The following is a 144179-nucleotide window of genomic DNA, read 5'->3' as shown; positions in this document are numbered from 1 at the left end:
TACCATTTATGCATCTACCTATAAAGAGAGCAAAATAATTGATAGCAGGAAAATGAATGCTCCCTATGGTAGCTTGCTGATTTCCCTAGATTCCCCCACAGTGATACTAGCAAGAAAATCCTTATATTCAGATTTACGAGGTTCACTAAGATTACCCCACTGTGGGAGTTTACAAGCAGTATTAAAATCTTCTAAGTCCATGGTATAAGGTTTATCATAAAGATCAAATAGGACAGTTTGAGAATTGCGTGATGATGTAAATTCAAACCTTCTCACAAAGGAATCAGTGAGGCAGTAGTACCGACGGCACTTATCTACCTGGAAGCTCTCAAGATCAGCATTACGCACATATGCGTCAAATTCCTCCTTGATGCCTGCTCGAACCATGAAGTCCTCTGACAGCCATTCACAAGGCCACACTTGAGCCTCCCTCGGTAGTTCATTGTCCGACTCGCGTATTGCGGGCATGGGTCCTTGTTTCCTTGAGGAACCACCTTGGTACATTTTCCTAAACATATTTCTTCCTCTGAAAAATTTCTGAAATTTTTAGTGACTCAAAATAAAAATGAACCAAACTCAACAAAATTGATAGCAACTACTCCTACAAGTGCCTAGAGGCTATATCATGCATTAAAACTACTTTTGAGCACATAAATTTGACATGCAAGCTCAAGAACAGGGTCACCTAAGTAGCAAAAATTCGCAATAAATAAAGCACTAGAACAAAAACTGATTGGACCATTGGAGGAGTCACATACCAAAGAACAATCCCCCAAAGCAGTTTTGTGAATGGAGCTTTGAGCAAGGAGATCGAAAATGGCAACAAGATAAGCAAGAACTCGGGTTTGAGCTGGCTAGTGATTTTTTGGGAGGAAGAAGGAGTGTGTGGTGGCTGGAATAAGTGGAGGGGACCCACGTGGGGTCCACGAGGCAGGGGGGTGGGCGCGCCCTCCACCCCCGTGGGCACGTGGCTGCTCCCCCTGTTGTGTTCTCAGTGCCAGATATTCTCAAATATTCTAGAAAAAACCACATTTAATTTCTAGGGCATTTGGAGAAATTTTATTTTCGGGGTATTTTTTATTGCAAGGATAATTCAGAAAACAGACAGAAAATACTATTTTTGCTTTATTTAAACTAAATAACAGAAAGTAAAAGGAGGGTACAGAGAGTTGTGCTTTCTAACTTCATCCATCTTATGCTCATCAAAAGGAATCCACTAACAAGGTTGATCATGTCTTGTTAACAAACTTGTTTCGAATAACATGAAACCGAAGAATTTTCGAATAACACTAGGTCACCTCAACGGGGATATGCACATCCCCAACAATAAGAATATCATAATTCTTCTTGACAGTAGGAAGAGGAAATTCAAAACCTCCAATAGTAATTGTTGAAATTTTTCCAATAGAATTGATACTGTGGACTTGAGGTTGTTTCCTCAGAAAGTGTACCATATGCTCATTACCATTAACATGAAAAGTGACATTGCCTTTGTTGCAATCAATAATAGCCCCTGCAGTATTCAAAAAGGGTCCACCAAGGATAATCGACATACTATCGTCCTCGGGAATATCAAGAATAACAAAGTCCGTTAAAATAGTAACGTTGCAACCAGAACAGGCACATCCTCACAAATACCGACAGGTATAGCAGTTGATTTATCGGCCATTTGCAAGGATATTTCAGTAGGTGTCAACTTATTCAAATCAAGTCTACGATATAAAGAGAGAGGCATAACACTAACACCAGCTCCGAGATCACATAAAGCAATTTTAACATAGTTTCTTTTAATGGAGCATGGTATAGTTGGTACTCCCGGATCTCCAAGTTTCTTTGGTATTCCACCCTTAAAAGTATAATTAGCAAGCATGGTGGAAATTTCAGCTTCCGGTATCTTTCTTTTATTAGTAACAATATCCTTCATATACTTGGCATAAGGGTTCATTTTAAGCATACCAGTCAAACACATACGCAAAAAGATAGGTCTAATCATTTCAGCAAAGCGCTCAAAATCCTCATCATCCTTTTTATTGGATGGTTTAGGAGGAAAAGGCATGGGTTTCTGAACCCATGGTTCTCTTTCCTTACTGTGCTTCCTAGCAACAAAGTCTCTCTTATCATAACGTTGATTCTTTGATTGTGGGTTATCAAGATCAACAACAGGTTCAATCTCTACATCATTATCATTGCTAGGTTGAGCATCAACATGAACATCATCATTAACATTATCACTAGGTTCATGTTCATTACCAGATTGTGTTTCAGCATCAGAAATAGAAATATCATTGGAATTCTCAGGTGTGTCAACAACAGGTTCACTAGAAGCATGCAAAGTCCTATCATTTTTCTTTTTCTTCCTCTTAGAAGGACTAGGTGCATCAACATTAGTTCTCTGAGAATCTTGCTCAATTATCTTAGGATGGCCCTGAGGATACAAAGGTTCCTGAGTCATTTTACCACCTCTAGTCATAACTCTAACAACATTATCATTCTTCTTATTATTTAATTCATTGAGAAATCATTCTAAGCTTTAAGTACTTGTTCTACTTGAGTGGTAACCATAGAAGCATGTTTACTAATAAGTTTAAGTTCACCTTTAACACTAGCCATATAATCACTCAAGTGTTCAAGCATATCAACATTGTGTTTCAGTTGTCTACCAACATAAGCATTGAAATTTTCTTGTTTAACCATAAAGTCATCAAACTCATCCAAGCATTGGCTAGCAAACTTAGTAAATGGAATTTCACATTTATCAAATCTATAGAGAGAATTTACCTTTACTACCTATGTCGGGTTATCAAGACCATGTATTTCTTAAATAGGTGGTAAATTCTTAACATCTTCAACTTTAATACCTTTTTCTTTCATAGATTTCTTTGCCTCTTGCATATCTTCAGGACTGAGACATAGAATACCCCTTTTCTTTGGAGTTGGCTTCGGAGTTGGTTCAGGAAGTGTCCAATTATTTTCATTAGTCAAAATATTATTCAATAGCAATTCAGCTTGATCAACAGTTCTTTCCCTTAAAACACAACCAGCACAACTATCCAGGTGGTCTCTAAAAGCATCGGTTAGTCCATTATAAAAGATATCAAGTATTTCATTTTTCTTGAGAGGATGGTCAGGCAAAGCATTAAGTAATCGTAGAAGCCTCCCCCAAGCTTGTGCGAGACTCTCTTCTTCAATTTGCACAAAATTATATATTTCCCTTAAGGCAGCTTGTTTCTTATGAGCGGGGAAATATTTAGCAGAGAAGTAATAAATCATATCCTAGGGACTATCCACACAACCAGGATCAAGAGAATTAAACCATGTTTTAGCATCACCCTTTAATGAGAACGGAAACAACTTAAGGATAAAGTAATAGCGAGTTTTCTCATCATGAGTAAACAAGGTGGCTATATCGTTTAATTTAGTAAGATGTGCCACAACAGTTTCAGATTCATAGCCATAAAAAGGATCAGATTCAACCAAAGTAATTAACTCAGGATCAACAGAGAAATCATAATCCTTATCAGTAATAAAGATAGGTGAAGTAGCAAAAGCAGGGTCATATTTCATTCTAGCATCCAAAGACTTTTCTTTAAGCTTAGCTAATAATTTCTTAAGATCAGATCTATCATTGCAAGCTAAGAAGTCTCTAGCAGTTTCTTCATCCATAACATAACCCTCAGGCACAACAGACAATTCATATCTGGGGGGAGAATCTTCATCATCACTTTCATCAATGTTATCAGTTTCAATAATTTCATTCTCTCTAGCCCTAGCAAGTTGTTCAACAAGAAATTCACCTAGTGGCACTGTATTATCAAGCATAGAAGTAGTTTCATCATAAGTATCATGCAAAGCAGAAGTGGCATCATCAATAACATGCGACCTATCGGAATCAATAGCATATGTAGGTGTCGCAAGTTTACTCAAAACAGAAGGTGAATCAAGTGCAGAGCTAGATGGCAGTTCCTTATCTCCCCTCGTAGTTGAGGGAAAAAATCTTAGTTCTTTGATCTTTTAGGTTCTTCATAGTGATAAGCAGATATAAATCCCAAGTGAGTCAAAGAATAGAGCTATGCTCCCCGGTAACGACGCTAGAAAATAGTCTTGATAACCCACAAGTATAGGGTATCGCAACAGTTTTCGAGGGTAGAGTATTCAACCCAAATTTATTGATTCGACACAAGGGGAGCCAAAGAATATTCTCAAGTATTAGTAGCTGTAACATCCCAAAAATCTAAATTTGGGAATGTTATATTAAATAAATAGTTTTGATTGATTGTTTGATTTGTGGTGTGGTTGCTTGAGTGCAATTGAGTGAAATTTGAAACTTTTGAAAGTTAAATGAGAGGGAATAAAAGGACTTTCGAAAACTTTCACTTTGCATTTTGATCTCCATGTATTCAAATTTTTTTCATCACAAAACCCTGGAGAGAAGATGACATGACTTCTTCGGTTCTTCCATTTAAATAAATGTAAGGGGTTTTGAAAAGATTTGAATTTTTATTTGGAAATATTTTTTCAATTCAGAAACTTTAAGCAACTCAATGATTTTTATGAGAGAAGATAAAATGACTTCTTCAAATCATATGAAATATGAGTTGGGAGTTTAAAAGAATCAAATTGAAAGTCCATTTTGAAATTATTCTCATTTTGGAGTTATTTGGATTTTATTCAAATTATTTTTCTCCGAAATAAAATATATGTAAATTAGGGTAAAATGATTCCCTACTTTATAAAATTGGAGAGAAATAAATTTGAATTTATTTTGGTATTTTTAAAATGATTTTATGAGGTTTTATTGCAGCAGTAGCACTATTTGCTTTATTTTAATTTTTGCGGAATTTATTTGCCACTGAAAATATGTTCATCATTTAGAAAATCTTTTTCTGAAAATTTTTATATATAATATGCCTATGTCCAATTTAACTTTATTTTCGTTATTCAGTTTTTTCTTTTATGATTCTATTAAAAAAAACTGCGCGTGCGCCTGGAACCATCTGTCGCCCACGTGCCCAACATAGTGGCATCGGGCGCCCCATCATTTTATATTTTTCTTCTCCCCTACATGGGCCAGGCCTAGCTAGCCTTTTTTTTCACTTTGACCGAATTTTGTTTAAAAAAAACTATAGCGCGCGGCCGGGCGGAACTTTTAGCCCATGATCTTTTTCCAATTTATCTACGTACGTATATGTTTTGTCCCACATTACCTAGTCTTTAATCTCTAAACCTTTTTTTCACCTATAAATAGACCCATAAAGCCTCCGAAAATCATCTGTTAAACCAATATTTTGGTTTGACTAGATTTATTAAAGAAAAATATTTTGCTCCTCTCCAGCGGGACTTCTGAAAATTGTCTACTCTCCAAAGTCGTCTTTTCTCCATCTTATAAATGTATCTTTTTTTTCCTTTTTATACTTCCATAGTTTATTATTTCTAGACTAGTACGATACAATAATTAGATTATCAATTACTCTATGTATTTATACATTAGACCTAAAATTCTTTTAGCCTAACTATTTTTCTTCCGTAAAACAGCTTGGTCCTGATTTTTCAAATAGCCATAACTTTTTACTCGTTCATCCAAATTAGATGAAATCAACGCCTATAGTTTTGTCTTGTTTTCACCTATCCAGTGAACCAATCACATCAAATTTTTTAAATTTTCAAATTTCGAAATTTGTTCAGATTCATATTCAATCTTCTTTTGATCATAACTTGAGTTTCATAGCTCCGATTTAGTTGATTCTTTTTTGCAAATCGAAGCTCTTGACCTAAACTTTCTGATAAGACCAAATCCACCCAATTTTGGTACTGTTAGAAATTGTTTTCTGTTGCAAGAGTTAATTGATTGTTTTCGAAGTTTTCTGAGATCTTTTCTTCGATTCTTTTGCATGATTGCTTATGTGTGGTTACTATTGCTTGCTCATGATAGATTGAACGGAGTGTGATGAGTAGAACTATCAGGATGAGGTGTTGGAGGAGGAAGAGGGCTGCGCCAGGGGAAGGGTGCGGCTGCCCTCTCTCTCCCTCACTATATATAGGGGGAAGGGAAGAGGGGGAGGCGCCCTAGGGTTCCCTAGGGGAGGGGCGGCGTCCACAGGGGAAACCCTAGATGGGTTTGGGCGCCCCACCCCCTAGGAAACTTGCCCCCAAGCCGGGAGGGGCGGCTGCCCTAGGGGTGGCGCCCCCACCTCTCCTGGTTACGTGAGATGGGGTGGGAGGGGCGCTCAGCCTGTTAGTGGGCTGATGTGCCCTCTCCCCTTGGCCCATAAGGCCCCCCCAACGCTTGTCGGGGCCTCCGAAAACCCCTTTCGGACACGCTGGTCATCACCTGGTACCCCCGGAACAATTCCGGACTCCAATACCCTTCGTCCAATATACCGATCTTCACCTCCCGACCATTCCGGAGCTCCTCATCATGTCCGGGATCTCATCCGGGACTCCGAACAACCTTCGGTAACCACATACTATTTCCCATAACAACTCTAGCGTCACCGAACCTTGAGTGTGTAGACCCTACGGGTTCGGGAACCATGCAGACATGACCGGGACAACTCTCCGGCCAATAACCAACAGCGGGATCTGGATACCCATGTTGGCTCCCACATGTTCCACGATGATCTCATCGGATGAACCACGATGTCGAGGATTCAATCAATCCCGTATTCAATTCCCGTTGTCCAGCGGTATTGTACTTGCCCGAGATTCTATCATCGGTATCCCGATACCTTGTTCAATCTCGTTACTGGCAAGTCTCTTTACTCGTTCCATAACACATCATCCCATGATCAACTCCTTGGGCACATTGTGCACATTATTATGATGTCCTACCGAGTGGGCCCAGAGATACCTCTCCGTTTACAGGAGTGACAAATCTCGGTCTTGATTCGTGCCAACCCAATAGACACTTTCGGAGATACCTGTAGTGTACCTTTATAGCCACCCAGTTACGTTGTGACGTTTGGCACACCCAAAGCACTCCTACGGTATCCGGGAGTTGCACAATCTCATGGTCTAAGGAAATGATACTTGACATTAGAAAAGCTTTAGCAAATGAACTACACGATCTTGTGCTATGCTTAGGATTGGGTCTTGTCCATCACATCATTCTCCTAATGATGTGATCCCGTTATCAACGACATCCAATGTCCATGGTCAGGAAACCGTAACCATCTATTGATCAACGAGCTAGTCAACTAGAGGCTTACTAGGGACATGGTGTTGTCTATGTATCCACACATGTATCTCAGTTTCCTATCAATACAATTCTAGCATGGATAATAAACGATTATCATGAACAATGAAATATGATATAATAATAACTAATTTATTATTGCCTCTAGGGCATATTTCCAACACAATGGACTAATCATATTTACAAAAACAAGAGAGGTCGAGTTCATACCAGCTTTTATCATCTCAATCAGTTCATCATATATCGTCATTATTGCCTTTCACTTGCACGACTGAATAGTGTGAATAATAATAATAGTGCACGTGCATTGGACTAAGCTGGAATCTGCAAGCATTCAATTCATGGGAGAAGACAAGGTAATGTGGGCTCTTTGTTAGATCAACAATAATGCATATGAGAGCCACTCAACATTTTCATTATGGTCTTCTCCTCTCAGCCCCCAAAGGAAAGAAAAGAAACAAAACTATTTACACGGGAAAGCTCCCAAAAAGCAAAAGAAGAATGAGAAATCTTTTTGTGTTTTCTTTTTAATTACTACTACTACATGCATGGAAAGTAAACTAGCTAAAAACTACAACTAATTTTTTTGGTTTTTCTTAAGGTTTTTCAAACACACAAGAAGAAAGCTTGAAAATAAAATAAACTAGCATGGATGATACAATGAAAAAGTATGAGCACCGACAATTGGAATGAGTGTGTGAACATGAATGTAATGTCGGTGAGGAATACGTACTCCCCCAAGCTTAGGCTTCTGGCCTAAGTTGGTCTATGCCCATGGATCCAAACTGTAGTTGGGGTCGTACTGAGATGCAGCGGCAATTGCCTGATGAGCTGCAGCTTGGAGGCGAGCTGCCTCCGCCCTCCTCTCGTACTCGTCCGCCTCCTCCCTGGTTATAACATATCTCCCTTTTGCCTGAAATTCAAAGAAAGTAGGAGCATGGAGAGCGACGTGATAGGTGCGTCGTTTGTCAAAGATTAGTCGGTACTGGAGGGACTGATTGTTCCTCTCAACGAACTGATGACGAACCATAGCATCATAATCTAAATAAGGAGGAGGCAACTCAATATCATATCCACGAATGGGTATCTCAAGAAAATCAGCTAAACGGGTTGCATAAATTCCACCAAAGAAATCTCCATTAATTCTATTATTATGCGACCTACGTGCAACAATGGCCCCCAAGTTATATTGTGTAATACAGCACTCTTGAGAACACTTAGGTCGGGAACACACATGTGACATGCCTCATCCTTACCATTTATGCATCTACCTATAAAGAGAGCAAAATAATTGATAGCAGGAAAATGAATGCTCCCTATGGTAGCTTGCTGATTTCCCTAGATTCCCCCACAGTGATACTAGCAAGAAAATCCTTATATTCAGATTTACGAGGTTCACTAACATTACCCCACTGTGGGAGTTTACAAGCAGTATTAAAATCTTCTAAGTCCATGGTATAAGGTTTATCATAAAGATCAAATAGGACAGTTTGAGAATTGCGTGATGATGTAAATTCAAACCTTCTCACAAAGGAATCAGTGAGGCAGTAGTACCGACGGCACTTATCTACCTGGAAGCTCTCAAGATCAGCATTACGCACATATGCGTCAAATTCCTCCTTGATGCCTGCTCGAACCATGAAGTCCTCTGACAGCCATTCACAAGGCCACACTTGAGCCTCCCTCGGTAGTTCATTGTCCGACTCGCGTATTGCGGGCATGGGTCCTTGTTTCCTTAAGGAACCACCTTGGTACATTTTCCTAAACATATTTCTTCCTCTGAAAAATTTCTGAAATTTTTAGTGACTCAAAATAAAAATGAACCAAACTCAACAAAATTGATAGCAACTACTCCTACAAGTGCCTAGAGGCTATATCATGCATTAAAACTACTTTTGAGCACATAAATTTGACATGCAAGCTCAAGAACAGGGTCACCTAAGTAGCAAAAATTCGCAATAAATAAAGCACTAGAACAAAAACTGATTGGACCATTGGAGGAGTCACATACCAAAGAACAATCCCCCAAAGCAGTTTTGTGAATGGAGCTTTGAGCAAGGAGATCGAAAATGGCAACAAGATAAGCAAGAACTCGGGTTTGAGCTGGCTAGTGATTTTTTGGGAGGAAGAAGGAGTGTGTGGTGGCTGGAATAAGTGGAGGGGGCCCACGTGGGGTCCACGAGGCAGGGGGGCACGCCCAGGGGGGTGGGCGCGCCCTCCACCCCCGTGGGCACGTGGCTGCTCCCCCTGTTGTGTTCTCAGTGCCAGATATTCTCAAATATTCTAGAAAAAACCACATTTAATTTCTAGGGCATTTGGAGAAATTTTATTTTTGGGGTATTTTTTATTGCAAGGATAATTCAGAAAACAGACAGAAAATACTATTTTTGCTTTATTTAAACAAAATAACAGAAAGTAAAAGGAGGGTACAGAGAGTTGTGCTTTCTAACTTCATCCATCTCATGCTCATCAAAAGGAATCCACTAACAAGGTTGATCATGTCTTGTTAACAAACTTGTTTCGAATAACATGAAACCGAAGAATTTTCGAATAACACTAGGTCACCTCAACGGGGATATGCACATCCCCAACAATAAGAATATCATAATTCTTCTTGACAGTAGGAAGAGGAAATTCAAAACCTCCAATAGTAATTGTTGAAATTTTTCCAATAGAATTGATACTGTGGACTTGAGGTTGTTTCCTCAGAAAGTGTACCATATGCTCATTACCATTAACATGAAAAGTGACATTGCCTTTGTTGCAATCAATAATAGCCCCTGCAGTATTCAAAAAGGGTCCACCAAGGATGATCGACATACTATCGTCCTCGGGAATATCAAGAATAACAAAGTCCGTTAATATAGTAACGTTGCAACCACAACAGGCACATCCTCACAAATACCGACATGTATAGCAGTTGATTTATCAGCCATTTGCAAGGACATTTCAGTAGGTGTCAACTTATTCAAATCAAGTCTACGATATAAAGAGAGAGGCATAACACTAACACCAGCTCCGAGATCACATAAAGCAATTTTAACATAGTTTCTTTTAATGGAGCATGGTATAGTTGGTACTCCCGGATCTCCAAGTTTCTTTGGTATTCCACCCTTAAAAGTATAATTAGCAAGCATGGTGGAAATTTCAGCTTCCGGTATCTTTCTTTTATTAGTAACAATATCCTTCATATACTTGGCATAAGGGTTCATTTTAAGCATACCAGTCAAACACATACGCAAAAAGATAGGTCTAATCATTTCAGCAAAGCGCTCAAAATCCTCATCATCCTTTTTATTGGATGGTTTAGGAGGAAAAGGCATGGGTTTCTGAACCCATGGTTCTCTTTCCTTACTGTGCTTCCTAGCAACAAAGTCTCTCTTATCATAACGTTGATTCTTTGATTGTGGGTTATCAAGATCAACAACAGGTTCAATCTCTACATCATTATCATTGCTAGGTTGAGCATCAACATGAACATCATCATTAACATTATCACTAGGTTCATGTTCATTACCAGATTGTGTTTCAGCATCAGAAATAGAAATATCATTGGAATTCTCAGGTGTGTCAACAACAGGTTCACTAGAAGCATGCAAAGTCCTATCATTTTTCTTTTTCTTCCTCTTAGAAGGACTAGGTGCATCAACATTAGTTCTCTGAGAATCTTGCTCAATTATCTTAGGATGGCCCTGAGGATACAAAGGTTCCTGAGTCATTTTACCACCTCTAGTCATAACTCTAACAACATTATCATTCTTCTTATTATTTAATTCATTGAGCAAATCATTCTGAGCTTTAAGTACTTGTTCTACTTGAGTGGTAACCATAGAAGCATGTTTACTAATAAGTTTAAGTTCACCTTTAACACTAGCCATATAATCACTCAAGTGTTCAAGCATATCAGCATTGTGTTTCAGTTGTCTACCAACATAAGCATTGAAATTTTCTTGTTTAACCATAAAGTCATCAAACTCATCCAAGCATTGGCTAACAAACTTAGTAAATGGAATTTCACATTTATCAAATCTATAGAGAGAATTTACCTTTACTACCTATGTCGGGTTATCAAGACCATGTATTTCTTCAATAGGTGGTAAATTCTTAACATCTTCAGCTTTAATACCTTTTTCTTTCATAGATTTCTTTGCCTCTTGCATATCTTCAGGACTGAGACATAGAATACCCCTTTTCTTCGGAGTTGGCTTCGAAGTTGGTTCAGGAAGTGTCCAATTATTTTCATTAGTCAAAATATTATTCAATAGCAATTCAGCTTGATCAACAGTTCTTTCCCTGAAAACACAACCAACACAACTATCCAGGTGGTCTCTAAAAGCATCGGTTAGTCCATTATAAAAGATATCAAGTATTTCATTTTTCTTGAGAGGATGGTCAGGCAAAGCATTAAGTAATCGGAGAAGCCTCCCCCAAGCTTGTGCGAGACTCTCTTCTTCAATTTGCACAAAATTATATATTTCCCTTAAGTCAGCTTGTTTCTTATGAGCGGGGAAATATTTAGCAGAGAAGTAATAAATCATATCCTAGGGACTACCCACACAACCAGGATCAAGAGAATTAAACCATGTTTTAGCATCACCCTTTAATGAGAACGGAAACAACTTAAGGATAAAGTAATAGCGAGTTTTCTCATCATGAGTAAACAAGGTGGCTATATCGTTTAATTTAGTAAGATGTGCCACAACAGTTTCAGATTCATAGCCATAAAAAGGATCAGATTCAACCAAAGTAATTAACTCAGGATCAACAGAGAAATCATAATCCTTATCAGTAATAAAGATAGGTGAAGTAGCAAAAGCAGGGTCATATTTCATTCTAGCATCCAAAGACTTTTCTTTAAGCTTAGCTAATAATTTCTTAAGATCAGATCTATCATTGCAAGCTAAGAAGTCTCTAGCAGTTTCTTCATCCATAACATAACCCTCAGGCACAACAGACAATTCATATCTGGGGGGAGAATCTTCATCATCACTTTCATCAATGTTATCAGTTTCAATAATTTCATTCTCTCTAGCCCTAGCAAGTTGTTCAACAAGAAATTCACCTAGTGGCACCGTATTATCAAGCATAGAAGTAGTTTCATCATAAGTATCATGCAAAGCAGAAGTGGCATCATCAATAACATGCGACCTATCGGAATCAATAGCATATGTAGGTGTCGCAAGTTTACTCAAAACAGAAGGTGAATCAAGTGCAGAGCTAGATGGCAGTTCCTTACCTCCCCTCGTAGTTGAGGGAAAAAATCTTAGTTCTTTGATCTTTTAGGTTCTTCATAGTGATAAGCAGATATAAATCCCAAGTGAGTCAAAGAATAGAGCTATGCTCCCCGGTAACGACGCTAGAAAATAGTCTTGATAACCCACAAGTATAGGGTATCGCAACAGTTTTCGAGGGTAGAGTATTCAACCCAAATTTATTGATTCGACACAAGGGGAGCCAAAGAATATTCTCAAGTATTAGTAGCTGTAACATCCCAAAAATCTAAATTTGGGAATGTTATATTAAATAAATAGTTTTGATTGATTGTTTGATTTGTGGTGTGGTTGCTTGAGTGCAATTGAGTGAAATTTGAAACTTTTGAAAGTTAAATGAGAGGGAATAAAAGTACTTTCGAAAACTTTCACTTTGCATTTTGATCTCCATGTATTCAAATTTTTTTCATCACAAAACCCTGGAGAGAAGATGACATGACTTCTTCGGTTCTTCCATTTAAATAAATGTAAGGGGTTTTGAAAAGATTTGAATTTTTATTTGGAAATATTTTTTCAATTCAGAAACTTTAAGCAACTCAATGATTTTTATGAGAGAAGATAAAATGACTTCTTCAAATCATATGAAATATGAGTTGGGAGTTTAAAAGAATCAAATTGAAAGTCCATTTTGAAATTATTCTCATTTTGGAGTTATTTGGATTTTATTCAAATTATTTTTCTCCGAAATAAAATATATGTAAATTAGGGTAAAATGATTCCCTACTTTATAAAATTGGAGAGAAATAAATTTGAATTTATTTTGGTATTTTTAAAATGATTTTATGAGGTTTTATTGCAGCAGTAGCACTATTTGCTTTATTTTAATTTTTGCGGAATTTATTTGCCACTGAAAATATGTTCATCATTTAGAAAATCTTTTTCTGAAAATTTTTATATATAATATGCCTATGTCCAATTTAACTTTATTTTCGTTATTCAGTTTTTTCTTTTATGATTCTATTAAAAAAAACTGCGCGTGCGCCTGGAACCATCTGTCGCCCACGTGCCCAACATAGTGGCATCGGGCGCCCCATCATTTTATATTTTTCTTCTCCCCTACATGGGCCAGGCCTAGCTAGCCTTTTTTTTCACTTTGACCGAATTTTGTTTAAAAAAAACTATAGCGCGCGGCCGGGCGGAACTTTTAGCCCATGATCTTTTTCAAATTTATCTACGCACGTATATGTTTTGTCCCACATTACCTAGTCTTTAATCTCTAAACCTTTTTTTACCTATAAATAGACCCATAAAGCCTCCGAAAATCATCTGTTAAACCAATATTTTGGTTTGACTAGATTTATTAAAGAAAAATATTTTGCTCCTCTCCAGCGGGACTTCTGAAAATTGTCTACTCTCCAAAGTCGTCTTTTCTCCATCTTATAAATGTATCTTTTTTTTCCTTTTTATACTTCCATAGTTTATTATTTCTAGACTAGTACGATACAATAATTAGATTATCAATTACTCTATGTATTTATACATTAGACCTAAAATTCTTTTAGCCTAACTATTTTTCTTCCGTAAAACAGCTTGATCCTGATTTTTCAAATAGCCATAACTTTTTACTCATTCATCCAAATTAGATGAAATCAACGCCTATAGTTTTGTCTTGTTTTTACCTATCCAGTGAACCAATCACATCAACTTTTTTAAATTTTCAAATTTCGAAATTTGTTCAGATTCATATTCAATCTTCTTTTGATCATAACTTGAGTTTCGTAGCTCCGATTTAGTTGGTTCTTTTTTGCAAATTGAAGCTCTTGACCTAAACTTTCTGATAAGACCAAATCCACCCAATTTTGGTACTGTTAGAAATTGTTTTCTGTTGCAAGAGTTAATTGATTGTTTTCGAAGTTTTCTGAGATCTTTTCTTCGATTCTTTTGCATGATTGCTTATGTGTGGTTACTATTGCTTGCTCATGATAGATTTAACGGAGTGTGACGAGTAGAACTATCAAGAGTTATGAGTGTTAATCATCTTCATTAACAGTACAAGGCTAGTTCACACTTTGATCATACCTTTTTCATACCTAGTTTTACTTGCATTAGTTTCACCCTCAAACATTGTATGGTTAGGATTTGATTAACATGTGGGTATTGGGAAGTAGTTGATGACGTAGGAACATATTGACTTTTATTCAAACCCTGGGAATTCTACGTTATGCTTATACTCCTATGATATGCTCGTAGACGTGGATTGGTTTGTGAGATTCATGAAAGATGTGAGAGTTATTTATATCTAAGGGTTAACTTAAGGTGGCTAATTTAATACACATCTGGGTAGAATGGTTGGGGCACCCTGGAGCACCTAGTGGTTTGCCGGACACCTGGAGAACCCAGTGCTTGCCCAAGGGAATTCCGGGGTACCCGTGTGATCATCCTACGTATTGCCACCCAGGCTTAAAGGGATCATAAGATTATTCATGCTAGAAACTTCCATGTGCAGCCACAATCCATTATGGGCTCTGGCATATTTGAGTATGTTGTGTGACCTCTTTCAATGGCAGGCTAGCAGATGTAGGGGGAATGTAGGTGGTACTGTCTACCCCGAGTAAAGAGTTAATGCTTCGGAAAGACTGTGTCTCGATCATCCATTTCTCAAACATCATGTAGTGCGAGAAGTTCAACGAAGGAGATTGAGTCTTGTGGGGAAAAGTGCGCAAACCTCTGCATAGTGTACAAACTAATCATGATTAGCCGTGTCCCCGATTATTGACATCTTGAGTATCTGGTACTTGAATTATTGATTTGATCTCATCACTCTATTAATCAATTTGTTGGGTTGATGGTTACTTTAATTTGGGATTGAGTTGGAGGAACCTTCTCAATATTTTCAACAAACTTATAGTTAAATAAAATTTATTCCTTTGTTGTAGGGAAAAATTAGCTTTATGCAAAAATTAAACTTAGAGCCTCCACCAGCCAAATATGCACGTAGTGATAGCCATTATTCAGCATTGCTCTACAATGTGAAATTGCCAATACATTCAATGTACTGACCTACATGGCTGCAACATCTCATGTTGCAGGAATCTTACGTCGAGTAAGTGATACGTTAGTGTTACGATTTCTACACTCAACTTTGCCGTTGGTGTTGATGGGAATCCACTACCTTGTTGTTATTTCCGCTATTTGGATTGAGGTAATAGTATTTACGTTACTTTATACATGTGATTTACCTATGTTATAAATCCTCGAGTACCGTGTGTCTCAGCATACCGATCCAGGGAAGACACTTAAGCACAGAGACTTGATCCATTCGGGTCGGGTCGCTATAAGATGGTATCAGAGCACATATTGACTGTAGGACGTGACTACTAGAAACTAGCAAGCCCATAGGAAATATTTTCTCTACAACTTTATTTTCAAAAGGATCTTTTACCTCTCTTCTTTTCTGAGTTTTATCAAATATTTCCCCCCTTTTAGTTAGACTATACCCATTTCCCCTTTTGACCACATGAAGATTCGACTGATGGGATCACTCCAAGAAGTACAAGATATCGGACAACTAACACCACTTTGGAATGAAGAGGATTTTACTGTGCATTATAATAATGGAAACTATAATGGTTGAAGACTCCGAAGACTAGGAGAATTTGAAGGCTCTGAAGAATTCCTAGAGTGAAGTGACTTGGAAGGCTCTGAATAGGATCCACTTAAGTTATTCTCGTGCCCTTCTGAATTTCTTTACCGAAGAACCCCTGTCTTACATATTATAGATGAAAAGCTTCACCCTGAACCAAAGACAACACTACAAAGACTTTTCCTATGATCCAACCTTATGAAATTTGTCAGACTATTGAGGTTGCCAATACCTGAGATGAAGGTGTGTTAGAGAAATACCGGAACATGGAGCGTCCGGACTCAAGATTTTGGCTGTCAAGAAAACCCCAAGACAGGAGATATCAACTATGGAATGATAGCTCATGGCAAAGAAATGGGAATAAACACGACTATCCATGAGGTTATTGCCCGCTTATGCTATTGTCACTATGCTGAGTTAAGCATGCATTTTGTCGAAAGGATTGGATGACAAAAGGGCTAATGGAGCATCTATCAGCAAAATATGAAGTTTTAACCTTAGTTGGTGTATCACCAGGATCTGGAGTATTACATCAAGAATTTTAAGATGGACCTTCAGGAAGCTGTATTTGACAAGGAAGCATTTCGTGAAAAACTCAGGACCCAGAAGCTGAAACTAGCCAAGCTGGTGGAGTAAAACCTCGAGACGCCAGAGATTCGTCAGGAACTGAAGGACAGTAGCACCATGGTTCATGCCAAGGATGTTGAAATCTAGAAGTTTGGAACGCAACTCCAGGAATATTAAAGGACGTCATGAGAGACTTCGCGTCAACAGAGATGATCTGGCAAAAAACTTGAGAAGGACAAGCACGAATGGAAGAAGCCATCGGAGACATGAACAAGACCTGGAGAGTTTGACGACATTGAAGATTTATTAACCTTTAGAAGACCAAACCCCTGTTATATACCCACGTTAGATGCGATGATTGTGAGCTGTCATTTGTTTGATGTTTTTCCGACAGCCACAAATAAAATCTGTCTCTTAAAAACTATTATTTGTATTGTGTGTATCCCTCTCTATCTCTCTTATCTCTCCCCGAAACCCTGGACCCAATAGAGGATGAATGGAGATGAACTCATATTTTCGGGACCGATAAGTCAATTGGAGACGGACCAATGGGTTCAGAACAAGGAAGATCACATGAAGAATAACCCTATAGACAGAAAGGATATGACCCAACATGCTCTTCAGTGCTTTGAAAGAGGTGCTGCTACTTGGTGGAGGATGTACCAAACCATCAATGGATGGAAAGGAGTAACCACTTGGAAAGAATTTAAGTTGACTCTGCTAAAGTCTTGTCTTGTGTCCAAGAAGTTGAAGTCTTATGGAAATGATGTGAAGAAACCTTGTGCATGCAAGCTTTGTGGAGAAATAGGACACAACCATAACAAATACAAGGATGAATACCCTCATTGTGAAGAAAGTCACCCAGGTGAAGAATGCCCAACTAGGCAGATTACTTGTTTCTTGTGTGAAAAGACTACCAACTACCCTGCTCAGTGTCACATTTACCTCGTGGTTCAAAGAACCATCCAACAGAAGAAAGAAGCAATGAAAGGAGCCCTCATGGAAATTTTAGAAGAACCAGTGATGAAGGAAGAGGTGGAGGACACACCCAAAGCAGACCCAATTAAACCCTGCACCAAGTCGTGCTATTCATGTGGAGAAGAAGGACACCTCTCCCAGAATTGTCTGAATGGAGATCTAGTAGAGTTCCCGACAGAGGAAGTAGAGTATGACCCATAGGAAATAGAAGCCCTGATTGGAACAGAAAAATCCAGGAAGAGAAATAGATTGGATTCCAGGAAGGACCTAAGTCATATCACCTATTTCAGGTGCAAGGAGTCCGGGCACTACTTCAGCGGTTGACCAAAAAGGAAGCCGAGGACCCAAGGAGGCTTTGAAATCACAAGGAAACCTCGAGACTTTTCAGAAGTAATATGTTTCTGTTGTAATGAAGTAGGGCACTTTGCCAGAGATTGTCCCAAAGAGAAGGAGGCTTGTGCTAAATATTTGAGTCTTTGAGAAATATAGTAGTAGTAGTGTAAACAATTCTTTTATATTGAGGTGTTGAGTTGAGGCATGTAATGGAAATGCAGGAGATTGTAAGAATTTGAGAATCAATAAAGTTAGCATCATTGGTACTGATTTGGATTTTATGAGTAGTTACTCTATGAAGAAAGATTTTGACCATTTTTGAGGATATGAGAAATATGGTCTATGGAAGATTTGTGCATTTTAAGGGTGGTAGTACCCTGTGAGGACACTTGACCTCTGGAAAGGATTATGATATTCCACGGAGTGGACTTTGGACAAAATAAGTATGAGTTTTTCTCGATATGTGGGATACCCCAAGAGCATGAAGGGATGAAGTACTATTGGAATATAAATGAGGTATAATGTTGGTAATATGGAGCAATTGTAACGCCGTGATGAGTCTGAGTAATCATGTCTTAGTTTGGTACCAATAGAAGGAAGGGATACCCTACAATTGGATGGATTTAAGAAATGCTAGGAAGCTGGATGTTGGAATAATGATCAGTTGCCGATGATGATTTCAAGGTTTGTAAGTGATCAGATGGGCCATAACCCACAGGCCCCAGGACCTGCCAAGAAGCAAGCACACTCTTGCTGAAGGAAAAACCCTAGAAGAAGATACGACTTTATCAACATACGATCTTATAGGAGTAACGCAAAACCTGAGAGTTGTGAAGGAAAGATAGATGTTTCTTTGGCTTGCAGAAACAATGAATTTTTTCCGAACCCAGTTCGTGGACAAGAGAAATTCTGCAATGCTTGTGAGGATGACCGAGTGTTAGAAGGCGAGATTCGCTAAACCATATACAAGGTAATGATTTGGGTGCGGGATGGATTGATCACCATACCGACTTACTCTTATTATTTGCCTTGCTATGTGGGATGGTAAATCTAGAGTGACTTTCCTATAGTAGAGCGACGACGATCAAAACCTTGTTTGAACCCTAGAAATGTATGACAATTTTTTCCTTGTACATGGCAGCTGTTGCCACACGTAGGATATATAGTGAGGATGAAGCCCAGACCCATTTTCCTACAGGAGAACCCATAAATTGATGACCACCATGAGATATCGATAGTTGTTTAGTATTGGCGTCAGACCTGTCAGCTAAGAAGACCCAGTCATGGAAGAACCTTATCAAGATGAAAGGAGAGAAGTACTGAGGAAAAGGTTATGCCACTGCTGGAAGGTCCCAGAGAAGAAATTATCCTGAAGATCTGAGAGGATCGACACTGTCAACGAAAAGGAGGAAGTATATGAGTTTTGATGGAACCGTAACCATGCTTCTAAGGGTGGTAGCACCCCAGACCCCTCCTGCGACGATCGATGGATTTTGAGGAGACCCCCAAACCCTAACCTATTTCTTGCTAGCCTCTCCGAATCTCGGGGACGAGATTCATTTTAAGGGTGGTAGGTTTGTAACATCCCAAAATTCTAAATTTTGGAATGTTATATTAAATAAATAGTTTTGATTGATTGTTTGATTTGTGGTGTGGTTGCTTGAGTGCAATTGAGTGAAATTTGAAACTTTTCAAAGTTAAATGAGAGGAAATAAAAGGATTTTCCCAAACTTTCACTTTACATTTTGATCTCCATGAATTCAAATTCTTTTCATCACAAAACCCCGGAGAGAAGATGACATGACTTCTTCCATTTAAATAAATGTAAGGAGTTTTGAAAATATTTGAATTTTTATTTGGAAATATGTTTTCAATTCAGAAACTTTAAGCAACTCAATGATTTTCATGAGAGAAGATAAAATGACTTCTTAAAATCATATGAAATATGAGTTGGGAGTTTAAAAGAATCAAATTGAAAGTCCCTTTTGAAATTATTCTCATTTTGGAGTTATTTGGATTTTTTCAAATTATTTTTCTCCAAAAATAAAATATATGGAAATTATGGTAAAATGATTCCTTACATTATAAAATTGGAGAGAAATAAATTTGAATTTATTTTGGTATTTTAAAATGATTTTTATGAGGTTTTATTGCACCAGTATCACTATTTGCTTTATTTTATTTTTTCTGTAATTTATTTTGCGCTGAGAATATGTTCATCATTTAGAAAATCTTTTTCTGAAAATTTTGATATATAATATGGCTATGTAAAATTAATTTTATTTTCGTTATTCAGTTTTTTCTTTTCTGATTCTATTAAAAAAACTGCGCGTGCGCCTGGAACTAACTGTTGCCCACGTGCGCAGCATAGTGGCATCGGGCGCCCAATCATTGTATTTTTTTCTTCTCTCCTACATGGGCCAGGCCCAGCTAGCCTTTTTTTTCACTTTGACCGAATTGTTTAAAAAAAACTACAGAGCGGCCAGGCTGAACTTTTAGCCCATGATCTTTTTCAAATATCATCTACGTATGTATATGTTTAGTCCCATATTACCTAGTCTTTGACCTCTAAACCTTTTTTCCATCTATAAATAGACCCATAAAGCCTCAAAAATCATCCGATTCGGATTAAACGAATATATTTTGGTTTGACTAGATTTATTAAAGAAAAATATTTTTCTCCTCTCCGGCGGGACTTTTGAAAATTGTCTCCTCTTTCCGAAGTCGTCTTTTCTCTATCTTATAAAGGTATCTTTCTTCCGAAAATCCATATCTGCACCCACGTTGACAAAAAAATCAAAACAAACACTAGAAAAATTCAAAAAATTCCAAATAAAATTTGTGTGGTAGACAATTTGATGCGTGAGGCCCGCTCGAAATTTCAAGTCATTTGAATATATAAGCAACTCTCAGCAAAAAAGACAAATTGGGGGTCTGTAAAAATGTTTACTGTTCATGTATTGTTTTGGCCCGATTTGTCTTTTTTGCTGAGAGCTGCTCATATGTCCAAATGACTTGAAATTTGGAGCGGGCCTCTCGCATCAAATTTTCTACCATACAAATTTTATTTGGAATTTTTTGAATTTGTTTTAAATTTTTTACGAATTTTTTTCTAACCGGGTGCAGATGAGCCTGGGCACCAAAACGCCCTACTCTCTTCCGAAAATCCATTTCTGCACGCGAGCTCATCTGCACCCGCGTTGACCAAAAAAATCAAAACAAATACTAGAAAAATTCAAAAAATTCCAAATAAAATTTGTGTGGTAGACAATTTAATGTGTGACTTCCCTAGTTTATTATTTCTAGACTAGTACAGTAGAATAATTAGATTATCAATTAGTCTCTGTATTTATACATTAGACCTAAAATTCTTTTAGCCGTAACTATTTTCAGCTTGGTCCTGATTTTTCAAATAGCCATACCTTTTTACTTGTTCATCCAAATAGATGAAACCAACGCCTATAGTTTTGTCTTGTTTTCACCTATCTAGTGAACCTGTCACATCAAATTTTTGAAATTTTCAAATTTCGAAATTTGTTCAGATTCAGATTCATATTCAAACTTCTTTTGATCATAACTTGAGTTTCGTAACTCCGATTTAGTTGATTCTTTTTGCAAATCGAAGCTCTTGACCTAAACTTTCTGATAAGATCAAATCCACCCAATTTTGGTAATGTTAGAAATTGTTTTCTATTGCAAGAGTTAATTGCTTGTTTTCGAAGTTTTCCGAGATCTTTTCTTTGATTCTTTTGCATGATTGCTTATGTGTGGTTACTATTGCTTGCTCACGATAGATTGAACGGAGTGTGACGAGTAGAACTATCAGAAGTTATGAGTGTGAATCATCTTCATCAATATTACAAGGCAAGTTCACACTTTGATTATACCTTTTCCATACCCAGTTCTACTTGCATTAGTTTCACCCTCAAACATTGCATGGTTAGGACTTGATTAACATGTGGGTATTGGGAAGTAGTTGATGAGGTAGGAACATATTGACTTTTATTCAAACCCGAGGAATTCTACGTTATGCTTATACTCCTATGCTATGCTCGTAGACGTGGATTGGTTTGTGAGATTCATGAAAGATGTGAGAGTTATTTATATCTAAGGGTTAACTTAAGGTGGCTACTTTAATACACATCTGGGTGGAATGGTTGGGGCATCCTGGAGCACCCAGTGGTTTGCCCGGGACCTAGAGAACCCAGTGCTTGCCCAAGGGAATCCCAGAGTATTCGTGTGATCATCCTACGGTTTGCCACCCAGGCTCAAAGGGATCATAAGATTATTCATGCTAGAAACTTCCGTGTGCAGCCACAAGCCATTATGGCTCTGGCATAGTTGAGTATGTTGTGTGAACTCTTTCAGTGGTGGGCTAGCAGATGTAGGGGGAAAGTAGGTGGTACTGTCTACCCCGAGTAAAGAGTTAATGCTTCAGAAAGACTGTGTCTCGATGATCCGTTTCTCAAACATCATGTAGCACGAGAAATTCAACGGAGGAGATTGAGTCTTGTGGGGAAAAGTGTGCAAACCTCTACTGAGTGTACAAACTAATCATGATTAGCCGTGTCCCCGGTTATGGACATCTTGAGTATCTGGTACTTGAATTATTGATTTGATCTCATCACTCTATTAATCAATTTATTGGGTTGATGGTTATTTTAATTTGGGATTGAGTTGGTGGAGCCTTCTCAATATTTTCAACAAACTTGTAGTTAAATAAAACTTATTCCTTTGTTGTATGAAAAAATTAGCTTTTTGCAAAAATTAAACTTAGAGCCTCTACCAGCCAAATATGCACGTAGTGATAGCCATTATTCAGCATTGCTCTATAGTGTGAAGTACATTCAATGTACTGACCTACATGGCTGCAACATCTCATGTTGCAGGAATCTTACGACGAGTAAGTGATACGTTAGGGTTACGATTTCTACACTCAACTTTGCCATTGGTGTTGATGGGAATCCACAACTTTGTTGTTATTTCTGCTATTTGGATTGAGGTAATAGTATTTACGTTACTTTATACATGTGATTTACCTCTGTTATAAATCCTCGAGTATTGTGTGTGTCAGCATACCGATCCAGGGATGACACTTAAGCACAGAGACTTGATCCATTTGGGTCGGGTCGCTACAGCAGCTGAGTTGTCAATTCAACCACACCTGGAAACTTAATATCTGCAGCAAGGTATTTAGTAGCAAAGTAATATGATAGTAGTGGTAACAGTAGCAAACATTATATTTTTGGGTTTTATAGCGATTGTAACAGTAGCAACACAAAAGTAAATAAGCGAAGAAGAATATATGAAAAGCTCGTAGGCATTGGATCGGTGATGGAGAATTATGTCAGATGCGATCAATCATGCAACAGTTATAACATAGGGTGACACAGAACTAGCTCCAGTTCATCAATCTAATCTAGGCATGTATTCCGAATATAGTCATACGTGCTTATGGAAAAGAACTTACATGACATATTTTGACCTACCCTCCCGTGGCAGCGGGGTCCTATTGGAAACTAAGGGATATTAAGGCCTCCTTTTAATAGAGTACCGGACCAAAGCATTAACATATAGTGAATGCATGAACTCCTCAAACTACGGTCATCACTGGTAATGGTCCCGATTATTGTCACTTCGGGGTTAACGGATCATAACATATAATAGGTGACTATAGACTTGCAAGATAGGATCAAGAACTCACATATATTCATGAAAACATAATAGGTTCAGATCTGAAATCATGGCACTCGGGCCCTAGTGACAAGCATTAAGCATAGCAAAGTCATAGCAACATCAATCTCAGAACATAGTTGTAACACCCTCGATGCGACTATAGCTCCCACGTGTTGAGGCACGACTTAGAGACATAATCGCATTGAAGGCATATGTCGCAAGTTAGGCAATCTTCACAACATCCCATGTAATAATAATAAAAGATGAGATAACATAGTTGGCTTACACTCGCCACGTCAATCAAGTACATAAATAACATTACATCATCCATACACTCAAGGCCCGACTACGGCGCCAAAATAAAAGAGAACCCAACATGCGACACGGTCCCAATCACCCCCAACTGGGCACCACTACTGATCGTCGGGAAAGGAAACATAGTATCGTTGAGAGTCTTCGTCGAACTCCCACTTGAGCTCGTAAGCGTCTCCTAGAGCGGAATCATCAGGCCCTGCATCTGGTGTAATAGTAATCTGTGAGCCACAGGGACTCAGCAATCTCACACCCTCGCGATCAAGACTATTTAAGCTTATAGGTAAGGCGAGGAAAATATATGTGGAGCTGCAGCAAGCGACTAGCAAATATAGTGGCAATCTTATTCGCAAAAGAGAGCGAGAAGAGGAGGCAAAGCACGAGCGAGAAACTAGAGAGCAACCTGCGCAAACATTACTCCAACACCGTATCCACTTCCCGGACTCCGCCGAGAAGAGGCCATCACGGCAACACACTCAGTTGATTTATTTTAATTTAATTAAGGTTCATGTTATCTACAACCGGACATTAACAAATTCCCATCTACCCATAACCGCGGGAACGGCTTTCGAAAGTTCAATCCCTGCAGGGGAGTCCCAACTTAGCCCATGACAAGCTCTCACGGTCAACGAAGGAATAGACCTCCTACCAAGACGTTCCAATCAGACTTGGTATCTCGGTAACTCAAGACACTTCGACAGGTTAAAACAAGACCAGCAACACCGCCCGAATGTGCCGAGAAATCCCGATAGGAGTTGCACATATCTCTTTCTCAGGGCACACTTAGATGAGAAAGACGTCGGGTAGGCCAGCCCAGAGTTGCCCCTGGTAGCCCCCGGACATCGCTCAGTGGGACCAACACTCAGAGGAGCACTGGCCCGGGGGGGGGGGGGTAAAATAAGATGACCCTTGAGTCTGCAGAACCCAAGGGAAAGAAAAGGCTAGGTGGCAAATGGTAAAACCAAGGTTGGGCATTGCTGGAAAAGCTTTAATCAAGGCGAAATATCAAGGGGTTCCCATTATAACCCAACCGCGTAAGGAACGCAAAATCCGGGAAGATAACACTGATATGCCGGAAACTAGGGCGGCAAGAGCGGAACAAAACACTAGGCGAGAGGCCGAGCCTTCCACCCTTTACCAAGTATATAGATGCATTAAGATAACATGGCAATATAATGATATCCCAACAAGTAAATAAAAGATGTTCCAACAAGGAACGGCCTCCAATCTTCACCTGCAACTAGCAACGCTATAAGAGGGGCTGAGCAAAGCGGTAACATAGCCAATCAACGGTTTGCTAGGACAATGGTGGGTTAGAGGTTTGACATGGCAATTTGGGAGGCTTTCAAGCAAGTGGTAGGCATCGTAGCAATGGCATAGCAAAAGAGCGAGCAAACTAGCATAGCAAAGATAGTAGTGATTTCGAGGGTATGATCATCTTGCCTGCACAGTTGTCAGAGTTGACTGGATCCTCAAAAGCAAACTCAACGGGCTCCTCGTTAGCGAACTCGTCTCCCGGCTCTACCCAAACAAGACAAACAAGCAACAAGGATACAATCAACCACGTGCAAGACCAAGCAATATGATGAAATGACGATATGCTATGCGGGATGCGATGCGGGATGCAAAATGCAAGATATGACAGGAAACGCATGAACCTGGCCTCAACATGGAATTCCAAGGGTGCCACTGGAAATATGAGATGAAATCGCTTGAAAACGATATAAAGAACGCCGGAATCGGAGTTACGGTTTGGAAATGGCAAGCGATTCAAAAATGACACCGGTCTGCGATTTACAGCAAGTAGGCATCTAAATGCAATGAGATGAACATGCTACAGCCACCAAACATGACAACAAAATACATGGAAGGGATGCACACAAGATGCTTAACAAAAGTATAGCACTGAGCTACGGCCAAATCATCCATTAGGAGGTTCAAACAAGCATGGCAAAAACGCAAATGGTAAAACAGATCTCAGACTTAGTGAAATTAACACTTGTCTGGAATTTCAGATCATACAGCCCTCTTCGGAGCAACAAAACAACATGCTACAGGACCTGAACATGACAAATAAAGACATGGCATGGAGCTACTCAACAAGATTAACAAAAGTCCCTTAGTGACCTTGAGCCAAAAGGGATCACAAAATATACTAACAAGCACACGAACATAGCAAAAACATAATCAGTTTTCAGACTTAGTGAAAACTGGGACATGCTGAAATATAACTCACGAAGGCATGTTTACGAGCTCGATGCACTCACTACGGTGCAAGTCATGGCAAGACAAGAATACATCCCTTAATAACGCACAAAATACAAGCTATACATGGCAAGAACAATGGCATAGCATGCACGGATCAACTACAATAACATCGGCAAAATCGCAAACAAGTTTACGATCTGCCCAGATTCGCAACGAAGCAAAAGTAGAGCTCGATTTACTCACGCTAGGGTGCTCCATAATTGCAAACAAAGACATGGATGGATAGAGCACTACAATATTAACAAAAATCCCTTACTGATCATCCTCAAAAGAGGCACGGATCGCTAGGAAACAACATGAACATATGGCATCGTGAACTAAACAATCCCAGGACTTAGTGAAATTACAAAGTCCCTGAAAACAGAATTAGCAAGTGCACCACTTTGCAAGCTTGCACAAGTCACCACACACATCCTAAAAATGCATGGGTTGCACCTCTGGATAAATGACAAAACCCTTAACAAAACATAGGCAGAACTCACGGGCATATCATGCACACATTAATCATGGCAAAAATGACAAAAGTGCTAAATGGAGTAACAGATCTGACAATTAACTCAAGTAGCCCTCTTCTAATAGTATTTCGGGCATCAAGATGAGCTCAAATGAAAATAATGCAATGGAATGAAATGATGTACTCTCTGAGGTGAACATTTTGATGTGCTATATGCCCAAATCGGAGCTACGGATGCAAAGTTACGGAGCCGCGAACATAGGCACCTGAACTAAAAATTCTGGGACTTAGAGAAAAAAAAACTACCCCGGATTAGGGTTTACTGTAGTAGCCCTGATCCAGATCTGGATCGCATGCAAAACGAGGTTCGACGTCGCCGGAGAGGACGCCGGCGTTGGGCCGGCCGGAGTTGGGGACGAGGCCGGGGCGTGGAGGCGGGCGGCGGAGCTCGCCGGAGCGGTGGCGACGGCGGCCGGCCGGCGCGGCGGGGCCGGAAGGAGGGCGCGGCGAGGTGCGGGCGTCCCACCGGCGACGGATGTGGCGGCCGGGGCGGCGAACCGCGGTGGAGGGGGCGGCGCGCTCCCGGAGGCGAAGGAGACGACGGCGGGGTGCGGGCGACCCTCGGCCCGGGCGGGAGCGGCGGAGGGCCTCCCCTGGGCCTCCGCGGGCCGGCGGCGCGGAGCGGCGATGTGGGGCGCAGGGGGCCACGTGGCCTCACGGGATTGGCCCGGGCGGATCGGGCGAACACGTCCGGCCGTCTGGATTTTGTCCGGCGGTCGGAGGAGGAGAGGGGCTAGGGTTTGATCCGGAATTTTTGGGGAGGACCTATATATAGACATAGGAAGAGCTAGGAGAGTCCAAATGAGGTGCGGTTTTCGGCCACGCGATCGTGATCGAACGCTCTAGGACATGGAGCATAGTTTGGTGGGTTTTGGGCCAAATTGGAGGGGTGTTGGGCTGCAACACACACGAGGCCTTTTCGGTCCCTCGGTTGACCGTTGGAGTATCAAACGAAGTCCAAATGGTACGAAACTTGACAGGCGGTCTACCGATAGTAAACCAAGGCCGCTTGGCAAGTCTCGGTCCAATCCGGAAATGTTTAATCCCCACACACGAAAGAAATCTAGAAATGACCACCGGAGGAGAACGAAGCGCCAGAATGCAGAACGGACAACGGGGAAAATGCTCGAATGCATGAGATGAACACGTATGCAAATGCAATGCACATGATGACATGATATGAGATGCATGACAATGATAACAACACACGGAGAAAAAGACTCGAACCCGAGGAAAAAAAATATAACTTAACGCCGGAAACGGCAAGAGTTGGAGTACAAATTGGGAAAGTTACATCCGGGGTGTTACAACACTCCACCACTACGAAAGGATCTCGTCCCGAGATCTAGGACTGAAAGAACGCCGGGTACTCAGAACGGAGGTGATCCTCGCGTTCCCAGGTAGCTTCACGGTCGGAATGGTGTGACCACTTGACTTTGAGAAATTTGATTGACTTGTTGCGAGTCTTGCGTTCAGTCTCTTCGAGAATAGCAACTGGGTGCTCACGATAGAAGAGATCTTCTTGGAGCTCAATGTCCTCGAAGTTGACGGTGCGGTCAGGAGTCTTGAAGCACTTTCGAAGCTGAGAGACATGGAACACGTCATGAACATTTGCAAAGTTTGAAGGAAGCTCGAGTTGATAGGCGAGGTCGCCTCTCTTGCTGACAATCTTGAAAGGTCCCACGTATCTAGGGGCAAGCTTCCCTTTGATACCGAAGCGACAAGTACCTTTCATAGGAGAGACACGGAGGTAAACATGATCTCCGATCTCGAAAGTCAAATCACGGTGCTTACTATCATACTAGCTCTTCTGGCGGGATTGGGCTGCTTTGAGGTTATCACGAATGACTTTGCACATTTCTTCTGCCTCTGTGATTAAGTCATTACCCAAAAGCCGACGTTCACCGGTTTCAGACCAGTTGAGAGGGGTACGGCACTTCCTGCCATACAGATTTCAAATGGGGCCTTGCCCGAACTTGCTTGAAAACTGTTGTTGTAGGAGAGTTCAGCATAAGGAAGACAATCCTCCCACTTCATGCCGAAGGAGATCACACAAGCCCTGAGCATATCTTCAAGAATCTGGTTGACACACTCGACTTGACCGCTTGTTTGAGGATGGAAAACTGTGCTGAAGCGGATGTTGGTGCCCATGGCCTTCTGGAAAGAATCCCAAAACTTCGAGGTAAAGATGCTGCCACGGTCTGAATAGATCACTTGAGGAATACCGTGCAGAGAGACAATGCGAGAGGTATAGAGTTCCGCCAATTGAGCTGCAGTGATCGACTCCTTGATAGGCAGAAAGTGAGCCACTTTGGTGAGTTTGTCGATGACAACAAATATAGCATCATTGCCACGCTTGGACTTTGGAAACCTAGTCACGAAGTCCATTTCAATGTGGTCAAACTTCCATTCTGGAATGGAAAGAGGTTGGAGGAGACCTGCTGGCCTTTGGTGTTCTGCCTTCACTCTTCTGCAGACATCACATTCATTCACGAATTAAGCGATCTCGCGCTTCATTCGAGTCCACCAATAAGCTTGCTTAAGGTCCTGATACATCTTTGTGCTCCCAGGGTGGATGGAGAGGAGAGAATTGTGAGCCTCGTTCATGATCACTTTATGGAGGTTACCTTTGGGCACAACAATACGATCCTCGAAGAAGAGAGTGTCCTTGTCATCAAGGCGGTAGCACTTGTACTTGGACTGACTCTTGGCAATCCCAATCTTCACCTTTTTCACCATAGCATCAAGAAGCTGGGCTTGGCGAATCTGGTCTTCCAAGGTAGGAGAGACTTGCAGGTTGGCAAGGAAACCTTGAGGAACAACTTGCAGATTAAGTTTACGGAAAGCTTCACAAAGCTCGGGTTGATAAGGCTTAAGAATCAGACTGTTGCAGTAGGCCTTTCTGCTCAATGCGTCAGCAATCACATTAGCCTTGCCTGGAGTATACTCAATACTCGGATTATATTCTTGAATCATTTCGACCCATCGAGTTTGCCTGAGGTTGAGATTAGGCTGAGTGAAGATGTACTTGAGACTCTTGTGATCAGTGAAAATGTCCACTTTTCTTCCCAATAGAAGATGTCTCCAAGTCAAAAGAGCATGCACAACTGCCGCCAACTCGAGATCATGAGTGGGGTAGTTCTTCTCATTAGGCTTCAACTGGCGAGATGTATAAGCAACAACTTTCTTCTCTTGCATCAATACTGCGCCAAGACCTTGGAGAGAGGCATCACAAAAGACCTCGTACGGCTTGGATTCATCAGGCGGAGTCAGAACTGGAGCAGTGATCAATTTCTCTTTCAAAGTGTTGAAAGCAATGTCACACTCCGGAGACCAAACGTACTTGACGTGCTTCTGAAGAAGATTTGAGAGAGGCTTCGCGATCTTCGAAAAGTTTTCAACGAATCTTCGGCAATAGCTTGCGAGACCGAGAAAACTGCGGAGTTGCTTCACGTTCTGAGGAGGTTCCCAATTCACAATTGCAGACACCTTCTCAGGATTCACGTCAATGCCCTTGGCAGAGATGATATGACCAAGATAAAGAACCTCATCAAGCCAAAATTCACACTTTGAGAACTTGGCGTAGAACTGATGTTCTCTGAGCTTATCAAGAACTAAACGCAAATGCTTGGCATGATCTTCCTTGTTCTTCGAGAAAACCAGAATGTCGTCGAGATAGAACAAAACGAAGTCATTGGTGTAGGCGTTGAAGATGAAGTTCATCATGCGAGAGAACGTCGGAGGAGCGTTGGCGAGGCCAAAAGACATGACAGTGTATTCATATGAACCAAAGCTTGTTCTGAATGCTGTCTTAGGAATATCCTCTTCACGAATGCGAATCTGGTGATAACCCATACAGAGATCAAGCTTGGAGAATACTTGGGCACCTTTGAGTTGTTCGAACAGCTCATTGATGTTGGGAAGTGGGTATTTGTTCTTGATGGTCTTCTTGTTCAGTGGACGGTAATCAGCATAAAGTCGGTCCGTTCCATCCTTCTTCTTCACAAAAAGAACACCACAACCCCACGGAGAAGAACTAGGCCGGATGAGACCCATTCTTTCTTGCTCATCGAGTTGCTTCTTCAGCTCCTTCAACTCTTCAGGTCCGAGCTTTTAAGGACATTTGCACACAGGTTCCGTGCCAGGCTCAAGATCAATAACGAATTCAACTAGCCGGTGCGGAGGCATTCCTGGAAGTTCTTCTGGAAATACGTCTTGATATTCGCAAACGACTGGAATTTGAGAGATGGCATCCAATTCACCCTTCTCATTGAGAGAAAACAGACGGATAGTATCATCACGAGCGGCAAAGACAATTACATCCTCAGACGAATGAGTCAATTGAATCTGCCTGGCTGCACAATCAAGCTGAGGCTTGTGCTTAGAAAGCCAATCCATTTCGAGAATAAGATCAATATCTGAGTTACCAAGCACCACCGGAGAAGAGAGAAACTTGTAATCGCCCAACGTGATAGAGACATCGGGAGCAACCAAACTAGAAGTCAAAAGCTTGCCGGGAGAAACAACTTGCACGACTTTGGGCATAATCTCGGTATCAACATTGTGCTTCGATGCAAAAGGGCATGACAAAAAGGAATGCGATGCACCCGTGTCAAAAAGAACTTTTGCAGGAACATCGTTAACAGGAAGGTTACCCATGATCACATCTGACGAGTCCTCTGCCTGAGCTGCATTCATCAAGTTGACCTTGGCATGCTTGGGGTTATGCTTGACCACAGCTGTACTTGTCGATCTGACAGGAGGAGGAGGAGGAAGACGCCTCTGGTTGAAACACTTGTTGGCATAGTGACCCTTCTGTTGGCACTTGTTGCACGTGACCTCTGAAAGCGGACGGTGATACGGAGCACTCGATCTTGGAGGTTGAGACGAAGTCTTGTTCTGAAAGCCAGGGTTGGGTGGGTGGGAAGAACCACTGCCACCTTTGCTCTTCTGCTGAAACGGCTGACGGAACGGAGGAGGAGGAAGCCAAAACTTCTGCTGCTTGGCCACTTGAGTAGAGGAAGAAGGAGTAACATCTCTGACTCGCTTCTTGGAAGCATCACACCTCAACTGAGCAGCCTCTTGCTTCAGTGCCATGTTGTAGAACTCATCGTATCTCAAGGGCTCGAAAAGAACAAGAGCGAGCTGAATATCTTCTCTGAGACCACCCCTGAACTGGTATATCATGCTCTTCTCATCAGGGACGTCCTGCTTGGCAAAGCGGGTGAGCTTCTAGAACAACTTGTTGTAGTCATAGACAGACAAAGAGCCTTGCTTCAGATTGCGGAATTCCTCACGCCTGCTTTCAACCACGCTCTGGGGGATATGATGAGCTCGGAAATCTCGACGGAAATCATCCCAAGTGATAACACGTCCACCTCTGGAGTCCTTGTACTGCTGGAACCATTCTGCAGCTTGATCTTTGAGTTGGAAGGAAGCGAACTTAACAAAGTCCTCAGGCCTGACGTTACTGCACTCGAAATGCTTACACAGATCCACAAGCCAATCGTCAGCATCGGTTGCCTCAACACAGTTGCTGAAAGTCTTTGGCCCGTTAGCAAGGAACTGGTTGAGTGTAGCAAAGTGACTCTGATTGCTGCCTTGATTCCCTTGACTGCCTTGATTGCGCTCTTGAAGAATTTGCATGATCAGCTGTGTGTTTGCATTGGTTGCGGCCATCACAGCTTGCCGTGCCTCTGGAGGAGGTGGGGGTGGTGGCGGATCAGGATTCGGAGTCGTGCGCGTTGGAGGAGCCATCCTGAAGAGGTTGACCACCATTAGCACATTGACAGATAAATATTGAAGCTGAATCCAACATAATGAAAATTGCAACATATAGTCTTCACATCCGAACAAAATGAACGAATGCATTCCTCTTAAAATGGTCACATATCCATAAATTGAGAAGCCACGTAGAATTAAGGTAGAGAAATAAATCAACAAGGTACGGATCAAGAACGAATAATCGGCAAGAAATCCCAATCTCAAACCAGTATCCGTGGAAGAAGAACTAGAGCTACTAGAATTCCCACCTATGAAACTCCCGAACCTTTCCGGTTATGCAATCAGGTGTTGGGGATACAGGGGAAGCATAATATCTCACCCAAACTAGCAAATCCTACATCCAGCTGTATCCATCCTTCAACACATAACCAAGAAAAACTTCGGAAACCATCTACCTCAACCTTCGAAAAGCATCCGTTATACAAGTTATGGCGATACTCCCGAACTCCCGCCCCAGTACTGGGTGGCGTCGAGGTTATCTCACCAACGAACTGCATAAAAGAGATTTTCGATGTCGGCGTACTAGACTCAGGTATTCCAGAACTGCAACGATAAAATTATGATGACAACACCTCAGAGCTCATCTCCCCGGGACACTTCCACTAAACCCCTGACAGGAGGCACCAAGACAATGTTCTCATCATAAAACCATCGAAACGATTCCAAGATACCCGCGTGATCCTAAAATTTTTTTATAGTGAAATTTGAGAAGAGAAGAGTCAAAACTCTACGTCAGGATGCCTTACCAGAGCGATGAGGAGACTGGGAAATAAAAAGAATTCCTAATCTCTCCGATATATAATTCCTAAATGACTCAAAACATTTTTCTAGACACAATTCGGCCGCTAAAAACGATCAAGCAATGGGGATCCTAAGGTCGGGGAAGGCTCTGATTACCAACTTGTAACACCCTTGATGCGACTATAGCTCCCACGTGTCGAGGCACGACTTAGAGACATAATCGCATTGAAGGCATATGTCGCAAGTTAGGCAATCTTCACAACATCCCATGTAATAATAATAAAAGGGGAGATAACATAGTTGGCTTACACTCGCCACGTCAATCAAGTACATAAATAACATTACATCATCCATACACTCAAGGCCCGACTACGGCGCCAAAATAAAAGAGAACCCAACATGCGACACGGTCCCAATCACCCCCAACTGGGCACCACTACTGATCGTCGGGAAAGGAAACATAGTATCGTTGAGAGTCTTCGTCGAACTCCCACTTGAGCTCGTAAGCGTCTCCTAGAGCGGAATCATCAGGCCCTGCATCTGGTGTAATAGTAATCTGTGAGCCACAGGGACTCAGCAATCTCACACCCTCGCGATCAAGACTATTTAAGCTTATAGGTAAGGTGAGGAAAATATATGTGGAGCTGCAGCAAGCGACTAGCAAATATGGTGGCTATCTTATTCGCAAAAGAGAGCGAGAAGAGGAGGCAAAGCACGAGCGAGAAAATAGAGAGCAACCTGCGCAAACATTACTCCAACACCGTGTCCACTTCCCGGACTCCGCCGAGAAGAGGCCATCACGGCAACACACTCAGTTGATTTATTTTAATTTAATTAAGGTTCAAGTTATCTACAACCGGACATTAACAAATTCCCATCTACCCATAACCGCGGGCACGGCTTTCGAAAGTTCAATCCCTGCAGGGGAGTCCCAACTTAGCCCATGACAAGCTCTCACGGTCAACGAAGGAATAGACCTCCTCCCAAGACGTTCCGATCAGACTCGGTATCTCGGTAACTCAAGACACTTCGAAAGGTTAAAACAAGACCAGCAACACCGCCCGAATGTGCCGACAAATCCCGATAGGAGCTGCACATATCTCTTTCTCAGGGCACACTCAGATGAGAAAGACGTCGGGTAGGCCAGCCCAGAGTTGCCCCTGGTAGCCCCCGGACATTGCTCAGTGGGACCAACACTCAGAGGAGCACTGGCCCGGGGGGGGGGGGCGTAAAATAAGATGACCCTTGAGTCTGCAGAACCCAAGGGAAAGAAAAGGCTAGGTGGCAAATGGTAAAACCAAGGTTGGGCATTGCTGGAAAAGCTTTAATCAAGGCGAAATATCAAGGGGTTCCCATTATAACCCAACCGCGTAAGGAACGCAAAATCCGGGAACATAACACAGATATGACGGAAACTAGGGCGGCAAGAGTGGAACAAAACACTAGGCGAGAGGCCGAGCCTTCCACCCTTTACCAAGTATATAGATGCATTCAGATAACATGGCAATATAATGATATCCCAACAAGTAAATAAAAGATGTTCCAACAAGGAACGGCCTCCAATCTTCACCTGCAACTAGCAACGCTATAAGAGGGGCTGAGCAAAGAGGTAACATAGCCAATCAACGGTTTGCTAGGACAATGGTGGGTTAGAGGTTTGACATGGCAATTTGGGAGGCTTTCAAGCAAGTGGTAGTCATCGTAGCAATGGCATAGCAAAAGAGCGATCAAACTAGCATAGCAAAGATAGTAGTGATTTCGAGGGTATGATCATCTTGCCTGCACACAATTGTCAGAGTTGACTGGATCCTCAAAAGCAAACTCAACGGGCTCCTCGTTAGCGAACTCGTCTCCCGGCTCTACCCAAACAAGACAAACAAGCAACAAGGATACAATCAACCACGTGCAAGACCAAGCAATATGATGAAATGACGATATGCTATGCGGGATGCGATGCGGGATGCAAAATGCAAGATATGACAGGAAACGCATGAACCTGGCCTCAACATGGAATTCCAAGGGTGCCACTGGAAAGATGAGATGAAACCGCTTGAAAACGATATAAAGAACGCCGGAATCGGAGTTACGGTTTGGAAATGGCAAGCGATTCAAAAATGACACCGGTCTGCGATTTACAGCAAGTAGGCATCTAAATGCAATAAGATGAACATGCTACAGCCACCAAACATGACAACAAAATACATGGCAGGGACGCACACAAGATGCTTAACAAAAGTCTAGCACTGAGCTACAGCCAAATCATCCATTAGGAGGTTCAAACAAGCATGGAAAAAACGCAAATGGTAAAACAGATCTCAGACTTAGTGAAATTAACACTTGTCTGGAATTTCAGATCATATAGCCCTCTTCGGAGCAACAAAACAACATGCTACAGGACCTGAACATGACAAATAAAGACATGGCATGGAGCTACTCAACAAGATTAACAAAAATCCCTTAGTGACCTTGAGCCAAAAGGGATAACAAAATATACTAACAAGCACACGAACATAGCAAAAACACAATCAGTTTTCAGACTTTGTGAAAACTGGGACATGCTGAAATATAACTCACGAAGGCATGTTTACGAGCTCGATGCACTCACTACGGTGCAAGTCATGGCAAGACAATCATACATCCCTTAAGAAGGCACAAAATACAAGCTATACATGGCAAGAACAATGGCATAGCATGCACGGATCAACTACAATAACATCGGCAAAATCGCAAACAAGTTGACGATCTGCCCAGATTCACAACGAAGCAAAAGTAGAGCTCGATTGACTCAAGATAGGTTGCTCCATAATTGAAAAAAAAGACATGGATGGATAGAGCAATACAATATTAACAAAACTCCCTTACTGATCATCCTCAAAAGAGGCACGGATCGCTAGGAAACAACATGAACATATGGCATCGTGAACTAAACAATCCCAGGACTTAGTGAAATTACTAAGTCCCTGAAAACAGAATTAGCAAGTGCACCACTTTGCAAGCTTGCACAAGTCACCACACATATCCTAAAAATGCATGGGTTGCACCTCTGGATAGATGACAAAACCCTTAACAAATCATATGAAGAACTCACGGGCATATCATGCACACATTAATCATGGCAAAAAGACAAAAGTGCTAAACGGAGTAACAGATCCGACAATTAACTCAAGTAGCCCTCTTCTAACAGCATTTCGGGCATCAAGATGAGCTCGAATGAAAATGATGCAATGGAATGAAATGATGTACTCTCTGAGGTGAACATTTTGATGTGCTATATGCCCAAATCGGATCTACGGATGCAAAGTTACGGAGCCGCGAACATAGGCACTTGAACTAAAAATTCTGGGACTTAGGGAAAAAAAAACTACCCCGGATTAGGGTTTACTGTAGCAGCCCCGATCCAGATCTGGATCGCACGCAAAACGAGGTTCGATGTCGCCGGAGAGGACGCCGGCGTTGGGCCGGCCGGAGTTGGGGACGAGGCCGGGGCGTGGAGGCGGGCGGCGGAGCTCGCCGGAGCGGTGGCGGCGGCGGCCGGCCGGCGCGGCGGGGCCGGAAGGAGGGCGCGGCGAGGTGCGGGCATCCCGCCGGAGACGGATGCGGCGGCCGGGGAGGCGAACCGCGGCGGAGGGGGTGGTGCGCTCCCGGAGGCGAAGGAGACGGTGGCGGGGTGCGGGCGACCCTCGGCCCGGGCGGGAGCGGCGGAGGGCCTCCCCTGGGCCTCCGCGGGCCGGCGGCGCGGAGCGGCGATGTGGGGCGCAGGGGGCCACGTGGCCTCGCGGGATTGGCCCGGGAGGATGGGGCGGACACGTCCGGCCGTCCGGATTTTGTCCGGCGGTCGGAGGAGGAGAGGGGCTAGGGTTTGATCCAGAATTTTTGGGGAGGACCTATATATAGACATAGGAGGAGCTAGGAGAGTCCAAATGAGGTGCGGCTTTCGGCCACGCGATCGTGATCGAACACTCTAGGACATGGAGCAGAGTTTGGTGGGTTTTGGGCCAAATTGGAGGGGTGTTGGGCTGCAACACACACGAGGCCTTTTCGGTCCCTCGGTTGACCGTTGGAGTATCAAACGAAGTCCAAATGGTACGAAATATGACAGGCGGTCTACCGGTAGTAAACCAAGGCCGCTTGGCAAGTCTCGGTCCAATCCGGAAATGTTTAATCCCCACACACGAATGAAAGCTAGAAATGACCACCGGAGGAGAACGAAGCGCCGGAATGCAAAACAGACAACGGGGAAAATGCTCGAATGCATGAGATGAACACGTATGCAAATGCAATGCACATGATGACATGATATGAGATGCATGACAATGATAACAACACACGGAGACAAAGACCCGAACCCAAGGAAAAAATATAACTTAACGCCGAAAACGGCAAGAGTTGGAGTATAAATTGGGAAAGTTACATCCGGGTTGTTACAATAGTGGATACTAGGGATCAAACCCTAATAAAACTAACTCGATTACATGATAAATCTCATCCAACCCATCACCGTCCAGCAAGCCTACGATGGAATTACTCACGCACAGCGGTGAGCATCATGAAATTGGTGATGGAGAAAGGTTGATGATGGCGATGGCGGTGGATTCACCTCTCTGGAGCCCCGAACGGACTCCAGATCAGCCCTCCCGGGAGAGTTTAGGGCTTGGCGGCAGCTCTGTATCGTAAAACGCAATGAATCCTTCTCTCTGATTTTTTTTCTCCCGAACACGAATATATGGAGTTGGAGTTGAGGTCGGTGGAGCGTCAGGAGGCCTACGAGGCAGGGGGCGCGCCCAGAGGGGCAGACACGCCCCCACCCTCATGGACAGGGTGTGGGCCCCTGACGTGGATTCTTCTTGCAGTATTTTTTATATATTCCAAAAGTAATCTCCATTGATTTTTAGGTCATTCCGAGAAATTTTATTTCTGCACAAAAATAACACCATGGCAATTCTGCTGAAAACAATGTCAATCCGGGTTAGTTCCATTTAAATCATGCAAGTTAGAGTCCAAAACAAGGGCAAAATTGTTTGGAAAAGTAGGTACGACGGAGATGTATCAGACCACTCATCAAGGGTGCATAACCATAAAAGATATCACTCATATAAATAGAACAACAATTATTCTCTGGTTTAAATGAATAACCATCTTGTATCAAACAAGATCCAGATATAATGTTCATGCTTAACGCTGGCACGAAATAACAATTATTCAAGACTAAAACTAACCCCGAAGGTAGATGTAGAGATAGCGTGCCGACCAGGATCACATCGACTTTGGAACCATTTCCCACGCGCATCGTTACCTCATTCTTAGCCAATCTTCATTTAATCCATAGCCCCTGTTTCGAGTTGCAAATATGAGCATCAGAACCAGTATCAAATACCCAGGCGCTACTACGAGGATTAGTAAGGTACACATCAATAACATGTATATCAAATATACCTTTCACTTTGCCATCCTTCTTATCCGCCAAATACTTGGGGCAGTTCCCCTTCCAGTGACCAGTCCCTTTGCAGTAGAAGCGCTCAGTCTCAGGCTTAGGTCCAGACTTGGCTTCTTCACTTGAGCAACAACTTACTTGTTATGCTTCTTGAAGTTCCCCTTCTTCCCTTTTCCCTTTTTCTTGGAACTAGTGGTCTTGTTAACCATCAACACTTGACGCTCCTTCTTGATTTCTACCTCCGCAGCCTTCAACATTGTGAAGAGCTCGGGAATTGTCTTATCCATCCCTTGCATATTATAGTCCATCACGAAGCTCTTGTAGCTTGGTGGCAGTGATTGAAGAACTCTGTCAATGGCACTATCAACAGGAAGATTAACTCCCAGTTGAGTCAAGTGGTTGTGGTACTCAGACATTCTGAGTATATGTTCACTGATAGAACTATTCTCCTCCATTTTGCAGCTGTAGAACTTATTGGAGACTTCATATATCTCAATCCGGGCATTTGCTTGAAATATTAACTTCAACTCTTGGAACATCTCATATGCTCCATGATGTTCAAAATGTCGTTGAAGTCCCAGTTCTAAGCCGTAAAGCATGGCACACTGAACTATCGAGTAGTCATCAGCTTTGCTTTGCCAGACGTTCTTAATGTCATCAGTAGCATCTGCAGCAGGCCTAGCACCTAGCGGTGCTTCCAGGACGTAATTCTTCTGTGCAGCAATGAGGATAATCCTCAAGTTACGGACCCAGTACGTGTAGTTGCTACCATCATCATTCAACTTAGCTTTCGCTAGGAAGGCATTAAAATTCAAAGGAATAGTAGCATGGGCCATTGATCTACAACAGCATAGACATACAAAATACTATCAGGTACTAAGTTCATGATAAATTAAATTTCAATTAATCATATTACTTAAGAACTCCCATTTAGATAGACATCCCTCTAATCATCTAAGTGATCGCGTGATCCATATCAACTAAACCATGTCCGATCATCACGTGAGATGGAGAAGTTTCAATGGTGACATCACTATGTTGATCATATCTACTATATGATTCACGCTCGACCTTTCGGTCTCAGTGTTCCGAGGCCATATTTGCATATGATAGGCTCGTCAAGTTTAACCTGAGTATTCTGCGTGTGCAAAACTAGCTTGCACCCGTTGTATGTGAACGTAGAGCATATGACACCCGATCATGACGTGGTGTCTTGGCACGACGAACTGTAGCAACGGTGCATACTCAGGGAGAACACTTATACCTTAAAATTTAGTGAGAGATCATCTTATAATGCTACCGCCATACTAAGCAATAAGATGCATAAAGGATAAACATCACATGCAATCAAATAAGTGATATGATATGGCAATCATCATCTTGGGCCTTTGATCTCCATCTCCAAAGCACCGCCATGATCACCATCATCATCAGCTTGACACCTTGATCTCCATCTTAGCATCGTTGTCGTCTCGCCAACTATTGGTTCTACGACTATCGCTACCGTTTAGTAATAAAGTAAAGCAATTACATGGCGATTGCATTTCATACAATAAAGAGACAACCATGTGGCTCCTGCCAGTTGCCGATAACTACTACAAAACATGATCATCTCATACAACAATTTATATATCATCACGTCTTGACCATATCACATCACAGCAAGCCCTGCAAAAATAAGTTATACGTCCTCTACTTTGTTGTTGCAAGTTTTACGTGGCTGCTACGGGCTTCTAGCAAGAACCGTTCTTACCAACGCATGAAAACCACAACGATTTTTCGTCAAGTGTGTTGTTTTAACCTTCAACAAGGACCAGGCGTAGTCAAACTCGATTCAACTAAAGCTAGAGAAACAGACACCCACTAGCCACCTGTGTGCGAAGCACGTTGGTAGAACCAGTCTCATGAACACGATCATGTAATGACGGTCTGGGCCGCTTCATCCAACAATACCGCCGAATCAATGTAAGACATGATGGTAAGCAGTATGACTATTGTCGCCCACAACTCATTGTGTTCTACTCGTGCATATAACATCTACGCATAGACCTGGCTTGCATTCCACTATTGGGGAACATAGTATTTCAAAAATTTGCCTACGATCACGCAAGATCTATCTAGGATAAGCATAGCAACAAGTGGGGAGAGTGTGTCTACGTATACCCTCCTTAACCGAAAGCGGAAGCGTTTAGTAACTCAGTTGATGTAGTCGAATGTCTTCGCGATCCAACCAATCCAAGTACCAAACGTACGGCACCTTCGCGATCAGCACACGTTCATATCGGTGACACCCCTGGTACTCTTGACCTAGATGAGGCCGAGGGAGAGTTCCGTCAGCACGATGGCATGGTGACGATGATGATGAAGTTACCGGCACAGGGATTCGCCTAAGCACTACGACGATATGACCGAGTTGTGTAACTGTGGAGGGGGCACCGCACAAGGTTGATACGTCTCCAACGTATCTATAATTTTTAATTGTTCCATGCTATTATCTTATCAACCTTGGATGTTTTATATGCTATTTTATATGATTTTTGGGACTAACCTATTAACCTAGAGCCCAGTGCCAGTTTCTGTTTTTTCCTTGTTTTTAAGTATCACAGAAAAGGAAAATCAAACGGAGTCCAATTGACCTGAAACTTCACGGAGATCATTTTTGGACCAGAAGAAGCCCACGGAGTACCGGAGGTGGGCCAGAAGAGTCCCGAGGCCACCACGAGGGTGGGCGGCGCGCCCTACTGCCTCGTGGCCGCCTCGGGAACCCCCTGACTTGCCCCCGACTCCAACACCTCTTATATAACCCAAAACCTCCAAAAAATAACCTAGATCGGGAGTTCCGCCGCCAGAAGCCTCCGTAGCCACCGAAAACCAATCTAGACCCGTTCCGGCACCCTGTCGGAGGGGGGGAATCCCTCTCCGGTGGCCATCTTCATCATCCCGGCGCTCTCCATGACGAGGAGGGAGTAGTTCACCCTCAGGGTTGAGGTATGTACCAATAGCTATGTGTTTGATCTCTCTCTCTCTATCTCTCGTGTTCTTGAGTTGGCACGATCTTGATGTATCGCGAGCTTTGCTATTATTGTTGGATCTTATGATGTTTCTCCCCCTCCACTCTCTTATAATGGATTGAGTTTTCCCTTTGAAGTTATCTTATCGGATTGAGTCTTTAAGGATTTGAGAACACTTGATGTATGTCTTGCATGTGCTTATCTGTGGTGACAATGGGATATCACGTGATCCACTTGATGTATGTTTTGGTGATCAACTTGCGAGTTCCGTGAGCTTATGCATAGGGGTTGGCACACGTTTTTTTCTTGACTCTCCGGTAGAATCTTCGGGGCACTCTTTGAAGTTCTTTGTGTTGGTTGAATAGATGAATTTGAGATTGTGTGATGCATATCGTATAATCATACCCACAGATACTTGAGGTGACATTGGAGTATCTAGGTGACATTAGGATTTTGGTTGATTTGTGTCTTAAGGTGTTATTCTAGTACGAACTCTATGATAGATTGAACGGAAAGAATAGCTTCGTGTTATTTTACTATGGACTCTTGAATAGATCGATCAGAAAGAATAACTTTGAGGTGGTTTTGTACCCTACAATAATCTCTTCGTTTGTTCTCCACTATTAGTGACGTTGGAGTGACTCTTTGTTGCATGTTGAGGGATAGTTAAATGATCCAATTATGTTATTATTGTTGAGAGAACTTGCACTAGTGAAAGTATGAACCCTAGGCCTTGTTTCCTAGCATTGCAACACTATTTGTGCTCACTTTTACCACTTGCTACCTTGCTGTTTTTATATTTTCAGATTACAAAAATCATTATATACCATCCATATTGCACTTGTATCATCATCTCTTCGCCGAACTAGTGCACCTATACAATTTACCATTGTATTGGGTGTGTTGGGGACACAAGAGACTCTTTGTTATTTGGTTGCAGGGTTGTTTAGAGAGACCATCTTCATCCTACGCCTCCCACGGATTGATAAACCTTAGGTCATGCACTTGAGGGAAATTTTCTACTGTCCTACAAACCTCTGCACTTGGAGGCCCAACAACGTCTACAAGAAGAAGGTTGCGTAGTAGACATCAAGCTCTTTTCTGGCGCCATTGCCAGGGAGGTTAGCGCTTGAAGGTATATCTTTAGATCTTGCAATCGAATCTTTTTGTTTCTTGTTTTATCACTAGTTTAGTTTATAAAAGAAAACTACAAAAAAATGGAATTGAGTTTGCCTCATACGCTTCATCTTTTTAATATTTTTCGTGAGAATGATGGAAAGGAAAATTGTTCTCAAGTGCTAGAAGAAGAAGTCTATAAAATGTTTGGCACTAAATCTTTGAATGATGATCATGATTGCAATGTTGTTAGTATGAACTCCTTGTACTAATGATGATTGCACTAGTCATAATGAAAATGTCTCTTATAAGCATGTCAACTTTTGTGGAATACATAGAGCTTGCAAGCACACACCTAATAGGGAAGATAGATTTTGCAAGAGGCATAAGTATTTGGAAACTAAATGGTTGCAAGAAAGGCTAGATGATTGTGCTGAAAGATTCAATATTTATCGCCATCCTTGTGAACTTTGCAATGAACGTGGTCATTTAAAGCTCCAATGCTATTTGTTTCATGATCAAATCATGTCCAAAAATTGTGATAACTTGATTACCCTTGAGCATCATAAAGAGCTTAGTCTTCTTTTGGGGTATGAAGAAATGAAACATATAACTAAGGGTATTCCAAAATTTAATCTTGATAGATTTCTTGATTTTGATCTAGAAGAAATTTTTATGTATTGTGCGGTGAATTGCATTGAAAATCCTTATATTGCCAATTACATAAAGACAAGAAAACAAATAGAATATGAAGAGAATACTAATGAAAGGGAAGAGAATTCCCAATATTCTCCTATTATTTCTTATGATGAATTAGGTAACGAGGAGGAGCCTCCTATTCAACCAATCTCATTAATAAGGAGCTCCAAAAAGAGGATAAAACCCACACATGATGTGAAGAAGAAAAAGAAAAGACGGAGAAGCAAAGGTAAAAATTTATCCCTCCCAAATAATGTTGCTCCTATTACTCATTGTGATGATGATAATTGTTATACTATTGGTGCTATCCATACTATTAATGATGAGAGTGATTATGCTTATGATATGAAAAGGCCCAAGCTTGGGGATGCTATGTTTGATGAGAATGACATGTTTGAGAATGTATTTGCTGCAATTAATGTTTGTCCCAAGCTTGGGGATGCTACGTTTGATGAAGATGATATTTTTAGTCTCCCAAGTTTTGATGAGCAAATTTATTATGATGATAGCATGCCTCCTATTTATGATGGTTATATTGATGAAAGTGGGTTTGGAAGAGTGTAAACTTTAGGAAGTAATGATCCCACTATTTTGGAGGGTGTTGAATCTTATTGTGACAATTATAAAAGTGGATTTGGAGAGGTCATGACTTTATTTAGTAATGATTCCACTATCTTGGAAGAGGTTTCAATCGATTATGATGAGAACAAAGTTGCTACTTATGATGATTATTGTGATGACACTTATGTTATATAAAGTAGTGATGATTATATTTATAAAACTTTTCATGATTATGATTACCCTTTCTCTGAACATTACTCTTTTAATGTGGAAACAATTTGTAGTATTCAAATTTCTTATGATACTCCCACTATTCTGAATGAGAAGAATTTTGCTTATGTGGAGAGTAGTAAATTTTCTATGCTTGTAGATCATGAAAGCAATGCTTTATGTGATGGTTATATTGTTGAATTCATTCATGATGCTACTGAAAATTATTATGAGGGAGGAATATATTCTTGTAGGAATTGCAATAATATCAAGTTCCCTCTCTATGTGCTTAAAGTTTCAAAGATATGCTTGTTCCACCCTCCTATGCAAGTTGATTCTTGTTCCCACAAGTTGTTTGCTCACAAAATCCCTATGAATAGGAAGTGGGTTAGACTTAAATGTGCTAGTCATATTCTTCATGATGCTCTCTTTATGTTCCAATTCTTATCTTTTATGTGAGCATCATTGAAATCATCGTGCCTAGCTAGGGGCGTTAAACGATAGCGCTTGTTGGGAGGCAACCCAATTTAATTTTTGTTACTGTTTAGTAATAAATAATTCATCTAGCCTCTGTTTAGATGTGGTTTTATGCTTTTAATTAGTGTTTGTGCCAAGTAGAACCTTTGGGAAGACTTGGGGAAAGTCTTTGCGATCTTGCTGTAAAAAACAGAAACTTTAGCGCTCACGAGATTTGCTGCCATTTTTTTAATGGAGAGTGCTATTTAGTTAATTATTTTTGCAGATGATTAATATATAAATTCCTCACGTCCAGAAATTTATTTTAGAATTGTTGTGTTTCAAGAAGTATACGTTTGATCCAGATTACTACAGACTATTCTGTTTTTGACAGATTCTGTTTTCTATGTGTTGTTTGCTTATTTTGATGAATCTATTAGTAGTATCGGAGGGTATGAACCATAGATGAGTTGGAATACAGTAGATATTACACCAATATTAATTTATAATGAGTTCACAACAGTACCTAAGTGGTGATTTATTTTCTCATACTAACAGAGCTTACGAGTTTTCTGTTAAGTTTTGTGTTGTGAAGTTTTCAAGTTTTGGGTAAAGATTCGATGGACTATGGAATAAGGAGTGGCAAGAGCCTAATCTTGGGGATTCCCAAGGCACCCCAAGGCAATATTCAAGGACAACCAAGAGCCTAAGCTTGGGGATGCCCCGGAAGGCATCCCCTCTTTCGTCTTCGTTCATCGGTAACTTTACTTGGAGCTATATTTTTATTCACCACATGATATGAGTTTTGCTTGGAGCGTCATTTTATTTTATTTTCTTTTGATTTCTGTTTGAATAAAATACAAAGATATGAAATTCTTAAATGTTAGAGAGTCTTCACATAGTTGCATAATTATTCGACTACTCATTGATCTTCACTTATATCTTTTGGAGTAGTTTGTCGTTTGCTCTAGTGCTTCACTTATATCTTTTTAGAGCACGGCGGTGGTCTTATTTTGAAGAAATAGATGAACTATAATGCTTCACTTATATTATTTGAGAGTCTTTAGAACAGCATGATAATTTTCTTTGGTTATGAAACTAGTCCTAATATGATAGGCATCCAAGAGGGATATAATAAAAACTTACATATAAAGTGCTTTGAATACTATGAGAAGTTTGATACTTGATGATTGTTTTGAGATATGAAGATGGTAATATTAGATTCGTGCTACTTGAGTAATTGTGAATTTGAGAAATACTTGTGTTGAGGTTTGCAAGTCCCGTAGCATGCACGTATGGTAACCGTTGTGTGACAAATTTGAAGCATGGGGTGTTTCTTTGATTGCCTTCCTTATGAGTGGCGGTCGGGGACGAGCGATGGTCTTTTCCTACCAATCTATCCCCTAGGAGCATGCGCGTAATGCTTGTTTTTTGATGACTTGTAGATTTTTGCAATAAGTATGTGAGTTCTTTATGACTAATGTTGAGTCCATGGATTATACGCACTCTCACCTTTCCATCATTGCTAGCCTCTTCGGTGCCGTGCATTGCCCTTTCCCACCTTGAGAGTTGGTGCAAACTTCGCCGGTGCATCCAAACCTCGTGATACGATACGCTCTAACACACATAAACCTCCTTATATCTTCCTCAAATCAGCCACCATACCTACCTATTATGGCATTTCCATAGCCATTCCGAGATATATTGCCATGCAACTTTCCACCGTTCCATTTATTGTGACACACATCATTATTGTCATATTGCCTTGCATGATCATGTAGTTGACATCGTATTTGTGGCAAGGCCACCATGCATAATTTATCATACATGTCACTCTTGATTCATTGCCTATCCCAGTACACCACCGGAGGCATTCATATAGAGTCATACTTTGTTCTAGTATCGAGTTGTAATCTTTGAGTTGTAAATAAATAGAAGTGTGATGATCATCATTAATAGAGCATTGTCCCCAAAAAAGGCCAAATAAAAAAGAAAGGACAAATAAAAAAAGAAAAGAAAGGCCAAATAAAAAAATAAAAAAATATATAAAAGGGACAATGCTACTATCCTTTTTTTCCACACTTGTGCTTCAAAGTAGCACCATGATCTTCATGATAGACAGTCTCTTGTTTTGTCACTTTCATATACTAGTGGGAATTTTTCATTATAGAACTTGGCTTGTATATTCCAACAATGGGCTTCCTCAAATGCCCTAGGTCTTCGTGAGCAAGCAAGTTGGATGCACACCCACTTAGTTTCTTTTGTTGAGCTTTCATACATTTATAGCTCTAGTGCATCCATCGCATGGCAATCCCTACTCCTTGCATTGACATCAATTGATGGGCATCTCCCTAGCCCATTGATTAGCCGCGTCAATGTGAGACTTTCTCCTTTTTTGTCTTCTCCACATAACCCCCATCATCATATTCTATTCCACCCATAGTGCTATATCCATGGCTCACGCTCATGTATTGCGTGAAAGTTGAAAAAAGTTTGAGATTGCTAAAGTGTGAAACAATTGCTTGGCTTGTCATCGGGGTGTTGCATGATGAGAGCATTCTTGTGTGACGAAAATGGAGCATGACCAAACTATATGATTTTGTAGGGATGAACATTCTTTTGCCATGCTATTTTGAGAAGACGTAATTGCTTAGTTAGTATGCTTGAAGTATTATTATTTTTATGTCAATATTGAACTTTTGTCTTCAATCTTATGGATCTGAATATTCTTGCCACAATAATGAAAATTACATTGATAAATATGTTAGGTAGCATTCCACATCAAAAATTCTGTTTTTATCATTTACCTACTCGAGGACGAGCAGGAATTAAGCTTGGGGATGCTTGATACGTCTCCAATGTATCTATAATTTTTTATTGTTCCATGCTATTATATTATCAACCTTGGATGTTTTATATGAATTTATATGGTATTTTATATGATTTTTGGGACTAACCTATTAACCTAGAGCCTAGTGCCAGTTTCTGTTTTTTCCTTGTTTTTAAGTATCACAGAAAAGGAAAATCAAACGGAGCCCAATGGACTTGAAACTTCACGGAGATCATTTTTGGACTAGAAGAAGCCCACGGAGTACCGGAGGTGGGCCAGAAGAGTCTCGAGGCCACCACGAGGGTGGGGGCACGCACTACCCCCCTGAGCGCGCCCCCTGCCTTGTGGCCACCTCGGGAACCCCCTGACTTGCCCCCGACTCCAACACCTCTTATATAACCCAAAACCTCCAAAAAATAACCTAGATCGGGAGTTCCGCCGCCAGAAGCCTCCGTAGCCACCAAAAACCAATCTAGACCCGTTCCGGCACCCTGCCGGAGGGGGGAATCCCTCTCCAGTGGCCATCTTCATCATCCCGGCGCTCTCCATGACGAGGAGGGAGTAGTTCACCCTCGGGGCTGAGGGTATGTACCAGTAGCTATGTGTTTGATCTCTCTCTCTCTCTCTCGTGTTCTTGAGTTGGCACGATCTTGATGTATCACGAGCTTTGCTATTATAGTTGGATCTTATGATGTTTCTCCCCTCCACTCTCTTGTGATGGATTGAGTTTTCCCTTTGAAGTTATCTTATCGGATTGAGTCTTTAAGGATTTGAGAACACTTGATGTATGTCTTGCATGTGCTTATCTGTGGTGACAATGGGATATCACGTGATCCACTTGATGTATGTTTTGGTGATCAACTTGCGAGTTTCGTGACCTTATGCATAGGGGTTTTCTACCTCTTGAGCATTACGTTGGTTTTCCCTTGAAGAGGAAAGGGTGATTGTCGGTGTCAAAACCGGCGGATCTCGGGTAGGGGGTCCCGAACTGTGCGTCTAGGCCGGATGGTAACAAGAGGCAGGGAACACGATGTTTTACCCAGGTTCGGGCCCTCTTGATGGAGGTAAAACCCTATGTCCTGCTTGATTAATATTGATGATATGGGTAGTACAAGAGTAGATCTAGCACGAGATCAAGGAGGCTAAACCCTAGAAGCTAGCCTATGGTATGATTGTTGTGTATGGAGTTGATTGCCTACGGACTACAACCCTCCGGTTTATATGGACACCGGATAGGGTTAGGGTTACATAGAGTCGGTTACAATGGTAGGAGATCTTGAATATCCGCATCTCCAAGCTTGCCTTCCACGCCAAGGAAAGTCCCATCCAGACATGGGACGAAGTCTTCAATCTTGTATCTTCATAGTCCAGAAGTCCGGCTGAAGGTATAGTCCGGCTACCCGAACACCCCCTAATCCAGGACTCCCTCAGTAGCCCCTGAACCAGGCTTCAATGATGACGAGTCCGGCGCGCAAATTGTCTTCGGCATTGCAAGGCGGGTTCCTCCTCCAAGTCCTTCATAGAAGATTGTAAACATCAAGAGTAGTGTCCGGCTCTGCAAAATAAGCTTCCACATATTGCCATAGAGAGAATAATATTAACACAAATCAAATCTGCTGACGTCTTCCGTAGTGCGTCAACACACTACAGCCAAGTCCTTCACTCGAATCGTTTTCACTTTTCCACCTCAGCGTGTTTTGCGAGGCGGTTTCCTTGGCACGTCTTGTTGAAGTAGAGATCGTGTACCCCCCTTTTACGGGATTCTCATCAATACGGACATGGGTAACCCAACCGCGCCACTTATCACGGTGCTTGGGAGGCAAGCGAGTTTTACTAGGCAGGTGGGGACGCACAACCGCATCCGCCCATATAAGGGGACAAGGATCCACCTTTTTACCTACGCCTTCTTCCTCCCTTGCCAATCCATCTCCTGCGCACCCGAGCTCCAGTGCCCAAGCCCGCACTTCCCACCTCAACCTTCTCCAGCAATGTCCGGAGCGGGAGGCAAGTGGATGGTCTCCTCCATCACGGAGGGCAAAATCAAGAAGCTAAGGAAGGCCGGATACCTGTCCAAGGACATCGCGCACCGGCTTCCCGAAGAGGGGCAGCTTCTCCCCACCCCAAAGCCCCATGAGAGGGTAGTATTTCTCCCCCACTTCCTCCGCGGACTGGGTTTTCCACTCCACCCATTTGTCCGGGGGCTCATGTTCTACTACGGCCTGGATTTCCACGATCTGGCTCCGAACTTCATCCTCAACATCTCGGCGTTTATCGTCGTGTGCGAGGCTTTTCTCCGCGTCCGCCCCCATTTTGGCCTCTGGCTCAAGACCTTCAACGTCAAGCCCAAGGTGGTGCGCGGCAGCCAGGCGGAGTGCGGAGGCGCCCTGGCGGGCAAGATGGCCAACGTCCTATGGTTCGAGGGCTCTTTCGTGGAGACCCTAAAGGGATGGCAATCCGGGTGGTTTTACATCACCGAGCCGCGTGATCCGGAATGGACCGCAGCCCCCGAGTTCCGATCCGGACCCCCCACGCGGCTTATGTCCTAGAAAGAGACGGGCCTGTCGTGGGGTGATGAAAAAGAGGTGACCGGATTGCAAACATGCATCCAGTCCCTGGTGAACAAGGCAGTCCGTCTTGTTAATATAATCCAGGTTATGCTCGTCTGTCGGATCCTCCCGTGCCAACAACGGGATTTTAATCTGTGGGAGTTCGACCCGGCGCAGCATCAAACCCTCAGCAGGCTCTTCGACACGACGTACGAAGACACCTGGAAGATGCTTTTCAAGGGCGCCGAGGCTCCCGCATCCGCTTCCGAGGACCGCGGATACAGCTCGCAGCGTCACGCTAGCGAGGTAAGCCATCTAAACCTTTTACAGGATGTTAAGCTTTTTTCATAGTTTGACTCTATGTGGGATCTAAACTCCCTTACCTTTGACAGGCTTGGCGGGCGATATCCGGACCGATTAACTGTTCGGCTCCGCTGCCCGAAGACCCAGCCCCAGCTCTACTAGTGAAGCTGCTGGTTCCGGCGCCTTATGTGGTGCCGGAGAAGAAGGCCAAGAAGAAGATGACCACGGGGACTCGAAAGAGTGCCCGCAACGTGGTGGTGTCGGATTCGTCATCTGACGAGTCCGAGACGCCCTCCTCCCGTGAAAACGAGGAGGAGGAAGAAGAAAACTCTCCCCCCCAGCGGAGGGAGGAGAGAAGAGGAAAGCCGCCCCAACGGGGGAGGCCGAGGGGTCTAGGAAAAGGAAGACCCCTCCACCGGACTACGCCCCCAACGCCGAAGAGGGCGAAGAGGAGTGGCCAAACAGGGCCAAGCGTCCGGCGAAATCGTAAGTTCGGATATCAGAGTAACTCATGATGTTCCTTTGTTGCACAGCTTTCCCTAATGTCGAATGTAATTATGCAGTCCGCCCTGGGCCGAATTCGACGAATCGTCGGGCGGCTCCCTGGACTCATCGGACGTGAACTCAGTTCCGCCCGCTGTCTCCCCCCGCACTGCAGACGACGCCGAAGTGGCGTCGCGACAAGCTCCGGGGCAGGAGGAGGTGGTCCCGGTGGAGCCGCAAGGCAACTTCCCGGACTCCAGGAGTGAAGGGGATAAGGCTCCCCAGGGCTCTAAGTCCTGCTTTGTGCCGGACACCGCGCCGGAATCAGTTCCGGACCGCGGTAGGCGAACTCCTTCCAAGAGGAGCAAGCCTTCTGAGCCGGCGGCCTCCATCCAACCAGAGGTGCCGTACAATCTGCTGGAGGTGCTTGATGACGCCTCCATCGACGAGGGGCACCGTACTATTATGAGTACGGTGATCCAGAAGGTTCAGTCCGCCAAGAGCGGACTGACTGAAGCTTGCGCTAGCCTTGTAACAGGTTTCGAGGTAAGTAAAAATATGTAAAAATATTACCGCATAGACAGTAGCCCCTGATGCTCTGTTTGGTGTTCGGAAAGAAAAGCCGAATAGAGGATCTATTAAATATCGCAGGAGTCTAACAAAAAAGAGTCAATATGCGTATGCAGGCTTCGCTGCTATCCACCGCCGCACTGACTGCGGAGGTGGGTGTCCTGAAGCAGGACCTCGAGCGGACCGAGAAAGAGCTCGGTCTTGCCAAGCGGCGGCTCGAGGAGGAAGAAGGTAAGAAATACCTTACAGAAAAAGTGCCTATAGAAAGGCTTGATTGCAAAAAGAGTAACATGATTGTGCTGCTTATTGTAGGGGCCACGACTGAGGTGGCGACCCTTAAGCAGGCGCTGTCTGCGGCCAAAAAGAAAACGGCCGCGGAGCGCACCGAGCGAGACAGACTTGGGGCTCAGGTCAGCGAGGTGCAGCAAGAGCTTCAGGCTCTCATGAAAAAACATGAGAGTTTAGAGCTGGAGTCGAAGGCGCAAGCATCCGAGCTTGCAACGGCCCTAGAGGCTGCCAAGTCTGCCAAGGCCGAAGCCCAAAAGGCCCTCCAAGAGTTGGAGGAGATGAGGAAGATAGCAGCGGGTAAGGCATTCTTTATGCAAAGCAGAAATATAAAAGTGAACTACGTGTTACTTACCCGAATCCGGAGCTCTCCAGGGGCATTCGCAGATCTTCCCCGCAGCGTATCCGATGCCGCCGCATTCTACCGAGCTGAAGAGGGCAGCTCGACGGAGAAGGTGTTCTATTCTCAGTATTCTGAGGCCGGACACCCTGTGCCCTTGAGCGACCAGCTGAAACAGCTGGTCGAGCTCCACAAGGCGGCCGAGCAGGCCATGAAGGGCTTCATAGTTCGGCTGTGGCCCGGAGAGGCCCTACCTGGGAGCTATTTCGGGCTAGTGCGGCGGCTGGTGGAGGCCTATCCGAGGCTTGAGGTCATCAAGCGCTCTGTCTGCATCGAAGGTGCCCGTCGGGCCCTTTCCCGTGCAAAGGTGCACTGGGGTAAGCTGGACGGTGAGAAGCTTGTGAAGGACGGGCCGCCGCCGGGGAAGGAGCATCGCAAGCCCGAGAACTACTACAAGGATGTTCTTGCAGGTGCCCGCCTTGTGGCAGATGAATGTACCAAGGATGTGATATTTGAATGAACTCGCTCGTGTTTATCCTGTGCGCTGAAAACTTGTTCATATGCGCTAAGCAATGCTTATTGAATTTAAAATATTACTTTCTGTGCGGCCATTTATCAAAAATTGAGAGATGGCCAGTCGTCGGCTTCTGCCCCCGTGCCACTAGTGCTGGGGTGTTCGGGATAAACCTGAGCGCTCTTTTTCCCATAGTTGGGTCCTTCGAGGGAGGCGCTCAGCACAACGAACCAGGCAATCGTACTATAATGCTTGAACACTCTCACTTAGCCATAGAACTCTATAATTTTAAATTTCGGCGAAGCCCCTAGTTTGGAAGACCGAGTTCGGGGCGCTATCCACGCCTTGGCCGGACAAAGCCAGCTCCTCGCTCGAAGCGGCATAAGCCTTTAGGGACTCGAAAAACCTCTCGAACAGCGACCGGTCTCTCGCCACATCATGACAGTCAGTTTTAGATTTCTCCACTGAGGTGCTTAACCCAGCTGAACCAGGGCACAATCGCAGTGGTTCTCCTAGTGCTACCTTAGCCGATAGAGTGGAACGTAAGGCACCAAAACATAGGAGCCGGGCAAACCCAACTATTGACCCAAATCATGATTCGGAGCCGATGCATATAGTGCTATAAGTTCGGGGTGCCGCACTTGTGAAAGTGTACGGACTTCTCACACCATTATGAGGGGTACTGAAGCCCCTGGCGTGTTTTCCGTACCATGGTGTACGGGTGCAATCATGTCATTTAATAAACATAAATGTGAAAAGAAGACAATGCAAAAAATAGACAAGAAGCTAAGCATTGTTTATAGAGAGGCTATTTATCAAAGCCGAACGATACAAATAGTGCGGTAAGCAAAAGATATTGGACTATTCAGTATGTCCTGACCAGGGGCAGGCCGCCGAATTGTATTTAAAACAGGTATACCACTCGTAACAGAGACCGCCTGGGAGTTCCATAATGCGGCATGGCTTGTCTGCCTCCCTGGATCTTGCATCGTTTGTGCAGCAGTCGAATTGCCGAACAGGTCGTCCGAAGTATGGAGTCCTGAAAGTAAGAAAAAAAATTAAAAAAAATAATCCAGCAGCCCCTAGTACGTTTTAAGCCGTATTTTGGGCGTGCCGTTATTGTGCCCCTTCCCCTGTGCCCATGGTATTTCAAGGGTGTAGTTATGTACGCGAGGTACTGGTTTCACTATGTCGCGAAAGCTGGGGTTGGGGCCGCATTGCTACGCTTGCTCCGAGTGTGCCAGGCGGTCCTGCTGTGGGTTACTCCGGGCGCGCTTGGCAGTGTCTGGCTTTTTAATGGCCGGACCGGAGAATTTCCTGAGAAGGCTACTTTGTACTTCCGCTGCGAGAGCCGCCGTATGCTCCTCCGTACGGAGGGAGCGTTCGGTGTTTCCGTTGACCGTAAGTACTCCTCGAGGGCCTGGCATCTTGAGCTTGAGATATGCGTAGTGCGGCACCGCATGCAACTTTGCGAATGCGGTTCGTCCGAGCAGGGCGTGATAGCCACTGCGAAACGAGACTATATCGAAGATTAACTCTTCGCTTCGGAAATTGTCCGGGGATCCGAAGACCACGTCAAGTGTTACTGAGCCTGTATAGTTGGCTTCTACACCTGGTATAACGCCTTTAAAGGTCGTTCTTGTGGGCTTAATCCTTGAGGGATCTATGCCCATTTTCCGCACTGTATCCTGATAAAGCAGGTTCAGGCTACTGCCGACGTCCATGAGGACTCATGTGAGATGAAATCCGTTGATGATTGGGTCGAGAACCAATGCGGCGAAGCCGCCATGACGGATGCTAGTGGGATGGTCCCTTCGATCAAAAGTGATCGGGCAGGAGGACCATGGGTTGAACTTTGGGGCGACTGGCTCCATCGCGTATACGTCCCGTAGCGCACGCCTCTGCTCCCGCTTGGGAATGTGGGTTGCGTATATCATGTTCACCGTCCGCACTTGTGGTGGAAAGCCCTTTTGTCCATTGTTGTTCGGCGGCTTGGGCTCCTCGCCGTCGCTGTGCAGCCCCTTGTCTCTGTTTTCGGCCCTTAACTTGCCTGCCTGCTTGAACACCCAACAATCCCTGTTAGTGCGATTGGCTGGCCTTTCGGGGGTGCCATGTATCTGGCACAAGCGATCAAGTATTCGGTCCAAACTGGACGGGCCCTGAGTATTCTTTTTGAATGGCTTTTTCCGCTGACCGGATTTATATCCTTTGAATCCGGCATTGACTGCCGTGTCTTCATTGCTGTCACTGCTAACGCGGCGTTTTTGCTTATTCCGACGTGTCCTGCCACTTTTGTCCTTGGTATCCGAGTTACCAGGGTTCTTTGATAAGTTGTTACTGCGAGCTAGCTAGCTGTCTTCTCCCGCGCAAAAGCGGGTCATGAGTGTCGTGAGGGCTGCCATGGATTTCGGCTTTTCCTGTCCCAGGTGCCGAGCAAGCCACTCGTCGCGGATGTTATGCTTGAAGGCTGCTAGGGCCTCTGCGTCCGGACAGTCGACTATCTGGTTTTTCTTTGTTAGGAACTGTGTCCAGAATTGTCTGGCCGATTCCTCTGGCTGCTGAATTATGTGGCTTAAGTCGTCGGCATCCGGTGGTCGCACGTAAGTGTCCTGGAAGTTGTCGAGGAATGCGTCTTCCAGGTCCTCCCAAGAACCGATTGAGTCTGCTGGCAAGCTGTTAAGCCAATGCCGGGCCGGTCCTTTAAGTTTGAGCGGGAGGTATTTGATGGCGTGTAGATCATCGCCGCGTGCCATGTGGATGTGAAGGAGATAATCCTCGATCCATACCGCCGGATCTGTTGTGCCATCGTATGATTCGATGTTTACGAGTTTGAAACCCTCTGGGATTTTATGATCCATTACTTCATTCGTGAAGCATAGCGGGTGTGCGGCGCCTCTGTACTGGGCTATATCACGACGCAGCTCGAAAGAGCTATGTCTGTTGTGTTTGGCCCGGCCGGATTTGTTGTATCCGGAGTGAAGATCATTGTCACATGCCTTAGGGCGCCTGCGATCCATAGATCGATCTTGTTTGTCTTGCCTTATCTTCTAGTATGTCTTGCAGGTCGGGCGCATTCTCCCATGCCTTAGTTGAGCGGCGTCGGGGCATGGCTTGGGTGGAGGGCCGAGAGGCCTCTTTGTCGCGGCCGCGAGGTGGCCGGTCTGCCATGTCATGCGCTGGTGATGTAGGTGCTTCCTCCTCTGATTGGGGTAGCGGCCTGCGCTTCGGGTAACTCTTGGAGGGACCTTCGAGTTCATACTCTTCGGCCGCAAGGACTTCAGTCCATCTGTCAGCTAGCAAATCTTGGGCAGCTCTAAGCTGTTGTTGCATTTTCTTGAGGCTGCTTGCCGTGGCTAAAAGCCTGTGTTTAAAACGCTCTTGTTCGGCGGGGTCTGATGGCATGACGAATTCGTCATCATCGAGGCTTGTCTCGTCTTCGGAGGGAGGCGTATAGTTATTATCCTCGACCTCTTGGTCTGCCGCTCTCTCATGAGGGCTGGCTTCTCCATCTTCCTGTGCCGAATCTTGCTGAGGTGGGTGTTCTTCGGCGCTATCCGGGGTAGTATTATCTCCCGTGCCAGAATCACCGTTTTTGCTTTGGCGGGATTTAGAGCGGCGCTGCTGACGCCGGCGCTTTGACTGTTTCTTGGGGATGTCATCCCCCACTGTTCCATCACCATCTCCATCTTTTGGAGTATCCACCATATATACGTCATATGACGAGGTGGCCTTCCAGCGCCCTACAGGTGCTGGTTCCTGTTCGTCTCCTACATCGTCGTCCATGCCGTCGATGTCTTCGGAGCCGAAGTCAAGCATGTCGGTTAGATCGTCGACAATGGCTACAAAGTGGGTGGTGGGTGGGCTTTGAATTTCCTCATCATCCGTATTCCACCCTCACTGACCGTAGTCCGGCCAGGGCTCTCCTGATAAAGAGAGAGACTTAAGAGAATTCAGGATGTCGCCAAAAGGCGAATGCTGAAAGATGTTTGCGGCGGTGAACTCCATTATCGGCGCCCAATCGGATTCGATTGGCAGGGGCGCGGGGGGTTCGGAGTCCGGGAAGGAGTCCGGATCCTCAGAGTCACGGGTTGTGCAGAGTGCGGGGCTAGCGTTTGGCTCGATCGCTTTTGGGATCGCAGCCCCCGAGGTGACGTCCAACCGCTCATCCTCGATTGGCACAATAGGCTCCGAGTTAGGGGTCGGAACCGATGCGTGTGCGGCCTCCAGGACACTGTCCTGGGGCAGAGCTAGATCATGCCCCTCAAGGTAGTGCGACGTGCTTGGCTGTGGCTCGAACCCGTCGAAGACCAAGTCTCCGCGGATGTCAGCCGTGTAGTTTAAGCTTCCAAACCTCACTTGATGGCCAGGGGCGTAGCTTTCGATCTGCTCCAGGTGGCCGAGCGAATTGGCCCGTAGAGCGAAGCCGCCGAAGACGAAGATCTGTCCAGGGAGAAAAGTCTCACCCTGGACCGCATCATTGTTGATGATCAAAGGAGCCATCGGTCCTAAAGGCGATGACACAGAGGAACTCTCAATGAAAGCACCAATGTCGGTGTCAAAACCGGCGGATCTTGGGTAGGGGGTCCCGAACTGTGTGTCTAGGCCGGATGGTAACAGGAGGCAGGGAACACGATGTTTTACCCAGGTTCGGGCCCTCTTGATGGAGGTAAAACCCTACGTCCTGCTTGATTAATATTGATGATATGGGTAGTACAAGAGTAGATCTACCACGAGATCAAGGAGGCTAAACCCTAGAAGCTAGCATATGGTATGATTGTTGTGTATGGAGTTGATTGCCTACGGACTACAACCCTGCAGTTTATATAGACACCGGATAGGGTTAGGGTTACATAGAGTCGGTTACAATGGTAGGAGATCTTGAATATCCGCATCGCCAAGCTTGCCTTCCACGCCAAGGAAAGTCCCATCCGGACACGGGACGAAGTCTTCAATCTTGTATCTTCATAGTCCAGGAGTCCGGCTGAAGGTATAGTCCGGCTACCCGAACACCCCCTAATCCAGGACTCCCTCAGTGATGCAGCAAAGTAGCGTAAGTATTTCCCTCAGTTTTTGAGAACCAAGGTATCAATCCAGTAGGATATCACGCTCAAGTCCCACACACCTACACAAACAAATAAGAACCTCGCAACCAACACGATAAAGGGGTTGTCAAGCCCTTCACGGTCACTTACGAGAGTGAGATCTGATAGATATGATAAGATAATATTTTTGGTATTTTTATTATAAAGAGAAATAAAGATGCAAAGTAAAATAAACGGCAAAGGAAATAACTAAGTTTGGAAGATTAATATGATGGAAGATAGACCCGGGGGCCATAGGTTTCACTAGTGGCTTCTCTCAAGAGCATAAGTATTACGGTGGGTAAACGAATTACTGTCGAGCAATTGATAGAATTGAGCATAGTTATGAGAATATCTAGGTATGATGATGTATGTAGGAATCACGTCCGCGACAAGTAGACCGAAACGATTCTGCATCTACTACTATTACTCCACACATCGACCGCTATCCAGCATGCATGTAGAGTATTAAGTTCATAAGAACAAAGTCATGCTTTAAGGAAGATGACATGATGTAGAGGGATAAACTCATGCAATATGATATAAACCCCATCTTTTTATCCTCGATGGAAACAATACAACACGTGTCGTTTCCCTTTCTGTCACTGGGATCGAGCACCGCCAGATTGAACCCAAAGCTAAGCACTTCTCCCGTTGCAAGAAAGATCAATCTAGTAGGCCAAACCAAATTGATAATTCGAAGAGACTTGCAAAGATAAACCAATCATACAAAAAAGAATTCAGAGGAGAATCAAATATTGTTCATAGATAATCTGGATCATAAACCCACAATTCATCGGATCTCGACAAACACACCGTAAAAGAAGATTACATCAAATAGATCTCCAAGAAGACCGAAGAGAACTTTGTATTGAGATCCAAAGAGAGAGAAGAAGCCATCTAGCCAATAACTATGGACCCGTAGGTCTGAAGTAAACTACTCACACATCACCAGAGAGGCCATGGATTTGATGTAGAGGCCCTCTGTGATCTATGCCCCCTCCAACGGAGCTTCGAAAAAGACCCCGAGATGGGATCTCTCGGGTACAGAAGGTTGCGGCGGTGGAATTAGGTTTTCGTGGTGTTCCTGGATGTTTGGGGGGTACGTTGATATAGATAGGAGGAAGAAGTACGTCGGTTGAGCAACAGATGGCCCACGAGGGTGGAGGGCGCGCCCAGGGAGGGGGGGGGGTAGGCGCGCCCCCTGCCTCGTGGCTTCCTCCATTGTTTCTTGATGCCCACTCCAAGTCTCCTGGATCACGTTTGTTGAGAAAATCACGTTCCCGAAGGTTTCATTCCGTTTGGACTCCGTTTGATACTCCTTTTCTTCGAAACCCCAAAATAGGCAAAACAAAACAGCAATTTGGGTTGGGCCTCCAGTTAGTAGGTTAGTCCCAAAAATGACATAGAAGTGTAAAATAAAGCCCATTAACATCCAAAATAGATAATATAATAGCATGGAGCAATCAAAAATTATAGATACGTTGGAGACGTATCAGGGTTGGCACACGTTTTCGTCTTGACTCTCCGGTAGAATCTTTGGGGCACTCTTTGAAGTTCTTTGTGCTGGTTGAATAGATGAATCTGAGATTGTGTGATGCATATCATATAATCATACCCACGGATACTTGAGGTGACATTGGAGTATCTAGGTGACATTAGGGTTTTGGTTGATTTGTGTCTTAATGTGTTATTCTAGTACGAACTCTATGATAGATTGAACTGAAATAATAGCTTCTGTTATTTTACTACGGACTCTTGAATAGATCGATCAGAAATAATAACTTTGAGGTGGTTTTGTACCCTACAATAATCTCTTCGTTTGTTCTCCGCTATTAGTGACTTTGGAGTGACTCTTTGTTGCATGTTGAGGGATAGTTATATGATCCAATTATGTTATTATTGTTGAGAGAACATGCACTAGTGAAAGTATGAACCCTAGGCCTTGTTTCCTAGCATTGCAATACCGTTTGTGCTCACTTTTACCACTTGCTACCATGCTATTTTTATATTTTCAGATTACAAAAACCATCCATATTGCACTTGTATCATCATCTCTTCGCCGAACTAGTGCACCTATACAATTTACCATTGTATTGGGTGTGTTGGGGACACAAGAGACTCTTTGTTATTTGGTTGCATGGTTGTTTGAGAGATACCATATTCATCCTACGCCTCCCACGGATTGATAAACCTTAGGTCATCCACTTGAGGGAAATTTGCTACTGTCCTACAAACCTCTGCACTTGGAGGCCCAACAACGTCTACAAGAAGAAGGTTGCGTAGTAGACATCAACGGCTAAAAGATCAACTTGTGTGTTCTAGGGTGCCCCCTGCCCCCGTATATAAAGGAGGGAGGGGGAGGCTGGCCGGCTGTAGGGGCCCAAGGAGAGGGAGTCCTACTATGATTACCAATCCTAGTAGGATTCCTCCACAAGGAAGATAGGGGGAAGGAAGGAGAGGGAGAAGGAGTAGGAAAGGGGGGCGCCGCCCCTTCCCTTGTCCAATTCGGACTGCAAGGGGGGGGGCTGCCCTAGCTGCCCTCCTCTCTCTTCAACAAGGCCCATGGTGGCCCATTAGTTCCCCCGGGGGGTTCCGGTAACCCCTCCGGCACTCTGTTTTTACCCGAAACTATCCGGAACACTTCCGTTGTCCGAATAACATGGTCCAATATATCAATATTTATGTCTCTACCATTTCAAGACTCCTCGTCATGTCTGTGATATCATCTGGGACTCCAAACAACCCCCAGTCATCAAATCACATAAATTCATAATACAAATCGTCATCGAACGTTAAGCGTGCGGACCCTACGGGTTCAAGAACTATGTAGACATGACCGAGACACATCTCCGGTCAATAACCAATAGCGGAACCTGGATGCTCATATTGGCTCCCACATATTCTAGGAAGATCTTTATCGGTCAAATTGCATAACAACATACGTTGTTCCCTTTGTCATCGGTATGTTACTTGCCCGAGATTCGATCATTGGTATCATCATACCTAGTTCAATCTCGTTACCGGCAAGTCTCTTTAATTGTTCCGTAATGCATCATCCCGTGGCTAACTCATTAGACACATTTCTTACAAGGCTCATAGTGATGTGCATTACCGAGAGGCCCAGAGATACCTCTCCGATACACAGAGTGACAAATCCTAATCTTGATCTATGCTAACTCAGAAAACACCATCAGAGACACATGTAGAGCATATTTATAATCACCCAGTTACGTTGTGACATTTGATAGCACACAAGGTGTTCCTTCGGTATTCGGGAGTTGCATAATCTCATAGTCATAGGAACATGTATAAGTCATGAAGAAAGCAATAGCAATAAACTAAACGATCATAGTGCTAAGCTAACGGATGGGTCTTGTCCATCACATCATTCTCTATTGATGTGATCCCGTTCATCAAATGAGAACACATATCTATGGCTAGGAAACTTAACCATCTGTGATTAACCAGCTAGTCAAGTAGAGGCATACTAGGGACATTCTGTTTGTCTATGTATCCACACATGTACTAAGTTTCCGGTTAGTATAATTCTAGCATGAATAATAAACATTTATCATCATATAAGGAAATATAAATAACAACTTTATTATTGCCTCTAGGGCATATTTCCTTCAGTGCCTCTAGCGGAATCACAACCGTGACTCTCGTGGAAGCAAAACCGTGCCTCTCACAGAAGGAAAAAAAAACAAAAAACACGTTTTTTTCCTTTTCGAAAGAGGCACGGCTGTGCCTTTCGTAAAATTACAACCATGTCTCTCGCGAAAAAAAATAGAAAACACGTTTTTTTTCCGTTTTTGAGAGGCACGACCGTGCCTTTCGCGAAAGCACAACCATGCCTCTCGCGGAAGCAAAACCATGCCTCTTGCGGAAGAAAAAAACATGCTTTTTTGCGCAATTTTTTCAAATTTTTTGGCCTAAAAGCTATGGAAAATCAAAACGTCGAAAAAACCCAGGAAAAAAACATTTAAAAAGCCAAAAGCGCATGCAGAAAAATTAAATTAAGAAGGGAGCGTCCAGAGCGCCACACGTGGCGGGGCGGCTGAGAGCGCGCCAAGTGGCGCTGATCGTTGCGAGGCTACCGAAGGAGCCCTCCTCAACTAGTTGCTCCCTTTTTATTCTGTTGTTTTCGTTGTGTTTGGTTCGACTTCTGTTGTGCTGATTTTCTGGTTTTTTCTTCCAAGGTTTGATTCCATTCAGGTATTTCTTGGGCTTTTTGTTGGGTTTTTTCCTTGAGGATTTTATTTTTGATTTTTATTTCAGTTTTCTTTTCTCTTTTTGATTTACTAGCACATATGCCCGTGTGTTGCAACGGGGGACAAACATTAGTATTTATCATCAAAATTAATTGCAAGAAATAGAAAAAATCCCTAGCGAGAGAGGTAACTCCCTAGTGGCACGTGCTTTGGTGGACACCTCGGCGTGTCATCACCCATGATTTCATGTTTCTTGAGTGTGGCGACGAGCTAGTTGTATGCGTCAAGTGTGGAAATTGCGAGTTCCTCCTCATCCTTAAATGCCTCCTCGGTCTACCCCACCCATCCGCTTCCGCCTTTGGTTTAAATTATAATGATTTAGCCCACGAGTCCTTTAATTATGCACCATGCACATCGGCATGAGCTTGCAAGTTTAATAACGTCTTTATTTCTTCCATTGGCCCATAATAGTCTTGAATCTTTAATCGGGTCTTCATGTCTTTCATTGGTCTACAATCTCATATATATAGTTGGGTTTTCACTAGTTCCGTTGGCCCATACTCACAGATCTTTAATCGTGTAAGTATTGCTTTCATTGGCCCATAATCTCAGATCTGATCACCCTCGAAATATGCGTCCTCATTGCCTACCTCACTCTCTGAGTTTTTTTAATGTTTTTTAGGCTGTTTATTGATTCCCATGACAATTTGCTAGCGTATATAAACTTGTAGAATTAAAAGTAAGAAAACTATGTGGTACTATTTAATTGATTAACCAAAATAGAAAGACTATTATAGGCTTCTATGATGCCCCGTCTGGGACTTGGGCCGGAAGAAACAACTCAAATGGAGTTTCCCCATATGCGCCGACCTACTTTCATCCTTCGTTGATGATAAAAGGAGCATCATCTTGTATACATTTAATCTCTATTTTTCCAATATTAATACCAGATGGGTGGTTGTTTGGCTAGCATGTGCTGTTCCAATGCTTTGCACAAGCCTAGGACGATCCAACGGCGCATGAAAGAAACCGGCTTGCTTGTACGTGAAACGGACAAAACCAAAATTGCTAGCATACGTGAAAATCAATCGAAATGGAACGAACAAAGTGGGACAAAAAAAGAATATTTACTTCCTTTATTAGTAAGTATAGATTCATAAAAAAATAGCTAGCATACTCGCCACACCGGTGATTCATAGCTCGTTATTTGCTCAACAATCAATGAGAGGATAGAGGTGCACTGGAAGACGTGGCTCAGCATGTAGCACTAGCGGCTTCTCTATGAAGAGGTCATGCTTGGACTCGCTGAGATTGATGGCCGACACCCCAGCCGGTTTGGTCCAGGTGAAGCCATGCAGGAGCCTGCCAAAGAGCATGACACTCATGGTTGTTCCCAGTGATGCCGCGATGCATCCCCGCCGTCCGGTGCTGAAGGAGATGAACCGCAATTCGCTCTCGGTAAGCACCACATTGATGTTGTCTCCCATATGGCACCCGGGCTTGAAGTGGAGCGGTTCATCCCAGACGGTGGGGTTCCGGCCCAGGGCCAGCCGGCTGAGGATGACGTTGCTACCCTTGGGCACGCGGTAGCCCGCAACAATGGTGTCGACAATCGCGACATGCGGCAGGTTGAAGGGAGCGATTGGGTGGAGGCGAAATGCCTCACGTATGCACGCCTTGAGATAGTTGAGCTGCATGATGTCTGACTCTTGCACCAGTCACTCGCGACCGACCACCCGGTCCATCTCCTCCACCGCCTTCGCCAGCAATTCTGGGTTGTTCACCATCTCCGCCAATGCCCACTCCACTGCGTTTGACGGGTTCTCTATGGCCGCTAATATTATGCCCTACATGCATTCCATGGAGATAAATGTAAGTTATTACAATTTATTTCTTTTGCATAAAGAGAGATTACATTGAATAATTGGAATTTTAAATACAATTTAAGTTGAAATCACATCAAAATGGTAGAAAATTACAATAATGCTATGTTTAAACTATTAATTCACAATTTCTTATTCTATTGTTTCCATTTTCTAACACCTGCGAAATACGGTATAAGATCTAGTATTTAACAGTGTGAGCTATTACCTTTTCTCATGGATGACGTATTAGTACCTTGTAGGACTATGAGGCAATTGGTCACTGAATTCAATCTAGGCCATTGAACCATCTTAAAATTTCTCATTAATTAATATTTTTCTTACCTTGTACCGTGCTTTGACCTCATCGATGTTGAGCAACGGCTTGCCGTCACCGTCGGCGAGCGTGACGAGAACGTCAAGGAAGTCCTGGACCCCGTCCTGCCTCTTTCCACTGTTCCACTGCATCCAACGCTCTTCGATGATCACGTCGTGCAGTCTATCCACTTTTGTGTTGGCATCCTTAATAATTTTCTCATGGCTGTCGAGATCTAGGCCAAGTAGACACGGGAGATAGTCGCTGACGCAGAACGCAAAGGTGAACCCTAGGAGGGCGAAGGAAGCATCCATGTGCTCCACCTCCATCGGCCCCGGCCCGCCGTCCGGCAGAGGCTCCCCGAGGTACCGCTGGCCGAAGACAAGCCGGCAGATGACGTTGCCGCAGTAATGCCGTGTGACGTGCCTGACATTGACGTTGGCTAGTCCCGACGTTGAAGATGACAACCCCCTGGCGGTGAGGTTATAGATGTAGCGTGTCAAGTTGTCAGATTCCTCGACGCGCTTGTCGTGGAGCCACTTGTGACGGGAGGGGCAGATGATCTCAGAGGTGAGCACCTTGCGCATCTTCATCCACTGGTCGCCGAACGGCGAGAGCACGGCGTCCTTGTACCCGCTGCTGATGGCGCCAGAGGCGAAGGTGAGTGGGAGGGATGAGAAGTTTTTGTCCTGCTTCTTGAGCACCTCCCTTGCGATCTTGGGACATGTGATCGGGACGACGTGGATGCCGCCGAGGCGGAAGCAGGCGATGTCGGTGCCCATATCCTTCATCACGCGATGGATCCAACTAAACGCTGGCTTGTTGAGCACCATCTCGGGCAGGCTACCCACCATTGGCCATGGCCATGGCCCCGGCGGAAGTGGAAGCGGCACCGTCGCCGATGAGCATGTGCCACTGCGGACCTTGCTCTTGGTAATGACAAGGTATATGAGCGTTATTACGATGAGCAGCTGGGACACAACAAAGCAGCAGCAAGCCAGTATTGTGGAGACTATTGCTTGAAGAGTGCACACATGCTTGCGAGGTAGCCTCCCTTGTTATCGTTGTGTAGGGAAGCCAACTTTTCTCTCCATGTTGTTCTACCCATGAGGGCGAGACCCCTCTTTATATGTTACCTCCGTCCCAAAAAATTGGCTTAGATTTATTAAATACGAAGGTATCTACATATCTAACATTAAAACATGTCTAGATATATTCCTCATGTGTGGATCGATCGTTTACCACATTTATCACATGGCATTTCAAATGTATTTATCCTGATACTACTAATAATAATTGTCTACAAAATGAAAAATCTTCTAATTGTAGATTGTCTTATATTTATTTAGATACGAAGGCTGATACTAATAATATTAATTGTCTATCCAAACGTAGTCAAAACATAATAAAAAGCTTCTATTTATAGATTGCCCTATATTTATCTATATACGAAGGTTGATACTAATAATGATAATTGTCTATCCCAACTTAATCAAAACAGAATAAAAAATCTTCTATTTATAGATTGTCTTAGTTTATGTAGATACGAAGGATGATATTAATAATAATGATTGTCTATCCAAAAGTAATCAAAATACAATAAAAACATCTCCTATTTGTAGATTATCGAGAGTACTTATCTGAAAACTCACCATAATTGTCTTCCAAAAGTATTTGAGACGCCAGGATGATGGACTATATGGGCAGCTTTCGGTTTGAAGAGATGGTGGGACCATGCATCCGAGATTCAATGAGATGCTACATAGAGACCTCCCATTTAGCGCTGTACGCGCCAGCGAACGACGGAGCGCGTAACCCCCGCTCCCCCGCGCTGCCTCATGGGCTGGCGCATCTATGGGTAGGGAAAGCCGAAGCATCTATTTTTTGCTTTTTTTAATTGTTTTCCATTGTAAGACTAACTCGGGATTTCAATATAGTTACCACTTGTGAAATGTTCGTGAATTCGAAAATTGTTGATGATTTGAAAAAAATGTTCGCGAAATGATAAATGTTGATGGAATTAAAAAATGTTCACCAAATTCCAAAACATTTCATGAATTCAAAAAATGTTCGCGATTTCAAAGGAGTTTTCATTTTTTTGAATTTGATGAACATATTTTGAACATCAATAAACAAGTTTGGCATTTTATAAACATTTTTTTAATTAGATGAACAAAATTTGTATTCAAGAACATTTTTTGAACAAAATTTGAATTTGATGAACAGATTTGTAATTCAGTGAACAACTTTTGAATGTGATGAACATTTTTTGAAAACAATGAACAAAAAAAGGATCCGATGAACACATTTTGAATTTTTATGAACATTTTTTAAATCTGATGAACAAAAAATTGAATTTGATGAACATTTTCTAGATTGTTGAACATTTTTTTACATGGTGGAACATTTTTAGAATTCGACGAAAAAAGGTGTTAACGAATTCAAAAATAAAAATTGCTAAAAATAGTCAAAAAGTGAAGAGGAAAAAATAGAAAAGAAAAAGGAAAAGAAAAAAAGGAAAAGGGAAAAGGGAAAAAGAAAGAAAGAAACAATAATAAAAGAAAGAAAAAATTTAAAAGATAAGAAAAACGAAAAACCAATATAGAAAACATAAAAAACCGGTTCTGGGAAGGTTCTAGAACCTTCCGAAAACCGGTGGCGAAATAAACCACAAAAAGGGCCGGCACATATGCTGAACGGGGAGCTCGACGGGGGGGGGGGGGGGGGGGTTGTGTGTTATGTTGCTAGCGGGCGACCTACGCGCTGTATAGGATCCCACTGCTACATCATGCATGGGACATGCATGCACGATGCAGGGAACAGTGGGCTCATGGGCCTCCTTGTAGCAGGTTAAAAGATGTGTCCAAGCACATGCAGAACTGGGCATGTACGTACTGACTTCGGTTTGGTGTGGCTTGAAAAAGACCTGCATGAGCTCTACGACAGGGAAGAAGTGATGCCGCAGCCAGACGACGACCGCAACACCAAGTTCTTGCAGAATAGGGCATCACATAGGTGCCGTAAAAACACGATTCTAAGAGCATCTCTAATAGGTGCATAACTGCACGACGCGCAAAAACTTTTTTACAACGTCGAAATAGTGTTTTTTGTGTGAAGCAGGGTGCTAGCTCCAGCAGGTGCAGTAAAATATGGCACGCGGGAGCAGCTCCAGAAGGCGTGCTAATTTACATAGCGCGCGTTGCAAATATGATTTTCACATGTCCATTTGACAATATGATGATGTGTCAAATATTAAACAAACATGCAAAACAAAGACATAGCATAGTTCACTTCCACGGCATAGTTCAAGATCACCCAACCAAGTTCATGACAAATAAAAGTTTGCACAAACAAATGTCACATCAACAATCATGCCACATCACTCATCATCGTCCTCTTCTTCCTCCGATTCTTCCTCCTCATCCTAAGGCAATTCTTCCTCCTCCTCTTCATTTTCAAGCGCCGCATGATCATCGGGAGCTCGGATGGTGTTCGTAAGATCTCCAACGGGATAATGCGAAGGTATGTGAGGCACACTGGAAGACATGCATCCACCAATGTCACCCGGAGGTGCTACCATGCCTCCCATGAGAGACCCAAAACTCATGCCTCCCATGGTAGCTCTGAAGCCACCCATGCCTCCCATGGTAGCTCCGACGCCACCCATGCCTCCCGTAGGTGCTCCCATGCCTCCCATGGTAGCTCCGAAGCCACCCATGCCACCCATGCCTCCCATTGGTAGCTCCCATGCCTCCCATGGCCATGTCTCTTGTTTGGACCATGACTTCTTCAGGGGAAAGAATGATGTACTCCTTTTGCCTATCATCGAGTTTAGATGTGTCCGTGAAGAACAAGTGTTTCTCCCATTTCAATAATCTAGATCGCTCCTCCATGGCCAATTTCTTCTCCTCCAATGCCAACTTCCTCTCCTCAGCAGCCACCCTCCTCTCTTCAGCCGCCGCATCTTGGCTCCTTGTCATCATCCTCACCTCATTTGCTTACTTTCGTGCCTTCACAATAGCTTCCGTAGCATTCTTTAAATCATCATCATCATCATCTTCTTCTTCTTCTTCTTCTTCTTCTTCTTCTTCTTCTTCTTCTTCTTCTTCTTCTTCTTCTTCTTCTTCTTCTTCTTCTTCTTCTTCTTCTTCTTCTTCTTCTTCTTCTTCTTCTTCTTCTTCTTCTTCTTCTTCTTCTTCTTCTTCTTCTTCTTCTTCTTCTTCTTCTTCTTTTCTTTTGCATCTTTCTTGCCTCCATTTGGTCTCTTTGGTTCGGAGTAGGCAACCGAATTTGGTGTAGGGATTCTCTTGCCACCATCACTTGATGCCTCCTCCTCCTCATCATCATCATCCAAATCAATAGTTGCCTTGCTTTTATTGCTCTCCTCTTGGTCATCACGGGGCTTCCATTTCTCTTCATTCTTCAACACATTGTAGCAATGGGCCAACACAAATGGTCTCCTTTTCTTGACCTTCCCTTTCTTGGTCTTCTTCTCTTCTCCTTGAAATAAGTTTTATGCAATAGTGACCTACAAAAAAAAGAACAAGTTAGCACTTGAAACACCAAAAAAGAAGCATGAACATGGAAGGAACATAAAGACATGACACTTACCCTATCTTTGTCATTAATGCCACTTGAGTTTATCGTGTCAACCGCCTTCTCAGGTTGTGAAAAATGGCACGCGCCATTTCTCACAACATGTGAGTTTTTTCTTTTTTCATAAATCCGTTTATTCAAAACATTTTATTTCTTAAACCGTGCGTCCAAATCTCGAACCGTTTGCACCATTGGATTCCTCATGTCGAGATCTTCAAAACTAGATACCCTGTTGATAGGTTTTAACAAACTTTTTTTTCACAAAAAATTGGGCGAAAAACCGAACCGGGAGCATGGTTTTTTCCCTTTTCGAAAGAGGCATGGTCGTGCCTCTAGCGGAATCAGAACCGTGCCTCTCGCGGAAGCAAAACCGTCCCTCTCACGAAAGGAAAAAAACAAAAAATATGTTTTTTCCTTTTCAAAAGAGGCACCGCCGTGCCTCTCTCAAAATCACAACCATTGTCTCTCGCGGAAGGAAAAAAACAGAAAACACATTTTTCCGTTTTCGAGAGGCACGGCCATGCCTCTCGCGAAAGCACAACCGTGCCTCTCGGGGAAGAAAAAAATGCGCTTTTTCGCGCAAATTTTTTCAATTTTTTTTCCTAAAAGCTATGGAAAACCAAAACATCGAAAAAACCCAGAAAAAACCATTTAAAATGCCGGAAACGCGTGTGAAAAAATTAAATTATGAAGGGAGCGCCTAGAGTGCGACACATGGTGGGGCGGCTGAGAGCGCGCCAAGTGGCGCTGATCGTTGTGAGGCTCCTGAAGGAGCCCTCGTCAACTAGTTGCTCCCTTTTATGCTGTTGCTTTCGTTGTGTTTGGTTCGACTTCTGTTGTGCTGATTTTCTGATTTTTTCTTCCAAGGTTTGATTCCATTCAGGTATTTCTTGGGTTTTTGTTGGGTTTTTTCCTTGAGGTTTTTATTTTTATTTCAGCTTTCCTTTTTTCCTTTTGATTTACTAGCACATATGCCCATGTGTTGCAATGGGGGACAAACATTAGTCTTTATCATCAAAATTAATTGCAAGAAATAAAAAAATACCTAGCAAGAGAGGTAGCTCCCTGGTGGCACGGGCTTTGGTGGACACCTCGGCGTGTCATCACCCATGATTTCATGTTTCGTGAGTGTGGCGACGAGCTGGTCGTATGCGTCAAGTGTGGAAATTGCGAGTTCCTCCTCGTCCTTAAATGCCTCCTCGGTCTACCCCACCCATCTGCTTCCCGCCTTTGGTGTAAATTATGATGATTTAGCCCACAAGTCCTTTAATTATGCACCATGCACATCGGCATGAGCTTGCAAGTTTAATCACATCTTTATTTCTTCCATTGGCCCATAATAGTCTTGAGTCTTTAATCGGGTCTTCATTTCTTTCATTGGCCTACAATCGGGTCTTCATCGGGCCCAAGGAGGCTTTGAAATCACAAGGAAACCTCGAGACTTGTCAGAAGTAATATGTTTCTGTTGTAATGAAGTAGGGCACTTTGCCAGAGATTGTCCTAAAGAGAAGGAGGCTTGTGCTAAATATTTGAGTCTGTGAGAAATATAGTAGTATTAGTGGAAACAATTCTTTTATATTGAGGTGTTGAGTAGAGGCATGTAATGGAAACGCAGGAGATTGTAAGAATTTGAGAATCAATAAATATAGCATCATTGGTACTGATTTGGATTTTATGAGTAGTTACTCTATGAAGAAAGATTTTGACCATTTTTGAGGATATGAGAAATATGGTCTATGGAAGATTTGTGCATTTTAAGGGTGGTAATACCCTGTGAGGACACTTGACCTCTGGAAAGGATTATGATATTCCACGGAGTGGACTTTGGACAAAATAAGTACGCGTTTTTCTCAATATGTGGGATACCCCAAGAGCATGAAGGGATGAAATACTATTGGAATATAAATGAGGTATAATGTTGGTAATATGGAGCAATTGTAACGCCGTGATGAGTCTAAGTAATCACGTCTTAGTTTGGTACCAATAGAAGGAAGGGAGACCCTACAATTGGATGGATTTAAGAAATGCTAGGAAGCTGGATGTTGGAATAATGATCAGTTGCCCGATGATGATTTCAAGGTTTGTAAGTGATCAGATGGGCCATAACCCACAGGCCCCAGGACCTGCCAAGAAGCAATCACACTCTTGCTGAAGGAAAAACCCTAGAAGAAGATACGACTTTATCAACATACGATCTTATAGGAGTAACGCAAAACCTCAGAGTTGTGAAGGAAAGATAGATGTTTCTTTGGCTTGCAGAATCAATGAATTTTTTCCGAACCCAGTTCGTGGACAAGAGAAATTCTGCAATGCTTGTGAGGATGACCGAGTGTTAGAATGCGAGATTCTCTAAACCATATACAAGGTAATGATTTGGGCGCGGGATGGATTGATCGCCATACCGACTTACTCTTATTATTTGCCTTGCTATGTGGGATGGTAAATCTAGAGTGACTTTCCTATAGTAGAACGACGACGATCAAAACCTTGTTTGAACCCTAGAAATGTATGACAATTTTTTCCTTGTACAAGGCAGCTGTTGCCACACGTAGGATATACGGTGAGGATGAAGCCCAGACCCATTTTCCTACAGGAGAACCCATAAATTGATGACCACCATGAGATATCGATAGTTGTTTAGTATTGGCGTCAGACCTATCAGCTAAGAAGACCCAGTCATGGAAGAACCTTATCAAGATGAAAGGAGAGAAGTACTGAGGAAAAGGTTATGCCACTGCCGGAAGGTCCGAGAGAAGAAATTATCCTGAAGATCTGAGAGGATCGGCACTGTCAATGAAAATGAGGAAGTATATGAGTTTTGATGGAACCGTAACCATGCTTCTAAGGGTGGTAGCACCCCAGACCCCCTCCTGCGACGATCGATGGATTTTGAGGAGACCCCCAAACCCTAACCTATTTCTTGCTAGCCTCTCCGAATCTCGGGGACGAGATTCATTTTAAGGGTGGTGGGTTTGTAACATCCCCAAATTGTAAATTTTGGAATGTTATATTAAATAAATAGTTTTGATTGATTGTTTGATTTGTGGTGTGGTTGCTTGAGTGCAATTGAGTGAAATTTGAAACTTTTGAAAGTTAAATGAGAGGAAATAAAAGGACTTTCCCAAACTTTCACTTTACATTTTGATCTCCAAAATTCAAATTATTTTCATCACAAAACCCTGGAGAGAAGATGACATGACTTCTTCCATTTAAATAAATGTAAGGAGTTTTGAAAAGATTTGAATTTTTATTTGGAAATATTTTTTCAATTCAGAAACTTTAAGCAACTCAATGATATTCATGAGAGAAGATAAAATGACTTCTTCAAATCATATGAAATATGAGTTGGGAGTTTAAAAGAATCAAATTGAAAGTCCCTTTTGAAATTATTCTCATTTTGGAGCTATTTGGATTTTTTTCAAATTATTTTTCTCCAAAAATAAAATATATGGAAATTATGGTAAAATGATTCCTTACATTATAAAATTGCAGAGAAATAAATTTGAATTTATTTTGGTATTTTTAAAATGATTTTTATGAGGTTTTATTGCACCAGTATCACTTTGCTTTATTTTATTTTTTCTGGAATTTATTTTCTGCTGAGAATATGTTCATCATTTAGAAAATCTTTTTCTGAAAATTTTGATATATAATATGGCTATGTAAAATTAATTTTATTTTCGCTATTCAGTTTTTTCTTTTCTGATTCTATTAAAAAACTGCGCGTGCGCCTCGAACTAACTGTTGCCCACATGCGCAGCATAGTGGCATCGGGCGCCCAATCATTTTATTTTTTCTTCTCTCCTACATGGGCCAGGTCCAGCCAGCCTTTTTTTCACTTTGACCGAATTGTTTAAAAAAAACTACAGAGCGGCCGGGCTGAAATTTTAGCCCATGATCTTTTTCAAATATCATCTACGTATGTATATGTTTAGTCCCACATGGCCTAGTCTTTGATCTCTAAACCTTTTTTCCATCTATAAATAGACCCATAAAGCCTCAAAAATCATCCGATTCGGATTAAACGAATATATTTTGGTTTGACTAGATTTATTAAAGAAAAAATATTTTTCTCCTCTCCGGCGAGACTTCTAAAAATTGTCTCCTCTTTCCGAAGTCGTCTTTTCTCTATCTTATAAAGGTATCTTTCTTCCGAAAATCCATTTCTGCACCCGAGCTCATCTGCACCCACGTTGACCAAAAAAATCAAAACAAATACTAGAAAAATTCAAAAAATTCCAAATAAAATTTGTGTGGTAGACAATTTGATGCGTGAGGCCCGCTCGAAATTTCAAGTCATTTTAATATATAAGCAGCTCTTAGCAAAAAAGACAAATTGGGGGTCTGTAAAAATGTTTACTGTTCATGTACTGTTTTGGCCCGATTTGTCTTTTTTGCTGAGAGCTGCTCATATGTCCAAATGACTTGAAATTTGGAGCGGGCCTCTCGCATCAAATTGTCTACCATACAAATTTTATTTGGTATTTTTTGAATTTGTTTTGAATTTTTTACGAATTTTTTTCTAACCGGGTGCAGATGAGCCTGGGCACCAAAACGCCCTACTCTCTTCCGAAAATCCATTTCTGCACCCGAGCTCATCTGCACCCGCGTTGACCAAAAAAATCAAAACAAATACTAGAAAATTCAAAAAAATCCAAATAGAATTTGTGTGGTAGACAATTTGATGTGTGACTTCCGTAGTTTATTATTTCTAGACTAGTACAGTAGAATAATTAGATTATCAATTAGTCTCTGTATTTATACATTAGACCTAAAATTCTTTTAGCCGTAACTATTTTCAGCTTGGTCCTGATTTTTCAAATAGCCATACCTTTTTACTCGTTCATCCAAATAGATGAAACCAACGCCTATAGTTTTGTCTTGTTTTCACCTATCCAGTGAACCTGTCACATCAACTTTTTGAAATTTGCAAATTTCGAAATTTGTTCAGATTCAGATTCATATTCAAACTTCTTTTGATCATAACTTGAGTTTCGTAAGTCCGATTTAGTTGATTCTTTTTGCAAATCGAAGCTCTTGACCTAACTTTCTGATAAGATCAAATCCACCCAATTTTGGTACTGTTAGAAATTGTTTTCTATTGCAAGAGTTAATTGCTTGTTTTCGAAGTTTTCCGAGATCTTTTCTTTGATTCTTTTGCATGATTTCTTATGTGTGGTTACTATTGCTTGCTCACGATAGATTGAACGGAGTGTGACGAGTAGAACTATCAGAAGTTATGAGTGTGAATCATCTTCATCAATATTACAAGGCAAGTTCACACTTTGATTATACCTTTTCCATACCCAGTTCTACTGGCATTAGTTTCACCCTCAAACATTGCATGGTTAGGACTTGATTAACATGTGGGTATTGGGAAGTAGTTGATGAGGTAGGAACATATTGACTTTTATTCAAACCTGAGGAATTCTACATTATGCTTATACTCCTATGCTATGCTCGTAGACGTGGATTGGTTTGTGAGATTCATGAAAGATGTGAGAGTTATTTATATCTAAGGGTTAACTTAAGGTGGCTACTTTAATACACATCTGGGTGGAATGGTTGGGGCATCCTGGAGCACCTAGTGGTTTGCCCGGGAACCTGGAGAACCCAGTGCTTGCCCAAGGGAATCCCAGAGTATCCGTGTGATCATCCTACGGTTTGCCACCCAGGCTCAAAGGGATCATAAGATTATTCATGCTAGAAACTTCCGTGTGCAGCCACAAGCCATTATGGCTCTGGCATAGTTGAGTATGTTGTGTGACCTCTTTCAGTGGTAGGCTAGCAGATGTAGGGGGAAAGTAGGTGGTACTGTCTACCCCGAGTAAAGAGTTAATGCTTCGGAAAGACTGTGTCTCGATGATCCATTTCTCAAACATCATGTAGCGCGAGAAATTCAACGGAGGAGATTGAGTCTTGTGGGGAAAAGTGTGCAAACCTCTGCTGAGTGTACAAACTAATCATGATTAGTCGTGTCCCCGGTTATGGACATCTTGAGTATCTGGTACTTGAATTATTGATTTGATCTCATCACTCTATTAATCAATTTATTGGGTTGATGGTTATTTAAATTTGGGATTGAGTTGGAGGAGCCTTCTCAATATTTTCAACAAACTTGTAGTTAAATAAAATTTATTCCTTTGTTGTATGAAAAAATTAGCTTTTTGCAAAAATTAAACTTAGAGCCTCCACCAGCCAAATATGCACGTAGTGATAGCCATTATTCAGCATTGCTCTACAGTGTGAAGTACATTCAATGTACTGACCTACATGGCTGCAACATCTCATGTTGCAGGAATCTTAAGACGAGTAAGTGATACGTTAGGGTTACGATTTCTACACTCAACTTTGCCATTGGTGTTGATGGGAATCCACAACTTTGTTGTTATTTCTGCTATTTGGATTGAGGTAATAGTATTTATGTTACTTTATACATGTGATTTACCTCTGTTATAAATCCTCGAGTACTGTGTGTGTCAGCATACCGATCCAGGGATGACACTTAAGCACAGAGACTTGATCCATTCGGGTCGCTACAGCAGCTGAGTTGTCAATTCAACCACACCTGGAAACTTAATATCTGCAGCAAGGTATTTAGTAGAAAAGTAATATGATAGTAGTGGTAATGGTAGCAAACGTTATATTTTTGGGTTTTATAGTGATTGTAACAGTAGCAACAGAAAAGTAAATAAGCGAAGAAGAATATATGAAAAGCTCGTAGGCATTGGATCGGTGATGGAGAATTATGTCAGATGCGATCAATCATGCAACAATTTTAACATAGGGTGACACAGAACTAGCTCCAGTTCATCAATCTAATCTAGGCATGTATTCCGAATATAGTCATACGTGCTTATGGAAAAGAACTTACATGACATATTTTGTCCTACCCTCCCGTGGCAGCGGGGTCCTATTGGAAACTAAGGGATATTAAGGCCTCCTTTTAATAGAGTACCAGGCCAAAGCATTAACACATAGTGAATACATGAACTCCTCAAACTACGGTCATCACCGGTAATGGTCCTGATTATTGTCACTTCGGGATTAACGGATCATAACACATAATAGGTGACTATAGACTTGCAAGATAGGATCAAGAACTCACATATATTCATGAAAACATAATAGGTTCAGATCTGAAATCATGGCACTCAGGCCCTAGTGACAAGCATTAAGCATAGCAAAGTCATAGCAACATCAATCTCAGAACATAGTGGATACTAGGGATCAAACCCTAACAAAACTAACTCGATTACATGATAAATCTCATCCAACCCATCACCGTCTAACAAGCCTACGATGGAATTACTCACGCACAGCGGTGAGCATCATGAAATTGGTGATGGGGGAAGGTTGATGATGGCGATGGCGGTGGATTCCCCTCTCTGGAGCCCCGAACGGACTCCAGATCAGCCCTCCCGGGAGAGTTTAGGGCTTGGCGGCAGCTCTGTATCGTAAAACACAATGAATCCTTCTCTCTGATTTTTTTTCTCCCCGAACACGAATATATGGAGTTGGAGTTGAGGTCGATGGAGCGTCAGGAGGCCCACGAGGCAGGGGGCGCGCCCAGAGGGGCAGGCGCGCCCCCACCCTCATGGACAGGGTGTGGGCCCCCTGACGTGGATTCTTCTTCCAGTATTTTTTTATATATTCCAAAAATAATCTCCATTGATTTTCAGGTCATTCCGAGAAATTTTATTTCTGCACAAAAATAACACCATGGCAATTCTGCTGAAAACAATGTCAATCCGGGTTAGTTCCATTCAAATCATGCAAGTTAGAGTCCAAAACAAGGGCAGAAGTGTTTGGAGAAGTAGGTACGACGGAGATGTATCAGACCACTCATCAAGGGTGCATGACCATAAAAGATATTACTCATATAAATAGAACAACAATTATTCTCTGGTTTAAATGAATAACCATCTTGCATCAAACAAGATCCAGATATAATGTTCATGCTTAACGCTGGCACCAAATAACAATTATTCAGGTCTAAAACTAACCCCGAAGGTAGATGTAGAGGTAGCGTGCCGACCAGGATCACATCGACTTTGGAACCATTTCCCACGCGCATCGTTACCTCATTCTTAGCCAATCTTCGTTTAATCCGTAGCCCCTATTTCGAGTTGCAAATATGAGCATCAGAACCAGTATCAAATACCCAGGCGCTACTACGAGGATTAGTAAGGTACAAATCAATAACATGTATATCAAATATACCTTTCACTTTGCCATCCTTCTTATCCGCCAAATACTTGGGGCAGTTCCCCTTCCAGTGACCAGTCCCTTTGCAGTAGAAGCGCTCAGTCTCAGGCTTAGGTCCAGACTTGGCTTCTTCACTTGAGCAACAACTTACTTGTTATGCTTCTTGAAGTTCCCCTTCTTCCCTTTTCCCTTTTTCTTGAAACTAGTGGTCTTGTTAACCATCAACACTTGACGCTCCTTCTTGATTTCTACCTCCGCAGCCTTCAACATTGTGAAGAGCTCGGGAATTGTCTTATCCATCCCTTGCATATTATAGTCCATCATGAAGCTCTTGTAGCTTGGTGGCAGTGATTGAAGAACTCTGTCAATGACACTATCATCAAGAAGATTAACTCCCAGTTGAGTCAAGTGGTTGTGGTACTCAAACATTCTGAGTATATGTTCACTGATAGAACTATTCTCCTCCATTTTGCAGCTATAGAACTTATTGGAGACTTCATATATCTCAATCCGGGAATTTTCTTGAAATATTAACTTCAACTCTTGGAACATCTCATATGCTCCATGACGTTCAAAACGTCGTTGAAGTCCCAGTTCTAAGCCGTAAAGCATGGCACACTGAACTATCGAGTAGTCATCAGCTTTGCTCTGCCAGACGTTCTTAACGTCATCAGTAGCGTCTACAGCAGGCCTAGCACCTAGCGGTGCTTCCAGGACGTAATTCTTCTGTGCAGCAATGAGGATAATCCTCAAGTTACGGACCCAGTACGTGTAGTTGCTACCATCATCATTCAACTTAGCTTTCTCTAGGAAGGCATTAAAATTCAAAGGAACAGTAGCATGGGCCATTGATCTACAACAGCATAGACATACAAAATACTATCAGGTACTAAGTTCATGATAAATTAAATTTCAATTAATCATATTACTTAAGAACTCCCATTTAGATAGACATCCCTCTAATCATCTAACTGATCGTGTGATCCATATCAACTAAACCATGTCCGATCATCACGTGAGATGGAGAAGTTTCAATGGTGAACATCACTATGTTGATCATATCTACTATATGATTCACGATCGACCTTTTGGTCTCAGTGTTCCGAGGCCATATCTGCATATGCTAGGCTCGTCAAGTTTAACCTGAGTATTTTGCATGTGCAAAACTAGCTTGCACCCGTTGTATGTGAACGTAGAGCATATGACACCCGATCATGACGTGGTGTCTTGGCACGACGAACTGTAGCAACGGTGCATACTCAGGGAGAACACTTATACCTTAAAATTTAGTGAGAGATCATCTTATAATGCTACCGCCATACTAAGCAAAATAAGATGCATAAAGGATAAACATCACATGCAATCAAATAAGTGATATGATATGGCCATCATCATCTTGGGCCTTTGATCTCCATCTCCAAAGCACCGTCATGATCACCATCATCACCGGCTTGACACCTTGATCTCCATCTTAGCATCGTTGTCATCTCGCCAACTATTGGTTCTACGACTATCGCTACCATTTAGTAATAAAGTAAAGCAATTACATGGCGATTGCATTTCATACAATAAAGAGACAACCATATGGCTCCTGCCAGTTGCCGATAACTGCTACAAAACATGATCAACTCATACAACAATTTATATATCATCACGTCTTGACCATATCACATCACAGCAAGCCCTGCAAAAACAAGTTATACGTCCTCTACTTTATTGTTGCAAGTTTTACGTGGCTGCTACGGGCTTCTAGCAAGAACCGTTCTTACCAACGCATCAAAACCACAACGATTTTTCGTCAAGTGTGTTGTTTTAACCTTCAACAAGGACCAAGCGTAGTCAAACTCGATTCAACTAAAGCTAGAGAAACAGACACCCACTAGCCACCTGTGTGCGAAGCAAGTTGGTAGAACCAGTCTCATGAACACGGTCATGTAATGACGGTCTGGGCCGCTTCATCCAACAATACCGCCGAATCAATGTAAGACATGATGGTAAGCAGTATGACTATTATCGCCCACAACTCATTGTGTTCTACTCATGCATATAACATCTACGCATAGACCTGGCTTGGATTCCACTATTGGGGAACGTAGTATTTCAAAAATTTGCCTACGATCACGCAAGATCTATCCAGGATAAGCATAGCAACGAGTGGGGAGAGTGTGTCTACGTATACCCTCGTTGACCGAAAGCGGAAGCGTTTAGTAACTCGGTTGATGTAGTCGAATGTCTTCGCGATCCAACCGATCCAAGTACCGAACGTACGGCACCTTCGCGATCAGCACACGTTCATCTTGGTGACATCCCTCGTACTCTTGATCTAGATGAGGCCGAGGGAGAGTTCCGTCAGCACAATGGCATGGTGACGATGATGATGAAGTTACCGGCATAGGGATTCGCCTAAGCACTACGACGATATGACCGAGGTGTGTAACTGTGGAGGGGGGCACCGCACACGGCTGATACGTCTCCAACGTATCTATAATTTTTTATTGTTCCATGCTATTATCTTATCAACCTTGGATGTTTTATATGCTATTTTATATGATTTTTGGGACTAACCTATTAACCTAGAGCCCAGTGCCAGTTTTCTGTTTTTTCCTTGTTTTTAAGTATCACAGAAAAGGAAAATCAAACGGAGTCCAATTGACCTGAAACTTCACAGAGATCATTTTTGGACCAGAAGAAGCCCACGGAGTACCGAAGGTGGGCCAGAAGAGTCCCGAGGCCACCACGAGGGTGGGCGGCGCGCCCTACTGCCTCGTGGCTGCCTCGGGAACCCCCTGACTTGCCCCCGACTCCACACCTCTTATATAACCCAAAACCTCCAAAAAATAACCTAGATCGGGAGTTCCGTCGCCAGAAGCCTCCGTAGCCACCGAAAACCAATCTAGACCCGTTCCAGCACCCTGTCGGAGGGGGGAATCCCTCTCCGGTGGCCATCTTCATCATCCCGGCACTCTCCATGACGAGGAGGGAGTAGTTCACCCTCAGGGTTGAGGGTATGTACCAATAGCTATGTGTTTGATCTCTCTCTCTCTATCTCTCGTGTTCTTGAGTTGGCATGATCTTGATGTATTGCGAGCTTTGCTATTATAGTTGGATCTTATGATGTTTCTCCCCCTCCACTCTCTTATAATGGATTGAGTTTTCCCTTTGAAGTTATCTTATCGGATTGAGTCTTTAAGGATTTGAGAACACTTGATGTATGTCTTGCATGTGCTTATCTGTGGTGACAATGGGATATCACATGATCCACTTGATGTATGTTTTGGTGATCAACTTGCGAGTTCCGTGAGCTTATGCATAGGGGTTGGCACACGTTTTTGTCTTGACTCTCCGGTAGAATCTTCGGGGCACTCTTTGAAGTTCTTTGTGTTGGTTGAATAGATGAATTTGAGATTGCGTGATGCATATCATATAATCATACCCACAGATACTTGAGGTGACATTGGAGTATCTAGGTGACATTAGGGTTTTGGTTAATTTGTGCCTTAAGGTGTTATTCTAGTACGAACTCTATGATAGATTGAATGGAAAGAATAGCTTCGTGTTATTTTACTATGGACTCTTGAATAGATCGATCAGAAAAAATAACTTTGAGGTGGTTTTGTACCCTACAATAATCTCTTCATTTGTTCTCCGCTATTAGTGACGTTGGAGTGACTCTTTGTTGCATGTTGAGGGATAGTTATATGATCCAATTATGTTATTATTGTTGAGAGAACTTGCACTAGTGAAAGTATGAACCCTAGGCCTTGTTTCCTAGCATTGCCACACTATTTGTGCTCACTTTTACCACTTGCTACCTTGCTGTTTTTATATTTTCAGATTACAAAAATCATTATATACCATCCATATTGCACTTGTATCATCATCTCTTCGCTGAACTAGTGCACCTATACAATTTACCATTGTATTGGGTGTGTTGGGGACACAAGAGACTCTTTGTTATTTGGTTGCAGGGTTGTTTGAGAGAGACCATCTTTCCTACGCCTCCCACGGATTGATAAACCTTAGGTCATGCACTTGAGGGAAATTTTCTACTGTTCTACAAACCTCTGCACTTGGAGGCCCAACAACGTCTACAAGAAGAAGGTTGCGTAGTAGACATCACGCTCTTTTCTGGCGCCATTGCCAGGGAGGTTAGCGCTTGAAGGTATATCTTTAGATCTTGCAATCGAATCTTTTTGTTTCTTGTTTTATCACTAGTTTAGTTTATAAAAGAAAACTACAAAAAAATGGAATTGAGTTTGCCTCATACGCTTCATCTTTTTAATATTTTTTGTGAGAATGATGGAAAGGAAAATTGTTCTCAAGTGCTAGAAGAAGAAGTCTATAAAATGTTTGGCACTAAATCTTTGAATGATGATCATGATTGCAATGTTGTTAGTATGAACTCCTTGTACTAATGATGATTGCACTAGTCATAATGAAAATGTCTCTTATAAGCATGTCAACTTTTGTGGAATACATAGAGCTTGCAAGCACACACCTAACAGGGAAGATAGATTTTGCAAGAGGCATAAGTATTTGGAAACTAAATGGTTGCGATAAAGGCTAGATGATTGTGCTGAAATATTCAATATTTATCGCCATCCTTGTGAACTTTGCAATGAACGTGGTCATTTAAAGCTCCAATGCTATTTGTTTCATGATCAAATCTTGTCCAAAAATTGTGATAACTTGATTACCCTTAAGCATCATAAAGAGCTTAGTATTCTTTTGGGGTATGAAGAAATGAAACATATAACTAAGGGTATTCCAAAATTTAATCTTGATAGATTTCTTGATGTTGATCTAGAAGAAATTTTTATGTATTGTGCGGTGAATTGCATTGAAAATCCTTATATTGCCAATTACATAAAGACAAGAAAACAAATAGAATATGAAGATAATACTAATGAAAGGGAAGAGAATTCCCAATATTCTCCTATTATTTCTTATGATGAATTAGGTAACGAGGAGGAGCCTCCTATTCAACCAATCTCATTAATAAGGAGCTCCAAAAAGAGGATAAAACCCACACATGATGTGAAGAAGAAAAAGAAAAGATGGAGAAGCAAAGGTAAAAATTTATCCCTCCCAAATAATGTTGCTCCTATTACTCATTGTGATGATGATAATTGTTATACTATTGGTGCTATCCATACTATTAATGATGAGAGTGATTATGCTTATGATATGAAAAGGCCCAAGCTTGGGGATGCTATGTTTGATGAGAATGACATGTTTGAGAATGTATTTGATGCAATTAATGTTTGTCCCAAGCTTGGGGATGCTACGTTTGATGAAGATGATATTTTTAGTCTCCCAAGTTTTGATGAGCAAATTTATTATGATGATAGCATGCCTCCTATTTATGATGGTTATATTGATGAAAGTGGGTTTGGAAGACTGTCAACTTTAGGAAGTAATGATCCCACTATTTTGGAGGTTGTTGAATCTTATTGTGACAGTTATAAAAGTGGATTTGGAGAGGTCATGACTTTATTTAGTAATGATTCCACTATCTTGGAAGAGGTTTCAATCGATTATGATGAGAACAAAGTTGCTACTTATGATGATTATTGTGATGACACTTATGCTATATAAAGTAGTGATGATTATATTTATAAAACTTTTCATGATTATGATTACCCTTTTTCTGAACATTACTCTTTTAATGTGGAAACAATTTGTAGTATTCGAATTTCTTATGATACTCCCACTATTCCAAATGAGAAGAATTTTGCTTATGTGGAGAGTAGTAAATTTTCTATGCTTGTAGATCATGAAAGAAATTCTTTATGTGATTGTTATATTGTTGAATTCATTCATGATGCTCTTGAAAATTATTATGAGGGAGGAATATATGCTTGTAGGAATTGCAATAATATCAAGTTCCCTCTCTATGTGCTTAAAGTTTCAAAGTTATGCTTGTTCCACCCTCCTATGCAAGTTGATTCTTGTTCCCACAAGTTGTTTGCTCACAAAATCCCTATGCATAGGAAGTGGGTTAGACTTAAATGTGCTAGTCATATTCTTCATGATGCTCTCTTTATGTTTCAATTCTTATCTTTTATGTGAGCATCATTGAAATCATCGTGCCTAGCTAGGGGCGTTAAACGATAGCGCTTGTTAGGAGGCAACCCAATTTTATTATTGTTACTGTTTAGTAATAAATAATTCATCTAGCCTCTTTTAGATGTGGTTTTATGATTTTAATTAGTGTTTGTGCCAAGTAGAACCTTTGGGAAGACTTGGGGAAAGTCTTTGCGATCTTGCTGTAAAAAACAGAAACTTTAGCGCTCACGAGATTTTCTGCCATTTTTTTACTGGAGAGTGCTATTTAGTTAATTATTTTTGCAGATGATTAATAGATAAATTCCTCACGTCCAGCAATTTATTTTAGAATTTTTGGGTTTCAAGAAGTATACGGTTGATCCAGATTACTACAGACTATTCTGTTTTTGACAGATTCTGTTTTCTATGTGTTGTTTGCTTATTTTGATGAATCTATCAGTAGTATCAGAGGGTATGAACCATAGATGAGTTGTAATACAGTAGATATTACACCAATATTAATTTATAATGAGTTCACAACAGTACCTAAGTGGTGATTTATTTTCTCATACTAACAGAGCTTACGAGTTTTTTGTTAAGTTTTGTGTTGTGAAGTTTTCAAGTTTTGGGTAAAGATTCGATGGACTATGGAATAAGGAGTGGCAAGAGCCTAATCTTGGGGATTCCCAAGGAACCCCAAGGTAATATTCAAGGACAACCAAGAGCCTAATCTTGGGGATGCCCCGGAAGGCATCCCCTCTTTCGTCTTCGTTCATCGGTAACTTTACTTGGAGCTATATTTTTATTCACCACATGATATGTGTTTTGCTTGGAGTGTCATTTTATTTTATTTTATTTTGCTTTATATTTGAATAAAATACAAAGATATGAAATTCTTAAATGCTAGAGAGTCTTCACATAGTTGCATAATTATTCGACTACTCATTGATCTTCACTTATATCTTTTGGAGTAGTTTGTTGTTTGCTCTAGTGCTTCACTTATATCTTTTTAGAGCACGGCGGTGGTCTTATTTTGAAGAAATAGATGAACTATCATGTTTCACTTATATTATTTTGAGAGTCTTTAGAACAGCATGATAATTTTCTTTGGTTATGAAACTAGTCCTAATATGATAGGCATCCAAGAGGGATATAATAAAAACTTACATATAAAGTGCTTTGAATACTATGAGAAGTTTGATACTTGATGATTGTTTTGAGATATGAAGATGGTAATATTAGATTCGTGCTAGTTGAGTAATTTTGAATTTGAGAAATACTTGTGTTGAGGTTTACAAGTCCCGTAGCATGCACGTATGGTAACCGTTGTGTGACAAATTTGAAGCATGGGGTGTTTCTTTGATTGCCTTCCTTATGAGTGGCGGTCGGGGACGAGCGATGGTCTTTTCCTACCAATCTATCCCCCTAGGAGCATGTGCGTAATTCTTGGTTTTTGATGACTTGTAGATTTTTGCAATAAGTATGTGAGTTCTTTATGACTAATGTTGAGTCCATGGATTATACGCACTCTCACCTTTCCATCATTGCTAGCCTCTTCGGTGCCGTGCATTGCCCTTTCTCACCTTGAGAGTTGGTGCAAACTTCGCCGGTGCATCCAAACCTCGTGATACGATACGCTCTAACACACATAAACCTCCTTATATCTTCCTCAAATCAGCCACCATACCTACCTATTATGGCATTTCCATAGCCATTCCGAGATATATTGCCATGCAACTTTCCACCGTTCCGTTTATTGTGACACACATCATCATTGTCATATTGCCTTGCATGATCATGTAGTTGACATCGTATTTGTGGCAAGGCCACCATGCATAATTTATCATACATGTCACTCTTGATTCATTGCCCATCCCAGTACACCACCGGAGGCATTCATATAGAGTCATACTTTGTTCTAGTATCGAGTTGTAATCTTTTAGTTGTAAATAAATAGAAGTGTGATGATCATCATTAATAGAGCATTGTCCCAAAAAAAGGCCAAATAAAAAAGAAAGGCCAAATAAAAAAAGAAAAGAAAGGCCAAATAAAAAAATATATAAAAGGGACAATGCTACTATCCTTTTTTCCACACTTGTGCTTCAAAGTAGCACCATGATCTTCATGATAGAGAGTCTCTTGTTTTGTCACTTTCATATACTAGTGGGAATTTTTCATTATAGAACTTGGCTTGTATATTACAACAATGGGCTTCCTCAAATGCCCTAGGTCTTCGTGAGCAAGCAAGTTGGATGGACACCCACTTAGTTTCTTTTGTTGAGCTTTCATACATTTATAGCTCTAGTGCATCCATTGCATGGCAATCCCTACTCCTTGCATTGACATCAATTGATGGGCATCTCCCTAGCCCATTGTTTAGCCGCGTCAATGTGAGACTTTCTCCTTTTTTGTCTTCTCCACATAACCCCCATCATCATATTCTATTCCACCCATAGTGCTATATCCATGGCTCACGCTCATGTATTGCGTGAAAGTTGAATTTTTTTTGAGATTTCTAAAGTGTGAAACAATTGCTTGGCTTGTCATCGGAGTTGTGCATGATGAGAGCATTCTTGTGTGACAAAAATGGAGCATGACCAAACTATATGATTTTGTAGGGATGAACATTCTTTTGCCATGCTATTTTGAGAAGACGTAATTGCTTAGTTAGTATGCTTGAAGTATTATTATTTTTATATCAATATTGAACTTTTGTCTTCAATCTTATGGATCTGAATATTCTTGCCACAATAATGAAAATTACATTGATAAATATGTTAGGTAGCATTCCACATCAAAAATTCTGTTTTTGTCATTTACCTACTCGAGGACGAGTAGGAATTAAGCTTGGGGATGCTTGATACGTCTCCAATGTATCTATAATTTTTTATTGTTCCATGCTATTATATTGTCAACCTTGGATGTTTTATATGCATTTATATGCTATTTTATATGATTTTTGGGACTAACCTATTAACCTAGAGCCCAGTGCTAGTTTCTGTTTTTTCCTTGTTCTTAAGTATCACAGAAAAGGAAAATCAAACGGAGCCCAATTGACTTGAAACTTCACGGAGATCATTTTTGGACCAGAAGAAGCCCACAGAGTACCGGAGGTGGGCCAGAAGAGTCTCAAGGCCACCACGAGGGTGGGGGCGTGCACTACCCCCCTGGGCGCGCCCCCTGCCTCGTGGACGCCTTGGGAACCCCCTGACTTGCTCCCGACTCCAGCACCTCTTATATAATGCAAAACCTCCAGAAAGTAACCTAGATTGGGAGTTCCGCCGCCAAAAGCCTCTGTAGCCACCGAAAACCAATCTAGACCCGTTCTGGCACCCTGCCGGAGGGGGGAATCCCTCTCCAGTGGCCATCTTCATCATCCCGGCGCTCTCCATGACGAGGAGGGAGTAGTTCACCCTCGGGGCTGAGGGTATGTACCAGTAGCTATGTGTTTGATCTCTCTCTCTCTCTCTCGTGTTCTTGAATTGGCACGATCTTGATGTATCACGAGCTTTGCTATTATAGTTGGATCTTATGATGTTTATCCCCCTCCACTCTCTTGTAATGGATTGAGTTTTCCCTTTGAAGTTATCTTATCGGATTGAGTCTTTAAGGATTTGAGAACACTTGATGTATGTCTTGCATGTGCTTATCTGTGGTGACAATGGGATATCACGTGATCCACTTGATGTATGTTTTGGTGATCAACTTGCGAGTTTCGTGACCTTATGCATGGGGGTTTGCTACCTCTTGAGCATTACATTGGTTTTCCCTTGAAGAGGAAAGGGTGATGCAGCAAAGTAGCGTAAGTATTTCCCTCAGTTTTTGAGAACCAAGGTATCAATCTAGTAGGATATCACGCTCAAGTCCCACGCACCTACACAAACAAATAAGAACCTCGCAACCAACGCGATAAAGGGGTTGTCAAGCCCTTCACGGTCACTTACGAGAGTGAGATCTGATAGATATGATAAGATAATATTTTTGGTATTTTTATTATAAAGAGAAATAAAGATGCAAAGTAAAATAAACGGCAAAGGAAATAACTAAGTTTGGAAGATTAATATGATGGAAGATAGACCCGGGGGCCATATGTTTCACTAGTGGCTTCTCTCAAGAGCATAAGTATTACGGTGGGTAAACGAATTACTGTCGAGCAATTGATAGAATTGAGCATAGTTATGAGAATATCTAGGTATGATCATGTATGTAGGCATCACGTCCGCGACAAGTAGACCGAAACGATTCTGCATCTACTACTATTACTCCACACATCGACCGCTATCCAGCATGCATGTAGAGTATTAAGTTCATAAGAACAAAGTAATGCTTTAAGGAAGATGACATGATGTAGAGGGATAAACTCATGCAATATGATATAAACCCCATCTTTTTATCCTCGATGGAAACAATACAACACGTGTCGTTTCCCTTTCTGTCACTGGGATCGAGCACCGCAAGATTGAACCCAAAGCTAAGAACTTCTCCCATTGCAAGAAAGATCAATCTAGTAGGCCAAACCAAATTGATAATTTGAAGAGACTTGCAAAGATAAACCAATCATACAAAAAAGAATTCAGAGGAGAATCAAATATTGTTCATAGATAATCTGGATCATAAACCCACAATTCATCTGATCTCGACAAACACACCGTAAAAGAATATTACATCGAATAGATCTCCAAGAAGACAGAGGAGAACTTTGTATTGAGATCCAAAGAGAGAGAAGAAGCCATCTAGATAATAACTATGGACCCGTAGGTCTGAAGTAAACTACTCACACATCAGCAGAGAGGCCATGGAGTTGATGTAGAGGCCCTCCGTGATCTATGCCCCCTCCGGCGGAGCTCCGGAAAAGATCCCGAGATGGGATCTCTCGGGTACAGAAGGTTGCGGCGGTGGAATTAGGTTTTCGTGGTGTTCCTGGATGTTTGGGGGTACGTGGATATACATAGGATGAAGAAGTACGTCGGTTGAGCAACAGATGGCCCACAAGGGTGGAGGGCGCGCCCGGGGAGGGGGGGTAGGCGCGCCCCCTGCCTCGTGGCTTCCTCCATTGTTTCTTGACGCCCACTCCAAGTCTCCTGGATCACGCTTGTTGAGAAAATCACGTTCCCGAAGGTTTCATTCCGTTTGGACTCCGTTTGATATTCCTTTTCTTCGAAACCCTAAAATAGGCAAAACAAAACAACAATTGGGCTGGGCCTCCAGTTAGTAGGTTAGTCCCAAAAATGATATAAAAGTGTAAAATAAAGCCCATTAACATCCAAAATAGATAATATAATAGCATGGAGCAATCAAAAATTATAGATACGTTGGAGACGTATCAGGGTTGGCACACGTTTTCTTCTTGACTCTCCGGTAGAATCTTTGGGGCACTCTTTGAAGTTCTTTGTGTTGGTTGAATAGATGAATCTGAGATTGTGTGATGCATATCATATAATCATACCCACGGATACTTGAGGTGACATTGGAGTATCTAGGTGACATTAGGGTTTTGGTTGATTTGTGTCTTAGTGTGTTATTCTAGTACGAACTCTATGATAGATTGAACTGAAATAATAGCTTCGTGTTAGTTTACTACGGACTCTTGAATAGATCGATCAGAAATAATAACTTTGAGGTGGTTTCGTACCCTATAATAATCTCTTCTTTTGTTCTCCGCTATTAGTGACTTTGGAGTGACTCTTTGTTGCATGTTGAGGGATAGTTATATGATCCAATTATGTTGTTATTGTTGAGAGAACTTGCACTAGTGAAAGTATGAACCCTAGGCCTTGTTTCCTAGCATTGCAATACCGTTTGTGCTCACTTAAACCACTTGCTACCATGCTATTTTTATATTTTCAGATTACAAAAACCATTATATACCATCCATATTGCACTTGTATCATCATCTCTTCGCCGAACTAGTGCACCTATACAATTTACCATTGTATTGGGTGTGTTGGGGAAACAAGAGACTCTTTGTTATTTGGTTGCAGGGTTGTTTGAGAGAGACCATCTTCATCCTACGCCTCCCATGGATTGATAAACCTTAGGTCATCCACTTGAGGGAAATTTGCTACTGTCCTACAAACTTCTGCACTCGAAGGCCCAACAACGTCTACAAAAAGAAGGTTGCGTAGTAGACATCAACGGCTAAAAGATCAACTTGTGTGTTCTAGGGTGCCCCCTGCCCCCGTATATAAAGGAGGGAGGGGGAGGCCGGCCGGCTGTAGGGGCCCAAGGAGAGGGAGTCCTACTATGATTACCAATCCTAGTAGGATTCCTCCACAAGGAAGATAGGGCGAAGGAAGGAGAGGGAGGAGTAGGAAAGGGGGGCGCCACCCCCCTTCCCTTGTCCAATTCGGACTGCAAGGGGGGGGGGCTGCCCTAGCTTCCCTCCTCTCTCTTCAACAAGGCCCATGGTGGCCCATTAGTTCCCCCGGGGGGTTCCGGTAACCCCTCCGGCACTCTGTTTTTACCCGAAACTATCCGGAACACTTCCGGTGTCCGAATAACATGGTCCAATATATCAATATTTATGTCTCGACCATTTCAAGACTCCTCGTCATTTCTGTGATATCATCTGGGACTCCAAACAACCCCCAGTCATCAAATCACATAAATTCATAATACAAATCGTCATCGAACGTTAAGCGTGCGGACCCTACGGGTTCGAGAACTATGTAGACATGACCAAGACACATCTCCAGTCAATAACCAATAGCGGAACCTGGATGCTCATATTGGCTCCTACATATTCCAGGAAGATCTTTATCGGTCAAACTGCATAACAACATACGTTGTTCCCTTTGTCATCGGTATGTTATTTGCCCGAGATTCGATCGTTGGTATCATCATACCTAGTTCAATCTCGTTACCGGTAAGTCTCTTTACTTGTTCCGTAATGCATCATCCCGTGGCTAACTGATTAGACACATTGCTTACAAGGCTCATAGTGATGTGCATTACCGAGAGGGCCCAGAGATACCTCTCCGATACACAGAGTGACAAATCCTAATCTTGATCTATGCTAACTCAGCCAACACCATCGGAGACACATGTAGAGCATATTTATAATCACCCAGTTACGTTGTGACATTTGATAGCACACAAGGTGTTCCTTCGGTATTTGGGAGTTGCATAATCTCATAGTCATAGGAACATGTATAAGTCATGAAGAAAGCAATAGCAATAAACTAAACGATCATAGTGCTAAGCTAAGGGATGGGTCTTGTCCACCACATCATTCTCTAATGATGTGATCCTGTTCATCAAATGAGAACACATATCTATGGCTAGGAAACTTAACCATCTTTGATTAACGAGCTAGTCAAGTAGAGGCATACTAGGGACATTCTGTTTGTCTATGTATCCACACATGTATTAAGTTTCCGGTTAGTACAATTCTAGCATGAATAATAAACATTTATCATCATATAAGGAAATATAAATAACAACTTTATTATTGCCTCTAGGGCATATTTCCTTCAGTGCCTCTAGCGGAATCACAACCGTGACTCTCGCGGAAGCAAAACCGTGCCTCTCATAGAAGGAAAAAAAACAAAAAACACGTTTTTTTCCTTTTCCAAAGAGGCACGGCTGTGCCTTTCGTAAAATTACAACCGTGTCTCTCGCGAAAAAAATAGAAAACATGTTTTTTCCGTTTTCGAGAGGCACGGCCGTGCCTTTCGCGAAAGCACAACCATGCCTCTCGCGGAAGCAAAACCATGCCTCTTGCGGAAGAAAAAACATGCTTTTTTGCGCAATTTTTTCAAATTTTTTGGCCTAAAAGCTATGGAAAATCAAAACGTCGAAAAAACCCAGGAAAAAAACATTTAAAAAGCCAAAAGCGCATGCAGAAAAATTAAATTAAGAAGGGAGCGTCCAGAGCGCGACACTTGGCGGGGCGGCTAAGAGCGCGCCAAGTGGCGCTGATCGTTGCAAGGCTACCGAAGGAGCCCTCCTCAACTAGTTGCTCCCTTTTATTCTGTTGTTTTCGTTGTGTTTGGTTTGACTTCTGTTGTGCTGATTTTCTGGTTTCTTCCTCCAAGGTTTGATTCCATTCAGGTATTTCTTGGGCTTTTTGTTGGGTTTTTTTCCTTGAGGATTTTATTTTTGATTTTTATTGCAGTTTTCTTTTCTCCTTTTGATTTACTAGCACATATGCCCATGTGTTGCAACGGGGGACAAACATTAGTCTTTATCATCCAAATTAATTACAAGAAATAAAAAATCCCTAGCAAGAGAGGTAGCTCCCTGGTGGCACGGGCTTTGGTGGACAGCTCGGCGTGTCATCACCCATGATTTCATGTTTCGTGAGTGTGGCGACGAGCCGGTCGTATGCGTCAAGTGTGGAAATTGCGAGTTCCTCCTCCCCCTTAAATGCCTCCTCGGTCTACCCCACCCATCTGCTTCCCGCCTTTGGTGTAAATTATGATGATTTAGCCCACAAGTCCATTAATTATGCACCATGCACATCGGCATGAGCTTGCAAGTTTAATCGCGTCTTTATTTCTTCCATTGGCCCATAATAGTCTTGAGTCTTTAATCGGGTCTTCATTTCTTTCATTGGCCTACAATCTCAGTTATTTAGTTGGGTTTTCACTAGTTCCATTGGCCCATAATCACAGATCTTTAAGTGTGTCTGTATTGCTTTCATTGGCCCGTAATCTCAGATCTGATCACCCTCGAAATATGCGTCCTCATTGCATACCTCACTCTCTGAGTCTTTTTAATGTTTGTTAGGCTACTTATTGATTACCATGGCAATTTTTTAGCGTATATAAACTTGTAGAATTAAAAGTAAGAAAACTATGTGGTACTATTTAATTGATAAACCAAAATAGAAAGACTATTATGGGCTGCTATGCTGCCCTGCCTGGGACTTGGGCCGGAAGAAACAACTCAAACAGAGTTGCCCTAAATGCGCCGATCTACTTTCATCCTTCGTTGGTGATAAAAAGAGCATAGTCTTGTATACATTTAATCTCTATTTGTCCAAAAATAATACTAGATGGGTGGTTTTTTGGCTAGCACATACTGCTCCAATGCTTTGGACAAGCCTAGGACGATCCAGCGGCGCATGAAAGAAACCGGCTCCCTCGTACATGAAACGGACAAAACCAAATTAACTAGCATACGTGAAAATCATTCAAAGTGGAACGAAACAAAGCGGGAAGAAAAAAAGAATATTTCCTTCCTTTATTAGTAAGTATAGATTCATCAAAAAATAGCTAGCACACTCGCCATATGGGTGATTCATAGCTCGCTATTTGCTCAACAATGCATGAGAGGGTAGAGGTGCACCGGAAGACGTGGCTCAGCATGTAGCACTAGCGGCTGCTCTATGAAGAGGTCGTGCTTGGACTCACTGAGATTGATGGCCGACACCCCAGCCGGGTTGGTCCAGGTGAAGCCATGTAGGAGCCTGCCAAAAAGCATGACACTCATGGTTGTTCCTAGTGATGCATCCCCGCCGTCCGGTGCTGAAGGAGATGAACCGCAATTCGCTCTCAGTAAGCACCACATTGATGTTGTCTCCCATATGGCGCTCTGGCTTGAAGTGGAGCGGTTCCTCCCAGAGGGTTGGGTTCCGGCCCAGGGCCAGCCGGCTGAGGATGACGTTGCTACCCTTCGGTATGTGGTAGCCTGCAACAATGGTGTCGGCAATCACGACGTGCGGAAGGTTGAAGGGAGCGATTGGGTGGAGGCGAAATGCCTCACATATGCACGCCTTGAGATAGTTGAGCTGCATGATGTCTGACTCTTGCACCAGTCGCTCGCGACCGACCACCCGGTCCATCTCCTCCACCGCCTTGGCCAGCAATTCTGGGTTGTTCACCATCTCCGCCAGCGCCCACTCCACTGCGTTTGACGGGTTATCTATGGCCGCTAATATTATGCCCTGCATGCATTCCATGGAGATAAATGTAAGTTATTACAATTTATACCTTTGCATAAAGAGAGATTACATTGAATAATTGGAATTTTAAATACAGTTTAAGTTGAACTCACATCAAAATGGTAGAAAATTACAATAATGCTATGTTTAAACTATTAATTCATAATTTTTTATTCTATTGTTTCCATTTTCTAACACCCGCGAAATACGGAATAAAATCTTGTATTTAATAGTGTGAGCTATTACCTTTTCTCATGGATGACATATTAGTACCTTGTAGGACTATGAAGCAGTTGGTCACTAAATTTAATCTAGGCCCTTGAACCATCTTAAAATTTCTCATTAATTAATATTTTGCTTACCTTGGACTATGCTTTGACCTCATCGAGGTTGAGCAACGGCTTACCGTCCCCGTCGGCGAGTGTGATGAGAATGTCAAGGAAGTCCTGGGCTCCGTCCCGCCTCTCGCCGCTATTCCACCACCTCCAACTCTCTTCGATGAGCACGTCGTGCAGTCTATCCACTTTTGTGTTGGCCTCCTTAATAATTTTCTCGTGGCCGTCGAGATCTAGGCCAAGTAGACACGGGAGGTAGTCGCTGATGCAGAACGCAAATGTGAAACCTAGGAGGGCGAAGGAAGCATCCACGTGCTCCACCTCCATCGGCCCCGGCCCGCCGTCCGGCTGAGGCTCCCCGAAGTACCGTTGGCCAAAGACAAGCCGACGAATGACGTTGCCGCAGTAATGCCACGCGACGTGCCTGACATTGATGTTGGCTACTCCCGACGTTGAAGATGACAACCCCCCGATGGCGAGGTTGTAGATGTAGCGCGTCAAGTTGTCAGCTTCGTCGGCGCGCTTGTCATGGAGCCACTTGTGACGGGAGGGGCATATGATCTCAGAGGTGAGCACCTTGCGCATCTTCATCCACTGGTCGCCAAACAGAGAGAGCACGGCGTCCTTGTACCCACTGCTGATTGCACCGGAGGCGAAGGTGAGTGGCCGGGACGAGAAGTTTTTGTCCTGCTTCTTGAGCACCTCCCTTGCGATCTTGGGACATGTGATCGGGAGGACGTGGACGCCGCTGAGGCGGAAGCAGGCGATGTCGGTGCCCATATCCTTCATCACGCGATGGATCCAATGGAACGCGGGCTTGTTGAGCACCATCTTGGGAAGGCTACCCACCACTGGCCATGGCCATGGCCCCGGCGGAAGTGGAAGCGGCATCGTCGCCGATGAGCACGTGCCACTGTGGACCTCGCTCTTGGTAATGACAAGGTATATGAGTGTTATTATGATGAGCAGCTGGGACACAACAAAGCAACAGCAAGCCAGCATTGTGGAGAATGCTGCTTGCAAAGCGCGCACAAGCTTGCGAGGTAGCTTCCCTTGTTATCGTTGCGTAGGGAAGCCAACTTTGCTCTCCGTGCTGCTCTGCCCATGAGGGCGAGACCACTCTTTATATGTTACCTCCGTCCCAAAAAATTGGCTTAGATTTATTAAATACGAAGGTATCTACGTATCTAACATTAAAACATGTCTAGATATATTCCTCATGTGTGGATCGATCGTTTACCACATTTATCACATGGCATTTCAAATGTATTTATCCTGATACTAATAATAATAATTGTCTACAGAATGAAAAATCTTCTATTTCTAGATTGTCTTCTATTTATTTAGATACGAAGGATGATACTAATAATAATAATTGTCTATCTAAACATAGTCAAAACAGGATAAAAAGCTTCTATTTATAGATTGCCTTATATTTATCTAGATAAGAAGGCTGATACTAATATTAATAATTTTCTATCCAGACTTAATGAAAACAGAATAAAAAATCTTCTATTTATAGATTGTCTTAGTTTATCTAGATACGAAGGATGATATTAATAATAATTATTGTCTATTCAAAAGTAATAAAAATACAATAAAACATCTCCTATTTGTAGATTATTGAGATTACTTATCTGAAAACTAACCATAATTGTCTTTCCAAAAGTATTTGAGACGCAAGGATGATGGACCATATGGGCAACTTTCGGTTTATAGAGATGGTGGGACCATGCATCCGGGATTCAATGAGATGCTACATAGAGACCTCCCATTTAGCGGTGTACGCGCCAGCGAATGACGGAGCGCGTAACCCCCGCTCCCCCGCGCTGCCTCATGGACTGGCCCATGTGTGTGTAGGAAAAGCGGAAGCATCTTTTTTTGCTTTTTTTAAATTGTTTTCCATTGTAAGACTAATTTGGGATTTCAATATAGTTACAGCTTGTGAAATGTTCGTGAATTTGAAAATTGTTGATGATTTGAAAAAAATGTTCATTAAATGACGGAATTAAAAAACGTTCACAAAATTCCAAAACAATTCTTGAATTAAAAAACTGTTTGCGATTTCAAAGGAATGTACATTTTTTTGAATTTGATGAACATATTTTGAACATTGATAAACAAATTTGGCATTTTATATAATTTTTTAATTTGATGAAAAAAATTTCTATTAAAGAAATTTATTTGAAAAAATTATGAACACAATTTGAATTTCATGAACAAATTTGTAATTCAGTGAACAAATTTTGAATGTGATGAACATTTTTTGAAAACAATGAACAAAAAAAGAATCCGATGAACATTTTTTTAGTTCGATGAACAAATTTTGAATTTTTATGAACATTTTTTAAATCTAATAAAAAAATTGAATTCGATGAACATTTTCTGGATTGTTGAACATTTTTTTACATGGTTGAACATTTTTCGAATTCGATGAAAAAAAGGTGTTGACGATTTCAAAAATAAAAATTGCCAAAACTAGTCAAAAAGTGAAGAAGATGAAAATAGAAAAATAAAAAGGAAAAGAAAAAAGTGAGAAAAGGAAAAAGGAAAAATAAAGAAAAAAATGAAAGAAACAATAAGAAAAGAAAGAAACAATTTAAAAGGAAAGAAAAACGAAAAACCAATATAGATAACATAAAAAAACCAAAAAACCGGTTCTGCAAGGTTATAGAACCTTCCAAAAACCGGTGGCAAAATAAACCGGAAAACGGGCCGGCACATACACTGAACAGGGAGCCCGACCGGGAGGGGGGGTGGCGTGCTATGTTGCTAGCGGGCGACCTACGTGCTGTATAGGATCCCGCTGCTACATCATGCATGGGACATGCATGCACGACGCAGGGAACAGTGGGCTCGTGTGGGCACTGTTAAAAGATGTGTCCAAGCACATGCAGAACTGGGCACATACGTATGGACTTCGGTTCGGTGTGGCTTGAAAGCTATGGAAAACCAAAACATCGAAAAAACCCAGGAAAAACCATTTAAAATGCCGGAAACGCGTGTGAAAAAAATTAAATTATGAAGGGAGCGCCCAGAGCGCGGCACGTGGTGGGGTGGCTGAGAGTGCGCCAAGTGGCGCTGATCGTTGGGAGGCTCCTGAAGGAGCCCTCATCAACTAGTTGCTCCCTTTTTATTCTGTTGCTTTCGTTGTGTTTGGTTCGACTTTTGTTGTGCTGATTTTCTAATTTTTTTCTTCCAAGGTTTGATTCCATTCCAGCATTTCTTGGGTTTTTGTTCGGTTTTTCCTTGAGGTTTTTATTTTTTTATTTTTATTTCAGTTTTCTTTTTGATTTACTAGCACATATGCCCATGTGTTGCAACGGGGGAGAAATATTAGTCTTTATCATCAAAATTAATTGCAAAAAATAAAAAATCCCTAGCAAGAGAGGTAGCTCCCTGGTCACACATGATTTCATGTTTCGTGAGTGTGGCGACGAGCTGGTCGTATGCGTCAAGTGTGGAAATTGCGATTTCCTCCTCATCCTTAAATGCCTCATCGGTCTACCCCAACCATCTTCTTTTCGTCTTTGGTGTAAATTATAATGATTTAGCTCACAAGTCCTTTAATTATGCACCATGCACATCGGCATGAGCTTGCAAGTTTAATCACGTCTTTATTTCTTCCATTCGCCCATAATAGTCTTGAGTCTTTAATCGGGTCTTCATTTCTTTCATTGACCTACAATCTCAGTTATTCAGTTGGGTTTTCACTAGTTCCATTGGCCCATAATCACAAATCTTTAAGCGTGTCTGTATTGCTTTCATTGGCCCATAATCTCAGATCTGATCACCCTCGAAATATGCGTCTTCATTGCATACCTCACTCTCTGAGTCTTTTTAATATTTATTAGGCTACTTATTGATTCTCATGGCAATTTGTTAGCGTATATAAACTTGTAGAATTAAAAGTAAGAAAACTATGTGGTACTATTTAATTGATAAACCAAAATAGAAAGACTATTATGGGCTGCTATGCTGCCCTACCTGGGACTTGGGCCGGAAGAAACAACTCAAACGGAGTTGCCCTATATGCGCCGACCTACTTTCATCCTTCGTTGGTGATAAAAAGAGCATCGTCCTGTATACATTTAATCTCTATTTGTCCAAAAATAATACTAGATGGGTGGTTTTTTGGCTAGCACGTACTGTTCCAATGCTTTGGACAAGCCTAGGATGATCCAGCGGCGCATGAAAGAAACCGGCTCTCTCGTACGTGAAACGAACAAAACAAAAATAGCCAGTATACGTGAAAATCATTCAAAGTGGAACGAAACAAAGCGGGAAGAAAAAAGAATATTTCCTTCCTTTATTAGTAAGTATAGATTCATCAAAAAATAGCTAGCACACTCGCCATATGGGTGATTCATAGCTCGCTATTTGCTCAACAATGCAAGTGAGGGTAGAGGTGCACCGGAAGACGTGGCTCAGCATGTAGCACTAGCGGCTGCTCTATGAAGAGGTCGTGCTTGGACTCGCTGAGATTGATGACCGACACCCCAGCCGGTTTGGTCCAGGTGAAGCCATGTAGGAGCCTGCCAAAGAGCATGACACTCATGGTTGTTCCTAGTGATGCCGCGATGCATCCCCGCCGTCCGGTGCTGAAGGAGATGAACCGCAATTCGCTCTCAGTAAGCACCACATTGATGTTGTCTCCCATATGGCGCTCTGGCTTGAAGTGGAGCGGTTCATCCCAGACGGTTGGGTTCCGGCCCAGGGCCAGCCGGCTGAGGATGACGTTGCTACCCTTGGGTATGTGGTAGCCTGCAACAATGGTGTCGGCAATCGCGACGTGCGGAAGGTTGAAGGGAGCGATTGGGTGGAGGCGAAATGCCTCACGTATGCACGCCTTGAGATAGTTGAGCTGCATGATGTCTGACTCTTGCACCAGTCGCTCGCGACCGACCACCCGGTCCATCTCCTCCACCGCCTTGGCCAGCAATTCTGGGTTGTTCACCATCTCCGCCAGCGCCCACTCCACTGCGTTTGACGGGTTATCTATGGCCGCTAATATTATGCCCTGCATGCATTCCATGGAGATAAATGTAAGTTATTACAATTTATACCTTTGCATAAAGAGAGATTACATTGAATAATTGGAATTTTAAATACAGTTTAAGTTGAACTCACATCAAAATGGTAGAAAATTACAATAATTCTATCTTTAAACTATTAATTCATAATTTTTTATTCTATTGTTTCCATTTTCTAACACCCGCGAAATACGGAATAAAATCTTGTATTTAATAGTGTGAGCTATTACCTTTTCTCATGGATGACGTATTAGTACCTTGTAGGACTATGAGGCAGTTGGTCACTAAATTTAATCTAGGCCCTTGAACCATCTTAAAATTTCTCATTAATTAATATTATGCTTACCTTGGACTGTGCTTTGACCTCATCGACGCTGAGCAACGGCTTGCCGTCTCCGTCGGCGAGCGTGATGAGAACGTCAAGGAAGTCCTGGACTCCGTCCTGCCTCTCGCCGCTGTTCCACTGCCTCCAACGCTCTTCGATGAGCACGTCGTGCAGTCTATCCACTTTTTTATTGGCCTCCTTAATAATTTTCTCGTGGCCGTCGAGATCTAGGCCAAGTAGACACGGGAGGTAGTCGCTGACGCAGAACGCGAAGGTGAACCCTAGGAGGGCGAAGGAAGCATCCATGTGCACCACCTCCATCGGCCCCGGCCCGCCGTCCGGCTGAGGCTCCCCGAAGTACCGTTGGCCGAAGACAAGCCGACGAATGACGTTGCCGCAGTAATGCCGCGCGACGTGCCTGACGTTGACGTTGGCTAGTCCCGACGTTGAAGATGACAGCCCCCCGACGGTGAGGTTGTAGATGTAGCGCGTCAAGTTGTCAGCTTCGTCGGCGCGCTTGTCGTGGAGCCACTTGTGACGGGAGGGGCAGATGATCTCAGAGGTGAGCACCTTGCGCATCTTCATCCACTGGTCGCCGAACGGCGAGAGCACGGCGTCCTTGTACCCGCTGCTGATTGCACCGGAGGCGAAGGTGAGTGGCCGGGATGAGAAGTTTTTGTCCTGCTTCTTGAGCACCTCCCTTGCGATCTTGGGACATGTGATCGGAACGACGTGGACGCCGCCGAGGCGGAAGCAGGCGATGTCGGTGCCCATATCCTTCATCACACGATGGATCCAACGGAATGCGGGCTTGTTGAGCACCATCTCGGGCAGGCTACCCACCACTGGCCATGGCCATGGCCCCGGCGGAAGTGGAAGCAGCACCGTCGCCGATGAGCACGTGCCATTGTGGACCTTGCTCTTGGTAATGACAAGGTATATGAGTGTTATTACGATGAGCAGCTGGGACACAACAAAGCAACAGCAAGCCAGCATTGTGGAGAATGCTGCTTGCAAAGCGCGCACAAGCTTGCGAGGTAGCTTCCCTTGTTATCGTTGCATAGGGAAGCCAACTTTGCTCTCCGTGCTGCTCTGCCCATGAGGGCGAGACCACTCTTTATATGTTACCTTCGTCCCAAAAAATTGGCTTAGATTTATTAAATACGAAGGTATCTATGTATCTAACATTAAAACATGTCTAGATATATTCCTCATGTGTGGATCGATCGTTTACCACATTTATCACATGGCATTTCAAATGTATTTATCCTGATACTAATAATAATAATTGTCTACAGAATGAAAAATCTTCTATTTCTAGATTGTCTTCTATTTATTTAGATACGAAGGATGATACTACTAATAATAATTGTCTATCTAAATATAGTCAAAACAGAATAAAAAGCTTCTATTTATAGATTGCCTTATATTTATCTAGATAAGAAGGCTGATACTAATAATAATAATTGTCTATCCAAACTTAATCAAAACAGAATAAAAAATCTTCTATTTATAGATTTTCTTAGTTTATCTAGATACGAAGGATGAGATTAATAATAATTATTGTCTATCCAAAAGTAATCAAAATACAATAAAACATTTCCTATTTGTAGATTATCGAGAGTACTTATTTGAAAACTAATCATAATTGTCTTTCCAAAAGTATTTGAGACGCGAGGATGATGGACCATACGAGCAGCTTTCGGCTTGGAGAGATGGTGGGACCATACATCCGGGATTCAATGAGATGCTACATTGAGACCTCCCATTTAGCGGTGTACGCGTCAGCGAACGACGGAGCGCGTAACCCCCGCTCCCCCGCGCTGACTCATGGGTAGGCCCATGTGTGGGTAGGGAAAGCGGAAGCATCCTTTTTTGCTTTTTTAAATTGTTTTCCATTGTAAGACTAATTTGGGATTTCAATATAGTTACAACTTGTGAAATGTTCGTGAATTCGAAAATTGTTGATGATTTGAAAAAAATGTTCGTGAAATGATAAATGCTGAAGGAATTAAAAAATGTTCACAAAATTCCAAAAGAATTCTTGAATTAAAAAATTATTTGTGATTTCAAAGGAATGTGCATTTTTTAGAATTTGATGAACATATTTTGAACATCGATAAACAAATTTGGCATTTCATAAACATTTTTTGAATTCGATAAAAAAAGGTGTTGACGAATTTAAAAATAAAAATTGCCAAAAATAGTGAAAAAGTGACGAAGATGAAAATAGAAAATAAAAAGGAAAAGAAAAAAATGAGAAAAGGAAAAAGGAAAAAGAAAGAAAAAAATGAAAGGAATAATAAGAAAAGAAAGAAAAAATTTAAAAGAAGAGAAAAACGAAAAACCAATATAGAAAACATAAAAAAAACAAAAAAACCGGTTCTGGAAGGTTCTAGAACCTTCAAAAAACCGGTGGCAAAATAAACCGGAAAACAGGCCGGCACATACAGATCCCGCTGCTACATCATGCATTGGACATGCAAGCATGACACAGGGAAAAGTGGGCTCGTGTGGGCACTGTTAAAAGATGTGTCCAAGCACATGCAGAACTAGGCACATACGTATTGATTTCGGTTCGGTGTGGCTTGAAAAAGTCCTGCATGAGCTCTTCGACAGGGAAGAAGTGATGCAGCGGCCAGAGGGGCGACCACAACACCAAGTTCTTGCAGAATAGGGCATCACATAGGTGTCGTAAAAACACGGTTCTAAGAGCATCTCTAACAGGTGCGCTACCGCACGACGCACAATTTTTTTACAACGTTGAAATATCGTTTTTTGCGTGAAGGAGGGCACTAGCTCTAGCAGTCGCAGTAAAATATGGCACGCGCGAGCAGCTCCAGAAGGCGCGCTAATTTATAGAGCGCGCAAGCAGCCACGCTTGCAAATATGATTTTCACATGTCCATTTGACAATATGATGATGTTTCAAACATTAAACGAATGTGCAAAACAAAGACATATCATAGTTCACTTGCACAACATAGTTCAAAATCACCCAACCAAGTTCATGACAAATAAAAGTTTGCACAAACAAATGGCGCATCAACAATCATGCCACACAACTCGTCATCGTCCTCTTCTTCCTCCGATTCTTCCTCCTCCTCTTCATTTTCAAGCGCCGCATCGTCATCAGGAGCTCGGATGGTGTTCGTAAGATCTCCAATGGGATAATGCGAAGGTATGTGAGGCACACCGGAAGACATGCGTCCACCCATGTCACCCGGAGGTGCTCCCATACCTCTCACGAGAGACCCAAAACTCATGCCTCCCATGGTAGATCCGAAGCCACCCATGCCTCCCAGCCACCCATGGTAGCTCCAAAGCCACCCATGCCTCCTGTAGGTGCTCCCGTGCCTCCCATGGTAGCTCCGAAGCCACCCATGCCTCCCATTGGTAGCTCTCATGCCTCCCATGGCCGTGTCTCTTTTTGGACCAAGACTTCTTCAAGGGAAAGAATGATGTACTCCTTTTTCCTATCATCGAGTTTAGATGTGCCCATGAAGAACAAGTCCTTCACCCATTTCAATACTCTAGATCACTCCTCCATGGCCAATTTCTTCTCCTCCAATGCCACCTTCCTCTCCTCGGCAGCCACCCTCCTCTCCTCGGCCGCCACATCTTGGCTCCTTGTCATCATCCTCACCTCGCTTGTTTCCTTTCGTGCCTTCACAATAGCTTGCGTAACATTGTTTAAATCATCATCTCCTCCGAGTTTGGTGTAGGGCTTATCTTGCCGCCATCACTTGATGCCTCCTCCTCCTCCTCATCATCATCATCCAAATCAATAGTTGCCTTGCTTTTCTTGCTCTCCTCTTGGTCATCGCGGGGCTTCCATTTCTCTTCATCCTTCCACACATTGTAGCAATGGGCCAACACAAATGGTCTCCCTTTCTTGACCTTCCCTTTCTTGGTCTTCTTCTCTTCTCCTTGAAATAAGTTTTCTGCAATAGTGACCTACAAACAAAAGAACAAGTTAGCACTTGAAACACCAAAAAAGAAGGATGAACATGGAAGGAACATAAAGAAATGACACTTACCCTATCTCTATCATTAATGCCACTTGAGTTTATTGTGTTAACCGCCTTAAGTGCCGCCGCCCACCTTTGATAATCTTTGTTGATTGTCGACCACCGGGAGCGAATAGATCTACCCGTGCGGTCAATTCCACTCTTGTTGTGTAAATCAAAGTGCTCCTTCATCCGGTCCCAATATGCATATCTACTGTGGTCCCCTCCAACGTTGGCATCCATAGACACATGTAACCATGTATTGCATGGCAAGATGTCTTCGTCCATGTAGTTGCCCGCTCTTCCTTTCGGTGCATCGATGATACCCTCACCATCCTCGTACACCTCCCACTCAACACGATCATCTTCACGCATTTCATTGGTTTGAGACCAATGAGAATTGTTGGAGCCAACCACTAGTGCAGAATCAGGCTATTGTCCCAGTTCATAAGGCTCTTTAGTGTCGGTTCTGCAACCACCACGTGGCACGAGCCCGCGCCGGGAGGCTGGGGCCTTTAGTCCCGGTTGGTTACACCAACTGGGACTAAAAGGTTTAGGGGTTTATGGGTTTATGATTATTTTTCCTTTTAGTTTTGTGTTTTCCATTTAATTCTTTTTCATTTCAAACATATTTTACGCTACTAAATATTGTACACGTTATATACATATACATACATATATATATATATATGTCATCGAATTTCTCGCAGGACCATTCACATACACATGTATATATATACAATTTGGTATATAAAATTTCTCCTACAATTTGCAGATCATTACATGGGGGCATTAAAGTTTGCAATAGTATTCTCCTTTGTGATCTATGACCTGGTCGAGCAAAAATCCCGCTATTTCCTCTTGAATTGCTCGTACGCGATCCTCCAGTAGGAGCTTGTCCTGCATCTCCTTCATCTTTAAAGAAGCAAATCAATATATGCATGTATTAGTTGTGTATATATATATATTAGATAATGATGTAAAAATTGTGAATAGTGTTCTGGTAAACGTACCCATTGCTCTCTATCATTTCTGCTCCCTTCAGACATCATCATGCGAATGTTCTCGCAAACGTAGTATGCACATAAATTAGTCCCCGACGCCTGCTTCAGGGCCTTTACGATAATAGAATTCAAGTAGATAATAATTAATCAATCATGATAATGGTATTGAAACTAGAATTAAAGAAATGGTAGCTAGCTAGTACTAGCTGATGAAACCATGTACCTAGGGTAGGGTCATGGATCTGTCCAAGATATCCTCCCCAAGGACATCTCTAAAAGAACCAGAAGCAGTCGAAGAAAAATCATCATCCACTCGACCATGAAGCTATGTTCCACTCGACAGTCTTGAAGACACTCGACCGTATGGACAATCACTCGACTACCAAAAGATCTAGAGCCACTCCACTCTGCAACGGTCGGGAATTAAGTCATAGCCTTAATGGTCATTATGTACCTTTATTACAGGCGTTATCAGTAACATCTTCATCTTTATGTACCTTAAACCCTTTGTAACTGAGGGCGGGAGGGGTCCTGGCACACTCTATATAAGCCACCCCCTCCTTTGGGACAAGGGTTCGCATCCCCTGTAACACGCATGCATATAATCCAGTCGACTGCCTCCAGGCTCCGAGACGTAGGGTTGTTACTTCCTCCGAGAAGGGCCTGAACTCGTAAAACTCGCGTGTACAACTCCTCCGTAGCTAGGATCTTGCCTCTACATTCCTACCCCCATTCTACTGTCAGACTTAGAACCACGGTAGTTGGCGCCCACCGTGGGGCTGGTGTCTTAGCGACTTGTTTGAGAAGTTGCAATTTTTCCGATCCCCTTCATCATGGTTTCAGGCGGAGGTTTGGCTGAGGGCCGTGAGATCCGTCTCGGCGCGCTCGTGTTTGTCGCCGACGACTCCGCTTGGCTTCAGGAGGCTCCACTTGACGTCGACGCACTCCCCGTCCGTGGGGCAACGCACTTTCGCACGTGCGTCCGCGGCGTCCTCCTGCGGCAGCCGTCAACCCAATATCGATCGGCTCCTGTAGCTTCCCCCCTCCCTGCAGCCCGCTGGAACAAACGTTCTGGTCGATTGAGGCTTCAGCGACGGGTGAAGCATTTGGTGGCTCGCCAGTCGGCCACCCCCCAAGTCGCGGAAATCAAGCCCGACGAAACTCTCTATGGCCTGTTCGATCTGTTGACTCGCTCTTTTGTGTCCGAGTGCGACAACAGCGACCCTGCGGCGGAAGTTTTGATGGTCAATCGACCACGCAGTCCTCCTGGCTTCACCCATGAAGACGGAGGCGATGGGGGCGGCGATCCGTTGCGTGTTCACGAAGAGTACCACCCCGAACCCCTCTCTTCGCAGCGGAGGGAAGAACTTCACCGCCGGAACATGGATGCACTTCACACTCCTATCGTTGGAGAAACCCCAGAGGCCCAGGACTTGGAGGAGGCGCGCCTGGCCAACTTGGCTGAGCGCACTCGACTGGAGAACCTCCAGCACACACTCGACGAGTGTGCTCGGAAGCGTGCTCCCGAATCCAGTCGACGTCAACTTTTTCCACCTCCGACTCAGGTGTACTGAACTCCAATCCAGAATCTCGCAGCTGCGGCCTGAATAGTGGAGTCAATTCAACCTTCCCAGTCAGAAGCTGGTCGGGGTTTGGTGCAGATCCGGGCCTTGCTCTGAGCCATGGGTGAGTAGAACACAGTAGTATCTCAGTCGCGGAATAGGATTCACAGCAGATCCGTGGTTGCAGACACAGTCCAGTCGGCTCACAGCCCAAGATCGCCCCCGAGGCATGAGGGACGTGGAGACCGACGAGATTAGTACAGGAACCGTGAGCAGTATGATCACCGACTCGATCACGATGATCGTCGTCGAGTGCCCAAGCCTCCCCCAAGGAGTGGATCATACGTGCCTTGGCGACATGATGACAGGCGCCCTCACAGTGTCAGGCGAAGGATTCCAGTCGACCCCAGGGAGCCAGGCTTTGATGCGAGATCTATTCTCGTTCAGGGCTTGGTCAACAGAAACAGAGCTCACCGAGAAGGTCATGATAGAGATCTACCAACCAGCAGCAGAGTGCATGTCTCAGGTCCAGAGTGCTTTAGTAGAGCCATCAAGGCTGCAGTGATTCCCCCCAACTTCAGGTTGGCGACTGGAGTCAGTAAGTTCACCGATGAGTCCAAGCCTGACACTTGGCTTGAAGACTACCAAGTGGCTGTTCAGATTGGCGGTGGCAATGATGAAGTGGCCATGAAACACCTTCCTCTGATGTTGGAGGGCTCGGCCAGAGCATGGCTGAATTATTTAGCACCTGGTAGTATTTATAGTTGGGAAGATCTTGCTCGAGTATTTGTCGGGACATTTGAAGGTACTTGCAAGCGGCCAACAGGGTTGACAGAATTATAGTGTTGCGTTCAGAAATCGAATGAAACTTTGAGGGATTATATCTAGAGATGGATCACGTTGCACCACGCAGTGGAGAATGTGTCAGATCACCAAGCAATTTGTGCCTTCAAAGAAGGCGTTAAGTATCGGGAGTTGAATATGAAGTTCGGCCGGACGGGAAATATGACTCTGACTCGGATGATGGAGATTGCCACCAAGTACGCCAATGGTGAAGAAGAAGACCGGATCAGGAGTGGCAAGCACAAAACAGTCGCCCAGGAAACCAGAGGAGGAAACTCCAGTCGGAAGCAGAAGCGCAAAGCCGAGCTAGCCACTCCTGGTGAAGCCTTAGCCGTGACTCAAGGGAAGTTCAAGGGGAAACCCAAAGGACCGTGGAACCCCAAGAAAGTAAAAGATCAAGATGGAAATGATGTGCTGGATTTACCATGCCACATTCACACCAAGAAAGATGAAGGGGGTAATTTCATTTACCCAAAGCATACCACTCAATAGTGTCAACTCCTAATCTAGCAATTCTGAGAGAAACAGCCCAAGGAAAAGGAGAAGGAAGCAGACAAAGTTGAGGATGAGGAGGAGGACGATGATGGTTACCCCCACGTAAATTCCACTCTGATGATTTTTGCTGATGTTGAGAGCAAGAGTCGACTGAAAGTCATCAACAGAGAAGTGAACATGGTCGCCGGTGACACCCAGTTATTTGAAGTGGTCTCAGACTGCCATTACATTCGACTAGTCTGATCACCTAGCGCACATAGCCACCCCTGGGAGGCAAGCATTGGTGGTCGACCCGGTAGTCGAGGGCATTCGATTGACTAAAGTTCTGTTGGATGGTGGTAGTGGTCTGAATATATTGTATGCAGAGACGTTGAAAGGAATGGGCATTCTGATGTCCAGACTCAGTGAAAGCAATATGAGTTTCCATGGAGTTATTCCAGACAAGAAGGCCGCGTCACTCAGTTAGATCGCGCTTGATGTAGTTTTTGGTGATTCCAAGAATTACCACAAAGAAAAGTTAACATTTGAAGTTGTGGATTTCCAGAGTGCTTATCACGCTATTCTGGGCAGGCCAGCTTATGCACGATTTATGGCTTGGCCATATTACGTGTACCTCAAATTGAAGATGCCTGGTCCTAAAGGGGTGATCACTATCGCTGCAATTGAAAGAGGGCAGAAGAGTGCTTCCAGAAGGGCTCAAAGATCACCGATGTACAGATGGCAGTAGTGGAATTGCAGGAGTATCAAAAAAATGCAGATCCGAGTGATTTGCTGCGAGCTAAGAAGCCTGCTACGGATTCAACATTTCAGTCGTCCGGCGAAACGAAACCGATTCATATTCACCCGACTGATCCTAATGCTGCTCCGACTCACATTTCCACAACACTCGATTCCAAATAGGAAGAAGCGCTCACCCAGTTACTCCGTGAGAACTGGGACATCTTTGCATGGAAACCCTCTGACATGCCAGGTGTTCCGAGGGGACTAGCTGAGCATCGTTTGCGAGTCAACCCAAAAGTAAAACCGGTCAAAGAACATCTCCGACGGTCCGCCGTACAGAAGAGAAAAGCAATCGGTGAAGAAGTGGTTCGACTCCTGGCAGCTGAGTTTATTCGAGAGATTTACCACTCCGAGTGGTTAGCTAATGTTGTCATGGTTCCTAAGAAGGACGACTCACTTCGCATGTGCATTGACTTCAAGCATAACAATCGGGCCTGCCCGAAGGACCACTTTCCTCTCCCCCTCATCGACTAAATAGTCGACTCGACTGCGGGGTGTGAGCGTTTGTCCTTTTTGGATGCCTATTTCGGGTATCATCAGATCCGTCTATACAGACCTGATGAGATAAAAACAGCTTTCATCACCCCATTTCGGTGCTTCTGTTATGTCACTATGCCATTCGGTTTGAAGAACGCTGGAGCCACATTCATGCAGATGTGTCGTGGAATTGTCATGGCAGTTGTCCTAGAGCAAGGACTTAGTCGTAGGGCCATTGCACTAGGAAGCTTAAAGGGGTTAATCGGGACAAAGGACACGAGAGAGTTTTTATACTAGTTCGGCCCCTTACGATGAAGGTAAAAGCCTACGTCTAGTTGGGTTTGGTATTGCTAGGGTTTCGATCTCCAAGAGGCTCAACTCACCGGCTTGGTTATCAATTGGTTGTTTCTTGCCCTCAGCCGCCACCGGGTCGTCCCCTTATATACATGGGTTGACGCCTGGTGGCCTACAGAATCCCGGCCGGCTCATAGTTGTGTCTGGCTCGGTGACTTCCTTTACATGCCTTCCTTACAAGTCTTTCTTTACATATGGCGGTTCATAATATCAGGCCTTAAACCGCCTTCAGGCCTTTGGGCCTTCTATAAGATTTAATACACTACAATCTTGAATGTTTACTGGGCTTCTTGCGTAACCCGCCATTGAGGTTGACCCGGCCCCTCCTGGGCGGGTCTCAACTGATAGTAATATCCCCAACATTAGGCCCCAGGTTGACTTTGAACTTTGTTATTTGTCAATCTTCCATACTTAGCAAAAAATCCATCTTCTTATCTTTACTAAAATTTCCTTATAACCCGCCGTGACATCATCTCTTGAAAACACAAAAAACTTTCATGACGTCATCTTCCAACGGAGCTTTTATCTTTAATGTTTCCCGAGAATTGAGGTGCCTATATAGCTGGATAACCATTATTCAGTTCTCCCTTGATTCTCGCGCCCGTTTGTTCGCATCTTTCCTTATAAATAGGCTCGCCCTAGCCTTCCTCATTTCTCTCTCTCTCTCTCTCTCTCTCTCTCTCTCTCTCTGTCTGTGTTCTTCCTCTCGCGTCCCTGCCACTGCTCGTGCTTCGCCGCCGCCGCGCCTCATCTCCGTCATCGACTTCGGCCGCTGCATCAACCTGAACCGATCCAGAAAACCCGCAGCGACCTTCGCAGTAGACTTGCAACCATAAGTTTCCTTTCCTTCGTGTCTCAGATCTTCATTAGGGTTTCCAAGCTCCTGCGTGTTCTTCGTAGTTCATCATAGCTTCTTCGTAGTTCTTCCACTTCCTCCTCTTTTTTGATCCAAAAGATATGTATGTTTATGCAGTAGTTGTTTGGTGCCTCCTTTTGATACTAGCAGACTCCTTTTTCTGGTACAAGAACCATATTTAGATCTAACGAACTCAACTGGGCTGTATTTTTAGGTCTAGATTTTTTTAATTTTGAACATCCATTTGATCTGAAATAATATCAAGCATTTTGGGAAACTTGTTTGTCCCAACACTTAGCTGAATCCACTTTCTGAAAGAATCTGTAGTCATGGCGGCTTACCACACCGGCTTTATTTTCCTTATATGTCATTAGCCCTTAGTTAAGCCGCCATTACTTGTTTTGCATCTTTACCCTTTAACTGTTAACCTTACCATAAAACTGAATCGACATGTTGCTTTTCTTTTCAGTTCCTTGCACATCATGCCATCAAAGACACCGACCATCTGTAAATGGGTCCCCTCAACCATAACTGAGGAACATCTAAAAGAGTTATTCATCATAGAATTTCTTCCATCAAAAGCCGTCATGTCTTATCGTGCCCCTGACCCGGAAGAAGAACGGCCCAATCCGAGAGATGGTGAGGTGATCGTTTTTACTGACCACATGAACCGTAGCTTCTCACCGCTCGGCTCAAAGTTTTTCAGAGAGGTCCTCCATTTTTTCAAACTCCACCCTCAAGATATCGAGCCCAACTCCATATCTAACATCTGTAACTTCCAAGTGCTCTGTGAGATATATCTTCAACAAGAGCCGACCGTGGAGTTGTTCAGAGAATACTTTTATCTGAACCGGCAGAATGAGTGCACCAACGGCCTTAGTTTAGAACTTGGAGGTATATCAATCCAGCATCGGCAGGGTGCCGTCTTTCCCCTTATTGTCTTACTAAGCCACCCAAAGGACTGGAACCAGACTTGGTTCTACTGCCAGGACACTTCACCAGCAAACGAGAAGCCCCTGCCGGGTTATCGCCCCGATCGCCTTGACTCCAAGTTCACGCTTCCTGATAAGCTGACAGTCACCGAACGCAAGAGGTTGCTTCCATCCATCAAAAGGATCAACGCTCTGTTGGGGAACGGGTTAACTGGAGTTGATCTGACCCGCTGCTGGATCTCATGGCGGGTCATCCCTTTGAGCCACCGGTCAAAGCTGATGTATGAGTATGGTGGAGGCCCGGATGAATCCCTTCGTCACAGCCCCATTCAATTGACAGAGGAACATATCGTCTCAATGTCAACTCTTCTGGTGAACGAGAAATATGAAGATTGCAGTGTCGTCGGGTTAAACCCCTTCAGCCAGCTTAACCCGATTCCAGAAGTAAGGATGTCATTATTTATCTCTTTTGTATTTCTCCAGCCGTATTGTTTTAATACTTTCCTCACTCTTTACCTTGTTTTTACCTGTCTGCAGGACAATTCTGACTTCTGGAAAGTTAAGTATGACCACGAGGCGGTGAAGAAAGCGAAAGCCGCCGCCATAAACGCCAAGAAAACGACCCGGAGGTCAAAAAGAAGAAAAAGAGTACTGCTGAAGACCTGATGAAGCTTGATGATACATCTGACTCGGAGGTAGCCCTTGATTCCCTTGGCCAATTTTTTAACAATCTTATTGACACTGATCATTACCAGGATGACACTGGGGCCAGTCAGGTCGGGGAAGCAGAGGTAACTATCATTTCCTCTGACTCAGAGCCCTTACCAAGACACATAGTTCGACGAGTGATCCGTAAAGTAAGGTTTTCTAACCCTTTAGCTCACTTGGATCCCAACTTTCGTTTGAAAAAGCAGCAACATGAAAGCTGCCGTCAAGCTGGGATTGAAGATGAACCGACTGTCATTCTTCAACAAACTCCTCGGAAACGTCTGAATGAGGTTTACTTATTTTTGTCTTTAACTCTGTTTAACGGATCCTTCGCCTTGTATTTCTTTTAACTCTATTTTATCCTTTCAGGAGGTGTCTCGCTCTTCTGGCGACTCATCGCAGACGCAATTCCCGGCTTTCAAGACTGCTCCCGGGTAATCAGAAATCCTCCTTTCTTTCGGGTTTGTTCAATTGTGTCTTTATACTGACAACCCTGCAACATTTTTTCTTAGTGGCCAAGCTAAATCCAAGAAAACGAAGGCAACTAAGCCGGCGGAAGACCCGCGGCGCTGGCATCTCACCCGGCTAGGCCTTCTTCTCCATTAACTGACGCTCAGAAGACCCGCCTATTGACATTGAAGCAAATCCTCCTGAGACGTCATTTGACGAAACCACTGTGAACCCTTCCACAACCGGACCATCAAGCTCAGCCAACCCGCCGTCTCCGCCTGCACAAGATGTTCAGATTACCGGGAGCCGCTTTATTGAACCGGGGAACCCAACCGTGCTGGCTCGGTGTAGAGCAAAACAAGAGGTGTTGGAGAGGCAGAAAGTTTGATTTGACGTTGCCAAGTATGACCGGATCAATGCCAATGATATTTTATCCGGCTATCTTAACCATGTACACTCTAGCCACGACTCTGAGATTGAAATGGTCAAACAACTGCAGTTGAAATACGAGGTATGTTTTTCCGGCTTATCTGTATTCCTTCAGCCCCCAAGTCTTCAGATTATGAGAGAACCGGAATGACTTGTAGACTTTAAAATATAGGCTGAGACCTTTACCTTTGAAACTTTTCTTGACTTTAATAGATCAAAGCTTCACCTGTAGTCCCCAAGGGCCGGTTCATTTTGATAATAAATGAACCGGTACTTTAAATTGTTTGGTTCCGTATTCAAAAGAATTAATATTCCGGCTTAACCTTTGAGAAACTTGCTGAACTGCATACATTAGCCCCCAAGTGCCAAGTGCTGTTACTTTGTAAGGTACTTGGGACTTAAATATGTCTGCAGAGTCGTAGAAATTTTATTATGCATACATTAGCCTCCAAGTGTCAAGTGGTTTTTTGTAAAGTACTTGAGACTTGAATCTTGATTTTTGAATTTGAAACCAAACCTTGACTCATCTGATTGTTTTGCAGAATGCCTTATCTAAATTGAACTCTCAATTGACTGACGCGAAGACCCGGCTAGCGAAGCAGGAGACAGAAATCAAATCCGCTAACTCCAAACTGCAAATAAGTCTCTCTGTAACGGAAGATTTAAAGACCAGCTTTGCTGCCAAGAAGAAAACTTGGGAAGAGGAAAAAACACTTCTGATCCAACGTGCTGAGACGACCGAAACAGCTCTGAAAGAGATTTCAACAGAGTTGAACAGGTTAAAGGGCCAGGTGTCACAAATGGTAGCTGCTATCTTTGGTAAGCTGTCTGACTTTAACTTTTGTGTGCTGTTTGCCGATCCGGAGTATAATCCGCCAACTGACTTTGCGTGTAAAATTTATGCAGGTCCTTGAAGCAAAAATTTGAGCCAAGACTCGTTGATTAAACTGAAAGCAGTATATACTTTGGTTGAACAACTATATATTGGCGCACAGCGGGCTCTGGCCGCCATCTCTCCTGCTAATCAAGGACACAACCGGCTCAGCGACGTCCTGAAGAAACTGTCCATACTTCCTGCCAGGTTTCAAGAAGTAAAACGCTCTTGCGCGCGAGCCGGAGCTTTGACTGCCCTGAGCTGCTCCAAGGCTTGGGTGCCAGACCTAGACCCAGCGGACGTGGCCAGAGGCTATCGCACTGTGTAGGAAGATGGGTCTCCTTTTGATCAGGATGACTTCATGGCTTGCGTTCGCGGAGTCCGGCCTTAGGCAACTACCCTTGGAGATGATACCAATGTTGATAAATACCATCCGGGTTGTGATAGTGAGAATAAGAAGATGGCCACTCCCTCATACAAGGTAACAGATTTGATCCCACCAGTGAGAGAAAATACATTTGCCCCGGAAGTTGACCCGGTCAGCCTGATTGACGACGAAGCCGAATTTGTCGCCGTGAATGGTTTTGATTGGTCGAAACCCAACTTCCAGCCAACAGAAGGTGGTGAACCGGCGAGGAAGGAACAATGATCATCTTCATGGGCTTAGAAAGCCTTGTAATAACTTAGTTGTGAAAATACTATATGCTTTTCTTATGCCATCGCACATAAAACACTTTTATGTGAGTCTGTGCTTCCTGATGCCAATGTATGCATCGTATTTAATGTTTGTTTCTGCAATGTTTGAACTCTGTTCTTGTAAATACCAAGAAAAGACTGGCTTGGCAGCTTAGAACCAAACGGGTTAAAACACCCAATTTATAGCCAATACGTTTACCACAGTAAGAACCAGAGACAGATATAAATAAAGGACAAGGGCTAACTCTTTAGTTAATGCAGTAGGTAAGTGCGTACAAGTAATGACCATACCTTGTCCCTTTTGATCCTTAGACCGCCGGTTTAAATAACCCGGGTGATGAATTTGATAATTCAATCTTTAAGAGAATCCAATGCTTTTTTGAATACTCAATGATTACTATAACTTGGTAGGTTGCACCTTTTGATCCATAAGTCGCTGGTGGGAATGACCCGGGTGGCTGTGTTGTCAAATAGTCGAGCCGGTGAAGAAGACCAGGCTAATTGTTTGTAATATTGAAACAACAAAAAACTAAAAGGAAAGCAACAGATAATAAGCATAATTTAACCCTATATTCAAAAGGTTGGGGGTTTCTGGTTCGAATACGATCAGTAAACCGGACAAAAGGGGTTAATCTAAGGTTCGAATACGACCATATAGCCCCCAATGGCTTTGGCGTTGCACCAATCAAGGGGGTACCGACAGCTATGTTCTCTTTGGTTCGAATACGACCTATGTTCGAATACGATCAAGAGGGTAACTTTTTGAGTAGATGATTTTTCATATAAAAAACTTTTTAATCCGAGTTCATATGCAAAAGTTATGCCCATTTTACAAATTTCAGAGAGATTTTGCAAATAAAGTCGTAATTCACATTTGTAAATTTTCCCAACAACTAGACCACATATCACATAGGAAACTTATTTTCTTTTATTTTTTGACATTTCCATCATTTTCTTTTATTTTTTTAAAAACTAAAAAGGCGGTCCACAGGGGGGGGGGTGCATTCGGGACGTTTTGGGCCAAGTTAGTAATGGCGCACCGTGGGAGTGGTGCGCCATTACTAGTTAAACTAGTAACGGCGCACCACACCCACGGTGCGCCATTACTAGTTTTGAAAAAAAAATAAAACAAATTCTGAATTTTTTTTAAAAAAACTTAGTAATGGCGCACCAGTTGACAGTGCGCCATTACTAGTTTTAACTAGTAATGGCGCACTGTCCACTGGTGCGCCATTACTAGTTTTGAAAAAATAAATAAAAAAATTTTGGATTTTTTTTTGAAAATAACTTACTATTGGCGCACCGTGGATGTGGTGCGCCATTACTAGTTTAACTAGTAATGGCGCACCACTCCCACGGTGCGCCATTACTAGCTTTGAAAAAAAATGAATTTTTTTGTTACTAATGGCGCACCGTGGATGTGGTGCGCCATTAGTATTTGGACACTAATGGCGCACCAACACATGGTGCGCCATTAGTATATACTAATGGCGCACCACATGTCTGGTGCGCCATTAGTGTCATTTCCATCTATAGCCCTTTACCTAGTAGTGTTTCTTGGGTTTTTTCCTTGAGTGTCGGTGTCAAAACCGGCGGATCTCGGGTAGTGGGTCCCGAACTGTGCGTCTAGGCCGGATGGTAACAGGAGGCAGGGAACACGATGTTTTACCCAGGTTCGGGCCCTCTTGATGGAGGTAAAACCCTATGTCCTGCTTGATTAATATTGATGATATGGGTAGTACAAGAGTAGATCTACCACGAGATCAAGGAGGCTAAACCCTAGAAGCTAGCCTATGGTATGATTGTTGTATATGGAGTTGATTGCCTACGGACTACAACCCTCCGGTTTATATAGACACCGGATAGGGTTAGGGTTACATAGAGTCGGTTACAATGGTAGGAGATCTTGAATATCCGCATCGCCAAGCTTGCCTTCCACGCCAAGGAAAGTCCCATCCGGACACGGGACGAAGTCTTCAATCTTGTATCTTCATAGTCCTGGAGTCCGGCTGAAGGGATAGTCTGGCTACCCGAACACCCCCTAATCCAGGACTCCCCCAGTAGCCCTCGAACCAGGCTTCAATGACGACGAGTCCGGCGCGCAGATTGTTTGGCATTGCAAGGCGGGTTCTTCTCCAAATCTTGTGTACCTGTAGGAATAATGTCCGATTTTTGTAATGTAGTGCTCCTCGGCTTCCATGCCCAATAATGGCCGTCTTCCACGTGTCAAACGAATGCGAAAAGCCGGGGCGTTTTTACATCCACACCCCTAGCCGTATAAACGAGCCGCCTATTTAATGGGATGGGGATTTAGGTCCAAACCACATCTTCTCCTTTCCGCGAGTTATCATCAGAGCACCTCCAGCAAAGGTCCATTCCAACATGACCAGCCGTCGCAGCTCCTCCCCTCGCCCCTCCGGTCCCAAACCCGGGGACTGGGAGAGTTGCACCATCCCGCATAGCGAGTTAGTGTCGCTTCAGGCCAAGGGATTTCTCCCTCAGGCATACATGGTCCCGGTCCGAGCCGGTCTCGCCACCTACAATGGCGGAAAACAAGCGGAGAGCACCCCCAATCCTTCTAAAGGAGAGCGGGTGTGCCTCGTCCCCTATCTAATAAGGGGACTGGGATTTCCAATTCATCCATTTCTCCGCGGGCTTTTGGAGTTCTACGGCCTCCAGCTGCACAATCTCACGCCCGCCTCCGTATTGCATATTGCAGGTTTTGTCGCCCTTTGTGAGCTAATTTTAGGCGTTGAGGCTCATTTCGCGCTGTGGAAGAGGTTATTCTGCCTGGTGCCCCGTTCTCAAGAGGGGTCTATATACCAAGTGGGCAGAGCCGAAGTATGGCGCATCGCCGGGACTGGATACCTATCCGGAACCCCAAAGAAGGCGTTCGAGGACTGGCCTTCAGAATGGTTTTACATAGATGACGTCCCGCTACCGGACCCTATCCGGGTCGGTCTCCCTGAGTTTAACAGTGCTCCATTGAAGAAACGCTTGAGCTGGCGTCCGCGGAGCTCTCAGAGAGAAAGCGACAGAGACGTCCTTTACCTAATGGGCCGGATAAGACTGTTGGCTCATTCCGGACTAACCATGATTGGAGTCATGGCCGCATGCATTATGCGGGGGTGCAGCCGCTTAAATATAGAGGCCACCCCATGTGGGATTTCAACGGGGAGGATGACGCCACACGTTACGGTCGTAAGGGGCCGGCCTCAGCCACTGCCTTAGTAAAGATCTTATCCTCTTTGTACAAGGGAGAAAAGGAGGAATTCCTCTGCGTTAACCCGCGGGCCGGATTCAGTATGTACGATCCTCCAAGTTGGGTAAGTGAACAATTGTGCTTGCCCATTTGTTTTATACTCCCATGGTTAGATAGGTAGTCTAACGACTTCAATGCAGGAACTGCGACAGGAGGTAAAGGATATAAACAGCCGCCCTCCACAGCCCGAGGACCCCGAACGGTCCCTCAATCCGGACTCCGAAGAGGATCCGGACATATCGGTGGAGCTTATCGACGGGGTGTTCTATCAGCTAAGCAAGGACAATACCTTGGTAGCCATTACGGCAGATTACCCAGGGTTAATCCCGTCCTCCCAGGTGACAGAAACCGGGGTCTTATTCCCTTGAAAGAGATTCCACCCTCATGTAGCCCGGTGTTTCTGACAACAACCGTGTTTTGCATGGGAGATTTCCGAGGCAGGAGGCCAAACCTGCGGCGGCTAGCCAACGAGGGGACACAGGGCCCCGTGGGGAAAAAAGGAATGTAGTCCGGACTGAGATGCCGGCACAAAGGTATAGTGCACCCTCTGTTTCCCTGGAGTTATTCTGTCAGGGCATATTAACGTTCGTGCTATCTTCAGAACGAAGAGACCTCGTCGGACTACATCCGGAGAGGTTGCCAATCGCGCCTCCACCAGCCAGGCTCCAACGTCTCGCCAGGAAGCGGAGGTGAGCACAAGGCACGCACCGAACGCTCCTCCGACAGAGGATGCGGACAGGTTGTCTGCCACAAATTCTGAAGTGGAGAGTGCCATGAACCATAGGCATCGCCAGACAATTCTACGCGACGCTTGTTTCTCCCAAGAGGCTTTAGATGCCTTTAATTCGGGAGATGCGTACCTCCGTGCCGCTCAAAATGGTTTAGCCAGAGCCACGGAGCAGTATGTAAAAGACATACGGTAAGAAAATTTTGGTTAAATATATATATGTGCCAGTAGCCCCAGAGACTTGAAGCAGTTAGAGCAACTGATTTAAGGATCATTTAATATGCAAGTTCTTACAGAGAAGAATACCGTACTGTTCCAGGAGCTGGAAAAGTGCAAGGCCCAACTAGAGGCCGCACTAGCTGTAGCAGGGGAGCCCAAAGAGACCCCCTCAGGTAAGATACACTTCGAAAGATTAGTATTGTGCGGTGTGGGTGCAAATCTGACAAATCATATTGCAGATGGCGCCGGACTCGATCCGGACAAGCAACAACTCTTACGCCGGCTAAAGGCTGGTGAGAGTACGTTGACAAAGGTGAGGCGAGAGAAGAATGATCTTTAGGATGCCAACACCAAGCTGGACGTCGAACTTAAAGATGTTCATGGCCAGCTGTCGGACTCCACGAAGGAGAATCAGCGGCTTCGACGCGACATTTTTAGTAAGTGCTTGAACGAACTTTGAAAAAATAGTTCGGTGAGGAAGTCGACTAACAGAGTAATGTCAGTAGGTATGCTCACAGGTCGTCCTGCAGAGGAGATGCCTGGTTCTACGGGTGACCTTCTTCCCGAACTCTTGCAACTGCACGAGCGAATTCGGCAGGCGATGCGGGGTATTGCCCAAGCCTTATGGCCTGCCCACTCCGTGCCCGAGGGCCTTGGAGGGCTTGCGGAGAAGCTGAAGGGAGCTCGGCGGCGCTTCTGGTTGTGGAATATATCGGCCTGCCGACAAGGCGCTAGGGAGGCTTGGGCCATGGTGAAGACCCGTTTTACGAAGTCTGACCCAAACCACATGGCCGAGGTCAGACCCGTGGGGCCTGACGGGAAGGAGATCCCTGTAATCTTGGTATACGGCCAAGTAGAGTTGGCCGCAAAGTATTCCCAGCAGGACTGTAAATTAGACAGCCTGTTAGATGGTATAGAAGAGGAATACAATCAGTCAGAATGACTGTGTAATTTTGAATTGACATGTGTAATGCCTTCTAGCCGGATTGTAGATCGTTTGTCGTCGCCGACCTTTTCGCTTCAACCACGGGACCTGACGGTCCGGAGTGTGTCCGAATACCCTAGCGGTTATATAAGAACTGGGGTATGCGTGGAGACCAGGCGTAGGGTTCATTAGTGCTTTATCAGACAAGTGCCCAACTAGTTATGTTATATTACATGGTTAGTAAGAAACATCTTCCAGAGAGAATAGTTCCGTTAAGGGTTCCTTTCGCTAGGAGGCATGCCCTAAGGTGCATGTCCGGACTGCGTGAAGAGATATAGGAAAAAAAGCATCTGGGGGCGCATAAAATGAGTAAAAAGATCATCTTTTATTTCACCGACCGAATATTCCCTTAAGAACGCTAGCTTTTGGCTTCACACAGTCTGAGGTACACATCCGGCTGACCCGACAGTAACAATCTCAGAGGTGCTCCCTTTACCGCCTAGCCGAACAATTGGGAACGTAGGGGTAAGAACAGGAGCCAGGCAACCCAGCTTGGCCAAAACTTAAGTCATATCGATGCATATAATGGTGAAGAAAAAGGGTACATGCGGAAGTTTGACGCATGTGTTGGGCGTGAAGCCCGTATAACTAAGCTTCTGTTAAAGAAGCCCCCAGGTTTAATGAGCGCGAGTGGCGCGTCACTAGATGAGCCTTTAAGGGCTATGAAAGAAGAAAAAAGAAAAAATGGGAAGGAGAGAAGTGTAAGATAGAAAAATACAAAAAGGGATGGACAGAGGAAGGAGGCGAACACAGAGTCCGGCGCTAGGCATAGAATCTTCGGAGACGGGTGGCATTCCACGGGTTCGGCTCGAGTCGGTTGTTCGACGCATCTCGCAGGCGGTACGCCCCACCAGTCAGGACTTGGTCGATTATGAATGGACCTTCCCACTTGGGCTTGAGTTTGTCCTTTTTCTTATCCGGTAGGCGTAGAACTAGTTCGCCAACATTGTAATTTTTGGCCCGTACTTCTCTGCTTTGATATCTTCGGGCCTGCTATTGATAAAATGCGGAACGGGCTTTTGCCACATCGCGCTCCTCCTCCAAGGCGTCCAAGTTGTCCTGCCGATCGAGCTCGGCTTCTCTTTCTTCGTACATGCGCACTCTAGGTGAGTCATGAATTATGTCGCAGGGCAGAACTGCTTCTGCGCCGTACACCATAAAAATGGTGTGTATCCGGTGGTGCGATTTGGCGTGGTCCGCAGCCCCCATAGCACGGAGTCGAGCTCCTCTACCCAGTGCGTGTTAGATTCCTTGAGGGACCGCACCAGTCTGGGTTTAATGCCGCTCATGATAAGACCATTTGCACGTTCGACCTGGCCGTTGGTTTGTGGGTGATAGACGGAAGCATAATCAAGCTTGATGCCCATGTTTTTGCACCAGAGTTTTACCTCGTCGGCGGTAAAGTTTGTACCGTTGTCGGTTATGATGCTGTGGGGGACGCCATAACGGTGTACAACCCCGGATATGAAGTCTATCACAGGTCCGGATTCGGCCGTTTTAACAGGCTTGGCTTCTATCCATTTGGTGAACTTATCCACCATGACCAGTAAGTATTTTTTCCTATGGGTTCCACCTTTAAGGGGTCCGACCATGTCAAGCCCCCAGACTGCAAAAGGCCAGGTGATGGGTATAGTTTGGAGTGCGGTGGGTGGCATATCGCTTTGGTTGGCAAAAAGTTGGCAACCAGGGCATCGTTGGACTAGGTCCTGAGCGTCTGCTCGGGCCGTCGGCCAGTAAAAGCCTGTACGGAAAGCCTTGCTAACAAGGGACCGAGCAGCGGCGTGGTGACCACCGAGTCCGGCATGAATTTCAGCCAGGAGGTTCTGCCCTTCCTCTTCGGAGATGCACCTTTGAAGGACTCCGGTAGTGCTTTTCTTATAAAGTTCTCCCTCATGGACTCTGTAGGCCTTAGATCGCCGCACTATGCAGCGGGCCTCGTTTTGGTCCTCCAGGAGTTCCTGCCTAGTAAGGTAGGCTAGGAATGGTTCTGTCCACTGGGCGATAACCGCCATTATTACGTGGGCTGAAGGTGTAATTTCGTGGGCAGAGCCTCCAATTGTGTCAGATTGTTCGGTGTCGAGTGGTGCGGCTGGGTTCGGGCTGTTATTTGCGGGTTCCCCCTTCCATGTTACAGATGGCTTGAACAATCTTTCCAAAAAGATGTTGGGGGGGGGACTGCATCGCGTTTTGCTCCGATGCGTGCTAGGACGTCCGCCGCTTGATTGTTTTCTCGGGCTATATGGTGAAACTCCAGCCCTTCGAACCGAGCTGACATTTTTAGGACGGCGTCGCGGTAAGCTGCCATTTTTGGGTCCTTAGCGTCGAAGTCTCCATTTATTTGGGATATCGCGAGGTTTGAATCCCCGCGTACCTCTAGGCGCTGGATACCCATGGATACTGCTATCCGGAGGCCATGTAGGAGGGCCTCATATTCGGCTGCATTGTTGGAATCTGTGTACATGATCTGGAGCACATATTGGACTGTGTCTCCTGTGGGGGACGTCAGGACGACGCCGGCCCCCAGTCCGGCCAACATTTTGGAGCCGCCGAAATGCATAATCCAGTTTGAATATGTGCCGTACTCTTTAGGGAGCTCGGCCTCCGTCCATTCTGCGACGAAGTCGGCCAAAACTTGCGATTTAATAGCTCGCCGTGGCTTATAGGTTATATCGAATGGGAGAAGCCCGATGGCCCATTTTGCAATCCGGCCCGTTGCATCGCGGTTGTTGATAATATCGTTTAGTGGCACTTCCGAGGCTACTGTTATGGAACACTCTTGAAAGTAGTGTCGTAGCTTCCGGGATGCCATGAATACCGCGTATGCAATCTTTTGATAATGCGGGTACCGTGATTTGCATGGAGTGAGGACAGTGGAAACGTAGTAGACCGGCCTTTGAAGGGGGAATTTGTGTCCGTCCGTTTCCCGCTCGACAACGAGCACTGCGCTGACAACTTGGTGTGTTGCTGCAATGTACAATAACATTGGTTCGCCGGTGATTAGCGCGGCCAGGACTGGGTTTGTTGCCAATATGGCTTTTATTTCATCAAGTCCGGCCGTGGCGGCATCCGTCCACTCGAAGTGTTTGGTGCCCCGAAGGAGGCGATAAAGGGGTAGTGCCTTTTCTCCCAAGCGGGAGATAAAGCGTCTTAAAGCCGCCACACACCCGGTCAATTTTTGTATTTGTTTAAGGTCCTTTGGGACATCCAATTGTGACAAAGCTCGGATCTTGGCTGGGTTTGCTTCAATTCCTCTACCGGATACAATGAAGCCCAAGAGCTTTCCGGCTGGAACGCCGAAGACGCATTTTTCTGGGTTGAGCTTGATGTCATATTTTCGGAGGTTATCGAATGTAAGCCTCAAGTCGTTTACTAGGGATTCGACATGTCTTGATTTGATGACCACATCATCCACATACGCCTCCACTGTTTTGCCGATCTGGTTTGCCAGACATGTCTGGATCATGCGCTGATATGTTGCGCCGGTGTTGAAGCAAAATGGGCCGTATGGTGTGATGAATGCTGTTGCAGCTTGGTCTGATTCTGCCATCTTGATTTGATGGTAACCGGAGTATGCGTTGAGGAAACACAACAAATCGTGTCCTGCGGTGGCATCGATAATCTGATCGATACGAGGGAGGGGGAAGGGATCCTTTGGGCAAGCCTTGTTAAGGTCTTTAAAATCGACACACAGGCGCCAGGATTTGTCCTTCTTTGGTACCATCACCAGGTTTGCTAGCCAGTTCGGATGTTTTATGTCTCTGATGAATCCGGCCTCTAATAGCTTGGCTAGCTCCTCTCCCATAGCCTGTCTCTTGGGTTCAGAAAAATGCCGAAGGGCTTGTTTGACAGGTTTAAATCCTTTTAGGATATTTAAGCTATGTTCGGCCAGCCTGCGTGGGATCCCTGGCATGTCTGAAGGGTGCCAGGCGAAGATGTCCCAGTTCTCTCGTAGGAACTCCCGCAGTGCGGCGTCCGCATCAGGGTTCAGTCGTGCCCCGATGGAAGCTGTTTTATTGGGGTCCGTTGGATGGACCTGGAATTTGACTATTTCGTCAGCTGGCTTGAAGGATGTGGATTTGGATCTCTTATCGAGTATCACATCATCCCTATTAACCGTGGAGCGAGCGCAGTCAGTTCCTCGGCCGCTAAGGCTTCGGATAGCGCCTCAAGGGCTAATGCGGCCGTCTTGTTTTCGGCGCGGAGTGCTATGTCCGGATCACTAGCTAGAGTGATAATTCCATTCGGCCCGGGCATCTTAAGCTTCATGTACCCGTAATGGGGTATTGCTAGGAAGATTGTGAATGCTTCCCGCCCTAGTAAAGCGTGATATCCGCTCTTAAACGGGGCCACCTAAAATGTGACTTCTTCGGACCTGTAATTATCTGGCGTGCCGAACACCACATCTAGTGTGATTTTTCCTGTGCAGCGCGCTTCCCAACTGGGGATTATTCCTCTAAAGGTTGTGCTGCTTCGCTCAACGTGGTTCCAGTCTATTTCCATTTTTTGAAGCGTTTCCTCATAAATGAGGTTCAGTCCGCTGCCTCCATCCATGAGCACCTTCGTGAGGTGAAAGCCGTCCACTATGGGACTGAGGACCAATGCGGCTGGTGCTCGGGCTGTTCGGAATCTAGGTTCATCACTTGCGTTGAAGGTAATGGCAGTGTCGCTCCATGGATTTATTGTTGCAACTTGATAGACTTCGGCGAGGCTGCGGAGTGTTCTTTTTCGCACATTGTTTGATGCGAAAGTCTCGAAGACTGTGAGAACGGTATTGGTGTCCTTGGGCTGGCTTTCTGCGGCCTCCGGAATTAAGAGGTCCTCGCCGATTTTGGCCACCTGCCGGAGTATCCAACATGCTCTAAGGCTGTGAGTTGGTGTGGCGTCCTCTGTACTGTGAATTCTACAGGTTCCATCAAGCCATCTTTCCAGTACGGTTCCATGCCCTGTAGAGGGTTTTGGCTTTTTGGTGTTTATCCCGGGTGTCCTGTGATGATGCACCCTCTTAGTTAGGACGGGATTACTATTCAAGGCCGGATTATCCCAAAAATTTATTTTGGTTTTCCAGGCGCTTTCCATCGCACAGTATTTTTGTACTATGGACGCCAAGTCAGCGAAGCGTGTGATATCACGACGACTTACGGCGTTAAGGATTCCCTTGTCCGTGCAATTACTACAGAAAATTGAGATTGCATCTTCCTCGCGGCAATCCTTTATCCTGTTCATGACCAAGAGGAATCTAGCCCAGTAATGATGTACTGTTTCCTCGGGCCTCTGCCTGATTTGGGAGAGATCGCTTATGACCGGGTGGGCGGGTGTCGTTGAATCTGAAACCTCACCCAATCCAAGATTCGGAGGCCGAAGAGTTTCCGAACTCTGAAGTTCGGATTCTTGGATGTTGTCCAGTGAATCTGGCCCGTTGCCTGATCCTAAGCTCAGGTCTTGAGTTACATCTCCCCCTCCACGGGTATCCGGCTTGGAGGGGTCGGGAATTCAGACGTAGCTAGTCCTTAAAATAGATGAAGGGTCGCCGCACTTCGTCTCTACCACGGCAACGTGGTGGGTGACTTGGGGAGAGTTAATTTCTCTTAAATCGGGTTTAAGGCCGACCTGGTCGTAATCCGTAGCGACCCCCAGGGCGGCGATGCGATCCAATAGCTTGTTTACGGAAGAGAGCTCCATTGGATCTAGCTGCTTGACGAGCGCCGAGCTGACGTGTAGGTTGCTTTTGATGACCCGAGAGGTCACCGTCGGCGCAACAGCCGAACAGGCGGTCGTGAGGAAACCACCGAGCCGGAGGGTTTGGCCGACAGCCAAGGCCCCCTTAGCAACGGTACCGTCTTTAAAGACGGGAGGAGGCATCCTTCCTGATTGTGACGGCACAGAGGAACTCTCAATGAAAGCACCAATGTCGGTGTCAAAACCGACGGATCTCGGGTAGTGGGTCCCGAACTGTGCATCTAGGCCGGATGGTAACAGGAGGCAGGGAACACGATGTTTTACCCAGGTTCGGGCCCTCTTGATGGAGGTAAAACCCTACGTCCTTCTTGATTAATATTGATGATATGGGTAGTACAAGAGTAGATCTACCACGAGATCAAGGAGGCTAAACCCTAGAAGCTAGCCTATGGTATGATTGTTGTATATGGAGTTGATTGCCTACGGACTACAACCCTCCAGTTTATATAGACACCGGATAGGGTTAGGGTTACATAGAGTCGGTTACAATGGTAGGAGATCTTGAATATCCGCATCGCCAAGCTTGCCTTCCACGCCAAGGAAAGTCCCATCCGGACACGGGACAAAGTCTTCAATCTTGTATCTTCATAGTCCTGGAGTCCGGCTGAAGGTATAGTCTGGCTACCCGAACACCCCCTAATCCAGGACTCCCTCATTGAAGTTTTTATTTTTTTTATTTTTATTTCAGTTTTCTTTTTTCCTTTTGATTTACTAGCACATATTCCCATGTGTTGCAACGGGGGAGAAATATTAGTCTTTATCATCAAAATTAATTGCAAGAAATAAAAAATCCCTAGCAAGAGAGGTAGCTCCCTGGTGGCACGGGCTTTGGTGGACACCTCGACGTGTCATCACCCATGATTTCATGTTTCGTGAGTGTGGCGATGAGCTGGTCGTATGCGTCTAGTGTGGAAATTGCGAGTTCCTCCTCATCCTTAAATGCCTCATCGGTCTACCCCACCCATCTGCTTCTCGTCTTTGGTGTAAATTATAATGATTTAGCCCGCAAGTCCTTTAATTATGCACCATGCACATCGGCATGAGCTTGCAAGTTTAATCACGTATTTATTTCTTCCATTGGCCCATAATAGTCTCGAGTCTTTAATCGGGTCTTCATTTCTTTCATTGGCCTACAATCTCAGTTATTTAGTTGGGTTTTCACTAGTTCCATTGGCCCATAATCACAGATCTTTAAGCGTGTCTGTATTGCTTTCATTGGCCCATAATCTCAGATCTGATCACCCTCGAAATATGCGTCCTCATTGCATACCTCACTCTCTGAGTCTTTTTAATATTTGTCAGGCTACTTATTGATTCTCATGGCAATTTGTTAGCGTATATCAACTTGTAGAATTAAAAGTAATGAAACTATGTGGTACTATTTAATTGATAAACCAAAATAGAAAGACTATTATGGGCTGCTATGCTGCCCTACCTGGGACTTGGGCCGGACGAAACAACTCAAACGGAGTTGCCCTATATGCGCCGACCTACTTTCATCCTTCGTTGGTGATAAAAAGAGCATCGTCCTGTATACATTTAATCTCTATTTGTCAAAAAATAATACTAGATGGGTGGTTTTTTGGCTAGCACGTACTGTTCCAATGCTTTGGACAAGCCTAGGACGATCCAGCGGCGCATGAAAGAAACCGGCTCTCTCGTACGTGAAACGAACAAAACCAAAATAGCTAGCATATGTGAAAATCATTCAAAGTGGAACGAAACAAAGCGGGAAGAAAAAAAGAATATTTCCTTCCTTTATTAGTAAGTATAGATTCATCAAAAAATAGCTAGCACACTCGCCATATGGGTGATTCATAGCTCGCTATTTGCTCAACAATGCATGAGAGGGTAGAGGTGCACCAGAAGACGTGGCTCAGCATGTAGCACTAGCGACTGCTCTATGAAGAGGTCGTGCTTGGACTCGCTGAGATTGATGGCCGACACCCCAGCCGGTTTGGTCCAGGTGAAGCCATGTAGGAGCCTGCCAAAGAGCTTGACACTCATGGTTGTTCCTAGTGATGCCGCGATGCATCCCCGCCGTCCGGTGCTGAAGGAGATGAACCGCAATTCGCTCTCAGTAAGCTCCACATTGATGTTATGTCCCATATGGCGCTCTGGCTTGAAGTGGGGTTCATCCCAGACAGTTGGGTTCCGGCCCAGGGCCAGCCGGCTGAGGATGACGTTGCTACCCTTGGGCACGTGGTAGCCTACAACAATGGTGTCGGCAATCGCGACATGCGGAAGGTTGAAGGGAGCGATTGGGTGGAGGCGGAATGCCTCACGTATGCACGCCTTGAGATAGTTGAGCTGCATGATGTCTGACTCTTGCACCAGTCGCTCGCGACCGACCACCCGGTCCATCTCCTCCACCGCCTTGGCCAGCAATTCTGGGTTGTTCACCATCTCCGCCAGCGCCCACTCCACTGCGTTTGACGGGTTATCTATGGCCGCTAATATTATGCCCTGCATGCATTCCATGGAGATAAATGTAAGTTATTACAATTTATACCTTTGCATAAAGAGAGATTACATTGAATAATTGGAATTTTAAATACAGTTTAAGTTGAACTCACATCAAAATGGTAGAAAATTACAATAATGCTATGTTTAAACTATTAATTCATAATTTTTTATTCTATTGTTTCCATTTTCTAACACCCGCGAAATACGGAATAAAATCTTGTATTTAATAGTGTGAGCTATTACCTTTTCTCATGGATGACGTAGTAGTACCTTGTAGGACTATGAGGCAGTTGGTCACTAAATTTAATCTAGGCCCTTGAACCATCTTAAAATTTCTCATTAATTAATATTATGCTTACCTTGGACTATGCTTTGACCTCATCGACGCTGAGCAACGGCTTGCCATCTCCGTCGGCGAGCGTGATGAGAACGTCAAGGAAGTCCTGGACTCCGTCCTGCCTCTCGCCACTGTTCCACTGCCTCCAACGCTCTTCGATGAGCACGTCGTGCAGTCTATCCACTTTTTTATTGGCCTCCTTAATAATTTTCTCGTGGCCGTCGAGATCTAGGCCAAGTAGACACGGGAGGTAGTCGCTGACGCAGAACGCGAAGGTGAACCCTAGGAGGGCGAAGGAAGCATCCATGTGCTCCACCTCCATCGGCCCCGGCCCGCCGTCCGGCTGAGGCTCCCCGAAGTACCGTTGGCCGAAGACAAGCCGACGAATGACGTTGCCGCAGTAATGCCGCGCGATGTGCCTGACATTGACGTTGGCTAGTCCCGACGTTGAAGATGACAGCCCCCCGGCGGTGAGGTTGTAGATGTAGCGCGTCAAGTTGTCAGCTTCGTCGGCGCGCTTGTCGTGGAGACACTTGTGATGGGAGGGGCATATGATCTCAGAGGTGAGCACCTTGCGCATCTTCATCCACTGGTCGCTGAACGGCGAGAGCACGACATCCTTGTACCAGCTGCTGATTGCACCGGAGGCGAAGGTGAGTGGCCGGGATGAGAAGTTTTTGTCCTGCTTCTTGAGCACCTCCCTTGCGATCTTGGGACATGTGATCGGAATGACGTGGAAGCCACCGAGGTGGAAGCAGGCGATGTCGGTGCCCATATCCTTCATCACGCGATGGATCCAACGGAACGCGGGCTTGTTGAGCACCATCTCGAGAGGCTACCCACCACTGGCCATGGTCCCGACGGAAGTGGAAGCGGCATCGTCGCCGATGAGCACGTGCCACTATGGACCTTACTCTTGGTAATGACAAGGTATATGAGTGTTATTACGATGAGCAGCTGGGACACAACAAAGCAACAGCAAGCCAGCATTGTGGAGACTGCTGCTTGCAAAGCGCACACAAGCTTGCGAGGTAGCTTCCCTTGTTATCGTTGCGTAGGGAAGCCAACTTTGCTCTCCGTGCTACTTTGCCCATGAGGGCGAGACCCCTCTTTATATGTTACCTCCGTCCCAAAAAATTGGCTTAGATTTATTAAATACGAAGGTATCTACGTATCTAACATTAAAACATGTCTAGATATATTCCTCATGTGTGGATCGATCGTTTACCACATTTATCACATGGCATTTCAAATGTATTTATCCTGATACTAATAATAATAATTGTCTACAGAATGAAAAATCTTCTATTTCTAGATTGTCTTCTATTTATTTAGATACGAAGGATGATACTAATAATAATAATTGTCTATCTAAACATAGTCAAAACAGGATAAAAAGCTTCTATTTATAGATTGCCTTATATTTATCTAGATAAGAAGGCTGATACTAATATTAATAATTTTCTATCCAGACTTAATGAAAACAGAATAAAAAATCTTCTATTTATAGATTGTCTTAGTTTATCTAGATACGAAGGATGATATTAATAATAATTATTGTCTATTCAAAAGTAATCAAAATACAATAAAACATCTCCTATTTGTAGATTATTGAGAGTACTTATCTGAAAACTAACCATAATTGTCTTTCCAAAAGTATTTGAGACGCGAGGATGATGGACCATATGGGCAACTTTCGTTTTATAAAGATGGTGGGACCATGCATCCGGGATTCAATGAGATGCTACATCGAGACCTCCCATTTAGTGGTGTACGCGCCAGCGAACGACGGAGCGCGTAATCCCCGCTCCCCCGCGCTGCCTCATGGGTTGGCCCATGTGTGGGTAGGGAAAACGGAAGCATCTTTTTTTGCTTTTTTAAATTGTTTTCCATTGTAAGACTAATTTGGGATTTCAATATAGTTACAACTTGTGAAATGTTCGTGAATTCGAAAATTGTTGATGATTTGGAGAAAATGTTCGCGAAATGATAAATGCTGAAGGAATTAAAAAATGTTCACAAAATTCCAAAAAAATTCTTGAATTAAAAAATTGTTTGTGATTTCAAAGGAATGTACATTTTTTTAGAATTTGATGAACATATTTTGAAAATCGATAAACAAATTTGGCATTTCATAAACATTTTTCGAATTTGATGAAAAAAGGTGTTGACGAATTTAAAAATAAAAATTGCCAAAAATAGTCAATAAGTGAAGAAGATGAAAATAGAAAATAAAAAGGAAAAGAAAAAAATGAGAAAAGGAAAAAGGAAAAAGAAAGAAAAAAAATGAAAGGAATAATAAGAAAAGAAAGAAAAAATTTAAAAGAAAAGAAAAACGAAAAACCAATATAGAAAACATAAAAAAAACAAAAAAAACTGGTTCTGGAAGGTTCTAGAACCTTCAAAAAACAAGTGGCAAAATAAACCGGAAAACAGTCCGGCACATACACTGAACGGGGAGCCCGGCCGGGGAGGGGCTTGCATGCTATGTTGCTAGCGGGCGACCTACGTGCTGTATAGGATCCCGCTGCTACATCATGCATTGGACATGCAAGCACGACACAGGGAAAAGTGGGCTCGTGTGGGCACTGTTAAAAGATGTGTCCAAGCACATGCAGAACTGGGCACATACGTACTGATTTCGGTTCGGTGTGGCTTGAAAAAGTCCTGCATGAGCTCTTCGATAGGGAAGAAGTGATGCAGCGGCCAGAGGGGCGACCACAACACCAAGTTCTTGCAGAATAGGGCATCACATAGGTGTCGTAAAAACACGGTTCTAAGGGCATCTCTAACAGGTGCGCTACCGCACGACGCACAATTTTTTTTACAACGTTGAAATATCATTTTTTGCGTGAAGGAGGGCACTAGCTCCAGCAGTCGCAGTAAAATATGGCACGCGCGAGCAGCTCCAGAAGGCGCGCTAATTTACAGAGCGCACAAGTAGCCAATGCTTGTAAATATGATTTTCACATGTCCATTTGACAATATGATGATGTTTCAAACATTAAACAAATGTGCAAAACAAAGACATATCATAGTTCACTTGCACAACATAGTTCAAAATCACCCAACCAAGTTCATGACAAATAAAAGTTTGCACAAACAGATGGCCCATCAACAATCATGCCACACAACTCGTCATCGTCCTCTTCTTCCTCCGCCTCCTCTGCATTTTCAAGCGCCGCATCGTCATCGGGAGCTCGGATGGTGTTCGTAAGATCTCCAACGGGATAATGCGAAGGTATGTGAGGCACACCGGAAGACATGCGTCCACCCATGTCACCCGGAGGTGCTCCCACACCTCTCACGAGAGACCCAAAACTCATGCCTCCCATGGTAGCTCCGAAGCCACCCATGCCTCCCACCCACCCATGGTAGCTCCAAAGCCACCCATGCCTCCCGTAGGTGCTCCCGTGCTTCCCATGGTAGCTCCGAAGCCACCCATGCCACCCATGCCTCCCATTGGTAGCTCTCATGCCTCCCATGGCCGTGTCTCTTTTTGGACCAAGACTTCTTCAGGGGAAAGAATGATGTACTCCTTTTGCCTATCATCGAGTTTAGATGTGTCCATGAAGAACAAGTCCTTCACCCATTTCAATACTCTAGATCGCTCCTCCATGGCCAATTTCTTCTCCTCCAATGCCACCTTCCTCTCCTTGGCAGCCACCCTCCTCTCCTCGGCCGCCACATCTTGGCTCCTTGTCATCATCCTCACCTCGTTTGTTTCCTTTCGTGCCTTCACAATAGATTCCATAACATTGTTTAAATCATCATCTCCTCCGAGTTTGGTGTAGGGCTTCTCTTGCCGCCATCACTTGATGCCTCCTCCTCCTCATCATCCAAATCAATAGTTGCCTTGCTTTTCTTGCTCTCCTCTTGGTCATCGCAGGGCTTCCATTTCTCTTCATCCTTCCACACATTGTAGCAATGGGCCAACACAAATGGTCTCCCTTTCTTGACCTTCCCTTTCTTGGTCTTCTTCTCTTCTCCTTGAAATAAGTTTTCTGTAATAGTGACCTACAAACAAAAGAACAAGTTAGCACTTGAAACACCAAAAAAGAAGGATGAACATGGAAGGAACATAAAGAAATGACACTTACCCTATCTCTATCATTAATGCCACTTGAGTTTATTGTGTTAACCGCCTTAAGTTCCGCCGCCCACCTTTGATAATCTTTGTTGATTGTCGACCACCGGGAGCGAATAGATCTACCCGTGCGGTCAATTCCACTCTTGTTGTGTAAATCAAAGTGCTCCTTCATCCGGTCCCAATATGCATCTCTACTGTGGTCCCCTCCAACGTTGGCATCCATGGACACATGTAACCATGTATTGCATGGCAAGATGTCTTCGTCCATGTAGTTGCCCGCTCTTCCTTTCGGTGCATTGATGATACCCTCACCATCCTCGTCCACCTCCCACTCAACATGATCATCTTCACGCATTTCATTGGTTTGAGACCAATGAGAATTGTTGGAGCCAACCACTAGTGCAGAATCGGGCTGTTGTGCCGGTTCGTAAGGGCCTTTAGTGTCGGTTCTGCAACCACCACGTGGCACGAGCCCACGCCGGGAGGCTGGGGCCTTTAGTCCCGGTTGGTTACACCAACTGGGACTAAAAGGTTTAGGGGTTTATGGGTTTATGATTTATTTTTCCTTTTAGTTTTGTGTTTTCCATTTAATTCTTTTTCATTTCAAACATATTTTACGCTACTAAATATTGTACACGTTATATATATATACATATACATATACATATACATATACATATATATATGTATATGTATATGTATATGAATATGTATATGTTTATATATATCATCGAATTTCTCGCAGGACCATTCACATACACATGTATATATATACAATTTGGTATATAAAATTTCTCCTACAATTTGCATATCATTACATGGGGCATTAAAGTTTGCAATAGTATTCTCCTTTGTGATCTATGACCTGGTCGAGCAAAAATCCCGCTATTTCCTCTTGAATTGCTCGTACGCGATCCTCCAGTAGGAGCTTGTCCCGCATCTCCTTCATCTTTAAAGAAGCAAATCAATATATGCATGTATTAGTTGTGTGTGTATATATATACATATATTAGATAATGATGTAAAAATTGTGAATAGTGTTCTGGCAAACGTACCCATTGCTCTCTATCATTTCTACTCTCTTCAGACGTCATCATGCGAATGTTCTCGCAAACGTAGTATGCACATAAATTAGTCCCCGACGCCTGCTTCAGGGCCTTTACGATAATAGAATTCAATCAGATAATAATTAATCAATCATGATAATGGTATTGAAACTAGAATTAAAGAGATGGTAGCTAGCTAGTACTAGCTGATGAAGCCATGTACCTAGGGTAGGGTCATGGATCTGTCCAAGATACCCTCCCCAAGGACATCTCTAAAAGAACCAGAAGCAGTCGAAGAAAAATCATCATCCACTCGACCATGAAGCTATGTTCCACTCGACAGTCTTGAAGACACTCGACCGTATGGACAATCACTCGACTACCAAAAGATCTAGAGCCACTCCACTTTGCAACGGTCAGGAATTAAGTCATAGCCTTAATGGTCATTATGTACCTTTATTACAGGCGTTATCAGTAACATCTTCATCTTTATGTACCTTAAACCCTTTGTAACTGAGGGCGGGAGGGGTCCTGGCGCACTCTATATAAGCCACCCCCCTCCTTTGGGACAAGGGTTTGCACCCCCTGTAACATGCACGCATATAATCCAGTCGACTGCCTTCGGCCTCCGAGACGTAGGGCTGTTACTTCCTCCGAGAAGGGTCTGAACTCGTAAAACTCGCGTGTACAACTCATCCATAGCTAGGATCTTGCCTCTACATTCCTACCCCCCATTCTACTGTCAGACTTAGAACCACGGCAGTTGGCGCCCACCGTGGGGCTGGTGTCTTAGCGACTTGTTTGAGAAGTTGCAATTTTTCCGATCCCCTTCATCATGGTTTCAGGCGGAGGTTTGGCTGAGGGCTGTGAGATCCGTCTCGGCGCGCTCGTGTTTGTCGCCGACGACTCCGCTTGGCTTCAGGAGGCTCCACTCGATGTCGACGCACTCCCCGTCCGCGGGGCAACGCACTTTCGCGCGTGCGTCCGTGGCGTCCTCCTGCAGCAGCCGTCAACCCAATATCGATCGGCTCCTGTAGCTTCCCCCTCCCTGCAGCCCACTGGAACAAATGTTCTGGTCGATCGAGGCTTCAGCGATGGGTGAAGCATGCGGTGGCTCGCCAGTCGGCCACCCCCCAAGTCGCGGCAATCAAGCCCGACGAAACTCTATACGGCCTGTTCGATCTGTCGACTGGCTCCGTTGTGTCCGAGTGCGACAGCAGCGACCCTGCGGCGGAAGTTTTGATGGTCAATGGACCACGCAGTCCTCCTGGCTTCACCCATGAAGACGGAGGCGATGGGGGCGGCAATCCGTTGCGTGTTCATGAATAGTACCGCCCCGAACCCCTCTCTTCGCAGCGAAGGGAAGATCTATTCTCGTTTAGGGCTTGGTCAACAGAAACAGAGCTCACCGAGAAGGTCATGATAGAGATCTACCAACCAGCAGCAGAGTGCATGTCTCAGGTCCAGAGTGCTTCAGCAGAGCCATCAGGGCTGCAGTGATTCCCCCCAACTTCAGGTTGGCGACTGGAGTCAGTAAGTTCACCGGTGAGTCCAAGCCTGACACTTGGCTTGAAGACTACCGAGTGGCTGTTCAGATTGGTGGCGGCAATGATCAAGTGGCCATGAAACACCTTCCTCTGATGTTGGAGGGCTCGACCAGAGCATGGCTGAATCAGTTAGCACCTGGTAGTATTTATACTTGGGAAGATCTTGCTCGAGTATTTGTCAGGACGTTTGAAGGTACTTGCAAGCGGCCAGCAGGGTTGACAGAATTACAGTGTTGCGTTCAGAACCCGAATGAAACTTTGAGGGATTATATCTAGAGATGGATCACGTTGCACCACGCAGTGGAGAATGTGTCAGATCACCAAGCAATTTGTTCCTTCAAAGAAGGCGTTAAGTATCGGGAGTTAAATATGAAGTTCGGCCGGACGGGAAATATGACTCTGACTCGGATGATGGAGATTGCCACCAAGTACGCCAATGGTGAAGAAGAAGACCGGATCAGGAGTGGCATGCACAAAACAGTCACCCAGGAAACTGGAGGAGGAAACTCTAGTCGGAAGCAGAAGCGCAAGGCCGAGCCAGCCACTCCTGGTGAAGCCTTAGCCGTGACTCAAGGGAAGTTCAAGGGGAAACCCAAAGGACCGTGGAACCCCAAGAAAGTAAAAGATCAAGATGGAAATGATGTGCTGGATTTACCATGCCACATTCACACCAAGAAAGATGAAGAGGGTAATTTCATTTACCCAAAGCATACCACTCGACAGTGTCGACTCCTAATCCAGTAATTCTGAGAGAATCAGCCCAATGAAAAGGAGAAGGAAGCAGACAAAGTTGAGGATGAGGAGGAGGACGATGATGGTTATCCCCACGTAAATTCCACTCTGATGATTTTTGCTGATGTTGAGAGCAAGAGTCGACTGAAATTCATCAACAGAGAAGTGAACATGGTCGCCCCGGTGACACCCAGTTATTTGAAGTGGTCTCAGACTGCCATTACATTCGACCAGTCCAATCACCTAGCGCACATAGCTACCCCTGGGAGGCAAGCGTTGGTGGTCGACCCAGTAGTCGAAGGAATTCGATTGACTAAAGTTCTGTTGGATGGTGGTAGTGGTCTGAATATATTGTATGCAGAGATGTTGAAAGGAATGGGCATTCCGATGTCCAGACTCAGTGAAAGCAATATGAGTTTCCATGGAGTTATTCCTAGCAAGAAGGCCGCGTCACTCAGTCAGATCGCCCTTGATGTAGTTTTTGGTGATTCCAAGAATTACCACAAAGAAAAGTTGACATTTGAAGTTGTGGATTTCCAGAGTGCTTATCACGCTATTCTGGGCAGGCCAGCTTATGCACGATTTATGGCTCGGACATGTTACGTGTACCTCAAATTGAAGATGCCTGGTCCTAAAGGGGTGATCACTATCGCTGGCAATTGAAAGAAGGCAGAAGAGTGCTTCCAGAAGGGCTCGAAGATCGCCGATGTACAGATGGCAGTAGTTGAATTGCAGGAGTATCAAAAAAATGCAGATCCGAGTGATTTGCTGCGAGCTAAGAAGCCTGCTATGGATTCAACATTTCAGTCGTCCGGCGAAACGAGACCGATTCATATTCACCCGACTGATCCCAATGCTGCTCCGACTCACATTTCCACAACACTCGATTCCAAATAGGAAGAAGCGCTCACCCAGTTCCTCCGTGAGAACTGGGACATCTTTGCATGGAAACCCTCTGACATGCCAGGTGTTCCCAGGGGACTGGCTGAGCATCGTTTGCGAGTCAACCCAAAAGTAAAACCGGTTAAAGAACATCTGCGATGGTCCGCCGTACAGAAGAGAAAAGCAATCGGTGAAGAAGTGGCTCGGCTCCTGGCAGCTGAGTTTATTCGAGAGATTTACCACTCCGAGTGGTTAGCTAATGTTGTCATGGTTCCTAAGAAGGACGACTCACTTCGCATGTGCATTGACTTCAAGCATATCAATCGGGCCTGCCTGAAGGACCACTTTCCTCTCCCTCGCATCGACCAAATAGTCGACTTGACTGTGGGGTGTGAGCGTTTGTCCTTTTTGGACGCCTATTCCAGGTATCATCAGATCCGTCTGTACAGACCCGATGAGATAAAAACAGCTTTCATCACCCCATTTGGGTGCTTCTGTTCTGTCACTATGCCATTCGGTTTGAAGAACGCTAGAGCCACATTCATGCAGATGTGTCGTGGAATTGTCATGGCAGATGTCCTAGAGCAAGGACTTAGTCGTAGGGCCATCGCACTAGGAAGCTTAAAGGGGTTAATCGGGACAAAGGACACGAGAGAATTTTTATACTAGTTCGGCCCCTTACGATGAAGGTAAAAGCCTACGTCTAGTTGGGTTTGGTATTGCTAGGGTTTCGATCTCCAAGAGGCTCAACTCACCGGCTTGGTTATCAATTGGTTGTTTCTTGCCCTCAGCCGCCACCGGGTCGTCCCCTTATATACATGGGTTGACGCCTGGTGGCCTACAGAATCCCGGCCGGCTCATAGTTGTGTCTGGCTCGGTGACTTCCTTTACATGCCTTCCTTACAAGTCTTTCTTTACATATGGCGGTTCATAATATCAGGCCTTAAACCGCCTTCAGGCCTTTGGGCCTTCTATAAGATTTAATACACTACAATCTTGAATGTTTACTGGGCTTCTTGCGTAACCCGCCATTGAGGTTGACCCGGCCCCTCCTGGGCGGGTCTCAACTGATAGTAATATCCCCAACATTAGGCCCCAGGTTGACTTTGAACTTTGTTCTTTGTCAATCTTCCATACTTAGCAAAAAATCCATCTTCTTATCTTTACTGAAATTTCCTTATAACCCGCCGTGACGTCATCTCTTGAAAACACAAAAAACTTTCATGACGTCATCTTCCAACGGATCTTTTATCTTTAATGTTTCCCGAGAATCGAGGCGCCTATATAGTTGGATAACCATTATTCGGTTCTCCCTTGATTCTCGCGCCCGTTTGTTCGCATCTTTCCTTATAAATAGGCTCGCCCCAGCCTTCCTCATTTCTCTCTCTCTCTCTCTCTCTCTCTCTCTCTTTGTCTGTCTTCTTCCTCTCGCGTCCCTGCCGCTGCTCGAGCTTCGCCGCCGCCGTGCCTCATCTCCGTCATCGACTCCGGCCGCTGCATCGAGCTGAACCGATCCAGAAAACCCGCAGCGACCTTCGCAGTAGACCTGCAACCGTAAGTTTCCTTTCCTTCATGTCTCAAATCTTCATTAGGGTTTCCAAGCTCCTACGTGTTCTTTGTAGTTCATCATAGCTTCTTCGTAGTTCTTCCACTGCCTCCTCTTTTTTGATCCAAAAGATATGTATGTGTATGCAGTAGTTGTTTGGTGCCTCCTTTTGATACTAGCAGACTCCTTTTTTTGGTACAAGAACCATATTTAGATCTAATGAACTCACCTAGGCTGTATTTTTAGGTCTAGATTTTTTTTCATTTTGAACATCCATTTGATCTGAAATAATATCAAGCATTTTGGGAAACTTGTTTGTCCCAACACTTAGCTGAATCCACTTTCTGAAAGAATCTGTAGTCATGGCGGCTTACCACACCGGCTTTATTTTCCTTATATGTCATTAGCCTTTAGTTAAGCCACCATTACTTGTTTTGCATCTTTACCCTTTAACTGTTAACCTTACCGTAAAACTGAACCGACATGTTGCTTTTCTTTTCAGTTCCTTGCACATCATGCCGTCAAAGACACCGACCGTATGTAAATGGGTCCCATCAACCATAGCTGAGGAACATTTAAAAGAGTTCTTCATCATAGGATTTCTTCCATCAAAAGCCATCATGTCTTATCGTGACCCTGACCCGGAAGAAGAACGGCCCAATCCGAGAGATGGTGAGGTGATCATTTTTATTGACCACATGAACCGTAGCTTCTCACCGCCCGGCTCAAAGTTCTTCAGAGAGGTCCTCCATTTTTTCAAACTCCACCCTCAAGATATCGAGCCCAACTCCATATCTAACATCTATAACTTCCAAGTGCTCTGTGAGGTATATCTTCAACAAGAGCCGACCGTGGAGTTGCTCAGAGAATACTTTTATCTGAACCGGCAGAATGAGTGCACCAACGGCCTTAGTTTAGAACTTGGAGGTATATCAATCCAACATCGGCAGGGTGCCGTCTTTCTCCTTATTGTCTTACCAAGCCACCCAAAGGACTGGAACCAGACTTGGTTCTACTGCCAGGACACTTCACCAGCAAACGAGAAGCCCCTGCCGGGTTATCGCCCCGATCGCCTTGACTCCAAGTTCGCGCTTCCTGATAAGTTGACAGTCACTAAACGCAAGAGGTTGCTTCCATCCATCAAAAGGATCAATGCTCTGTTGGGGAATGGGTTAACTGGAGTTGATCTGACCCACTGCTGCATCTCAAGGCGGGTCATCCCTTTGAGCCGCCGGTTAAAGCTGATGTATGAGTATGGTGGAGGCCCGGATGACTCCCTTCATCACAGCCCCGTTCAATTGACAGAGGAAGATATCGTCTCAATGTCAACTCTTCTGGTGAACGGGAAATATGAAGATTGCAGTGTCGTCGGGTTAAACCCCTTCTACCAGCTTAACCCGGTTCCAGAAGTAAGGATGTCATTATTTATCTCTTTTGTATTTCTCCAGCCGTATTGTTTTAATACTTTCCTGACACTTTACCTTGTTTTTACCTGTCTGCAGGCCAATTCTGACTTCTGGAAAGTTAAGTATGACCACGAGGCGGTGAGGAAAGCGAAAGCCGCCGCCATAAACGCCAAGAAAATGACCCGGAGGTCAAAAAGAAGAAAAAGAGTACTGCTGAAGACCTGATGAAGCTTGATGATACATCTGACTCGGAGGTAGCCCTTGATTCCCTTGGCCAATTTTTTAACAATCTTATTGACACTGATCATTACCAGGATGACACTGGGGCCAGTCAGGCCGGGGAAGCAGAGGTAACTATCATTTCCTCCGACTCAGAGCCCTTACCAAGACACAAAGTTCAACGAGTGATCCGTAAAGTAAGGTTTTCTAACCCTTTAGCTCACTTGGATCCCAACTTTCGTTTGAAAAAGCAGCAACATGAAAGTCGCCGTCAAGCTGGGATTGAAGATGAACCGGCTGTCGTTCTTCAACAAACTCCTCGGAAACGTCTGAATGAGGTTTACTTATTTCTGTCTTTAACTCTGTTTAACGGATCCTTCACCTTGTATTTCTTTTAACTCTATTTTATCCTTTCAGGAGGTGTCTCGCTCTTCTGGCGACTCATCGTAGACGCAATTTCCGGCTTTCAAGACTGCTCCCGGGTAATCAGAAATCCTCCTTTCTTTCGGGTTTGTTCAATTGTATCTTTATACTGACAACCCTGCAACATTTTTTCTTAGTGGCCAAGCTAAATCCAAGAAAATGAAGGCAGCTAAGCTGGCGGAAGACCCGCCGGCGCTGCCATCTGACCCGACTAGGCCTTCTTCTCCATTAACTGATGCTCCAGAAGACCCGCCTGTTGACATCGAAGCAAATCCTCCTGAGCCGTCATTTGACGAAACCACTGTGAACCCTTCCACAACCGGACCATCAAGCTTAGCCAACCCGCCGTCTCCGCCTGCACAAGATGTTCAGATTACTGGGAGCCGCTTTATTGAACCGGGGAACCCAACCGTGCTGGCTCGGTGTACAGCAAAACAAGAGGCGTTGGAGAGGCAGAAAGTTCGATTTGAAGTTGCCAAGTATGACCGGATCAATGCCAATGATATTTTATCCGGCTATCTTAACCATGTACACTCCAGCCATGACTCTGAGATTGAAATGGTCAAACAACTGCAGTTGAAATACGAGGTATGTTTTTCCGGCTTATCTGTATTCCTTCAGCCCCCAAGTCTTCAGATTATGAGAGAACCGGAATGACTTGTAGACTTTAAAATATAGGCTGAGACCTTTACCTTTGAAACTTTTCTTGACTTTAATAGATCAAAGCTTCACCTGTAGTCCCCAAGGGCCGGTTCATTTTGATAATAAATGAACCGGTACTTTAAATTGTTTGGTTCCGTATTCAAAAGACTTAATATTCCGACTTAACCTTTGAGAAACTTGCTGAACTGCATACATTAGCCCCCAAGTGCAAAGTGTTGTTACTTTGTAAGGTACTTGGGACTTAAATATGTTTGCAGAGTCGTAGAAATTTGATTATGCATACATTAGCCTCCAAGTGTCAAGTGGTTTTTTGTAAAGTACTTGAGACTTGAATCTTGATTTTTGAATTTGAAACCAAATCTTGACTCATCTGAATGTTTTGCAGAATGCCTTATCTAAATTGAACTCTCAATTGACTGACGCGAAGACCCGACTAGCGAGTCAGGAGACAGAAATCAAATCCGCTAACTCCAAACTGCAAATAAGTCTCTCTGCAACGGAAGATTTAAAGACCATCTTTGCTGCCAAGAAGAAAACTTGGGAAGAGGAAAAAACGCTTCTGATCCAACAAGCTGAGACGGCCGAAACAGCTCTGAAAGAGATTTCAACAGAGTTGAACGGGTTAAAGGGCCGGGTGCCTCAAATGGTAGCTGCTATCTTTGGTAAGCTGTCTGACTTTAACTTTTGTGTGCTGTTTTCCGATCCGGAGTATAATCCGCCAACTGACTTTGCGTGTAAAATTTATGCAGGTCCTCGAAGCAAAAATCTGAGCCAAGACTCGTTGATTAAACTGAAAGCAGTATATACTTTGGTTGGACAACAGTATATTGGCGCATAGCGGGCTCTGGCCGCCATCTCTCCTGCTAATCAAGGACCCAACCGGCTTAGCGACGTCTTGAAGAAACTGTCCATCCTTCCTGCCAGGTTTCAAGAAGTAAAATGCTCTTGCGCGCGAGCCAGAGCTTTGACTGCCCTGAGCCGCTCCAAGGCTTGGGTGCCAGACCTAGACCAAGCGGATGTGGCCAGAGGCTATCACACTGTGAAGGAAGACGGGTCTCCTTTTGATCAGGATGACTTCATGGCTTGTGTTCGCGGAGTCCGGCCTTAGGCAACTACCCTTGGAGATGATACCAATGTTGATAAATACCAGCCGGGTTTTGATAGTGAGAATAAGAAGATGGCCACTCCCTCATACAAGGTAACAGATTTGATCCCACCAGTGAGAGAAAATACATTTGCCCCAGAAGTTGACCCGGTCGGCCTGATTGACGACGAAGCCGGATTTGTCGCCGTGAATGGTTTTGATTGGTCGAAACCCAACTTCTAGCCAACAGTAGGTGGTGAACCGGCGAGGAAGGAACAATGATCATCTTCATGGGCTTAGAAAGCCTTGTAATAACTTAGTTGTGAAAATACTGTATGCTTTGCTTATGCCATCGTGCATAAAACACTTTTATGTGAGTCTGTGCTTCCTGATGCCAATGTATGCATTGTATTTAATGTTTGTTTCTGCAATGTTTGAACTCTGTTCCTGTAAATACCAAGAAAAGACTGGCTTGGCAGCTTAGAACCAAACGGGTTAAAACACCCAATTTATAGCCAATACGTTTACCACAGTAAGAACCAGAGACAGATATAAATAAAGGACAAGGGCTAACTCTTTAGTTAATGCAGTAGGTAAGTGCGTATAAGTAATGACCATACCTTGTCCCTTTTGATCCTTAGACCGCCGGTTTAAATAACCCGGGTGATGAATTTGATAATTCAATCTTTATGAGAAACCAATGCTTTTTTGAATACTCAATGATTACTATAACTTGGTAGGTTGCACCTTTTGATCCGTAAGCCGCCGGTGGGAATGACCCGGGTGGCTATGTTGTCAAATAGTCGAGCCGGTGAAGAAGACCAGGCTAATTGTTTGTAATATTGAAACAACAAAAAACTAAAAGGCAAGCAACATATAATAAGCATAATTTAACCCTGTATTCAAAAGGTTGGGGATTTCTGGTTCGAATATGATCAGTAAAACGGACCAAAGGGGTTAAGCTAAGGTTCGAATACGACCATATAGCCCCCAATGGCTTTGGCGTTGCACCGATCAAGAGGGTACCGACAGCTATGTTCTCTTTGGTTCGAATACGACCTATGTTTGAACAGGAAGCCCCCAAATGACCTTGAGAGGTTTTTAACGACCCTGATTCGAATACGATCCAAGTCGGACCCAAAAGGGGTTAAGCTATGATTCAGATACGATCAAGAAGCCCCCAAATGAGTTTGGCCTTGAGCCGATCAAGAGGGTTATGACAGCTATGTTCTCTTTGGTTCGAATACGACCTAAGTTTGAACAGGAAGCCCCCAAGTGACCATGAGATTACAGCTAGATTCGGATACGATCATAAGCTGGACCAAAAAGGTTAAACTTGATTCAAATATGATCAGCTCCTTAATAGTCATTTGAAAAATAAGAAATAACAAAGATGCATAATGTTTGAAAAGAAAAGAGACCGATGGTCTTACTTTATTGCTTAACATGGTATATATAATGTTAAAGTATGTACATGATGAGAGCTGGCGGCTCAGGTGTAGTATGGCCGAAGTTGGGCAATATTCCACGTCCGGCGGGTCTCTTCCTCCGACTTACGTGAGTCTTGGTGCTCTCGAACGTCAATGAGGTAATATGACCCGTTGTTTAAGTTCTTACTGACCATAAAGGGTCCTTCCCAAGGTGGGGATAACTTGTGTGCATCTGACAGATCCTGAATGAGCCAGAGCACCAAGTCGCCTTCCTAAAAAGTTCTGGACTTAACCCGGCGGCTGTGATAATGGCGCAGGTCCTGTTGATAAATTGCTGACCGGGCTGCTGCTAAGTCTCTTTCTTCATCCAACAAGTCAAGTGCATCTTGTGTGGCTTGTTCATTATTGGCTTCAACATAAGTCGCCACACGGGGCGAGTCATGACGGATGTCACTAGGTGATATGTCTGCAACGTATCTATAATTTTTGATTGCTCCATGCTATATTATCTACTATTTTGGACTATATTGGGCTTTATTTTCCACTTTTATATTATTTTTGGGACTAACCTATTAACTGGAGGCTCAGCCCAGAATTGCTGTTTTTTTGCTTATTTCAGTATTTCGGAGAAACAGAATATCAAACGGAGTCCAAACGGAATAAAACCTTCGGGAACGTGATTTTCTCACCGAACATGATCAAGGAGACTTGGACCCTACTCCAAGGAGTCAAAGAGGTGGTCACGAGGGTGGGGGGCGCGCCCCCTACCTCGTGGGCCCCTCGGTGCTCCACTGACATACTCCTTCCTCCTATATATACCTACGTACCCCCAAACGACCAGAACAGGAGCCAAAAACCTAATTCCACCGCCGCAACTTCCTGTATCCACGAGATCCCATCTTGGGGCTTGTTCCGGAGCACCGCCGGAGAGGGCCGTCATCACAGAGGGCTTCTACATCATCATAGCCTCTCCGATGAAGTGTGAGTAGTTTACCTCAGACCTTTGGGTCCATAGTTATTAGCTAGATGGATTCTTCTCTCTTTTTGGATCTCAATACAAAGTTCTCCCCCTCTCTCGTTGAGATCTATTCGATGTAATCTTCTTCTTTTTGCGGTGTGTTTGTTGAGACCGATGAATTGTGGGTTTATGATCAGGTCTATCTATGAATAATATTTGAATCTTCTTTGAATTCTTTTATGTATGATTGGTTATCTTTGCAAGTCTCTTCGAATTATCCGTTTGGTTTGGCCAACTAGATTGGTAGTTCTTGCCATGGGAGAAGTGCTTAGCTTTGGGTTCGATCTTGCGGTGTCCTTACCCAATGACAGAAGGGGCAGCAAGGCACGTATTGCATCGTTGCCATCGAGGATACCAAGATGGGGTTTATTTCATATTGCATGAATTTATCTCTCTACATCATGTCATCTTGCTTAAAGCGTTACTCTGTTTTTAACTTAATACCCTAGATGCATGCTGGATAGCGGTCGATGAGTGGAGTAATAGTAGTAGATGCAGAATCGTTTCGGTCTACTTGTCACGGACATGATGCCTATATACATGATCATGCCTAGTTATTCTCATAACTATGCTCAATTCTGTCAATTGCTCAACAGTAATTTGTTCACCCACCGTAGAATACTTATGCTCTTGAGAGAAGCCACTAGTGAAACCTATGGCCCCCGGGTCTATTCTCATCATATCAATCTCCATCACTTTAATCTTGCTTTGCTTTTTACTTTGCCTTTTACTTTTCACTTTGCATCTCTATACCAAAAATACAAAAAAAATATTATATCTATCAGATCTCACTCTCGTAAGTGACCGTGAAGGGATTTACAACCCCTAATCGCGTTGGTTGCGAGTAGCTATCGTTTTGTGCAGGTACGAGGGACTTGAGCGTGGCCTCCTATAGGATTGATACCTTGGTTATCAAAAACTGAGGGAAATACTTACGCTACTCTGCTGCATCATCCTTTCCTCTTCGAGGAAATCCAACGCAAGCTCAAGAGGTTGCAAGGAGAATTTCTGGAGCCGTTGCCGGGGAGTCTACGCAAAAAGTCAACATACTAAGTACCCATCACAATCCCTATCTCTCACATTACATTATTTGCCATTTGCCTCTCGTTTTCCTCTCCCCACTTCACCCTTGCCGTTTTATTCGTCCTCTCTCTCTATCCTCCCTCTCTATTTGCCTCTTTTGCCCGTTTGCTCTTGTTTGCTCGTGTGCTAGTCTATTTGCTTGTTGTGATGGCAAGTCTCATATCTTCTCCGTTGTCCCCCGAGAATGAAGTTCTAAATTTTAAACAAAGGGAGGGAGAAAATCTAAAAGATGCTTGGTATAGAATTTGCAATGCTCAAAATAGATCTACCAGGAAGCAATCTACTTCAGTTCTTCTCTGCAATTTTTATGTAGGTGTTAATCCTTGGTATAG

General features: G+C 43.8%; 1 protein-coding gene and 3 pseudogenes across 1 annotated transcript; all 4 read right to left on the bottom strand.

The window, feature by feature from the left end:
• Positions 1-63079: 63079 nt before the first annotated feature.
• LOC125519273 (tyrosine N-monooxygenase-like) lies at positions 63080-65154 on the bottom strand (annotated as a pseudogene).
• Positions 65155-67470: 2316 nt separating this feature from the next.
• Positions 67471-94121, bottom strand: LOC147960666 (tyrosine N-monooxygenase-like; annotated as a pseudogene).
• Positions 94122-97433: 3312 nt separating this feature from the next.
• On the bottom strand, positions 97434-99571 carry LOC125532275 (tyrosine N-monooxygenase-like). Its single transcript, XM_087535530.1, has 2 exons — positions 98499-99571; positions 97434-98139 (listed from the first exon to the last, which is right to left on the bottom strand). Exons 1-2 carry the CDS (start codon positions 99471-99473, stop codon positions 97504-97506), a joined length of 1611 nt encoding a protein of 536 aa, XP_087391656.1. The 5' UTR covers positions 99474-99571; the 3' UTR covers positions 97434-97503.
• A 1913-nt stretch (positions 99572-101484) lies between these two features.
• On the bottom strand, positions 101485-127668 carry LOC147960665 (tyrosine N-monooxygenase-like; annotated as a pseudogene).
• Positions 127669-144179: the final 16511 nt, after the last annotated feature.

This window comes from Triticum urartu, chromosome 7A, assembly GCF_056163025.1.
Source record: "Triticum urartu cultivar PI428250 chromosome 7A, HENAU_Tu73, whole genome shotgun sequence".
Classification (NCBI taxonomy): domain Eukaryota; kingdom Viridiplantae; phylum Streptophyta; class Magnoliopsida; order Poales; family Poaceae; genus Triticum; species Triticum urartu.
This window is presented reverse-complemented; position numbering and strand designations above follow the sequence as displayed.

Excerpts from the sequence above, each read along its gene's own strand:
- LOC125532275 (XM_087535530.1), bottom strand. The coding sequence starts at position 99,473 with ATGCTGGCTTGCTGTTGCTTTGTTGTGTCCCAGCTGCTCATCGTAATA. Across the intron at positions 98,140-98,498 it reads AGGTCAAAGCACAGTCCAAG|GGCATAATATTAGCGGCCAT; the intron begins GTAAGCATAATA and ends GAATGCATGCAG.